The sequence below is a fragment of the Trichogramma pretiosum genome, unplaced genomic scaffold, assembly GCF_000599845.2.
Source record: "Trichogramma pretiosum strain Unisexual culture from Peru unplaced genomic scaffold, Tpre_2.0 scaffold2, whole genome shotgun sequence".
In the NCBI taxonomy this organism is placed as follows: Eukaryota; Metazoa; Arthropoda; class Insecta; order Hymenoptera; family Trichogrammatidae; genus Trichogramma; species Trichogramma pretiosum.
Genome location: NW_019641687.1, coordinates 3226573 through 3370751, shown reverse-complemented (window position 1 = coordinate 3370751; position 144179 = coordinate 3226573). Strand labels below are relative to the sequence as shown.

Below are 144179 nucleotides of genomic sequence, written 5' to 3'. Positions count from 1 at the left end.
AACGCAGACGGAGGTGTGCAGGGCACCTATACTCTCTCGACTCGGCTCCCGATGGCTTCTCGATAATCGCGGGAATATCCTCTAGCTCGAGCGTCGAGTGCACCGTTGCGCGGACGGCAGCTCTCGCGATGAATCTAAAAAGACAATGAAAAATTCGACGCAAGTATAAAGGCGCAACCGTGTGCGCGCGAGTGAAAAAATATCATTCGCATCTCGAGCACAATTTATTTCTTCGCAGTGTACTCGAGCAACAAGTGAGTACGCACGCGCGCGAGAGAGAGAAAGAAAGAGAGCATGTATCAAATGAGCGCGGATGTTTGCGTACACATATGCACGCAGGGCAAATAATAAATCCAGCTGGAAGTCTTTAAATCAATCAAAAAAGGACAAAGCTACTAAGAAAAAGACTTTCTTATAATATATAGATACGCGCTGCAGACTTCCCAAGAGTGCAAATGGTCACTTTGTGGTCTCTCGCTCGCTCTCGCTCGTGCTCGCCAGCTCTCCGCACGCACAGAGAACGAAGAAGATAAAGCACATAACGAAAGCTAATAGTGTCTGGAGGCTATGGTTGCCCTCCCCCGTCCCTCCCCCCACCCTCTCTCACCTCAGCGGCAACTCGCCTTGTTCTCTCTATATACAATATAATACAAATCATGCAATGTACAATATAGATACGTACACGTACATAACATATTGTGCTTTACGTGTGTGTATGTGTGTATCCTATATGAGTGCATATAGCCTATGCACGGTATATACGATCGAGTTATAAAGAGTAAGTATATCAAACATCGAACAATATTATTGCTCATTTGGAAAACGATCGCCGGTGCAGCGAACGAATGCTGCACTGCCGCCGCCGCCGCCGCCACCGCCACCGCCACCGCCACCGCCGCAGAGAAACGCATATTATACACTCACATACACACACACTTGGACGCGTGGCCGTTTCGAAACGCCGGTTCGCAATTCTTTTGTTCGAGAAATGCTCGAAAGGCAATTGACTTCTTTTTTACTCGTCGCTTATTACAAGCTGCGACATTTCTTCTCTCTTCCTTTCGTTTTTTTTCTACGTAAACCGTGTAATCCATGACGAAAGCGCGTCACGGAACTTACCGATTTCAAAGGTTTTTAACGTTTAGCCACAATGGAGCCGGGCTCGGACGAATAAACAATGCCTCATTGCCGAGAAACTAGTTATTAATTGGAGGGATTTTCAAATTTTGTAATCTTTCTCACGGCGCCCGACAGAGATTTTCCCCAAAAACCGACGCGAGATTCACACGATCATCCGACGTAGGCGAGATTTTTTTTCTCAAGTCACCGCCACATTAGCGTCTAATAGGTGTCTAAAAAGCATAAGCCTCGACGCGACACGAGACTATTAATCCGATCGACAAATTAAGCGATAAAACCGCACGAGTACGACTAATAGATGTTTGACCAAGTCTGTCGGTCGGCTTCTCTCTTCCTTTCCGAAGCGCATCTCGTGATATGATGCGCTCACAATGCTCGCACGGATGGTTCTGAAAAGAAGGGAGCTCAGACGCAGACGTCTCGGAGCGGCAGCGATATACGTTGCTCTGCGCGCACTTGTATGTATACACACGTATACAAGCGGTACGTGATTCGTACCGGGTGGTATGCATGTGTGTGTGTGTATATGTCGGTGCACATGCTACATAGGATATGATATAGGCGCGAGCGAGCGAGTGCATGAAAAGACTTTCCATGCGGGCACGCGGGCTGATACCTGACAGGTGCAGCAAGCAGAGCTGGACAAGATTGAGATACACGCGTGTACGTTTACGTACATTACACACGCGTTCGCAGTCCGCGTGTGCCTCGACGACGACAAGTGCACCGAGATCATTATTAGCTTTGAGCTTTTCATATGCTGCTTTAACTTTTCTTTTTAATAAACTTGTTCGTGTCATCGAAAAACATTTTTCAATCAGAGTATTTATATTTATAAATCTTTCCTTCGATCAGCAAAATGTGTTCGATAAAATTATTCTGTCTAGAAAAAAGGCATAGTTTTGTGGCATTGAAATAACTTCAAAAACGGAAAATTCGATAAAGAACATTAATTAACCGATAATGAGTAAAGATAGCCAGATGAATTGGTCCCTATCGGCGTCGTGTAGGCGGCGCGGCAGACGTCATATCTTGAACTATTGGCCCCAACGTGGCTCCGCCCACCGAACGCCTACTTGCGACGATTGGTTCCCCCCAGCGCGCGCTACAGCGGGCACGTGGTTTTCTGTCTTTTACGAACGTCTTGCAGCAGTCTTGAGATTCTTCAAACGTAACACAGCCAGTCTGTGGCTGTGTTTACAAGACTCCTCTGCTTGTATGAGTTTAGCTTTGACATAGCTGATGTAGAATGAAGGAGAGTCTAATGCAGTACGTCACTTGCTTATTACAATTTATAATAAGTTACGTGAATTATGCTTCAATTTTAACTTTGATTAAATTTTAATAGTAAAATTAAATATTAAAGATTTAGATATATTATGATTGATTATTTACCTATGGAAATCGATAAAGTCCAAAGATTTTTTGAATATTTACGAATAATAGTTTAAAATGTCAATGTGACTTTCGGTATTCATAAAAACGCTTTTATAAATTTTATTCAACGATTAAATTATTATTAAATAGTTATTGAAAAAAATCATTCCTTCCAAAATAGAGTAAAAAACGCCCTCGAATTAAATTCCATTTTCTTGACAATGATTATTATATAGAATTATACAACACAAATAAGCAAAATTACTATTTAAAATGTTTCAAAATACATTATCATAAATTAGCTTAATGTCAATTTTTCTCATACGCGCATTTGAAATGAACTACGAATAATAATTTAATTGTTTCTAAATTTTAGACGAGTTTTGCCGCCTTGAATACAAATGTAAAATACAAGTGTTACTATTTTAAGCCTCTACCGCTAGATGGCGGATACCTTTATCTGTAAATCTGCAAGTAGCAAAGTAAAAGTAATTATATATAAAAGTGAAGCTTTTAAAAATTTTATAAAGATCCTTACGAGATACGGCAAATGAAAATAATCTTGGAGCGATTTGCTTTTCGAGGGTCTAGACTCAGTAGTCGGGGAATGTAGTCGGAATGTAGTATGTAGTCGGGGAAAAGTTTTGCTGATTGCGGCTTAGATGCTGACTAATCGTATACTAACGTGTTATTGTTCACAGTAATGCCTAAAATTTTTTAGGCATTGCGGGTTTTGCCTAAAATTGCTTAGGCATTGCGGGCTTTGCCTAAGAAATTTAGGAATTTCCTATACTTTTTTAGGCATTGCGGTTTTTGCCTAAAATTTTAGGCATTTTTGTTTTTGCCTAGGCAAAAGTCACTTTTGCCTGAAAGCGGGTTTTGCCGGTAACATATACATATGCTACTTTTTCATGCGCATTTACATGGAAAGACAAGCTGGAAGAATCTGAAATGACAAGTCATTTGCTGAAAAGGACGTTTAAATGATCGTTTGCCTTACTCTTTTACAACTTTTGTGGGGTGAAAAAAATGCAGATCAGTAAGATGGGGCAGTGCCTGCGCAATAATTCCTACTTTCATGTTTAAGTGTTAACAAATACCCCAATACTTCAAGGAAACTTACTTAAATCCCGTGAAAAACTTAAAATGCCGAAATTTTCAAATTAAAAAAAGTTTCTATAGACTAAGAAAATTGGATTCCTTGATTTTTAATGGGTCAATAAATTAACCCACTGAAAAGAAATAATAATTTCATGGAAGTATAGATTCTCTAAATTGAAACTCATTCAAATTTTTTCAATATTTTATAGTATTTTTATTTACACTTTAATGTACGTCTTTTATACTTTAATGTTGTTAGTGCATCAACCGCAAGGTGGCTAGAAGCAATAAAATTTTCAACACGCGATCAAAATTGATAAATTTTAAAGATATTAAATTAAATTTAAGATATTAAATTCACGTCATATCCTTTGTTATGAGCGAATAAGACAAAATTGTAGATTGTATATTATGGAATAATGCTTCAATCGCCTTGAAAATGGTATTACTGCTAGATCCCTTATTGTTTAAAGAAGCTTTAGAAAAATCAGGACTGTAGCTCGAACAGTTCTCTTGAACGTCAGTCACGAATTCGATTTAGTCAACGAATATCTAGTCGATATTTACTAGAAATGAAAATTTAAAAAAAACTATTTCGGACAAGTACCATAGCTTTCTCGATGAGAAATTAACAGCTTTAGCATCGTTGAATCAGGAAATACTGTAGAGTTAAGCAACGTCAAGTAATTCGGAAAACTTTGGAAATACCCAATAGTTGATAGCCTCAACTCAAAGGCGTGACCGTGTAAGGATAATAAACGTTCGGCGGACGTCCGATGTATCGAGCAGATCGAGTGCGTGCGGACAATGCGCGCTCGACTGGTAACCGGTTCGTGTTATAGCGATAAAGACTCTGGCAAAAGGTGGCCGTATTTAAACGAGATAAATGTGATGCAAGAGAATAAAATGGAAAAGAGATTCGCTTCGCCGGTCTAGAAGATTTTCGCCCGATAAAGTCCGATAAGGTAATACGAATTATTTCCGTGCGGCTATTTGCAGCTTACGTACGTGCATAAATTCAACGCAGCAAGAAAAAAAAAGGGACGGATCGAAGTAAGATTTTCTTAGTCCTGCATCACGCGACGCTGACTTTTTAGACGATTCACAGAAACCGTTGTAATAATTCATGTCATTGAGCTGCAGCCCAGTCATAGGGTTAAATATTTCAACAAAAAAGAAGTAGGATATCAACTGACAAAAAAATGTAGTACACCTTGAAAGAAACTGACATAGCAGCATATAGAAGAAAAAAAGCTTCACCTGGCTGCAGCTATACGCGCATCCTTCCCCCTTTTTTGATGAAAAAAGGAAGAAATACAGCATGAGATTTCATGAACCCTCGGTATTTTTTTTGGATAAAAATCGTCGCTAAATACGTCCTTAATGTGACTCGATTCCACATACGCGGACGTGCCACATGATGCAGCAACTTCTTCTTTGTCTCGCTGCAGGAATCGTGTGTGCAGCTACATGTACGTCTGCGGTTACGCAATCCAACAATGCCGGTGGTGTATCCCTTCATCGCGTCCAATAAAAGAAAATCAAACAGTGCTGCGTAGTAGGCCGGATGACACTGATTTTTCGTCGCCTTCTAGAGACTTTTCAGGCAAAAGGGAGCAAAGCGACGTCCTTTCGATTGGCTTATCGCGATGAACTCGTCCGCGCGCGCGCGCCACAGCGGAAAGGATTCTTTTTGGCAAAAAAAAAGGAGAGAAAAGTACACATTGAAATATGAGCCTGCATGAGTTTTTATGTTCTTCGTGTATTCGAACACATAACATATGATTTTCCCATTGCTGCCTGTCACATTTATTGAATATATTTCACAGATAATATGAGACGTTTCGAATTTTTTGTGGATTTTTAGGGTGATCCAGGGTTCGAGTGTGAGGCTTTTTGCGAAATGACGGCGATTTGTGAAGCGACAGAGCAAACAAATGGAGAAATAAATGGGTGAGTCAATACGATATCCGTTAGAGGATATTTATGAGCGATCGATGCCGGTCATAAAATTAATAACAAATCATTTTTATCTATTCACCTTTAGCTAATGTAAACGTGAGAGCACTCGAAAAAGCGAATAGCGTCGTCGGAAAACAATGAATCATTGTCTCGAAAGCTGCACTCATTAAACGTCTCCGTCCTTTTTTTTCACCAATCCCTTCGAACCCTTCCTTACAATTTTCTCGTTCTTTCTTCGGCAACGTTGTAACCAAGCCGAGTTCTTGAAAAAGCAAAGCGATACACGTGTATATACAAGCTATGTACACCCATAAGGCAAAAAATAGCCGCGATCTCTCTATATAACGCTATTCTTTTACAATTTTTCGAGAATCCAGTTATATAGATGCGCAAACGTTTGCCAAGACAATAGTCGGTGCGGGCTTATTTGAATAAGCCGCTCGGGTATTTAAGTACTAGTACCTGGGCATATAATAATGGAGCCTGAAAAAAGACATGCGTGCCCTTCTTTGCCTGCCTTACGTGTACACGGGCAAACCTCATGAAGATTCGTCATTACGGAGCATAAGCAATGTATGAATAAGGGGGAAGGCGTGGTACACGTTCAACCGCGATTTAATAGACATGACCCAAAGAAATTCCGACATTCGTGTATAGACACCATGAGCAACGAATTAAAAAATATATTTGCAATCTTGTTGATTCTTATCGCTTTTTGTACCACGTTTCATTGATAAACATCGATTTTTATTTTTGTCAATTTGTGGAAATCGAAATTCACGACACCCCCCTAAAGTCATGCGTATACACACGGGGCAGTAATACCCTCGATACAGCAGTGAATGATCGAAACCACCTGTAACATAATTCTTACCTAATACCTTACGGTTTTCGTCAAAAAATCACTTTTTTTTGGGGACTTCTCATAGCGTACGGCCGAGGGTGAGAGCGTGTATACTAATGCACCATAACATCCGCTCAGCTGCCTTTTTTGTCGCACGTCGTATCACGCGAGTTTGTGTGTGTATACAACACACGCGAACGTCTTGCGTCTACGTCGAAATAAACCAACTAATGATCAATCATGAAATTTGCACGGTGGGATTCCGGCTCGTTTACGGATAAAACTTGCATTTGCGAGGCGAGTTTCTCTTTTTCGAATGTTCTTTAAATTCGAAAAAGGCCGAGATCGGGCGTAGCGTATCTTACACGCGTGTAAGCTCATGAACGATCGAGACGAGAATATAATCTGATTCAGCCGTGATTTTTTTTTCTTCTTTTTGTCGTGTACTACAGTATATTCACGCACAATAACGCGAAGGATGATGAGAAACGCTAATCGATCGGCGTGATTATGCTACGTTCGTCGTTGCGTATTATTTTATCTGAAGAAAATAAAACGGCCGTGTCTCGAATGACGGGTGGAATTTGCACGAATACCTCCGCGATCGTACACGTAAAGCGTGTACAAACGTATTCTCAATCGCGTGTACGGACTCGAATTCTCGAGTCCTGTTTCGCTATTATGGATTTTAATAACTTTCGGCTTTTTTTCTTTCTTTCATTTTTTTTTCCTCTTCTTTTTTTGACGCGCGACGCGCTTTGATCAAAGTAGGTGAAATATTTTAGCGGCGAAACCGACTTATACTCATATCGGCATTATGTACAACACGATGAAATCATGTCCCGATATTGATCGAGCGTCTCATTTACACGCGTGCGAGCGTGTGGATCGCCGCGCGAGGAAAACTATTTAACGGTAAAAACTCGGGATCCTTCGTCGGTCGAATTAATTTGCGTCAACCAGCGTTTACAAATTGACAACGAGCATCGAGCGTATTTTTCTCCACATTCCCCGCCGCTAACAAAACGCAAAAATATAACTCGCGACAGATGAACATAGATACATGCTATATCTCATTTGAGTAAAGTATTAAAAAAAAGCCGCGATATCCTCGCAACAATAATACTTATCATTCGTGCAATACGGCAAATCATCATCTTCATCCCGTTGCTCCAATTACGCGATATGTACGTTTACATATAAACGCATACGTATACAGAGTATATAGAAGGTAACATCCGGTTAAAGTTGTATCAAATGTACGTAGACGCGGGTGACTTTTTTTCCTGCATCTTATATTCTTCTCTCTTTCTCTTTCTCTCATTGTATTGTCGTACATATTATTATACTGAGAAAACGAATCTCAGCAGCAGCGGCAGCGGCATGAGCGGCTCGTACAGATATTGATATTATTCGCTGACGCACGCGTGCCTTATTATATGTGTGCATGAAAGGAACGTGTACACGACGACGATAAGCTTTTCTACTAAATTTTGAATAGCCGCCTTTATTTTCTTTCCAATCAAATTCGTCGACGGCATTTTCAAGCAAATTACGATCGGTGCAATTTTGCGAGAGTTACGTCGAGCCGATCGCGAGGTTCATCGTACTCGTCTCGAAATTTTTCGATTAGAGGAATGCATCGATGCACGCCGTGTATTATATTGGATATACTTGTAAGTACGCGCCTGTATTGTACGGCGTGTCCTCTCTTTTGAAAAAGTCATCATGTTTCGTCTTGATTTTGCGACAGAAATCCGAGATGCTATTTACACACACACACAAGGCTGGCTTATATGCTTGCTTGCACGCGAGCGAGCGGGCGATATCATTTCTCAAAACAGCGCTCGCACAAAAGGAATTCTAACTTTATTATGCGATATATGTGTGTGTGCGTGCTCGAGGCACGCGTGTTTGCGGATTTCGTATTTTGTAACAGATACGGCCAATATAATACCAACTGCCGTAATCAGGTGAATTTTTCCTTCCACATAAACATCCTGAATAGATAAAGTTGGCGGAATATTTTTTTTTCGCCTCCTACTCTCGCGAGATATCGTATAATATGAGCTCGTACCAAGACGTACGTGCTCCGCTCGGTACTATATAAGAAAAATCGAGCCCTACGCAATAAATTTGAAGAAAAAAAAACAGAAGCAACAACAACGACGGAGTACAACAAGGCTTTTATCTGGACTGAATTAATTCTCAAGTATATAAAATAAAAATCATTCAGGCCGTGTTAAAAGTTTGCCCTTTCGTGTCTACTCGATGTGCGAGTTTGTGTGTACGCCGCATAATCGCTCGGGTGCGATCTTATTTAACGCGCAACGACGCAAAAGTAGGCCCTGCGCGCGCACACACACACACACAGTAGCTCGTTCTTTTCGCGTATATCGCTTTATCTTCTCGACCATTATTACTATTATTATTATTTTTTATTTTATTTTTTTCATTCGAGCTCTCCGACACTATTTTAAGCAGCTTGTTCGCTTTTCTTTATCCTTATCAGGATATTTTTATATATCCTGCTAGGTGCTCGGGCGAGTTGGCAGACGGAGCTGCGAGAGGGGTAAAAAGTCGACTAGCGAGGCTCGAAAATTGAATTACTTATCTCTCTTGAATTACGTTCGCGGGTCTCGTGGATCGCGAATCGAAATAATCAAGTGCTATAATACAAAACAAACCTACACGCTAGAAAGACGAGCCGAGCAAATAGCATTGGGTTTATAAAACAGTGGCAACTATTCACACCTATTATGTGGCCGAATGACAAAGCCATCGAATCATCGCATTTAGTATTTATATATTGCAAACAACGGGCATCGCAGCTATGAGCGCATTGCGCGTGTCAGTCTCCAATAGTATACGTGTGTACGTCTCGAATTCGTATACTATATACTGGCATTGCTCCGATCCGCGAACTACTTTTGCGTTGCGTTGGAATACGCATCGAGGCCTTGGAAGCTGAGTCACCGCAGCTCGAGCTTGGCGTCGATCGGGTACAAATGTTCGTTAGTGCGACTATGCAAACGCTTTTGGTAATTAGAGATTCTATTGCAGAAATTGCAGTGTCTAATTGTTGCCACTTCGCTAGCGTTCGAGTCGGACTTTGTGCCTATATATTACGCGCTGCCTGTATTTCGCAAACGAGTGCAACGTCGCCAGCGATTACAATTAATTTGTATACGATCGCTTTGGAATAATTGTTATTTGCCTTATACGTGAATTGCGCGAAATTTAAGCGAGGTCGATTTTTCATTAAAATTAAGCTCGTCCGCTTCAGTGTATACGCGTGCACGTGAGTCGAGCGAAAAATTTTCATCAACGCGGGGGCAGCGAGTAAGAAAGAGAGAGAGAGAGAGGGCGTACTCGAGCTATAAAAACGTCAAGATCCGAACCGCACACGTACTCGGGTGGTAGAACCACGACATTTCACTGTATAATAAGCCACGAAAGAGAGGCAAGAGAGAGAGAAAGAGAGAGAGAGTTTATATGGGCTAAAAAGACACGAGAATCCGGAATATAACGTTGGACACACGCTTGGCTCGCTATATACGTAGCTTACACTGCGGCGCGGCTAGTCGCGCGGCTTACGTCGCGCTGAGCTCTATACGTCGGTGCTTTATATCGCTCGGCACGCAAACCTACACCTATGGAACATAAATTTCTGGTATCGCCAGGCAGCAGCAGCAGCAAAAGAAGTTTAACGCCTTTGTCCACCATGCCAAGTCACCGTGTGTATATTTTACCTGCAGCAACGCGTACTCATATACTCGCACATACAGCCGCAATGCACACGATCGATCTGACTTTATTCTCGCGAGCAGCTCACAACACTACAACTGATGGGATATCGGATCTTATGCGCCTTTACGTACCTGTCAACTTGTTGTTTGCTTCGAGAAAAAATAAACGACGGAATGAAATTCGTTGCTCGTTGCGACGAAAAACACATTGAAATTCATCGAAATCTAATGCAACTTACCTACAGGTAATTCAGCCTACTTATTGAATACACATGGAGAACCGCAGCAAACGGTTAAATGAGCATCTGCACCCGATGCTCATCTTTCACGCTCGTAGTAGATACACACAGCCATTGGTTTATAATAACAAAATCTTTGTTGCGCTGCAACGATATACCATTTACGTATAGGGCCCTATTGCCGCGTGTCCTACCTATTCCAGGGTATTAAAAATATTTTAATAGCAGCTCGGCTATATGAGCATGACACGACCCGACGCGTGTAAACCTCATTTTCATCTTGCGTTGCATAATTCATGAGGCCGAGAGAAGGAGAGAAGCCGACGCTGCTACCTTCTTTTTTTTAACACCTTCATTCACCGGTTGCGTAAATCCGTAACAAAATCGCTTTGCCCCCCTGAGCACTTACAAGAGAGAGAGAGATACACAATATGACCTCCGCATGCAACCCTTTTCTTGTACATATCGAGCTCGATCCTCTTTGGCGTGCGCTCGTACATATACGTACGCGCTTATAAAAGCTCGTATGCAAATTAATCGATAAATCAATCGACGCATAGGCGCATCATGCTATGTACAGGGCAGACAACGCGCGCGGCAGCGCCAGTCAAACGATTCATTATCGGCAGCTGCCGATATACCATATACGTGTGCCATTGAGTTTCAAATATAAATAACGTATAGATGCATATAGGCTCACAAAAGAAAGAAAGGACTGCGAGACACTGCAGGAGCTGCTGCTGCTGCTGCTGCTGCTGCTGCTGCTGTGTTACAAGAAAAGGGTCTAGTATTTACATGTCCCTCGGAGGGCATATGTCCTAGGATTTTCAATCGCGATCAACGATGCGCGAGAGATAGATTTAGATTCGCGCTAGGGCATATATGTATACGTGTGTGTGTGTGTACTTCTAAGGAACCCAATCATCATCCTCTGTATATGGCAAGGCAGGGGAGCTTCATTTGCATTGCAAATGTTCCGCTGCATCACGACGCGCTCGCTCAGTTGGTTGGTCGGTCGGTCGGGAGCGCGCGCGAAAACTCGATCGCTACTGTTAGTCTTTTTCCTGCCGAGGGATTTATCAGTATCGTAAACGTATAAGTATATGTGACTGCTACCGCTGCTCCGATGAGATTATATGCTACTCGCTGCTCGATGCCGTGTATTTGGGGGATGATGCTCCGTCGCGATATTTATTTCTCGCTGCGGCGCGCACATTATACGTATACGTATATAGAAGAAGAAGAGCCGATCATATATATAGATGGATGCAGATAAATGATGAGCCGCGCTCGAGTGTTGCTGTGACACAACGAGAAAAACAGATAGATACGCGAGCAGCGACGGAGAGAGAAAAGATGATTTATAAAGTTTCGTGTCGAGCTCGATCTGTATGGATGGATTCGCTGATTGTAGTAGCTCCGAAAAGTTCATACGTCGACACTTTTATTGGCGCTTCGAACAGTGTTTCTGTGAGACTTGGTCCTGACGATCGTAATTCAATAATTGTCGAACGAGGCACAAGAGCGAGCTGTGCACTCGATCCGATATATAGCCGCAGTAATGATCGTTCAGGTAAACCTCTAACTACGCGAGACATGGCCATATTCGCGTCCCCTCTTGTCTTTTTTCCTGCGCTCACCCCCGTACACCCATACACTTATACACGCACACACACACATTCGATTACGTAGATATGCAGATGATGCCCGCAAGTAACATGTGCTGCCTCGAGCTGTTTCTACCAATGCGCTCATCTTTTTCGTTTCATGCGTGTGCTGCTGCTTTACTTGCAGTGTGTGTTGTATATCGAATACGAGCGAGTGTGCAGTACGTATAGCAGGCAGGGTTGGGCTTATATTCGTGGAAAAAGGGCTATATATGCACGCGCTACACACACACATACACACATCGTCCATGCGGAGTATATCGTCGTGTGCCGTTGCCTCGAAATTTGCATGCGAGCAGTAGCAGCAGTTCGCGTAAAAAAGGGGACAACGATGCTTGATTGGCTCGTCGCGTACGTACACGTAGCCGGGCTTTATTCGACACTCACTTTTCTTCTTCCTTTTTTTTTTCTCGTTGTTGATTTTGTTTTTTCGCCCGAACGAGGAACAGTTGGCTTGTTCGCCTCTACTACGACCTGCCTGTATATAGATGCGTGAGTGCAACACCGATGCTCGTGTGCATGTATACGCATTTCGAAGCGTGCGCAGTGCTCGACTACCGCTGTACTACTCGTACACGTGCGCGGAGCTCGAGATAGACGAGCTTTTCCGACGAAGAAAAAAAAGGCGCGCGATCGTTCAGCAACGCCCGCTTGACACGAGAAAAGTCTGAAAAAAGTCCTAAAGCGACGGCCGTCATGCAAATGACCTTCGCTGCTTGTACCCCCCTCTGTCCTTACACAGGCCCAAGCAGACTGGACTATATCGTATAGTACGTACGTACGCGATCCGTAACGTTAATGCATCATCGTCAAAAAGTTTTGCTGCGTGTGGCGCGCACGCGACCAGTAGCAGCTCTCGGGCAATAACAGTAGCGCAGCAACAAAAGCTTTCACACTATCTAATTCTCTTTCTCTCTCGCTCGCTCGCTCGCTTCGGGGACTCGTGTCATTGGCAGACAGCAAAGCCTCATCGACTGCATATACATAAACCCTTTCTGCGTCGCAGGCGCGTGATTTATCGGCCTTAGCTGCCTCTTTCTCTCTCACTCACCCTGCGCGCGCGCGCGCGAGCACATAGTTGTGTACATCATTTGCATAGTCGTTGGTTACACAGTAATATTTACATGCGGTAGCAGCTATAGCTCTCTCACTGCGTGGCCCGAGGTATTATATATTACACGCTACATACGTATACGGCCTGAAAATTCGTTGCCCGGCGATATGATGGAACTGCCGCGCAATTGAAAAAGAATTAGATGCCACTGTACGTATACTTATAAACGTATACCGTGTAACTGCAAAGGTGCCTCGCGACTGTATCTCTTTGTATACGAGAGCGTATATTTGTATATTTAATCAAAGCTCCGATGTGCTGTGTTGCGCTGTGCGCGAGCATGAAAACAGACACCGCACACAGCAGAAGCAGCAGTCAGCTAAGACGATTCGCATCTCGCCGAGAAGCCCGCGTTGATGCTCGTCACGTTTTCGTGGACTGCGTTAAATCTTGTGCCGCGCGCGCGCGCTAAGAAACGTGTCGTGGGTGTTGGATTCTTCGCGCTCGACTGCGCCGGCTACCGGGCTTTTTTTTTCAATGCCCGAGAGAGCAAGAAGAGAGTAAGGAGAGAGAATCGTAATGTTGCGAGGTCCCGCGCTGTTTCGAGGAACTCATTTTTTCGCTTTATTTTTGCTCGCCCGAGTCGATTGCTACTTATTCAATTAAATCGAGTGTGTGGAACTGCGTCTGTACCGGATATCCATTTTATACACCTACAATTTATCCGAGTGTTGTATTATGCGCGCAGAACCGAAAATTAAGGACACTCGTGGATGCACGCGGATGCCCAATTAACTCCCACGGGCACTTGTTTTTTTCTGCGACGTCGATGAGCGAACGAACTGGCTTCAAAAGTTTCTCGGTTATTTTGCAATCTATACATATAATGGGTATGTTTCTTCGATGACGAAGACACAATAACGTTTAGAAATGAAATTTGCAAAAGCCAGCTCGATGGCTGAGATAATTTTTCGAGACTAAAAAATTTCGCCGAGTGAGCCTTATTTCACAATAGAAAGTATAAAAATGATCAAACGAGTACAATTGACTTTGAATACGAGAATGATTTGCGATTTTGGATCTTCGACGAGCGCGTGTTGTGTTTTTTTTTTGCTCGTATATATCCCACACGACGTTTTTTTTTAATTCATAGCCGATAAAGATCGATATTTCTCATAACATTGGCCTGGGCTTTCATGCGAGCGAGTGGAGCAATCACTTTCGACGCCGTGAAAATAATCGAGCTCGCGTACACAATAATAAACCCGCGAAACCGTCTCAGGCTCGTCTCAGGCTTCTTCTTCTTCTTCTTCTTCTTCACGTGTATTTATTGCTCAATTATATATTTATAGTCGAAAAACACCTTTCTCGAGCAAAAGAAGCGCGATAAATCTCACGCGAACCCATATAATAATCGTTATCATTCACTTTTGAATATGAGGCAAAAATCCTTCATACCTCGGCTATGTAACGCGCGCGTATAAGTGAAAAGTGATATACAACGCAGTCGTTTATTAAAAAGCTCGGGCATGCGTACGCACGCGCACAACGTCGAATAATAAAAATATATTCCTCTCTCTTTCTCTTCCTCCCCGGGCACGCGCGTATACATCTAAACGAGCCTCTAAAAAAAGCCAATGTGTGCATCGTGTGCGTAGCGCGTTGGTTTCTATATATATACGAGTTTGCGCAATCGTAGCAGCAAAAGTGCATAACTCTTCTAGTTATGTACGATGTGTCCATGCGTGTGATGGGCTGCTCTCAAAATGGGAAAAGTATATGATATATAATGGCCGCTTTCCATAAAACTTTGCGGCCGGCGCGAAAGGAACTTGCCCATTTAAACGTCATTAATAACAGGATGAGTCTAAACTACTCGTGTCCGAGCTCGCGCGACGCAGAAAGGGAGCATTATAGCGTTACGACGAAGAAATGCGCCGCGCACACAAGTGGGTTTGAAAAGGTCCGCGGCAGAGAGCCGCAGCAGCGGTGAGGTGAGCGCAGGGAAGAATCGGAAAGCTCGAGCCGCTTCGTTAGCGGACACACGGTACATACAAGACTGTATAGCGCGTACTGTAAGAATCACTGCCAACCAATCACTATATTTTAACTCCGTTTTTGTACGACAAGCCGTAAGTACGAATTTTACGATGACGATACGAGTATGCAGGCTCATGCATGCACATTTATATTGCGTCCTCGCTCTCCTACGTTACCAATTGTAGACGGCCCAAACTCCACGTATTTTAGAGATCCTCAAAAGTTTTGAAATAACTTCTGCGGCCTGCCACCAGAGGGCTACCGCCCTACCCTCAACGCTGCGCCGCTGCTTCCTCTTCACGTGCCTTAGAGACCCATTAAAATGCCGTCCAGACGAAAGAAACCATCAAGTCCTCTTACAATAAGTAAAATGTATCGAATTATCAAGAAGGAGTCAATGGGGCAAAATCCAAGGGTGAAACAGGTTGAACAGGAGGGGTTTTTTTGTCTGATCAAACAACATCGGAGGATCCTGATCTTTCGTGGCAAGAGACGGGCTCTCCAGAGAAGAATATTCTCGAGAGCCATTCGACCGAGATGAAGAAGAACATTTTCGAGAACGAGTCGACCGAGGTGGAGAAGAAGGTCGTGGTCGAAACTGAATTCATTCAAGACGAGGACTGGGCTGAGATAGTAAGTTTAAATATTTGTTTAGAAAAAAATAGGTTATTTACATTTAATGTTATGAATATACGAGTGACATAAATCCTTTCTTTTCCTTAGTTTTTCACAGAAATAAAGTCTATATGGTTTTATTGCCTGGATTGAAGACAACCCGAAGAAAAACAGGAGTGCAAATAACTAATATAAAACCCGATTTGCTAGATATATGGAAATTCTTTTGCACGGAGGGAATGAAGAAAGAACCCGAGGAAGCGTTCGTTAGGAAGTACGTCTGCAAAGAGGAATTTAATGCTCCTGTCTTGAATCCTCAGATCGTGGAAGAATCGGAAAAAACGAGAGACAAATATATGATTACTATACAGAAACTTGCAGGCCTAAGCCTTTCAGTCATGGGTTCTATCATGACGAATATTTACGATCATCGAGATAAGGGTGTAGATATAATTGAGATCTTGAGTCCATTGAAAGACGCAGGTGATCTTCTCTGTCTCATCATAAATAAACAGTCGAAAAATAGAAAGGCCTTTATCGAACCTGACCTCTCAAATGAGAGCAACGCCATTCTCAAGGAGACGTCTATTGACAAGTATCTTTATGGAAAATATCTATCTGTTAAGATAAAGTTGTTGAAATCCTTTCCTGAAGAAGGTGAAGAACTAGTCAAAGCCACATCAACTTCTGCAACTTCCTGTTCGTTAAACCAGGAAGCCCCGTACAGTGGAAGTCAACTTGCCGGGTATACAAATACAAGAGGACGTCAGATTCAACGGCTACTTTTCAGAGGTGACCAACAGAACAATCATCAATTTGTGAATTGCAGACCGCTTGCAAAGGCAGCTCGATGCGCTCGACAGCGAGAAATTAGCAGTAGGTGGCAGACTAGCATTTTTATATGCAAATTGTCAGGCATATAATCGGGATTCTTAAATGACTCGGACACTTGGTTACTATTATGATTTATTATTTAAACATAATAAAGAAAATAATACAAATAGCTTTGTTATATGAATCTGGGCGCCACTGGTTATCGGCACTTGGACCGTATAATTAAGTCGTGTTTCGACATTCTTTTGTTGGTACTTCGCGTACCCGTCGCAACTCCTTCAGGGTGCGAGTCCCTACAACGTGTCTTACTATATTCTTATGACTACCTTACTATCTTCTTTCTTCGTGAACAAGCTGTTCAAGGACGTCTTATCTTCTTAAGAGTGATTCGGACAGCTTCTTCTCGTCTGTTAGGTTATGCCCATAACAAAAACTTTATCCAAAATCAACCGCTACTTAACAAGCTTACGATTAGGAAACTCTTAATGATGAGACCAGACATTAATATGCTGATATCTCTTTGCAGGAATCTTCGACATTCGGGTGCCAAACATCTAATTTTGCTTGATGCAAAGTATCAGGGACGTGTTCTTGAGTGATGTGCCTAGCACAGCAGTTAAGATTATGCTGTCTTCTCTGAGTAAATCAACGCTAAAACAGTACAGCGAGGACACAATATAATTGTACGATTATAGTAATTATATGAAGTACTTACTCGAATACATTACCACCCTCTCATATAGAAACAGACAAATTCCCTTCAACGGCTCAGATTAATTTTGAATCAAATATATCTAAAAGTTAAAGAGAAAGCAAAGTTGAGGGTAGTGTGGCAGCCCTCTAGTGGCAGGACGCAGAAGTTATTTCAAAACCTTTCATGGTCTCTAAAATACGTAAAATTTGGATTGTCTGTGACGTATACTACGGTACTTGGTAAGTTCGTTGAATTGTAGAATAATGTCCGATTCTGCAGATTTGATGTAAGAAAAAAATTAGGATTACGAAAGACCTTTTTTGACGAAAATATCGATCTTGGCCCTTTGTTTCTCGGCAAACAAAGAGAAGCAAAAACATATTACTCAATCTACCGGTAGTTAAAACGTTATACCATATAAATAATGCCGACGTACAGACGGAAGAGCTGCACATGCGGTACACCCCATGGGTCAAAAGATGCCACACACACACACACACACACATACACATTTGCGTGCACACGACGCAGTATACATACTTGAAAGAGATATGACATGTCTCAAGAACGTATTTTACTTTCATATTATACCCAGTCTACCTGTCTATTGTCAAGAAATATATACATAAGGTAAAGTTCCCGAGGTATAAATTGCGAATAGATAGGCCTGGCTACAAGCGCGTTGAAAGACAGGTGTTTTGTATTAACACTCACGCAGGCACGAAAAGGAGCGCGAAAATATTTGATGGTTTAATTGCGTTGACAGCTACGCGATTCGCTCATTTTTCAATCGACTGGAACGTCGAAATTTCAGCATTTAAACGAATTGTACGGCTGGGCAGCGTGCGAGAGACGCGTCGAGTATGCGGAGCGAAAAAGATAGAGAAAGAGAGAGAAATGCCCGCGAGGGCTCAGCAGCTGAGGTATATACGTACGGAGATGAGGAGCGCGCATCGTTTAACGACCGGCGCGTATGTATATGGGATGAATATGCGTAGACGGAAAACAATAAGCGCCGAGAGATTTTCAAGTCGATTAATGACCGTGAAATTCAGCATGTATGGGTACACACGCGTATGTGCATGGGTGTACCGCCGACACAGATCGGGGCGGTTTTAGCTCTTGGTACACCGGCGTGCCGAGCGAGCTTCGAGACATTTTTATAACTGACGAGCAAATTTTCATATTATTACGGACGCGCATGTACACAGCCAACCGGTTTCGACATCTATTTCTCGATGTACAAGCGCATATACGCAGTCCAGTCCCCATATTGCTCCAAGTTCATATGGCTTATTATAGAAAGTTACGCCGTTCGTGTGTGTGTGTATGAGCGCGTTTTCATTATGCCGTGCAGGCGGAAAAGTAAATGATGAATTTAACGAGGCCGGCGCGTAAACTCAAATCGGAGCCGTATAGCATTTCTTGTATCCCCCTCTCGCAGGCAGCCGCGTCTGTGGCCAAGTCATTTCCCTATAATTGAAAATTGTTTATACTCGCACGCGCGCGGCTGAGATATCTCGTTTTTGATTTATCACCCACGCTGCAGCACGCGCATTTCTGGGCTTAAATCCTCGCGTATGAGATTAAATTATGTAAAAGCGCTGCTCAGGTTCAGCCTTTTCACGGACAAGCGTGCACGGCTTATATTATTATTCGGGAAAAAAACATTGAAATGCACAATATTCCGTGGGGCGATCTCGCGCGGTACTACAACACGGCAACGGAGCGTGTATACGTCAGCTGATGTGACCCGAGGCTGCGGCTGTAAACTCACGCACGTATGTACACGTGTATACGACGTAGCTTACCACTGACGGCGCGTCCATCCACTTGGCATGATTTTCATTTATTCGCCGAGTTTCAATTAAGTGCCGCCGAGTCCTCGCTCGTGCGAAAAACTCGCATTACCGAGCTCTTTAATGCGCAGCAATTACCATCTTCTCGCGGGGATGATTGATTAAGGCTTTGTTGCTTTTCGACTATTTTTTCGCGATCGCCAAAGGTAATTCGCATGAATAATTAATTTATCCGCGCGCTCGGCGAATCGTCATTCCGCGCGTGTGATCGAGTGCACGCGTAAAACACGAGAAAGACAGGCAGATTCGAATTGGTATATATACATGACAACAAACTCATGACGGCGCCTTTTTTTTTACTCTCTGCGGATCGACCCATAATTCACGCTGCTCTCCTGCGCCGTATCACATACATGGATATGCGCACGACAAGTACGGCAAAACGATCACATAATTTCTAAATTCAAAAATCCGCACCGGCGCGACAGGACCAATTAAAAACGTCGGCCGTGTAGCATTATTTCCAAGAAATACGCGCTTTTTTGCCGGTCATCGCGAGGCGCATATCATAGCTCTCCTGCGCGCAACCCCACCTTTTCCCTCTTGTTCACGCGCTTGCTTACTTGTTGCCTACCTGCCTGCCTGACTCGAGTCGTGCTGCAGCTAGTATTATATATAGCAGTAGGTATATAAACACACGGAGGCATTCCATCAACTGCATGTGTGTCATTCAAAACGTGATTTGCTTGCCTTATTATATATTAAAGACGATCGATATATACACAAACACGTATAGGCACATGTGTGCACGCGTCTTTTAGCGAGCTATATCAGAAGACACTTGACGTATGGATTGCCTTTTTATACTAAATCACATATGACGGTCGAGCGATGCGCATGAGTCTATATAAAACTCCCGCGAGGCAGGTAAAAAATTTGAAGAGTAAGACACTTTATTAAAATATAAATTCTCGGTCTTGTCGTTGGCTTTCAAGTTTTGCTGTGCTTCGACAAACGTGCCTCGCTCTGCTCCGGTAATTAAGTCGACGATACGCATAGACTATCGTACACTTTTCTAATCGGTGGGACGAAGAAAAATTTAATCAATGAAAAGTACACATTAATCAAATAAAATAAACAGGGAACATCCCTATCTCCTGTGTATCGTATAAATATAATATTGTAAATTAGAGAATAAATTTATTACAATAATATAAAAAGAAAGCTCCAATGTAAACAAATTGTTACGCTAAATTTATCATTCACTCGATGCAATAATTTAAAAATTTGATGGACGTGTTGCCTAAACTTTCGCCAACGTTTTTACCGCACGATATGTCAATCGGACACGAGTCGGACGGCGACGAGCAAAATAAGAGAATAATACGCGCGCGACGAAACATCCGAGGCAGTGCACGTTTACCATTATGGTCACAATGAAGGATATGAGCCGCCTAAGTATTTTCCATACATTCCAGTACTGTGCAGCAGCGACCGCACGCCGCTGCACATAGCCATTTAAGAATTTGTCGACGCTGCACAGCCAACAGTGCAGTAGAATGACGGTGTCGAGCATTTTAATTTTCTTTTGTCTCACTCTCTACACCCTCGAGTTTGTCGGAGAGCGTAGCACATGCAAAACTCGGCGCAAGATATATAATGTGTGTATGAGCGCATTAAGATACACACGTGTATACGCGCGCGCTCGCTCGAGTAAATTGTTTCGCTCGGTTTTTTCAAATATTTCGCTCGCTTGATAATCCAGACGTAGCTATATTTATAATCTGCCCCGATGTTCGCGTCAAGGCAGGAAGTCTTATGGACGAATTCCCGTTGATATTACATTCGACGAGGCAAATTTTCCCAGTCATTGTTGTTTACATTCGTCGACCGTAATAGCCCCCGAGATGCGCAGATGTTTACGCGCGCATCGGTATGTCTCGTACTTGCACCGAAGATGCGAGGACTGCATCTGACAAATATTCAAGATATTCTGAACTCTGTGTTCGTTTTGTCATGGTTAAGCGTAACGTTTGAACTTTTTTGCGTCTCGCGTTTTTCAAACTCGATACATTTGGTACTGCTGCACTTCTATCTAAGAGTGTATGACAAGTTCTGTAGCATATTCACGATGCCTATGGTTAATTTCGTGTATAATTGTGAATGCATCGATATTTCGATTTACTAAATAACATAATTACTTAACGAGGCGAATCTGGGCCCGGAGAGATTGCGTAGGTTATAATACAATTTAATAGTCCCATTGAAGCCCAGATATGATGGCCACATTTGTTTCTTCGTCAAGTAAAAGCATTTCAGGCACAGCGAACTATTTGACATTTACGAATAAAGTCTATAATAATCCGAAGAGATGCGTTTTATTCGATAAATAATTCACGAATGTGAGTAGCAGCGGCGTCAGCAATAGCAGCTCGGTATGCACTTTTGGTAATGCGTTTTTATTATGCGAAACGACAAATCGTTTGAATACGCGACAAAATGCTATACCGTTACCTTGACCTATTACGCAGCAAAAACTACGCAAGTAATATATTATGCGCGTGAGGCTAACGATCGCAGCAACCTCAAATGTGTATTAACAGTCCAATTACATTTTTGGACAGTGGTCTGATTGAGCATTTTTGAAAAATATTGAAATCAAACTTATGATGGAGAGATTGAAGATTTGATCGTGTTTATAGGATTGCAGGGAGAGCTAAGTCAATCCAATATAGGTCGAGTTTCCTTATTGAAGAAATTTCTTTATATATTTTTTTTTTACTTTATTTGCAGACATAAAAAAAGTAAATTCAACGTGAAATACAGATCACATTGCTCGCCGAAGGTTATACAGAATCCGGCACATCTATTGTGTCGCAAAGATGAAAGGTTTATACGCTGTATTTTTGAAAAGAAGCCTATCTTCGCGTCCTTTTTAAATCATTGGCATGGAAGATGATCTCCTTACTAGCTCTTTTTTTTCGAAAATTGCTCTGATCGTTTGTGGAGTATCAATTAAAAAACTACTCTTTCGCTCACTCAAGCGTGCGCCAAGTAATGTATATTGATTTACTTTATTGCAGCGCATAAATCAGCGAATAAATATACAGAGTAGGTATAAATCGTGATTTTTATTTCGCAGCACCACCCACAAAAAGGAATGACTCTAATGCTGTTTCTCTCTTTCTCTCTCTCTCTCGCTCTCTGGGTTAAAATTTTTCATTGTTCCATTTTTTAACGACCCCTTAATGCCACAGCATCGACCTTTCTCTCGTTTGCTCGCAATATGTATGGGATGAGCGTGCATGTGGTAGTTCTCTGCGCGTACATAACGCACTTATAGTAAAATAAGTATTACGCTCCAAAGGGCCCGTTGTTCATGAATTCAAATATGCAAATGAATTTTTATCGCGATCCCAAGCGAATCTGCTTTTCTCTGCTGCTTATCCTGCTTTCATTACTTATGCTATTTTCTTGTGTATCCAGCAGTTTTTCTGTATCTTCTGTGAGCGTATTGTTCATGCGCACTATTCTTTTTTTGTGTGAAAGTTCTTATGGGACTGTCTCTTTAGCGCTCAATATCCTCCACATGCTATCATGCATGTTTGTACGCGCTGTTCACTCACAAGACTCATGAACTGATCGTCACATTTTTCTGTAGTATAAAACGTGTGAATTTGTGACAATTCCAAAAGTTGCTTCCAGAAAATGAAAATGTCTCTTTGCTTCCTCCTAGAAGATGGAATGACAAGTTCAAAATGATATTTCCAGCCAGACGTCGAAGGACAATTTATTTTACATACATTAGTTCACTAGTTTGAATTCCAATTGTAACTGTAAAAATTTGTCACTTAAAATTTTTTTTCCACTCGAGCACTTTAAAAGCGATAATACTTAAAGCCCTCACCACTAGATGGCGAGTGACTTCATCTGTAAATCTGCAAGTAGCAAAGTAAAAAAATAGTATAAATTAGAGCAGGCTGTATGACAAAAACAACAAAGTGTATGTTGCATTTGTGACCGTGTCACGGCAGGTTTTGTCTGTCAGGGGCACAGATCATGCTCATCGGATATTGCGATGAGCTTTATAATTTTGAATGAGCGCACAGGCTTGTGCGTTCAATGTTCGGCCACGCAACTTCATGTACGTTGTCAGCGCGTTGCTATGGCAATGTGTCTTTTTTTTGTTTGTTTTGTTAGTTACGATTTTGAGTTAGTCAGTTTTGATATTGTACATGGACGAGTTACAAGGTAAATAAATTTTTGAATAAAATTACCTGTCTTATTATTTATTTTACATAATAGTAATAACTTTTTCCTATTTCCATCTCTTGCTTGGTTTCCGGAGTCAGCGGAAACAACGTATTTACTCGGCTGAGGAAAAAAGTGCGAAAATTGCGTGCGTTTTGTCAAAGCCCTCACATTTGCGTTGTACAATATTATATTATGTGCGTATTCATAACGATCTCGAAATTAACGTCTCACAGTACAATAAATCACGCGATAATACGGCCGGCCCAATCTATTTATCGAACGTTCTCACACGTAATATCTCTGGTCGGCGAACCGCAATGTTAAATTATAAGGCCTCAGCGTCTATCGAATCAACGGCAAAAATGATAAAACAATCGAAAGTATTATATGGGCTTGGAAAAAATGTTTCCATCCATTGCGTGTGCGCACACAAAAGGACAAGCGCCGATCGCGCGTTGACTCGCCGGGCATGTAGCGACACACACACACACATAAGCACGAGATCCGAGCTCGGCTTGAGCATGTGTCTGTGCGTATGTGTAATATTCAAAAGAGGTCGAAAAAATTGTCATATATTACCAGACCGGCTGGTGTACGTATATGTGGGTGCATAGCGGGTTTAGGTATCTTGTCTCTCTCTCTCTCTCTCTCTCTCTCTCTCTCTCTCTCTCTCTGCTCAGCTCGGCGCAATGTGTGTGTGCATATAAGTAAGTACGCGCGCTCCGTATACGAGCGTGCAAAACGAGAGCGAGCGCAGCGACAGTTGGAATGCAATGCAACGGATACTGGAGCGTAGCGCAGCGCACGTATATGCCTTAGATCGAGGCGAGGCAGTTTACGGTGTCGGTGTATCCTATCCTAGGCCTATACCACGACTGCACACACGTGTCCACGAGCTCATGTATACAATATATACACTGTACTTGGCGCTGTGTTTATGAGCGAGGATTATGAGCGTATGCGCGCATCCGATTGAAAACGCGGAAAAATCGCGCAACACTGCCACAACAAAGTGAATGCTGAGCTGGTAAAAAAATTCGCGCCCTGTGTTGTACATTACGCAGATTTATCCGAGCTTATCTAGCTCTCGGGACCATGAGTACCATGTGTATCCATGTGCGTCGACGTGCGTATGTATGTGTGTATACGGAGTCGGGCGTGCAAACGTTTCCTTGATCGATAGTCCAAAGATTCTCACCGCTGATTACGAATGCAGTACGAGCATCTCTGCGTGCATATGCAGCGACGCGTCGACAGCCCGTATTTTCCTGAGATTTTACGCCGATATACTGTATACGCAGCCTCGGCGTATCGCAGCTCGAGCGAACGTTGCATTAATCGATCAGTGACGCGCTGCTGCCGCCACGATTGTCCTGATTTTCTCCTAGTCGAAAATCCCGAGGAGAGCGCCAACTTTTTCTTCGAGCGATTCGCGCGGCGTTTTTATTTACACGTGTAATTCGAGGCTTTGCCGCGCATGGAAATAAGCTTATTTGACGGATAAGCCGAGCTGCGATCGGAGATAGCTGATAAAGCCCCCATTTTCACAATTCACTCGGATGTTCGCGTATACGAGTTAATTAACAGGCCTATCAAGTGTGCATAGTGCTATATATAGAGGCGCACATAACCGCAGCCGCAGACACCAATATAGTTTATCAATCCGCTATACGCGTAACCTACTGCATTATGGTCTATATGCGCGAACGCCTTGCATACTTATGATCGATGGCCATTAGAAACGAAAATAAAAAGTCTGAAAAATTGCCGTTTGTCGCGAATGCGGCGTTTGAAATATATATATGTACGATTACGTACGCGTGTATTCTTATCGGGGCTCAGCTGACATCTCCCGCTCGCTCGCTTTTGCTCCTTCGAGACGGAGTACGGATGGCGCAGGTTCGAGAAACGAGTTTTCGTGCGCGCCTTCGAGATTAGTCAATATTTCACGTTACCGGCTAATACGCCGCGCTGAATCGGCCTTTCTCGCGAGCAATCGGTAATCGATAAAACAATCGTCGAGAGAGCCAAGAGAGAGAGAGAGAGAGGGAGGGAGAGACAGAGAGAAAAGGATGTTTTAGAGCGCTGGCTTCGGAAGCGCCGTAAATACCTCCCGCGCACAGGGCTGTATACTGCAAAGCACATCGGATCGCAGCGATACATAAAGCCAAACGAACGATCCTCGCGGCTATCATTAAAAGTCAAGCAACGGCCTGTCTCTCTCTTATACTCTCTCGATACACCGAGAGCTGCTCCTCGCTCGCTTTTAATTATATCAGAAAAACGCAATTATTAAAGGCTCGCTGCGCACATCCGGGGCATCGCAGCTCGTCGCCGTAGTCGTCGTCGTCGTCGTCGTCAAACAAATGAATATCATTCTCACCGAGTTAAAGGAGAATCCGCGTTCATAAATTCTTGCCTTGTATAAGCCGCAAAAGCTGATTTTGACGTCGATAGATCAAAAGCCCGAGTAATCGCCGCGGCGAATCATCATAGCAACTGCAGCAGCAGCATTTCTCTCTCTCTCTCTCTCTCTCTGCTGTACACTATATAGCACAGTGCAGTGCAAGAGCAATGCAAGAGGTATTAATTATTAGACTCATTTCTTTCTCTACTTCTCTATCTTCCTCTAATGCATTGTCTCTATTTAGAAGGAGGCCAGATAATGGAAGCTCATAAAATGCATGTATATAGCGGAGAAAGAAAAATACCCTCTTCTGGAAGGTTGCTTGGTTGGTTGCCTTTGCTTGGCTGGCTCGCGAGCTACAGATGCAGCTACAATTTGCTTAGGGCGCCGCAGCGGCTTCTCTTTCTCCTTCGTTTTCAAGCTTGTTTCTATCTCCGCGAAGCAGTCGTCTTATTTCTTCGTTGCCTCTTTCTCTCTCGCCTCTTCTTCTTCTTCTTCATTGCTGCTATATGTGTGTGTATGCTATATAATATGCAAGCGGGCAGCAGCGGGCTGACTCTTTTCCAAAGATATCGTGACTGCGGGGATTCTGTGTATATATGCAGGCGCACTTGCAATATTCCATACACATAACACGGTACACAAAGATCCGGCGCATTAGCCGCAAAGCCGAATGCTCGAAAATCGCGGCTGATCGTTTTCAATTTGTTTTCTTTGGAGGAATTCATTGGCAAAATGATTGCGTAAAAAGAGCCGTACTTATGTATACGCTCGTACAACAAGGGAAAATCCGCTGCTCCATATACACACACTCACACACGACGGCGATTGATAAGAATCAACAAGTTTATAAGCTATCTATCGGAGACTATTATACAATTGGACATTATCGAACGTGTGCGTAGCGGTGCTGGACAAGGGGCTAACACAGAGCTATAAATAATTATCGCGATATTCCGAAGGCGGAAAAATGGGGATATTACGGAATCTACAAAGCGAACGAGTTACTTACAACAGGGGAGACACGCGTGCAGATCCCGGAGAAAATCAAACAAAACAGAGACATATCGGTCGTGATCGCGAGCGAAATATAACGCGTGCACTATATGCTGCATATAGTACTTTGCGATCGCGGCAAACGAGTATTTGGACATATGCGCGAGTAATGGAATATTGTCGTGTGTGTGTGTGTACTCGCTGCGGAGCTCGGCCAACATATCCAGCCCCGCGACTCGCGACGCGGACAACATTTCTTCATTCTTGTGTGTGTATAACTATACGCGCTGCCTTACAATCGTCGTGCTCCGCTGCTTTTTGTCGTGTGCCCGAACGCAAAAATCGCGTATGTGCATATTATAATACGTTGTGTGCATGGCCGAGCGCTTTCTTCGATTAGCTGCAAAAAATCCTGGCCAGCTTAACATTTTCGGCCCGAAACAATTGAAAGTTATTAAAGTCGAACTTGTGGCGAACAGTGCGTATGCCGCTCGCGCATACTCTCGTATATAATACGTACGCGCGGGCTTGCGCCAGGCGTTGATTTATCTTTATTACGCAAAGGGTATGTGGGTTATTTTGCGGTCTTATTAAACGACGTTTTATACGAGCGAGTTGCTTTATGCGCGAACGTCGGCCGGCCATTTTTAGCCATTTTTATCAAAAATATTCGCCAGATTTAATTGAAATTCTTACGCAACGTCGCGTGCCCCCCTCGCTCAAATAAATAATTAAGATTCGCAATAAAAACATCTCGCGTGAGTTGAGTTAACGCGTGCCTGCATACGTGTGCTATATACACACGTATGCGAGTAAATCTTCGCGAGTACTCCGCGAGCAAACGTCACAGTGGAAATCCTCTCTATAGAGTCTCGGCGCGCTCTCAGGCCGATCGTGTTTCGATATAAACCGCGAGAAGAGAAAAGACGAGCAGCTGAAGAAGAGCTTCGACTCTTCGCTCGCACCGTATCGTATGCATGCGTATGAAATACACTCGAATCGCGAAATACCAGTGCATATTATACGCGTTAAGTAGAAGCTCTCGGCGGCCAAAAGAAAATTCCGAGTGTGAAAAAAGCTAGCCTATTTTTTTCCTCGTCCTCTATAGTCCACCACGTATTGTACGCGTACTCGTAAATTACGTAAACCGAAAGTCCTAAGTGATTGAATCGAATTAACACCGAGTGCGCGCGCGCGGATAGGTGCGAAGAGACGCGTGCTCAAACTTTATAACGAGTCTTTAGCTTTCTAACGCAGCTGCTACTTGAGGCATACGTACAGACAGACACAAACACGCCCGAGCTGCATAAGCAGGCTTTGCAACTCTGTCTGATACGCGCCGAGCGGTATCGTATCGTTGAAATCGGCTATTATTTTCCGGTTAATTTATCATTTTTCCAATTTGCCAAATACCCATTGAGAGCCGGCCCGAGAATAGGTGGGATATACATTTTGCAACGGCTCATAAGAGATAATATATAATATCGATCGCTATTTTCCAATTAGTCGTAAATTTGCGCGAATTTTTCCATCGATAATATTACACGTCCCGGAGAGCTGCGCATGGTATAGTTACAGCCTATTTACTAATCGATTGGAAAACGCTCGGTTGCGCGCGCGCGAGTGCGGATTTCCAGTACGCGTTATTATTATCCTTTAAGCCGCGGACAAACCGTTAAAATCCCCGCATATATTAATACATAAGCGGTGACGCGTCACGCGCTATAATGCTTATGGTGCACACACAAGGCGGTATCCGGCCTCGAACGTGCCGACTCTCCTTCGGTCGCTTCTGTTCTGCGTATAAACGCGTATAATACCCATGCGCTGCAGTGGTACGCGCGCCAGATAAGGCATCGAGTCGCGCCTCGGCAATGGATATAAAAACGCGTTGGCAATACGAAATTCTCGCGAAAACATGCCGATTACATAAGCAACCGCGGGCACTCGTGATAGGCACGATCGTCGACTTATCAAGCTGCGCCGACAGCCTCATTGGTCCGCGATATCATCCCTGCGCTGCGCACTGCGCGACGTTGCACATGCGCCCGGTCTCGCTCTCTGAGCTGCGACTCGCAACCCCCGCGCGTGGGCGTGGACGCGCAGTGCGCTTAACATCCGCCACGTTCTCGTGGGGTGTGACTCTGCTCGTTTCCAGCTCTGCAACCCCCTTTTCAGCGAAGAGCGTGTAAACGACCTGTTCCTTTTTTTCTTTCGTTCCATTTCTCTCGCGGCAGATAAGCCGCGTGACGCGCCTGCTCTCTCTCTCTCTCTCTATGGGCCGCTGCTGCTCATGCTCGCACGTCGTCACGCTTCCGTAATTGCCTCGTTTCATGCGAGCCGCTGCTCGGCCTTTTCTTCTTTTTCATTTTTCACACTCTCGCATGTTTATGTTGATAAGGTGTTTTTTACGAGCTCGCGACGAGGCTGCAAGTTAAACGCCTCGAGACGGCCTTTCGAGATTCTTATAATGCGGCGTTAATTAAATCAGATTATAATTTATACGAGTATAAGCTCGTCGTCGAGCGGCTGCGAGTTACACATGCGAGAATCATCAATTTAATGTGCCTCGGCTGCTACACCGAGACTATTATTTCTCAACTTTACACTCGAAAAAGCCAAAAGCCAGCGGCAGAGACACTCGAGAGTGAAAACTTGGCTCGAGCCAATACACATACACAGAGAAATTATGCAAATTCGCGGGCGAGCGAGCAAGAAGCGCAGAGCGCGCAGTTTGGCCTACAAAAAAAGCTCATCATCCCAGAAATCCGGACTGCTGCTGCTGCACCTTGCTTTTTGCCTTCTCTCTCTCTCTCTCTTTCTCTCGTGCGCCTCTCTCTCTCTCTTGCTATTGCTACACGTGCCGAGGTGTCGACGCCAGAGTAGAGTAGCTCCGAAAAGCTCCGCCCCAACGAAGTTGCGATTATTCAGGGATATTCAAATCAGCGGGCGTGTTGAGAGAATCTCGAGGAAATTTGCTCGCCCGTAAAGCTATATCTCTGCTTAGCTCTGCCGGCAACAGTTACGTATTATCGAATTATTCTAATTTTCCCCAGCAAAACATCTCGGCTCGGTATATATAGGCACTCGACGGAGGTGCGATTTTTCTCGGCTACAAGTTAAGTAGCTGCGGCAAAGATGCGCAAGAAACTTTTCGGCTAGTTTCAGAGCTTGTAGATGCAGGGCTGCTGCTGCTCGTGGCAGCTTACCTTTTTCCTGGCAACGATCATCAATCTCGCAGCTCGATTCTCTCGAGATAGCGATACGGAGCGCCGAGTGAAAAAGTTATAAATTAAGCGCTTCCCTCCGCCAAACGGCAAAAACCAATAAAAAGCTACACAATTTTTCGCATCTCGGGTACAGTTGCTGCTCCGACTCTCTCTCTCTCTCTCGAGTCACCGCGCCTCCACAAAAGTCTCTCCCTTCCTCCCTCGCTCTACGGCTCAGGTATAGCTGAATTAGCTTTTAAAAGCGCATATGATTGATTTACAGCAAAAATAATTATTATTTCGCGAAACCTCGTGCTGGCTTTGGACTTTTAAAAAAGTATAAAATCAATTTTTCGGGTGTATATGTGTGTATATATATTTGCTGCCGCTCTGCCGTCTCTCGTTGTTGTTATTTCTTTCTCACGACAGATGAAAAAGGCGGTATATATGTGCTGCGCTGGCTGCAGTGCTGCGGATGAGAGAGTGAGACAGCCGCGATAAAATCCAAAGCTATTGTGTGTATATATGCTGCAACAGCAGTCCTTACACGTGTACATGTGTGTGTGTACTTGTGAGTGTGCTAGGTAGAAAGAATTCATCAACTAAAGACTCGTCCGTGTGTATGTGTGTAAGTGCGAGTGTACGTTGCCCGCGCTTGACGTTGCAGTAAACCATAAAACCAAGTGATTTACTCTGACGTTTAATGGCGTGGTGTGTCCCGCGAAAGAAGCCCAGAAGAGAGCCGAGGAGCGAGAGAGAGAGAGAGAGAGAAAAGAAGACGAGGAGAAGCGCGCGCGAAACGCGAATTTTTCAATGATTTTCAAAACTCTGCGCATACATAAAAATGGCCCTTTGATGCATTGTCCACGTAGCTTCGGCTGATGTTTATATGACCGCGACGCGACGATATTGCTCGTGCACGAAACTGCCACTATACGACGTGTACATATACGCTCGGCAGACTGCGCGCTCATGGGATTCTTATTTCCGCGGGATAACGAGCTATCCAAACTTACATTTATGATATTTCGCCCTCGGCCCTACATAGATATATAACGATGGCCGCGTGTACACAGCCGATCGAACGATATACAACACACACACGCGCGCGCGTATACGCTCGAAAAAGAAATTATCAATTTTATTTCCTTCGCGCGCGCGCGATCACGCGTGTTGTACGGCCTCGAGGCAGAGATCCGATTTTCTCGCTTTTTACGACTAATATTATATAAAGGCAACTCGGCCGAGTCCAGCATTCGGAATATTTCATTAGTCGATACTTTGGCCTAGGCTCTATATGGTATATAGCACGCATATGGGCCGAGGGCTTAACGCCATAAATCAGAGCGCTTCATCGCTCCGTGTAATATACAAGCCAAGCGGCCTCTCGTTTTTCCCTCTTTCCCCATATTTCTCGCCGCTGCATAAGAAATACAACCACCGCGATCCGGTCCGTATGCGCGAGCTCTCGGGCAATAAATCCTCGAGGACAGATCATTTCGAGGTTTTTGCTATAATACTCGAGAAATTAAACCCTCGGTTTACTCCTCGAACGAGCATAGAGAGACACGTATGTGTACGCACACGACCCCTCCGCGCGCCGCCAAAAAAAAAGTCAGACTGGTCCGAAGTGTGAAATAACGTATTTTCGCAGAGAAAGAGAGAGACACACCTGCACGATGTGGTCACGCGCCCTGACCATCAATTCCACGGTCAATTAGGCATATTGGCCCGTGATCCGGTGGGTCCATCAGCGACGCCTAGCTCGATGTACGAAGCACGCGGGGTATTATACAGGTAAACATCTCATTTTCATTCGAGTATGAGCTCGTCACTTTACGCGCATGTTGTACACGCGACGACATTGAAAAGGAGCGACGCTTGTCAGCGTCCCAGGCAGTGATTTATATTATACCTATAGACGTAAGCCGCGCGTCGGCTCTCCAGCTCGGCGGTGAGTGACCGCTCGCCGTCTCGTCTTTAACATCGACAGCTTAATCCCCCGTCAGCTCGAGAGAGTTGCTGCTGCGCATCGACTATAGATGGGTACTAGCCCCATTCAAAGCGCTACGCGCAACTGAAACATACTCCTAGTTCCAATATTCATTATTATTTTACTTATCGTGGATTAATAACACTTCGTGTAAAATTGACAAGTGAATTCTGATGCGCATTTATTCATTACAAACTTATTTTTGAACGATTGACAATACATACGGACGGAACGATCATTAGTGCATAAGAAAAAATTTTACTTTGATGAAGCAGAAACTTAAGCTTTTCACTTGTGGATTTGAAAGTGACATCCAGTGGTAGAACTTCAAAGTACACATAGCGTTGCGAAGAGAGCACGCACGCATAACCCAAACTCGAATACTTGAATATCTTATCAGATGATTAAAAACTTGCGCTAAACGCATCCACGCCACTGATGCAATTCCAACGACAAATTAGAAATCTTTTATTTTCACAATATAACCAAGACATCCCTTTTTAATAGTTAATACTACGAATGGTGTTTTACTACCACCTGCAGCTGAAATGACTTATTGAAGTTTATTTCTAATATCACATGTAATACCATAACCCACTGTATGGGTGTGGGTTCACAGATATATTTCTCCTTTGAGTGAACATTTCTTCAAATGCATCGCACATAATAAGGTACATAATTTCATTAAACAGCATAGAAGCGTAAGATTTATACGGAGAACAATGAAGACTTTTACACTCAAATTTTAAGGTTGTGTTATTTTGGAAAATCTTTTAAAAGGGTATTCTTCAATTTTTTGATAACATTAAAATATTTCAAACTGCCATTCATTTTGTTGCGACGGCCGTAGTATACTTAAACGTAAACGTCAATACGTTTTTCGTCTTCAATTCGTTCTTCAAAGTATTGCTGTTGAACCGATCATTCAATATTCTCATTAACAATCAACTTTCCTCGTGTACCTGTTTTCTATATTAATATCCAATAGAATCCTGACCTTGAATCAATAATTACCTGTCGCCTAACAACCTCTACAACTGATTTCCATATGCACAAAAAATTCAATGGTCGAAAAAAGTTGTAAAAGTAGTGACCATTTGGCCTATCTGATGCAAAGTATATTGTGTTTGTAGCAATTGAAAAATATTATTTTTTAATTATCGTTCGACTAGGATCAACTAAGTATAGGTAGGTAATAATCCAGCGGCGATTTATAGAGCACGCCAATCACACCATGCCATCACACAGTTCATCTGCCTTGGCTCCGACTCTGCCGTTAATTATACGAACTCTAGGACTTTTCTGTTTTTTGCAACATAGGGCAGTATTGTACTATTTAGTATACGTATATTGGCAAGTAATGCAAGGGGCGGAGGGGGCAAATATGATCGCCATAATCAAGGAAAATAGCACGTCAAATATACCTACATACAAGAAGCATTACTTCTCAACATGTGTAACTCGAAGCTGTCTGTCGAGAGTTTTTTTTTAACTATTTAGTTTTAGGAGGCCAAAAAATTATCGGAGGAATCGTCACTAATTTAGAATTTTAAATTGTTTCAAGCGTTGTTAGGATAATGTACACTGAAAGAAATTTTATACCCAAATCCAGCGAAAGTGGCTAGCTGGATCAGCAAAAGATATTTTGCTGCCACGGCAAAATAATTTTGCCGTGGCAGCAAAATAATTTTGCCGTGGCAGCAAAAAATTTTTGTCGCGGCAGCTGAATGATTTTGCTGGGACAGCAAAAGGTTTTGTCGTGGCAGCAAAATATCTTTTGCTGATCCAGCTGTCTACTTTCGCTGAATAGACTTGGGCACAAGGACACTCGTAACCAATCGACTTGCTTTGGAAGTCTAATGCATGGCACAGAATGTGTAAGTAGCGGAGAGCAACGAACATCGTCAAGAGCCAGCCGAAGCAAATTTTTAGAACAAGTTCTAAATGCATGACTCGGAGTCGGTGGCGGCACACTTCTATACACACGTGAGATGTTATTTGCTGGCATGTTTCGTCACTACACGCACAAACACAAACACACATTGCATGAGACGAGATCGCAACTCAAGAGCCTCATGCAAGCACACGTATACACACACGAATGATCACATACTCACACAAATGTGAACGATTCGAATGTCCGTTATAACGCGACTTGACATCGTCAAATCGCACACGGCACCAATTTGCACAAACAAGGATGCTCCGCTGACCGCCACTCGAAGGTACAATCACACACACACACACATACAATCACACACACGCATGCGTGTAAACGAAGCAACACGCGCACGAGCTGCCGAGTTGCCAGCACGTCTGTCGTCTGTCGTTACTCCCAAAATGCAGAAACACATAGTATTGACTGTTTTTCGACCGTATTGCACCATGTCAGCTTATACGAATCCTGGCCACTCGACAGCTCGCGAGCGTGTTGCTTCGTTTACACGCATGCGTGTGTGTGATTGTATGTGTGTGTGTGTGTGATTGTACCTTCGAGTGGCGGTCAGCGGAGCATCCTTGTTTGTGCAACTTGGTGCCGTCTGCGATTTGACGGTGTCAAGTCGCGTTATAACGGACATTCGAATCGTTCACATTTGTGTGAGTATGTGATCTTTCGTGTGTGTATACATGCATTTGCAATGTGTGTTTGTGTTTGTGCGTGTAGTGACGAAACATGCCAGCAAATAACATCTCACGTGTGTATAAAAGTGTGCCGTCACCGACTCCGAGTTATGCATTTAGAACTTGATCTAAAAATTTGCCTCGGCTGGCTCTCGGCGATGTTCGTTGCTCTCCGCTACTTACACATTCTGTGTCATGCATTGGACTTCCAAAGCAAGTCGATTGGTTACGAGTGTCCTTGTGCCCAAGTCTATTCAGCGAAAGTGGACAGCTGGATCAGCAAAAGATATTTAGCTGCCACGACAAAACCTTTTGCTGTCCCAGCAAAATCATTCAGCTGCCGCGACAAAAATTTTTTGCTGCCACGGCAAAATAATTTTGCCGTGGCAGCAAAATATCTTTTGCTGATCCAGCTAGCCACTTTCGCTGGATTTGGGTATAAAATTTCTTTCAGTGTACATTATCCTAACAACGCTTGAAACAATTTAAAATTCTAAATTAGTGACGATTCCTCCGATAATTTTTTGGCCTCCTAAAACTAAATAGTTAAAAAAAAACTCTCGACAGACAGCTTCGAGTTATATATAAATATCTTTTGCTGATCCAGCTAGCCAATTTCGCTGGATTTGGGTATAAAATTTTTTTTCAGTGTATACCCAGGTAAAGTGTTTACTTAATCGTAAACAATAAAATCATATACGGTTTTGACATAGTTCCGAAAACACTGGTCATGTTTACAATGAAAATAAATTAGTTTGAATGTTGTCGTCCTCGATGAAACAAGCCATAATACCGAAAGATAAATTTTCCTCATTCAATACACTGATCCATCATTTAATTTAGACACCAAAATGGATAAAAGTGAAAAAAAATTCGAGGAAGTTGTCTCAAAGGATAATTCAAGTGAACACGATATTGTTGTTTCAGACGACAAACAACACATTAGTGATATTCGTCAGGAGGCACTTGCACTAGAATCGAGCATGATAACACACCGAGATACGATTCACATTAAACAAATAAGTTATGCATGTGACCAGTGTAAGAAGAAATTTGTGAAAAGATCGATTTTGTTTGCGCACCAAAAATTGGTCCACAAAGCTCTTGAAGATTTCACATGTAACAAGTGCGAGAGGAAATTTGAAAATAAATCAACTTTACTCAAGCATAAAAAAATATTCCACGAAGTTTTTAAAGACTACTTATGTGAAAAGTGCGCTAAAAGATTTGGAAATAAACAGAGTTTGCTTGGGCACATAAACACAGTTCATGAAGGTCACAAAGATTACACATGTGACAAGGGCGAAAAGAAATGTGGGGAACGAAGAGTTTTGATCAGACATCAAAAAACAGTCCATGAAGTTCAAAAAGATTATGCGTGTGATAACTGCGAAAAGAAATTTGTACTTAAATATCTATTGCTCAGACATCGAAAGAGAGTCCATGAAGGTCAAAAAGATTATGCGTGTGATAACTGCGAAAAGAAATTTGTACTTAAATATCTATTGCTCAGACATCGAAAGACAGTCCATGAAGGTCGCAAAGATTACCCATGCGATAAGTGCGAGAAAAAATTCGGACAAAAGCAGCATTTGCTCGACCACCAAAAGACAGTCCATGAGGGTCGCAAAGATTTCGTATGCGAAAAATGCGAAAAGAAATTTGGACACAAATCACATTTGCTTTTCCACCAAAAAACAATCCATGAAGGTCGAAAAGATAATGCATGTGACAAGTGCGGTAAGAAATTTGCGCACAAACCGCATTTGCTCTTACACATGAAAATAGTCCACGAAGGTCGTAAGGATTTTGCATGCGACAAGTGTGAGAAGAAATTTGGACATAAACACCATTTACTTGTACACCAAAAGACAGTTCATGAAGGTCGGAAAGATTTCGCATGCGACAAATGCGGAAAGAAATTTGGACTAAAATTGGATTTGTTAAAGCACCAAAGAACAGTCCACGAGGGTCGCAAAGATCACGCATGCGAAAATTGCAAAAAGATATTTGGACAAAAATCAGATTTGTTAAAGCACCAAAGAGCAGTACATCGAGGTCGAACAGATTACGCATGTGACATATGCGAGAAAAAATTTGGGGTTCAAGGCAATTTGTTAAGACACCAAAAAACAGCACACGAAGGTCAGAAAGATTTTACATGCATCAATTGTGGGAAGAAATTTATACGAAAATACAGTTTGCTTTTCCATCAAAAAGCAGTCCACGAAGGACGAAAAGATTACAAGAACGACAAGTGTGAAAAGAAATTTGGACAAAAATTAACTTTGATCAGGCACCAAGAGACAGCTCATGAAGGTGACAAAGTTTAGGTAGGTGACAAATGTTAGAATAAATGATTATTGACAACTGTAAATATGTGTAGATAATTGTACATATGTTTTTCTAAAATATTAATAAAACTTGTGCCAAAATGATTAAATCTTACCTGATATCAACTATCATCACAACTTTTTTCACTGTTGTTAGATTACTATAATCTTTGTTCAATTTTTGGCTACTTGGTTCATGCAGCTACTCATGCAACCATTAGATCAGCCGACATTTTTTTCATTATTTAGAGCCGCAAAAGGGGCAAATTTTTAGTTGGCTGCTGGATTGTTGAATTTAATAATTTAATTCAAATAAACTAAAAAATTTTTTCTACGTACATTACAAAAGCTTTCGTAGTTATATTTATTATTTTCTCAATACTTTTATTCGAATTGCGTGAGGGGCAAATGAAAGTTGGCGTGGGGACAGCACTTTTTCTAATCCACCACTGCAATAACCCGAAGCCGCATACTTGTAAATTTATATAAATATGTATAAAAAAGCTTCCTCTATGAAGAAGCAAATATATTTACCGAATTTGCCACTGAGTCATATATATTTATGATTATCACTTATGACACAAGGGTGACTTCCCCACAATTTACATAATTTTTTTACCTAAAAACTTATATTTTAATCAAGTTTAAAACGAGAATAGATAATAAGTAGTTTCAAATTTTTTCACTTGCTCCACAATAAGCTTCGTGACTTATGTCCTATTACAATCTTGAAAAGCTGTCTACGCAAAATAACTCATGACTTTTTTAAGATTGGAGGAGAGCATGGAGAATAATCTTTAGCTCAAGCCGGAGAGATCATCGCACGTATAATAGTCCATTTCAATCTCAGCTAGCAAAATTTAATCGGACTATATATTTTTGATCGTTGTGTGCTCACGACAATGAGTCGATATTTTATTTTTGCACGTTATAAGTCAGCGCGCGGAGTAATTGTAAGATTTTGCAAACCAATTGATACCGAAACGCGGGCTTACTACATTTATATACCTCATGTGAACGTATAATGTACGAATATACGATTTAATACGATATATTCGCAATTGCAAAGAGAGAACAAGTCCGAGCAATGCACGAGAACACACACACGTTATGGGTATTCGCATTTGTTCGCAATCTTTCTTTGAATAAAGTATTGTTTTCTCATTCATGAAATGACAAGTGCACGCGCTCAGCGTATGTGTATGTGTGCGTGTATATATATATGTGTAATATGTATACATCAATACACGAGCGGAGACTTGCTATATATGCCCTGAAAACAGCATCAAACGCTGCAACATCAAAGTTAAACCGCTCCATAACTGAAAGAATGTGGATGTATGCGTGTACACGAAGCCGAGCGAGAGAGAGGAGAAAAACAAGCGAGTGGAGTAAGAGAGTCCAATATAACTCCTTCACAATTACCGCAAAGAAGAATCAACATCTCCTCTTCTGTATAGCAAAAGAGAAAGAGAGAGAGAGAGAGAGAGAGAGAGGGAGACGAGAGAGACAAATTTCTCGGTAAATTCAGCACGGACGCCCTATTCACGATCAATTGATCGATGAAAATAACGTCGGCGCATCGCGTATGTGTATAAAATACGAGTTTTTTTGTCGCAGCTCTCGCTGCGGAGAAAGACTTTGTATGTAAGTACTCCGTAACGGAGATTCGCACGAGGAAGTAGAGGATCGGGACTCGGTGATAAGGTGTCCGCGCCATGCCTCCGCGTACGTGTGTTTACGTTGACATTATTACACCCAGCCGTGTATCTTTATCTCTCGCTTCTTCTCTCGCTCGAGTTGGTATAATTACAGGCTCGCGACTTTGTGCCTGCATATATATATAGCTTATGAGGCTGGCGGGACGTCGCGTCGAGGCTTTCCAGTTTTCGACGTGATTATAGCGGCCACGCGCGCGCGCGCGTCTGTGTGTGTGTATCATCGAACAATGGAGCGATGAATGAAATTTCGCCAATTCATCACGTTGCGCTAATCTCTCTCTCTCTCTGCAACAAGGCAAACGCGACTGCATGCTCTGCCTATGATACGGACAATAGAGGAAAAATGACCGCGCGCAGCGCTCTTATCTGGCCTCTTTTCTCCCCGAGGGAATTCCAAACGAGCTATTTCGTAGATTCCAGGTATATCTAAGTCGTTTGCACGTACTCTCGCTGTTTCTTTCACTCCATTGAAATCCCTATCGTGCGTATTCTTTCTTCGAGCAAAAACCTCGAGAAAATGTGCATGTACACCTTTATCGCGCCTCGCGACACACACACGCATTGGTATGCGCGCGACGTAGATAGCGCCTTTAATAGAGCCGTCGATAGAAAACAATTGCCGGTATTTGTATGTGTTACGCTATACGCGTCGAAACATAGAACTCAAGCAGCAGCGATGCAAAGGTCGTCGCCTCCCAGAGAGAACGTGTGCGACTTTTCTCCGGCTGCATTTTTATCCGTAAAATCATCAAAGTTCGGCTTTATACCGTTTCCCGAAATTCGTATCGAATGCAGCGGCGAGGCTCGTTACGGGCCCCCGACTACGCGACGTGCATCAAATGTCAAACGCATATCGAGCATCATCATCGACGCGAGCATATATAGGAGTCGAGGCACTCGAGCTTTTAGAAGCGCCAACTTCCCTGGAACGTCGCTGTTGGTATATAATATTATGGGATACATAAACGCAACTTTACAGCGCGTCCAGACTGCTGATGACCATCGAAAGCCGCGCATACGTGTACGTCTTTACTTGTTTTTAACGCTACTAAACTCGAGACTCCTCGACTACTATACTGCTTCCTTACAACATTGCAAATGTAATTGGGCGTTACAAATTTGTAACAATTTCTCCGCGAGTCTGCGAGCAAGACGGACAAAAATACTAATATACTACATACGAGAAAAGCAGCGCGCGGCAATTTCACCACGGAGCTCTCGTCGATGTACGGTAATATCGGCGAACCGGTTGCCACGTGCGAGCTCTTAAAAACACAATTTTATTAAAAATATCTCTATTTACAATATTATTTCCATTTTCCTACTTGTTTCTCGGGCACGGCTCATGCGCACGCGATAACGGAAACTTGTATATAATTTTTCGCTTCTATATTACGGATATTGTTGCGGACGCTCCGCTGCGTGGAGTGCGTGCGTGGGCGCGTCTTGTGACTGCCGTCAGCTAAATTTAAAGATTATCCGCTCGCGCGCTTGTGCCTGCTAGGTCGAAAGACAAATATTTTCCTTGAAAACAAATACGCTGGCAGGCGCGAGCGAGCATATAAAAAGAGTCCGATAACCGCGTGGGAATCAAATGCGATTCTGCGCGCATAAAATACACTTTGCTAGTGGCCGCGTGCGCATATATGCACCGATATATACGTGTATTTAAAGACATCCACTTGTCTTTCTCCGCACACGTATACTATACGCACGAATCGCACAAACTTACATACGTACACTCGTGCATGAGTGCCTGCTGCACATGGATATGCACGCATGCATTATATAGGCGCGCATCTCTCTCGCTGATCGCTAAATATATATCGACTTACTCGCGCCAGAGCAAAAAATACCCATCATATAATATATCGATTGTTTTCCGAGCTCGGCCGATATCCCATTTCCGCGAGACACATTATCCGGTAGGCATACCAAAGTTTCAAATCAAAGATATTTGCCCTAGAAAGGAGCTTGAGCTCGCGTAATAAAATATTCATCCTTTAAAGGCCGGCTACGCGCGGGATGATTTTCCTAGTTTATGCGTCGATTGCTTTGTTTTTCTGTTCTCTCTTTCTCTCTCTCTCTGAGCATTACACTTGGCTCTCGAGAGCTGCTGCTCACGCTGCTACGCGCGTCACTCGATCTATGCATGAGAAATGTTAGCATCTTGTGTACATGGCAGCATGTGAGTAATTTTATACGATCGTTACGGAAAGTCAAGAAAAAAAGGCATATCGATATTCCATACTCTGCAGTTATTGCAGCTAGGCAGCGAGCGAGCATGAATATCCTCATATTGAAATTCCACGAGCGTGAGTATATTCGAGAAAACGAGTTTGCTCGCCTGCCTGCCTCTTCGCGCCAAGGAGCTGCAAGAAAAGCAACAAAGGAGCCACTTTTATTCGCATTGAATTTTCGCCTACTTACCAACAAGACTGTAACTTATTGCCGGGAAAATGAAATAAAGGAGATTTAGTATGTAGCAGCTCGTGTACACAGAAATTTGTCGGGAAAGTCGTTGTTGTGCGCGACAAAATACGTGTTAATTACTCAATCGGGTGGTACACAGTACGCAGCACAATGATACGCTGGAGAGCTGGACTCTTGCGCGCGCGCGAGCTTGACCCATAAATTTGCAATTGCTATACTTACGCGCGGTGCGGTCCGAGCAAGTCGCAGCCGGGCTGCTGCTGTTACTGCTTATCTGCTATGCGCCTTTAGAAGAAAATTTTGCAGCCGTGCGACATTCGAGTTCTGCGAGTCCTGCAGATCAGTACGAGCTCGACTGGGTAAATGCACATGGGCAAACGATAACAGCATCTCTGGAAAAAGAAAAATACTTGAAATTTTCTATTATCTCGGCGAGCTGAGACGCATTACGTGGCGTATGGGACTCAATTATGTAAGCCGCGCATATGCACCGTACAGTCGTGGCTCGCATGCGAGAGCTGTTCGTTCACGTGTGCGAGCTGGTATAAAGAACATTTCTAACATTTCGATAATTATCGGGGGGAGTCGATTTTTCTTGTTTCGACGCGAATACATTAGCACCTATATACACGTTGTGCTGCGCGAGCTGGAGCTACCATATAGCAGCAGCAGCAGCAGCAGCATGTTCTACTAACACGCATTTTCGCGCGCGAGCTCGGCGAGAGAGAGAGATATAGTTGCACTTTGTTACAGCTGCCGTGCTATGCTCGGAGCCCCGCGCGAGCCAGAACTCGTTTTGTGTACCTACGTACACGTATTATAAACCAAATGTACACACACACACACACATACCAGAGCGACGTTGTCGGACAAAGACATTGTGTAATTGGACGAATTTCGAAAAAAGGCAATTTTATTACCATCGCCGCGGCCGTTAATTTATATACATCACGTATACTGTATAACGCACTCGACTGCAGGGAGTGTTTGGATTTTCAGAAATCCCATTACCCGGTAGCGTTCGCTATGTAGGTATGTCATATCCATGGGGAACTGCTGCTGCCTGCGTACTCGATAACTGAAGATGCCAACGGGGGAGATACATATTTGAATATATAACATTCGTTCGCATATTGTAAGTGAAACCCCCTTTTTATCTGGCTTTGAGTTTGAAAAAAAAAAAAAAACTAGTACGAGCGTTCACTTTTTTTTTTATTGGGATTATTATGTATACACGGCCGAAAGAGGAATTGGCTGTCAAAGTAAAATCAAACAGACACAATCGCTGGTAAATGTATTAGCATCGCTGCCAGTGTGGCGTACATATACTTACACTTTACGTGCTTTGGCGCGTACACTACGTTACATTATAGCTTGTCAAGCGTCAATGAAGATTAGTCAAATATTAACATTTCTGCTGTATGGGTTACGCGAAAAATCCGCCGCTATATATGAAATATAATGGATATGGATCGCATGTGCTCTGTTAACCCTTGCTCGTGTGTCCCGCAGGCCGAATGTATATTAGGGGTCACGTTATAGCATCGTGCGCGAATTATATGTGATCGAGAAGCCATCAGCAGTGTAATACGTATATGACAGTCGCTTTATTATAATGCATACATGTGCATATCTAAACGCGAAGGAAGGTGTGTATATGGACGAGCATACTCCAGACCAAGTATAGAAAATCCCGAGGAGAAAATCAAGTTTCGCATTCTTGAGCAGAGCACACTTGTGTGTATTATGCGTTTGTACGTATGCGTCTGCTTGTGCAGTGTATATGATATTATTTGCGTGTTTGGCCGCCGCCGGTGCCGTGTACGAGCCGTATGCATGAGCGAGAAGGAGGAGGTCGGAGCTGAGCCGAGGAGGTGAAGGGCGGGGGTGTCTACACACACACACTGGCTATTGATATATGAGCTCGACCGAGGCCCTGACTCATATCTCGAACGGCAGCAGCGAACTCCGTATAACCAGTCTTCGCTCTTGTATTTATAAAGTTCCGTCGAACGCGTGGTCTGCCGCTGCTGCCGCTGCTTCCCCTTTTTCGCCTGCTCACTTTGTGCTATAGATCCTATATGTACGGATGCATCGGAAGCGATTCTTAAACACTTGCGTAATGTGTATGTGTGTGCGTTTCGCGCAGGCTCGTGTTTCGATAAGGTCCAACGTGCAGTACACCGCCTCGAACCGAACATTAGCATTATTCGTCATTTACAATTATGTATTTTTCATTTTGGGAGAGAGAGAAAGAGAGTTGCACCTGCTTATGCGCCAATATTATATGCAGTAGCAGTAGCAGCAGCAGGTCCCAAAAATATCTTATTTTTCTGCACCGAGAATCGTTACGTGTAAGTAAGAAAATAACTTACGACTATAAATAGGCGGGTGTAATAGATATGTACGATAGAGCCTCTATACGATCGCTATGCACTACCGAGTGCATGGAAAATGCATAAAGCCATGGAGCTCGCGCAGTGGAATACGAACGCGTGCTATAGACGCTATGTGCTGTTCTATGTAGTTACGGCGGAAGGAGTGATAAACCGTACGAGAGAAGACTCATGGCTTAGAAAAAGAATAATAAGCAAAAGTACTCGCTAAAAACGAGAGAGAGACTATACACTACTATATGTACATCGAGTAGGAGGAAAAAAGTGAAGAGAGAGAGAGAAACTGCGGTGGAACGGATTCGCGACATGGAATGAAATAATAATTCATGTAATTATAATACGCGCCCGCGCGCGCAGCTTGGAAGCATTGTAAATTGCAAAGAAAGAGGGATTTGTCAGGCTTGAAAATCTCTCTCCAACGCGGCATCGCGCTGTAAATTTTTCAAGCTAAATTCACGCTGAAATTCACTTACACGTATGTATGTAATACGCCAGCAGCGCAGATTAATAATAAATTAATTGTACGAAAAGTTGCAGGCGTGAAATCCTTTTAAAAATTGACCTCAAATTGTGTGCGAGTTGTATATGTATGCACTGTACACGAGTGCCTGCGTTTAATGAGATTGCCACGGGATTTTCCAACTTTTTGATTTATAAGAGATATTCAAGCCACATTCGGCCTTGCGACTTTTCTTTCGTCAGATCTTATGCAGTGAAAAGTGTTGACAGTTTCTTTGCATTGTTGTCATGCGAAAAAGCCTCGATTCAACAAATACTCGAAGCTCGAGGTAGTAACTTTTTATTCCGAGGTACATTACAATGTATGCTCGAATAATGTAGATTTGGAGTCTCTCGAAATAATAACGTGATATCGATAGGTTCGTTATGAAAATTTGGCGCAAGAGACGAATGCCACACATGTGTGTTAGATCGGCGAAAAAAAGCGCCGAGATCCCCTGTAGCCAAGCTCGGGCGCAGCTGCTTATGTATTTCTTTCTCAAGGAACCGACAAAGGGGGTTTCTTTTTTTTTTTAACATCATCACGCAAACTAGCGAGAAAGGGGTCGTCGTCATCGTGACGTGAAAACACACGCAACCCTTTCTTTTCGCTATAATAGTTCCCTTTCTTTTCGTTTCCCCGGTTTTTTTAAGTGAGGAGAGAAAGAAAAAAGTACGTATATAAGGTAGCGATTCGTACACCTCCTTACCAAGGATACGTACAATTTTAAAAATATATAGGTTGAAAGAGAGAAAGAGAGAGAGAAGTGAAACTACTTGACGATGGGAGAGCTTTCAGAATCTGGAGCAGTCGAGCTGTTTTATTTCTTTGGCGATTTTTGCCATTCAAATTTATCCTAATACCCGAACAGTATATATTTCATTTCCAGATGATACAAAGCATATTTTGTATTCACACGCGTAAAATCGTATTAATGTGACACATGCTCGCTCGGTTAAAAATCATCCAGTTCAAAAGCCAGCGAAACAGCAGAAAAAAGATTTACTGTTCTCGCGTAAGTATAAGTCGAGCTGATAGATACATTCACGCGCTGATCTATTTTAAGACGGACCGCGCGCGCCCAATCAAGAAACCACTTTGTGTCGACTTGGCTCGAAGGGTCTCGCGGACGCGCTTAAATAGTCGCGCCTATGCGAAATGATTATCTCGGATTTTCCTAAGATCTGTCCACTGTATAGACACTGCTGGTGAGATTCGAAAATCATCGTTGTTTTGTAATTTGCCGCGGCGCGTCGTGTGCGCGGGCGCGGCTTGTCTTCTTTCATCAATTGCGATCAGTTGATTCGAGTAATTAACATTTTTTCATAAAATGATTTTTTTTCCATAACGATAAAAATTAGGTTACAGACAAACACTTGATGATTATTTTTTTTTTCTACAAGCGGAATCTCACCATTGTCCCGCCGATTTCATCCTGCGGACACACACGTAACGGATTAAAATTATTACGGAGGTTATTCGAGTATTTTGATTTTTTTTGATTGATCACCTAGCGTGTCCGATTAATAATTCAATGAGTAAAAGTCGAGATAATGAGGTAAAGCGTCTGGGTCATTCGGGATAAAATCTGGCCGATGGCCGGAAAATACGTATTGACACTTTTTTGGAAAATCGCAGCTGTTATTGAAAAAATCTCAGGTGCAAGATCGCGTTAACCCTTCAGTGCATTAAAAATCCTCCTTTACGTTTACACAATTTTTTCACATGGCTCGTTTTACCCTTTTACTTTGCACAGTTCGATCATTAAGGGGTGCAAAACGTCTAATGGTTTCTCACACGCATCGCGAGCGGAAAACCCTTTTTTGGCGAAATTTGTACCCTTCGATACGCGCGCATAGAGCAATTTCTAGAGGTAAACTCGAGCGCCGCATACCCGGAAGTTTCGTGTGTTTGCACACTAATACGGTATTACGGAAGATATTGTAAAAAAGGCAAAAACTTTTTCTGTTTGTTTTTCGAATATTTTCACACGGGGCGGGAATCGAGTATACGAAAATACCACGTATTTCTGTCGATACGCGCGCATACATCTCTGAGTTTGGCTAAATTTGAATTGACAAAAGCGTAAAAGCAAATCGATATAATTTGATTCGAGCGCACGCACGACCCGTATACACAGTTGAAATTACTCGTCTAAGTATTTCTCTAGGATTTCACACTCCCCGCGAACCTGTGTGAACTTTTTTTCTCCAAAAAAGGCTTAAACTCGCGCGTCTCCGACAAAAAGACTCCTCGCCCATATAACGGTGCATAGACGAGTGCGTAGACTTTGGGCTGCAGGTATACACTTTATACCCCTTTTCCTCGTCATTAATGTGAACACATATCCCGAAATGTAGCGTAACCCGACTCAAGGACAAAAATTACCGTTTAAGGGTATTGAATGCGCGCACACTCACGAAATTTTGTATCAAAACGCATTGCTCGCCCCGAGGTACCGTAATTTTTTTCCTTTTCTTCGCCTTGGCTCAACTTCCCGCGAGCGAAAAAAGGCTTATAAAATGTAGAATGTGGGAAAAATGCTCAAATAACCCGTTAGTCGCGCCGCGCACCGTCTCCCTTACTATTTTTTTTACCTCGACCCAAAGGGTTGCTGCTGCTACTGCTGCGCTTCAATGTGTATATGTACGCGCTTCGCTTCGAAAATGAGTCAGATTATAGACGTGCCTTTTTTTCTCTCTCTCGCGCGCACGTCTCGACGCGCGTACTCGAAGGTATCGCGTTTCCAATTCGCGATACTTAGACGACGATTATTATATATTTTTTGAGCGGATGTCAAATTTTTTTTCTCGATCGAGCAGCAGCACATCTGTAAGTGTACTTTGCTCGCTCATGAAATCAATATTTATTGGAATCGTCGAGACTCATTTGGAACAATCAACGCGAGATTAAGCGTCCGAAAGATATTTCTCCTCTCGCTCGCTGCGGATCAATTAGAATGAATAATCGAAATTTCTCTCGTCAACGCAGCATCATAACTTGATTAAAAAATAATTCGGGTAAATTCGCAGATGCAGACCACTTGACTTTTTGCATCCCCCCAACGGGTGGTGCTTATACCAGTAGATAAACATGATCGAGAATCAATGGATTTTAACGTGGGTCCACGAAATACAGTACATGCGAGTATCACACCCTTTCGTCATGCGAAAGTCAATCAGAAGCGAAACGTCGAAGGCCCGAAATCGAATAAAAACAAACGACTGCCTGCTCTTTCTCTCTCTGTTGCCCGAATCGAGTCCAAAAATTACATTAGCAATCTGCATACACAGGCAAGCGCTCATCCCCCATTGATAATTTCATGGGCGCAGTAGTAGAGAAACTTGAAAAAAAGCCGCACGTATACACGCGAGCACAAACACAAACTCTGGTTCTCGCCCTCCGGTGAAAAATCACATCTCCGCATGGAACCGAACCATCTGTCGAGTTCCTAAATATTACGAACGACGACTACGACGTTTGGATGCGTTTGCGCGAAATGCAAAAAAGCTCGGGCAAGCAAAGCATGTATATGTACACGCTATATGCCAGCATTGTCCATCGGCGTAACGTGTGCTCTTAAGGGGGAGTGGTCTCTCTCTTTTGCTGCATGTGTGTATAAATAAGTGTGTGCGTGTGTGTGTGTGTTGTGCCGCGGGTACGGACTTACGGGTAGCCCTTAGCGACTGCTATACACGCGCGGGCAGCTCGCATAGGATCGTATCATGCGCTGTATACCGTAGTAGTAGTAGTAGTAGTAGTAGTAGTAGTAGTAGTAGTAGTAGTAGTAGTGGTGTACGGCTGGCGCGTGGCCACCCTCGTTATGCGCACGCGCGAGAGAGCTCGCCTCCATCAAACTCGACGAGCGACGATGCCGGGCGAAGGGGGAATTCGTTCGTATTTGACTGCCGACTGTGTGCCGTATACACATCGTGTAATGTGCGAGCGGCGCGTTCGAGCGACTGGCCCTCGGCTGCATTATAATACGTCCGAACTCTATGTATGCACGAGTAACGCAACGTATATATACGGACGCGCGAATGTAAACACGTAAACTGCACGCACGCTGACGAGCAGCAACGATCATTGTTAACTACAGCGGCCGAACTGCAGGTGTCGGACCTTCTCGCCTTTCGAATATCGCGCCCGCTTACCGTTTCGGAGCTTGGCTCGCTGCCTCGCGCCATTACCTCCGCATTGCATTCGAATGTAATATCGTTTCTGCAGTATTGACTCGATAGAACACTGAAAACAATACTAATGCGGAACAATACTAATACAATGATAATAAAGAACTTAAAATTTTTTTCGTGAAACAAATTTTTAAATTCATATTTCTATTTCGATAAACATTATTTTCAAGGTACATTTTCAAGAATCACATTCATTTGAATCGGTTACAAAGTTTTTTAATGACAACTAATTGATTGATTGCAACTGCTGAGAAGTGTTGCAGTTATTTTCGTCAGAGTCACGTTTGTTCGATAAAAAGCAAACCACTTAAAAAGTAATAAGGAAAAAATGCATTTTTCATTGACAAAAAAGACGTCATTTGACGTTTCAAGTTTTTGCGCGATCGCGTGCATAGACGCGCATCGTGGCGGAGACAGCTCGAGCCGATTTTACCTCGATGCGAAATGAATCGGTCTCGCCAGTGCAGAGCGACAGCGAGTTGTCTGTCTTGGCTCTCGGTCCGTGCAAAGTGGGCGGAGTCAACGAGTCACGGTTTCTCTCTCTCTTTCTTTCGCAGCGGCGGAGCAGCTCGAGTAGGGATTTTAATTCTGCTGCTACGAGCGCGAGAGAGAAAGAGAGATATAGAGTCGGTGCGCGGTACCACCCATTCCTTGGCAATGCTCTGCTCTGCTGTGTATGTGTGTAGTGTGTAACGTTGAGCAGGCGTCGTGCTCGCCCTCTCGCGGAAGCCGGCGACGAAGGCTTACGGCGGACTTTGAGCCTTAGTATACTCTACGCTTTGGTCGTGGCTGCAAGCGCTGTGCGAACTGTGTGTGCCGTGTGCCGTGCTGCTGCCGTCGTGTTTGCCGCCGCCGCACCGCCGCAGCCGCCGACGCTGCCTCTCTATTACTGTTTATAATATATGTTATTGTATGACGTGAATCGAGCTCGATCTGACAAGCAGAAAATCCGAGGTGATTTTCTGCGTACGCATTAGAATCAGTGAGTGCAATTCATTAGAGAAACAGCGACGCAGTGACAATTAAACCAAGCGCGACAAAACACAGCCGACCACCGAGACGTGTTTTCCATTTAAATGATGATTCGATGATAGATAAATAAATAAATATAAATACACAGTGCATCTCGTGTGCGCAGCCAGACCCGAACAACGTGTATACGTGTGTGTGCGTGGGTGGGTGTGAATTATCGTCCATACGATCGACGTTATTTTCATGCATCGTTGTTTATTATGCCGATGAAAAATATAATGCGACAAAAGTGATTTGACGCTCGGAGAAGAGAACGACAACAACGACGCGTTGTATAGTGCTACAAACGACCTGCCGCGCGCAACACAGTGTGTTTTGAGTTTTTCTTCGATCATATAATAATACTACCTGCGCCTACTACCTGCACCTTTCTCATTCATACCGATCGCCGCGGCTCGCTACTGCCTGTGCTACGACGCTCCGCTGTTTCGCTTCTTTTGCTGCTGGCCTTTGTCAACAACATGACGACAGCTGTCAATTGGATTTCTCGTTAGCGATCGATCGATAAAAGGTACATCTTTCTAACTTTTCGACGCACTGGTTTTTTTTTTGCTCGGATTACTGGAATTATCTAAATTACGCGTGCAAGGCTATCCGTGCAGACTGCGTGAGTGAGTGCGTTTGTGTGTGTGTGTGCTGCGTGCGAATTTTCATGTTTACGATGCCCGCTAAACAGCTCGTAAAAATAACTCAAAAATTTGCGATTATATACCGAGAATCCTAGACTCGTGTGTGCGTGTGTGAGCGTGTTTGTGTACGCGCACACCAGCGCGAGAATGTCATTTATGCGGGTGTCGTAAAAGAAATAAAATAGCCGAGAGCTGCCGAGTAGCTGATTTCCGTAATTTTGACAAATAATAGCATCGATATACGGGTTAGACGTACCGAGAAGCGTGTGAAAAAAAAAAACATTCGAGAAACGAATGTAAGCGACGACGATGACAGGGACGTTTCTGCCAAAGAAGGCCTCAAACGATTTCCGAGCAATAGAGTTTATTGTTTTGACGACGATTTGCGATGACGTTTTTCTTTTGTCCCGGACCCAAAAAACTGCGCTGAGCGTGTATCGTGAGCGCGTTCGCTCGCTCGCCGTGGCTCCGCGTTGACTCGACAATTACTGCAATATTTTGCTTCGGCAAAAAGAAAATTGCTTATTATAGTGCTGCAGTTGCAGTAGTTTTTTGCATTTTTCACGGTCTTATTTTCAAATAAAAAATTTACATCGGTTTCAAATCACGACGAAATTGGCCAAACGCAGTATTTCGTGAGTGAAAAATTCGGGTTGATGAAATGATGACAAGTTGATGAAAATAGAATACGTATTTATAGTCATCGATGTGTTTACAGATTCGTAATGATGCTCATTTTTTTTTCTGTAAAAGATAACGCGTCAATTGCATTAGGGCGAAAGACGCAACGACACGTACAAACACGTCTCTGTAATTTCCTCCGCTAAAATGTATCTATCAGCGCTTATAAAGAAAGAGAGGGAGCGAGAGAGAGAGATAGGCTACAGAAAAGATGCCTCGTGTTTTAGAGAGTTAGCTGGACTCTAATCGAGTGACAATTTGCGAATACGCGTGCGGCTCGACTCGCGCGAGAGTTGCCCGCAGTTGAGCACACTCGCTCGCGTTTCACATGCGCGCGTATAGATAGTTATACATGTGTACGTGTGTGTGTGTGTGTGTGTGTGTGTGTGTATATAAACGTTGGACTCAATTTGCCGAGGCGGTAATTTCCATTGACTTTGTGTTTATTGGGAGAACGAGAGGCATTCGTGAGTATGCGCGTTACGATGTGTGCGAGTGTGTGTACGCGCGCGCGTATATTAGTTAACTCGCCACTGCTCGGCGATCATCACGTGCATTTATTGTTTCTTCTAAAAAAGACTCGTTTTTTTTCTTAGACTTTACGCGACAAACGCCAAGATATGCGCGTGTTTGTTGTTGGAAATATCCATTAAGTCGCTGAAAGCTCCCTGCGCGACGTTTGTATATTTTCTGAAATTTCCCGTCGCCAAGTTGTTTCTTTTTTTTCTTTCTTTTTTCAAGAAAATTACGACTGTTGGTTTTGCCGCCGTGTTGTATATAATAGTAGACGTGTAAGCGGCGTATGTGTGCACGTAAACGGTCGGCGCGATGTTTTTCGCCGCTTGCAACTGTTCTGTGCTCGGCCGCATGTACGCGTTACACGAATCTGTCTTGTATTCGCGCTGGTTGCAGTAAAAGATGATTACGACGAACGCGTGTACACATTGGCATGATTATGAATTTTTGCCTTGTTGAGAAAGAATAAAAAAAAAGAGAGAGAGAAAGTTTAGTTTTGAACGATCTCGCGGCCGCGATAATCGCGTTTTTGATTTTATATTTACATAGAATTTTTTTTGTGTCGAGACAAAGGCACGCAAATACATGTCCTATTGCAAAATGGAGCAGCTTTAATATTCACATTCGTTTCCATATACAGTGTTCATAACGCAAAAAAAAAATAAATAAATGAAACAAAACTATACATCTATCGTCGAGAAAAAAGAATTGGTTCATTCGTTATTCATGGAAAAATCTTAAAATTCGATTTGGCGTACTTTATACGTATGTTATCCAAGACGCATTTAAAGATAAAGCGTGTAATTAAACAAAACGCTCTCTCGCATGCGGTTCGATCGGAGTCGTGCGCGCGCGCTTCAGTGGCAGCAGCAGCAGCCTCCTCGTGCACGCGCAATTCCTCAGTTTTATCACCGCGTCGAGTCGAAAGAGAGTAAGCGAGTACGTATACGAGAGAGAGAAGGAAGCGAAGAAAAAAAAACAACAGAAGAGAGAGAAGAGCAAGGAACGAGGAGAAGTAAAAAGGATTATATGGGGCTTTACGTATTAAAGAGAAATCGAAAAGGCGAGTGAAATAAAAAGGTTGACGAGCGCGCAAAGAGAAATAAGAAACGCAAAATGAGTGAAAAAACATCTAGACGTGTATTAACATGGGTTCGGGATGCTGTGTATGTGTGTTATATATCGGCCGCTCGCTCGGCGGCCAGGCACAGGGCCACGAGGTGGGGAGAAGAAAATCACAAGTGGTTTGTTCGTCATATACAGAGAAATTCCTTTTTGCCATGCGTGCGTGTGTGTGTGTGTGTGTGTATGAACGAACGAGCGGCACAAACTCCGCGCACGCAGTCTTTTGCTCCTTTGTGGTGTATGTGTGTGCCTTTTTTTTATGTCTCACGGTATGACTCCTTTACGCGAGTATAAGCGTGTATATCTTTGGCTTGTATTTGATCAAAAATTTGTCTAGAATTTCGCGAGAATGAAAGCCACTATATGCTTATTATACAGCCTCGAACGCCCGCTAGAAAAAATTCCACTTGGCATTTTAAATTTTTATCCCTCAAAACAAAACATTTTTCAATCATCTTCGCGTTTATACGTATCCACACACTCCAGCACAAATGTAACTCGCTCTTGAGCATTTTTTTGACCACGTCATTTTCGCCTCTTATGCTTCTCTCTCTCTTTTACTCTAAAAACATGTATACAAGCATACAGACACTCCATTTTATGAGAATTTTTTTTAAACAGTTCCTATACGAGTATCAGCTCTTCGCAATAGTATTTTGAGGAATGGAAAAAAAGAAATACTCATACGAGTCGGGAGCAATTGCAGAAACGTTTTTTAGACGAAAAAAAAAATCTGCGCAGCGACGATTCTCAGTCAAATATGCCACGGAGCATAGCCATAAAAACAACTAAAAGTATTAAAAACTTTTTAAGCTTTTTACTGCACTGCTGCTGCGCTTGCGGCTCGAAAGAAAGGCCGTGAGTGGGGCTGCGACACACACACTACACACGCATACATACAGCACAGACCGAAGCTATATGCACATCGCGAAAAAGGCTTATATCCGTAGCAAAATGGTTAATAACAATCGCTCCCTCGGGCTTAGCCGAGCACATGCATTGTCGAAGGAATGCGTGCAGTTTTTACGATTGAAGAAAAGTGCTGAAAAAAAAAGAAAGAAAGAACGACGCAGTAAATTTTTTCTCATATTTTTTTAAGACACACACTAGCAACAGCAGCAGCAGCAGCAATAAGTCAGTGTGCATGTATAATTTAATACGCGCCTGCTCTACGTGTGTATAACGTGTTGGCGACGCGCATAACGCGCGACGATGATTGTTTTGTGAAAGACACGCGATTTCATTCAATTTAAAATTCGCTTTCGCGTAAAACGGTCTCAAGGGTGTATCAAATTAGCCGTGATTCGTCGAGCAAACTAACGCGTCGACGACGACGACGACGATGGCTGCACGCTCGACATGCGAAAACGAGGGAGAACGAGGCAAAATTACGAATAAGTGACTGCAGTCATCTTTTATTTCATCATTTTGTGTGTTGTGCGCGCTTCGCGGCGAGGGAGCGAGTCAAGAGAGGCGCGCAGGTTTATCGCGTTTAAACTGCTCTCTCGTCGAGTGGCGCATTTTGCTGGCTTTCGCCAATATTAACCGAGCGAACAAGATTAATCATTGTCTTTAATTGATTCATTTTCGCAGGGGGTTCCTCTCTCTCATGCTGAACGCGATATCTGCTCGCGGGATCGTGTTTTCTCAAAAGAGGAAAAAAGCCCGCGATATCGTGCAGTTCTTTCCTCGCCGGCCGCGTCCATTTGCATGATAATGCCTCCTCTTACGGGCACGCCGACGTGGCCGAAGCCGACGGTCAATAATTCTTTCCCTCCGCTGAACTCGCAGGCGCTTTATCTCCGCGTGCGCTACAGTCCCTGCCTATACGTATAATATACCTTGAATTACAACTAGTCCGCGAGAGAAGCTCTCAATAATTAAAATCGATAATAATTATCATACACGGCAGAGCTGCTTGCGGTAGCAATAACCGGTCGTTATCCTTAGATTTTTCTCTTGTAAACACAAGGGCGCTTACGCTGGGCTGTACTCTCTCGACGCAGATCCGAGAGAGGCAGAGTAGCAAAAAATAATATATTAAAGCACCGCGGGCGTATATAATATGAAATCGGACGAGTCCATTCGGCATTATTCACCGCGCAGCAGTCGTATTTCAATTTCCATGACTATAGGCGTATGAATTTTTTTTGTTTAGGCCTTATTTAGTTAACAGTTCGCGAATCGCGAGCTACAACAATCGCCGCGGCGAAAATTTCAACTTTCACATTTTTTCGTCCCGCAGCTCAAGTCAAAGAAAAAAAAAAGTCGAAATCACTAGTCATTATTAAAATCAATGCGACATTATACATTACGTACTCGTACGCGAACTGCGAGCTCTCCGCGCTGTATAGGCTATCGTGTACACGCCTACGCGCTTTTTCATCGCTGCTGCATATTAATATCTTCATATTCACGAGTTACACGCAGCAACGGCAGCGGCCGTATAAATGAAATATATTTTGAAAACTTTGATTCGAGTCTTTCGCACCGCGGGGGTATGGTGCACTACCACTACTGCTATATACCCGCGGCTCATACTGCACGCGCGCGGCTACATAAACCCACGACGACGACGACGACGACGACGATAATGATGATGATGATGCTGCAAGTCACCAGTTTAAATTGAAGCAACAACGCGAGGCACGCATGTATAAATGCCAAGGCCTCGTTAATAAAAGGGACTATGTTTCATTTGTACCTTTTTCATGTAAGAATATCGATCAGTGAGAGAGATTCTTGTTCGGTTGGAAAAAAATCAATCGAACTGTGCTAGCGCGCGGGCGAGTCAATCATTATTTCCAAACTCTTGAGCGGAGCTGCGCGGGAAAAGAGAAAAGGGATACGCGTTATTATATTGAGCGCTGTGCACGCGCGCGTCAGGTGAATCTCGTCATTAATCATCATGGACTTTCAGCTCATCCAATCTAGACTGCAGATATCGACGCGGGCGCAAAAACATTCGTACAAACGAGGAATTGCATTAATAATTGCGAGAGCTGCGCTGCGCGCGTCAAATTAAGAGCGCGCATTATTCAAGGGACTGAAAAATAATTTCGTATATCCTCGCTGTAATTACCTACACCTTACATGCGCTGCGGATCGTGTACACGCAGCAGAGGCCTTCCTATCTCGCGCGTCGATATTTCAGCGTCCACCCCTTTTTCTCCATTAAGTCAGCCAATGATCGAGTTTACCTTAACAGCAGCAATGCAACGGCTCCATAATACGAGATATATGGCGCATTTTATTTTAATGATTTTTAAAAGAGCAGCAACAGCACACACAGGAGGAAAAAGGGTATAAAAGCCGCGGTAACACGAGTACCTTAATGCGATTAAGCGCAGCTCTTGCAGTGTCTTGCGCGCGCGCGCTTATATGATTTTTTCTTCTGCTCCCGCGCGAGGTGGAGGAGGGAAAAAAATGCCAACGTCCAACGAAAGTAATTTTATTATATTCAAATACAACTCGCGCAAAGTACAGTTGTTACAAGCGCATATACAGTCGGAAATGTACGAGGTATTATTTTACTCGTGTTTCGTAGAATATTAAAAGTATATACACGCGTATATAGTCTCTTCGGCTGCAAGTTATAACTCGCGAGTTTTGAAAGAAGCTCTGCAGCTCGAGGTGTCGTTTTACTTTTCATTTCAATTTCTTTCTTTTTCCTCTTTCGTTTCATTCCGCAATGGCTCTTTTCTTTTTTTCGTGCAAAAAGTGCAAACTTTATTATTACGATGAGTAATCAGCTCCTGCGCTTGCGCGCGTGCAAATTTCTGCAAACCTTAGAAGCTTCGGATTTCAATTACAGTCATCTGCAAATTGGGCCCTCGGGTGGAAAAAAAGAAAAGAAAATAAAGAATGGAAGAAAAAAGCCCAAATATCAGTCAATTCGGTCGACGAGCCCTCGCGGAAGTAATGCGCTCTCGCCGAATTCGGGAGGGAGGTCTCTATCGTCTGCCGAAACAGGAACTTCCGGAATGTCAGCATCACACACACACGCACGGAGACACACGCGTGTGCGCCGCTGCCGCTGCTAGTCGGGCGTCGAACCGGTTTTGCGGGCTGCTCACGTTTCTGCGATGCACGGCGCACACGCAGAGAGCCTATATAGCAGCTTTGTGTGTATATTTGTGCATGCACTCGCACACGGACTAGCTCGGTACACACACTCGTGTCTGTGTGTGTGCGCGTGTGTATATATAGCACATCGGGCGCTCGCGCGACATACAGCCGAGAAACCGTTATGCGCTGCCGACGAGTATTAATTCATAATTAGAGCTATGTGTCGCGTCGATGATGGATACGCAGGGGGGACGCACGGGCGATTCGCAAGCGGTCGAGCTCAATTTTCCGAAATGTTTCCGAGTTAAGGAGGTTCGGGAGTCTCAGAGGGGGACGAAGCGGGACGCGAGGGGCTCCTATACTTCCAATGTTAAATTTTCAGCGCTGCCAACTTCGAAATAACACGAAATTGTAGGTTTTTTCAATGAGCTGGCACACAATTATAGCTATTATTAATAATTCAATCATTTTGATGAGTTTTTTTCGATGTTTTAGGCTTAAAACAATACTCTATTTATCATTAGAGTCGAATGAGCACATATTTTTGTTGTTCTAGCTCATTTGTTGGTTAGGGTACGCGCAAATGACCCACGAATTTTTACACATAACAATTTATTTCTCGATAACTAAACGGTCGATGAACTTCTTTTTGCAGTCAAATTATTCCTTATTAAATTTCCTACATGTACGTATTTTTTTCTATTTAGTTTTTGTTTTTTTACATTATGTTTATGCTCATTGAAAGCGAAAATTCATGATTTCTCGTAAGAAACCATGTTAAATGGTCAAAAAATTTTTTCATCATTTTAACAAAATTTTGCGGTGAAAAGTTGTATTTTGATATAAACATTCATAATATAAAGTTTCAAAGCAATTGAACGTGTTTTGAAAATTTGGCTGCATTTCGCTGAGACTCCCGAACCTCCTTAAGAAAAACATGTGTCTCTGCGCCCGCGTATATCTGGGAGTGAAACATCGTAATTGTTTAGACACTTTTCCTGGTTGACATCAGCCGCGCGCAGACACCTACGACTTGTATACTAACAAGACTCATAATGTCGCCTGTGTTATACAGTCTCGAGGAAACAACGTAGTCTTAAAAATGCGCGTATAAAATACCTTGTACGCGCTCACGTGTCGAGACATTTACACGCGAGGGTGTGTGCGGCCTATAAAAATCAAGATTTTGCTGAAAAAAAATGTATATAAATTTTATCTCGTGTTTGCCCGTGCTACCGTAGATTGCGCTGTATTTGCCGTATTATACTGCAGCGGAGAATTAAAAGCGAAAACGAAAAAAAAAACATTAATTCTCTGTCGAATCATAAATTCACGCATGAAATTGTGTAAGCATTTTTTTATGATTAAATACAGTGCCGGCTTTTAGCCAGAGTGATAAAAAAGTTTTATCAAACTCCTGGCTTAACTTGTGCGAGTGTGTGCGTCAGTGTGCATAAAGGCCAACATTCACGGCAATTTTTTCATGCACTTTATTGAAAACGATTGTAAAATTTTCTTAATTAAAAAAAGCAGCGATAAATTGAGTTTTATACTTTTCATGGCTCACGATAAAATTAGAACTTTTAATCAAGTCCTTGTGCGAGTGTTGTGTTATTGTCACATAATAATACGACGATCCCCGCACGATCCACTCGAAAAAAAGCCATTGATCGGGTCTTCCCACGACTTTTGCCAGGCGGTTTTTCAGCAATCGTCAGAAAAATCGTCACTCCCACGCTCATTGCGCAATATCAGCATCTCCTCTCTCGGCCGGAGCCAACCCTTTATATAAATCTTCGCACTTGGCCTGGTAAGTGCTCGTCGTGCGTTATGTTTACACGTGTAGCGCGTGGAAAAAGAGCGAGAGAGAAAAAGTGATGCTGCAGCGAGATATTAAGGGGACGCGGACTTCCGGACTCTGGCGCGCACTCTTATACACACACACACACTTCTTGATACACGCGCGCGCGCGCCTGCCTCGCACGTTCGCAACGCCGGGAACAATTAAGTGTGAACGAGATGAACGTGCGATATTAATTTGTAGCTGTCAGCACTTGAAAATTTTCCAGATTTTTGAAAGCTAAATAGCCTCGTAATCGGTTGTTCTCACACCTCCTGTACACGGCATGTGGTTTATTTTGACGGTAGACACGACTTCGAAATAGTCGTCGAAGAAAATAGTATTTTTCGACCCGATAACGAAAAATAAAAAAGTAACTTTAAAGCCTAAAAATAGAGCGGCTATGATTCATCGATCGTAACAATTTACATTTCAAGCAGCACGCGTGTAATTCGTCAAAAACGACGGGAACCGAGAATGCAAATGCATTACGTCTCATTTCTCACGGAGGCTCGACCGGGGCTTTAATATATTTGTATACTTGCGTGCCAACAAATGAGCACAACATCAATTCGCCTGTTGAGATGTCACAACATTTTAACGTCTTACCGAAAACGCAATTTTTGTCGCATAATTACTCAAGCACTCGGTGGCGATGAATTTTGATATATTTTTTAGCTGCAGCTGTTGGAACGTTTTATGCCCGCATCCACGGCCGCTTGATCGTGTGCCGCGCGACCTCGGCCACATGCTAAAGCGCAGCAGCAGCAGCACTCGCTGAGTAAATAAGGCCGATTCACTTTGCTCTCTTGCCTCTCTCGCTTTCGCCCTCATAAATCGAGCGAATCGAGCTTTTTTTCTCTAAAAAACCAACATTAACCAATCCACTTATTCGTCAAGTGCTAGCCAATTTTCTAGGCATATTCAAATTATTCAGCCCCAGCGTATATAAGCTAAATTTAAGTTTACGATACTTGCAGCAGACCCGAGCGTCCGCAGTCGACGTCGTCGTCGTCATCGTCGTCGTCGCTGCTGCTACAGCGGCTCTCGTACTCTTCATTTTCATTGCACGTCCACGGGACATTAAGCGTTGAGACATTTCCACAAAGCCGCTGAAACTTTCGCGGACTCGGACGCGTGAATTTGGGATTTATTTCTGGTGTGTGCTGGGCAGACGCTATTCGACGTTGTTTTTTTTTCGCCGTTGCCTGCATAAGAGGGACACTAGTCTCACCAAGTCAAACAATATAATTCACTTTGGGTGTCGCTCGGACGCCTCTCGCGCGCGCGAGCCACGATACCGTAAGCAGCAGTGCTTGAGAAAATAAAAAAGGTTTTTAATAGAAAACGAAACGGTCGGTGCAAATACGTTTAATTAATTCCTATATGTGTCACCTCTCAAAGCGGCCGAGGTTTGATCTTTGACTTTTTGGGAGAAATTTGTCGAATAGGTGTCAAAAACATGAGAAAAGAAAGAGAAGCAACTTTTTTGATGAATGATTCATAAAAAATTATACGCGGAGAACTTCCGGTAGCCAGACCGCAACGCGATTTACATTTCGCTCAAAACATCTCAATATTTTTTGAAAAATCTCCATTAAAAATTCATCGAGATGACCACACACACTCGACACACGAAAATTTAGCTTGGAATATACGCCAACTTGCCTCGCGCGTATTATATTATACGTATCACACATCGAACAGGTGCTCGAGCCGCAACAAGACTTTTCTCGCGTGCGTAGTCGGCACATAAATAAAAAGACTTGACCTGTCGCTTCTGTACATAGGCGGAGTACATTTAACATAGGGTTGGCTTGGCCTAACACCACTGTTGATTTATCGCGTCCGAGCGAGGGAGTCCTTCGATCGAAACGAAGTAGGACCTCTCGTACGGGCTGCAGTGTGCAACGATCCGATAAAACAAATGAGTTGGCGAAATTTGCGAATTTCTTTTCTTTTCTTCTTTTACCAAGAAATTATTGAATTTTCGTAAGCTCGAAAAAAATGTCAACGTGTCCTTTTTGCACGAATAATAAGGTTACGCTGCACGAATCGAATATCGTTTTACACTCGAGAAGCACTTGTCGAACGTCAAGAAAAATCCTGGTCTTTTCACGAAAGAAAAAACGAACAAAAATCGTGCAACTCGACACATCGCGGCGCACTACAACTTATATTATTGTGCCCAAGGCCAATGACCCAATGGCGTGAAGTAAGAATTATATTTTCAGCGCTTCTTTCTCTCTTTCTATGCTCGGACGCTTCTTTTTTTCATCGTCTTCGAATCGTTTCTTCGTCTTTTGATTAACCGACAATTAAGAAGTCGCTCGGGAACGATGACCCCTGTTGAGCGCATCGGACAACGTCAGCGCGACGACACTTTTTTCCTACGATCGATGCGCACGCGTTACGTCGAGTGTTTGTAGTAAAGAAAATTTCCAATAGTCTTGATGTTTCTAGTTGCTTTGTGTTTCTCTTTCGGATATGTATATGCGCGTTCACACACGTGAGCTCCGAGCTTAGAGAAACAATCGCAATTTTTACACGGAAAACTAGTTGGCAATTAATTATTCGAGCGCGTGGCGCGATTCTGCCGATAAATCAGATGAAAAATCCGTCACAAATCCCCCGCGAAAAGCCCTAATAACAAACTTGATATCCAGTATGTACGATGGCAACTTTCCTCCTGTATTTATGTAATAATGATGATAAAAAAAAAAGAAAGAAGAGACGGAAAATACAGCACAGGCGATGCGTAGCCGCAAAGTATGTTGCCGGTTTGTGCCCAGCCCTGTCATGATTCTTGCCGATCGGTGGAATAATGAAAGAAGAAAGGAACTGCCATAGGTCTATGGGACGTGACTCGCCGGTGTATATATTTCTTTGGCTTTGTGAAACCGGTTGAAAATAAAATACTCAAGTCGCGCGCGCGCGCATATCGCGCAGACGGATATTATCAATTTATGGCCGATCAAGTGGTTAATTATTGTCAGTCCGATTTGCGCTGCTTTTTGAAAAATAAAAAAGACGATATTTTTTTTAATATTATTTTATCCGATGATCGATCCTTTTCATTACCATACGAGCAGCAAGTGTTTGCTCGCGAGGATGGCTTTTGTTATTAGAAATCGCACGAGTCCGCGGCGAGCGTCCCGATTTTTTTTTATTTTTCGTTCTATTTATTTTAGTCGAAAAAATCAGAAAAAAAGGCCCCACTCGCGTGAGATATTGTGATTTTCGTATACGAAAACATTTTAGATGATGACTCGATAGAAAATTTTGATTCCGTATATTATGACGATCGAGAGGAGCGACTGTTTATCTTTTTACGTAGGCAGCTGTCAAGTAAAAACCGGTTAAAATGAAATCTCGAGCTCTGATGGGGCCGGTGTTGCAGCCTCGCTTTTATCATTTTTTCCCTATATTATGTTATCCTTAGGCCGCGCGTGTGTCTGTGTGTGTGCTTGCACACGAGGTTCCCCGCAACATCTGTGCCTCGCGTTGTTCATTTTTTAACACATTTATAATCAATCATCTCGAAGCGATTCCTTATAAATATCATTTTCGAATTAACTTTTTTCCACCGATCGGATATGTAAAACAATTATAAAAGCATCGACTCCGCGTGCGGGTTTGTAACTCTCGCTCGAAAAGGAAAAAGTAAATGAAGCAATTTGGTATAAATCGTCTCGTACACACAAGGACTGCGACGAAAAAAGAAACTTCCGAGTCTTTTTTTCGCGCTGGTGTGCTCGCGAATCCATTTATACGTTGGCGGCCAACAATGGTGTAATGAGTATCCATTAGGACACTTGAAATCTCCGGGCCTTGTATTCGTTCTCTCGCGGCTGTATTCAAGGCATTAAAATCATTTTTCTTCTTCATCGTTCGCGCAGGGAAATCAGGTGAAGCATAATGCGCGGAATGCGAGAGAGCATAGAGAGTGACATTTTGGGGGCGCGCCGCGCTCGTTTGTCATAGCGCGTTCTCGAGTCTCCATGTATGCAGCGCTTGGGTTTGCTCACTTCATGTGTGTGTGTGTGCATGTGTGTGCTGTACTGCGCTGTGCATGTGTAATAATGTCTCGGCTGATTTCAGCGATGTCTATGAAGTCTCTTAGAGACTAATGCCGTATTAATTTGCCAAACGAGTCGAGAGAAGGCTTAATTAATGATGATGGAAAGTGAACCGAGAGAATGTCGTCGTCGTTGTCGTCGACGTCGCCGCGGTGGCTTGCGAAAATTTTCCTCAAATGTATCGATCGATTTGTTGGCCGCCGATCGATAAGCCGAACCGCATACATTTTATTAAGCCCCGGCGCGACACAATAAAAATCACTCACTGCTCCTACATATACTGCAATCCAGAGGCAACTTGTAAAATGCAGCCAACAACACCTATCTTTCTCTCTAACTCTCTTGTAAAGCAACGTCCTAAATATATCCAAACAGTCTAGCTCATAAACTTTCTTGTTCTCTCTTGCTCGTGCGCTGGCGGTGGCTCGCGTATATATAAGCAACGAGATTACAATCAATGGGCTTGAAGCAAGGCCTACATGCCTTACACTATGTGTGTGTACGTGTGGATGTGTGTGTGTCAAGAAACTCACTTTATTCATTCAACCTGCAATTTTTTTGGCATAAAAATTTTTCCCTGTGAATTAGAGATACAGCAGCACGTTATAAATGACTTGGAACGTATTATGAGCTGATAACAAAAGTTGCCCGACCAAATGGATGACAGTGTACCGTATACACACGAGTACATGCGAGACGTGTATGCGACCCGTAAAAAAAGCCGTATATAAAAATTTGTTCGCGTGCATATTATATTTTACAAATTTTGAAATCCGAGCGAATTTCTTAATCGTATACGTATATACCAACGTCTCGCGCGACGTTGTATTGTTGCACTAAGCTCACGCTGCGCATATCGCTTATTCATTAATTTAAAACCAAAATACATGGAAATTGTTGGGCAATGCCGTGCGCGCGCGCGGCACACCAGCAACACAACAATAATATAGATGCAAGGTGATTATTTTCATTGAAATTCTTTCATAGCTCGTCATAAAAATTGGCGCGGCATAAGGTCTCCCCCTGCGAGCTGTTTCTCGTAAATAATATATTTGCAGGAAGCGCACGTCGCAGCAGGAAAACGTGCTCCACCTTCGCAATTTCGTGCGCGTTACGTACGGCACAGGCGTCGACTTTTATCCGTCAGCATTTTTATATGTATCCACCTCGCCTATAAGCGATGCGGTATCAGGTTCGACTTATGCGAGCGCTTCGGGCGACTTTTTTCGAGCAATCGATACCCGAAATAATTTTTTTCTTTCAATCGATTCAAAAATAAGTGTCAAGCTCACAGAAACGAGTATCGAGCTTTATGGTGTGATTTTCTTGCACGTGTGCGTCTCTGCCCGCGCCTCTATCTCTCTCACACACGCACACAGACACGCACGTGCGTTTGATGCGTTTTATATGCGCGCAGAAGACTAACTCGTAAAATTCCGCAGTGAGACAAAGACGCTGTAATCCTCGCCGACAACTGCATGTAATCATCATTGCCCATGTCGTTCTTCGAAGCCCCATACCCCACCCTCCCACTACAATTCATCCTTTAATCTTGCGACGACTCTGCGCGCTGCGTCCAAGTAAAATGCCGCACGCGCACCGAGAAAATTAATACATTACAAACATTGACAGAGCAGTACCGAGCGCGGTGCCAGTGAAAAAGAGCTAAAGCGAGCGAGACCCGAGAGACAGAGAGTCAGAGAGAGAACAATGAATATTATATGCTGGAAATTCGTCGACGCTCGCGGATGATGAGAAATTTACACATAATGGTACATTCTGCATTATGGCAATTTATGGAATGTTTATGATCGAGCATCACACACATGTGCGCGCTCGCGCGACTTTCAAACGCGCCTCTACCCGCGTATACTGCATGTCGCAGCTCTCTTTCATATGTAAGCTGCATGCATATAACATGCGCGAGCCTGCGCAGCTCTCTGGCCTGTGTGTGACATTATCTAAACAATTGTAAAATCAACGCGTATACGTATGTGCGCTCGTTGCGCGCTGCTCGCGTCGTAAAGTGAATTATTGTTCGAGCGAAAGAGAAAAAAAAATTATTCCTTGGAATTTCCATATCTCCAATTACACGCTTGATCAGAGTGAACCCGAAAATACACGTACGGTACGTGTATATAAGTTGCGCTTACGTACACGTTCGTGTGTGTTGGTATACGTATAAAATATAACGAAGCAATGACCCGTAACTCAATGCGAAACCGCATATTAGCGACCGCATCAAGCCGCTCTCGGAGAAAATCAAGAATAAAAAAAAAAAGGAGAGAAAGAAAGAGAAAGAGAAAAAGAGAGAGACGTAGAAAGACAAAGGAAATGACAAGAGACGCGCACATACAAACACACATGTGTAGGGTTGGGTTCAAAATATGCACTCGGCTCTCGAGCAATATACGAATTATGTGTACGCACTTACGATCGAATGCGACACGATCCAATCGGGCATTTTTTAACGCACACCTAACGCGACAAAAAGTGGTTTTTCTATCATAAACCTTTCACAATTTTGCAAAACAAAGAAACCAAGAACTCGTTAAATTACACAATTTGCGTGTATCTATACAAACTCGGGCTAATAAGTGACAAATGAAACGAGAAAAGAGGCCCAACTATTCGCGCGCACACACACACGCACAAAGAGAACATAATACGATACAATACGTATGGTGGTATTCATATGAGAGTCAGAGACACGATAGTGATTAATGGAGTTGAGCCGCCGCCGCCGTCGTGGATAAGATCGCCGATGGAATTCTCCCGTTCACTTGCGCGCGCATACACGTGTTTTCTCTCTGTGTACCTCATATTGCATTTCTTTTTGAAATTCGGTTTGCTAATATTACTTTTCGCATATTATATCCGCGAGCGAGTAGTTCCTTGGGGCGGCCGACTTACATCGAGCCTTAATAGCTCGCAAATGCGATATTACAAGCACGCGCTGCGCCCGCAATGCGCCCAGCCTTCGAGAGTTCATTCATCATCGTCGGGAGGTCAACTGCTCTATACCAGATTACGATTACCTTTCTTTTTCACCCTTTCTTATTCTAACAATAAAAAATCCCGCATACTCACATTTTGTGAAAAATTCGATCTCGTATTGTAATGAGGTCCTATTAATCACCGTGTCGGAAGTGCATCCCTACCTTTGCGGTTCATTAGGATACTTCTTGGCCCTTTTTTCGTTTTTGGCAGCGATATCTTCTGGCTTTTATCGTTATTAATATCGAACAGCATGACTCGAAATTTTTCCTATCAAAGTATTATCTCTGGAGTTTCTTCAATTAAAATTTATATTTTTAATCTTTGATACCAGACGCACACGCAGTTGAGACAAAATGCTCTGACCCCCGCATCAAAAATCTCTCTCTCTCTCGCGCACATTACAAATACAGTCTTTTATAATCCAGATTGAAAATATGTAAATAAATCCGCCAGGCGCACGTTTGCCTATACCCCTGCATTGGACGTCGAAAAAGTATTTTAATAGAAACGATTCATCATTCCGCTCCTTCGTTTCTCTCTCTCTCTCTTGCTCTTACACCCGTCATTTCTTTTACTCCCCTTTTATAGTGTATGGATCTTCTCTTCGTTCCGCTCGTGCAAAAACTCCTTTGAAGAGGGAGAGACCAAAAGATGCACTTTGCACTCTTTCTCTCATTCTCTCTCTTCTTTTCTCCTTCTCTCTCATGCTCGTCACGCGTTTCCTTTTTGACGATTTTGTGGCTTTATTTTTCATCAGGCGTCGAGGTATTATTATGTATTAGCGCGAACGTCGAATGGATTTTGAATAATCTGAAATTGACACTTTTAGACTTAATCTTACAAATTGTTCATCGAGTGCTGCGCGTCAATCGCTGATGGGATTCAAGCGCGTAATATCGAACTAATAATCCCCAAAAAATATCTCGCGCGATAGGTCGAAAAAATAAACTTACACCACTTTCGTTGCAAACATCAATCTGCACTAAAAATACGCTCGTCTTGCATTATAATGCAGAATCTGCAGGAAAAAGAGAAAAAAGTGAGCCTCGTACTGCTGTTGGTCGTTCATCGGTGCGAATCTGACGTGTCTTTCATTAAATTTTGTCAGGTTTCTCATAATCCTCGCATATATAAATAAAATTCGCGTCGTACATCGTGAAGATTTTTGAAGGAATCTTTTGGTTAATATTACCGCGAAGTATGAGCGCTGCGTATACAACTCCGATTTATGACGTGTGCAACACTCCGTTTCTCATGCAGTTTTAAAAAATCGTGTAAATTTTATGAAAGCCATTTGCCAGTCGTCAAGCCAAGAGAGAGAAAGAGAGAGAGAGAACACGTAACAAAAAAAAAACGAACTCATTAATAAGCCGAAGGGGTTTTGCAGGATGGCGCTTGGCGCGCCGCGATGCAGTTTCTTTCAGCTTTGCGCTCGATTATACGTGCCTTGCGCCCACGTGTGTGCCTTGCGTGTATGTGTGTGTGTGCGTGTTAGTAAGCTTGTATCTCTCGCTCCTCTTTTTCACAAAAAAGGATGTTGAGAGATGTGAGAACTTTGCCTGGATTAGGACGAATAATTCACGTATTTTTCGAAAAGCTATTATTAATGCGAGAAATATGATTTATTATTTGCGTGCGCGGGGAGGAGAGGGGAGAGAGAACGAGCCGCAGCGAAAAAACGCGCAAAAAATCGTTTTCCGCCATTAATGCACTTTGCGCGAGTGAATTTTAACGCATTCACGGGAATATGCACACGCAAAAGTGAGGGCGAAAAAATAACAACAACAACAACAACAGCAGCGAGTCGTCAAGTCGACGAGAGGCAGCTCCCTCGCATCTTTTGCCGCTGGTTAATTTTAGAAAGTCAAAAGCAATTTAACGAAATTCAAGAAAGAAGTGCGCGCACCGGCACCGCTACTCTGTGGGTATTATCTACCCTCCCCGCCTGGGATTTTACCGCAGCCAGATTTTTCGTCACATTTCGGAGAATTATATGCAAGTGTATAATATTCCGCGACTTTTCGTCCAGCGCGCTCACTTCCTCGGCGTATAAATACTTATAAAATCGCCTATATAATAGCTCATTTTTCATTCGCCGCGAAGGCATATACATATATGCACTTTCGATCCTGCAGGATATAAATTTAATTTATTTCTCGTACGTGAGCGGCTCCGATGCCTACGAACACAGCCTCGTATTTTGTGATGATTTTTTTCGCGGATTTTATACTTGTTTATTGGATGCAGAATGAGCTATGGGAGCCCCCAGTAAAGCATCGAATTTCAATATATGCATTCGGCCGTTTTCGAAGTTTATATATTTTCGTGTTTGCAACTATTTTGCAGCCTCTATATTGCACGGACACAATGAAGCGGTCAAGTCTCGCGCAGTGTGTCTGCGTATGAAAACGCTAAAGTAGTGATCCGCGCGCGCTCGCGAGAGTAAACTCGCCACGTCTCGTCTCGTAATCGAGCATAGCTTACGCGCGCGAGCTCAGGGGTAAGGCCAATAATCAGGAATAATTGAAAACCGCGCGAAAGGTGGTACTTTACTCCGGACAAAAATTCGCATATGCGCATCGTTTTACGCTTCGAGCTCTAATTATCCGCGTGGCGGCAGCTTCGAAATTGCACGTACTGCAAGAGTACGTGTGTGCACCGGAGAAAGTGTATGTGTGTGTGTTTGTATGCATGTATGCATGTATGTATGGAGCTTACTCGCATGCAAGGGTATAATATCCTATCGATTAAGAATTTTCCTAGGATCGTGCCGATCGCGTCCGATGGAAATGAAAAATGAATTGAAAATTACTTTTTTCCATATCTAACCGTATGATTTGTTGTTTGTGTTGCAGGTAAGAATCACTTTCCAGCGAGATCGCATCATTTGCCGTACTATTTGCTTACTTTGGACGCTGCTAATGCGCACCAATGCGTGAGTTTTCGTGTATGTGTGCGAGTGCATACTTGTGTGTATTTGTGTGCGCACACAGGGACTGTTACGATTCGAACAAGTTTCAGAAGCGTCGTTTTATCGGGTAGGTCAACCATACGCACACACACACAGCATCAGCCTCGGCTTCGCGAGGGTTATAAATCTCGAGAGTTTTTAATACCACATGTGTAGCAGCAGCTGATTCGCTTGTTTTCTATAATACTCTCTGCTTCTCCTTTTTACTTCTTGCTAAAAATTCAATTACTGTTATTATGATGAAGTTTATTATATCGATTCGCTGCTCTCGTGATGCGTCTCGAGTGCTTCGGCGCAGTATGTTCCACGCAAAAACCCATTGTTTTTCGTTGAGGAAAAAATGTTGTTTATTCGTCAATTTTTTTTCAACGATCGCACGTGTCCACGTGAAAGTTAATTCAGCGTGTGCTCGCAGATACCTCCCCTCGATAGCAGCAGCAGCAGCAGCAGCAAAAACAGGCATTCGAGCAAAAAAAAATCTCCGAGCGCTATCGCTCCGACTACTTCGTCATCATCAACATCATCCCCTGCGCGTATATTTACGCGGCGTACGTTCTCTCGTTCGGGCTTTTTTATTTCTTCTCTTTATTTAAGTTTATAGGCTGTGCGCGCGCGCGAGCGACCCCCCAAGCCCTGCTCAACAGCATCCCGTCAACTTATTTGCATATGGACATAATAGCAGGCAGCGATCGCGGCAGTAGTTTGCCACCCTTTTACTATTAATTTCATAAAATTATTCAGTGGTAGTAGCAGCAGCAGCAGCAACGGTGCACATTTACACACGCACGCATGCAGAGACCCTTGGCAACAATATAATATTGAAATAACGGATTTTGCAAAATCTCGTTCTATGACGTGTGGGGACGAGAGGTATTCGCGCGCGCACGAGAAGCGGAAAAACGCCTGCATACCTAATATTTGGGGATGGGCGGAACTCATACGTAGAAAAATTATCTATGCAGGTTTTTGTCTTTTTTTTTTTATTTTATTTTTACTGCGCGAACCGGCTTTTGTTGTCCACTTTTTATATTTCTTACGTCACAGACGCGTAAAAATTAAAACTTTATGTTTGCACGAAAAATGGTCGGATCGGTAGTGCAGCGTTGAAATTTTTTTTCAAGGGTGGTTGTCGGCAATTCGTTTATATTCGTACGTTTTTTAAGCTGGCCTAGGCACTCGAGACAAGATTAAAGGAGAAAACGAAAGAGAGAGAGAGAGAGAAAGGTTAGGGGGGACGGTACATGCAGCGAGTGATTATTTCGAACGATTGCCCCGTAAGAGATCTTGATGCCCGAGCATTATGCGCCAAAGAAAAATGTAAATAATCGGGGAATCATTGTTCTCTTCTAAGCCTTTTTCGAAACGAGAACGAAAGCACAGCAGAGAAGGGTGGATTCGAAAATGAAAAAAAATTATCGGTGGATTACAAGCGCGCTTCTATTTTGTTCCCGCGCGTGTACTGCACTGCGCAGCAGCAAGATTAATTTTACAACGGCGCGCGGACATTTTTATTCTTTCGCTCGACATTGTAAATAAGAAGCGTCGGAATTATTGTTGTAATCCATTTTCCAAGCATAATATTGGCGTGTTGGGTGCGCACGATACACGAGTGAATTTAATGCCAGGCACGGTGGTGGTGGCGGCGGCGGTGGGCGCCTTGCGATCGATGTAATTAGGCGCGTCCGTAGGCGATGACGCTCTTTGCAACTCACGCATGCGTGCCTCGTGCGTGCGTACACACATATACCGCGGGGGTTTCTCTTAAGGTAATTAAAGTCGAGAGTCCGTCGCGATGCGTATACGTTCGAAGCCGAGAGGTAATTAATTAATCGACCTCTCCCTCTCGACTCTTTTGCGCTTGTGCACCCCGGTGATTCGATGATTTGCCGCGTCCTCATCGTCCCGGCGATATATATCGATTTTTCATCCTTTTGCCTTTTTCGTATGCGTACACGATTTAAAAGTTTGCCTGGTACACAACAACGTCGTTCAAAGATAGGCAATAGGCATGCATTGCTGGCATTGGTGCAGTCGGTTTTTCTCAACGATTACCGCGTGTTTAAAGATCATAATTGCCCGCTTTCTTAGAACGTCTCTGGTTTTTTTAAAGCCTAGCGTACGTGCCATTAAGACGTTTTAGCGCAATTTCTGAAAACCACAAAAGCAACGCGCACATACTCATTCGTTAAAGCGTATACACGCACATATGCGCCGAGCTTTACAACTTCTCTAACAGGCCCATCGCAAAAGTGCCTGTTACGTCTGCCGCGTGTGCTGCTCGCGCGCGCTAAGTGGACCTAATCAAATTAGTACTATCTGGTTCTCCGTCTCTCATCTTCTCTCTCTCTCGCTCCTGCGCTCTCTACTCTATTTTTAACGTACCGATTTTTTACGCTTAACGAGTTTTGCCGCACTCCTTTTGCCGAACGCAAAACAGCCTCGAAAACGGGGCCTGAATGCAGTATCGCATACGCGTATACACACACACATGCACGAGACAATAGGCGCGAAGTAGAATAATAGGAAAAAGGAAGGAAAAGCTCTCGGTGTGTCTCATTATTTCGACTGTATGACTATGTGTACGTGTACTTACACATATAAATACATCTCGGCTGCGAAGTCGCACTCGCAGTGTCTCTCACTACGTGGTAGGTAATATATAATAGACGCGCAAAGAGAGAAAATGGTATTCAAACGTGCGTATATGTGTAGAAGGAGGGAGGCGCTACAAAGGATGCGCGCGCTCGACTTTTGTTCCTTTTTTTTTCTTCCTTCTTCTTTTTTTTCTTTCTCTCTCTCTCTCTCTCTCGACTGCGCGTACACTGCGCCGCGGATTATTGTGTGCATAAGTGATGTAAAAGTGTTTGCCTGGCGTGTATGTAGCCTGTCACTTTGTGTGTGCCATTATTTCGATATACCCCCGCTGTTGCTCGCGCGCGCGCCGCGCAAACCTGGATTTTTCACGTATGTACTTCATACGCACTCACCGGATGTGAACGAGCTTCTCTCCTTCTTCTTCCCTTTTTTTTTATATTATTTCGCTCGCATCGACACCTTTTTTTGCATAATACAATATTCAACAGTAGATAACGAGGATCGCCTATCGGCTCGGGCATTTAAAACGTTTCTCGACGATTCTCTATTTTAAAAGCAATTTTCGCGTAATATAAACTCTCGCGCGCCTTATCGACCGAACGAACGGGGATAAAGAAATAAAATAAAGCGCAGAAACTTGCCAGATCGCCTTATATTTCCGCATAAACACAAGTAACCTTTATCCTCCCTCTCCTCTTTCGGAAATTACGAATGCTTATTATGACTCTCTCTGTCTTGCACGCACTCTTCGCAGCGAGCACTGCTTATAATATGCATATTACATTTATATACACTACTCTTGCTTCGGAGAATTCAATGTTTTTCATTCTTTAATCTCCACCTACTCGTGTTTCACACACCATATTTTACGCGCACACTCGCACACGCACACACACAGACTCACTGTTTTATAATATAAATACATATCGCTCGCGTATTTCCTTCACACCTTCTGCGCTCGCTCGAGCCGATGAGTATGGATGGTTCATTTGTGCGCTCGCGACTCCTTTTTTTTTCTCTTATTCCAAAGAATTAATGTGTACGATATGGACAGCACAGGCTATGAGAGCGAAGCATTGTATTTTAATTCTGTTGAATATGAGTAGTACGTGCTTGAATTTTTTAAGCAAGTAATACGGTAATATTGTAAATGTAAAAGAGTCCAGCGAGAAAGATGATATTGCGGTTAAGAGGGTATGTACTCACGTACGGAAAATTTCTCGACGCGAAACAAGTACAAGTGTTATTTTGCTCGCGTTTCCATTTCTCTCTCTCTCTCTATCTCTCTCCTGGGTTTTCAATCGTTTCGCAATTGCGTCACGATCGCCGAGAGCGCAGCACTGGCAGCACACATTTTTTCGAGTAAATTTCGGAAACAACTCACGAGGTTAAATGAATCATCGAATAAAAAATCACTGATTTACTCTCTAGTTGAAATCGGAACCAATCAACGTCAGCTTCGCACCTCGTCACTCATCAAATATCAAAAAATCCTGGAGGAGAGCATCTCGCTCGAATATAAGCCGAGAAAAAAAACACAAGCGCTATTCTGTGTGCTTCTTTTTGAGGAATATATGTATAAATTCCAAGGCATATATGAGAGGTGAAAGAAACACACGAAATTCATCATGTACCGCGTGTTGCTTTTTGAGTAAACTTTGCCTCACATCAAGATCGATCGACGTCCCTTTCTATGTATGCAAAGCCGGTTTCTAAAAATATGTATATACGTATATAAGCCACAAACACTTATCGGTTTTTTCACCTTTTTTTTGCCCAAAGTAGGGAAAGAATTCTTCATTTTTGCCTTTAAGCATCTTGAAAGCATTGATGGGATTTCAAGGTGCTAATTGGTCATTTTTCCTTTTCTGTTTCGAATATTTTCGGTAGAGATGCGCGACTGGCCTCGGCGTGGTTGCTCCTAACCAAATTCAAATTCGCCGAATCGCGGAAAAATGTCGTATTAAAACACGCGATCAAGCCGTATTAATTCTTTCGACCTTTAAATCCCAAAGGGTACAGGTGGAACAGACCTCGTCACACGTCAAGACTCGTCCGCAGTATTCTCGCGCGCATACACTTGACTCGATCGCAACACACCGCCACGAGCTCGCAGCGTTTTTCTCTCCTCGCGCTCTCGAAAGCTGCCTGGGATTGAATAAAATTTATACTACTCGCCTGCACCGACGTTTTGATATTGAAATTGAGGTATTAAGCGAAGATTTTACGGAATCCTCTCGCGCGCAATCATCGTCGATTCTCCTCGTTTTCATGGGTAATTTTATAGCGTCGCCGGCTAAATTATCCACTAACTGCGCCGTTATATGTATCCACCACGATGGCGAAAAATATACAACCTCACTGCACTGCACTGCACTGCACTGCACTGACGCCGCCGCCGCTGCTGTTGCAGCATCATTGCGAATATACTTAATATACCGCATCGCTCGCGCGCGCGCTGAGTATTATATGTTCGGGAATTCGACGAGTCATTCATTTTTCTTCCTCGCGTACTCGCACTCACACATACACCACACACACCACACAGCTGCGAGTCAGAGAGAGAAGCAAAAGGGCAAAAGAAACGAGTGCTGCGCACCGATAAAAAATTTTGATAACATCAAGATGGTTCTTCGAAAAAGTACTCAAAGAAATATTTCTGGTTCGAAAAAAGCCCAAGATTTAGACCCGATTTACGGGTCTCTTGAAGCGCTTACGCGCTTGCGAATTTATGCGTATTGGCGATCAAAAATACATATACATCACTTTTAATTTACTTTTTTTTTATATTCCTCTCGTTTGATACCAACACACCGAATATTTATAAATAGCGTATATATACGTTTATGTGTAAAGTTGAGACTTATCGTGTTTCGACTGCGCTCTGCACGTATGTGTCGGCGTAAACGTGTATATGAGCGCGAGGCAGTCCAGCGCGCACATCGCGTGAGCTTTTATTCAGATGTATCAGGGAAAATTGCGCAGGGTAATAATAATGCTTTTGTGGATTTATGCGAAATGCCTTGCGCTCGATAAAATCTCTCGACTCGGGATCTTTGAGTTATTTTTTTTCTCTCCCTTCCGTTACAAGAAAATTTTTCCAAATTACAAGCCAAAGCTTCGCATAATTTACGTGGCCGCTTGCTCGCGCGCTCGAGATGGATTTTCAATGTTGAATACGCGTCTATTTCGCTCGCTGTGCGTAGATGGAAATTATAGTTTCTACGGTCATTCAATAACTCAAGCATCTTTGCAATTTTGCCTGCGCTATAGGGGCATCTTAAATCAGTCAGCCGAGAGAGTCTTGTATTCCAGAAATAAAAAGTTCGAGCCCGGCGCAACGCGCAACACACAGCAACAACAACATGAAAAAAAAAGATGAACTAGGCTCATTATTATTACACATCCGACGTGACGCTTGGAAATTACTTTATCGCACGTACGCAACTTTCTCAATGGCGTATACATTATAATATACGCGAGCGCACATATATGCACACACGCATGTGCCAAAGGCAGGCAAGGATGTCCGAAAGCCACGCGGCGGCGGCGGCTATATATGCAGTGCTGCTCGGGTTATAGCACAGAAGGGATAATTAACATCTGTTACAATGCCTATTGCGTGTCGAGTCCAGCCCGTTTCTCCCTCCTTTTCCCTATATCGAATAGGGCGGACCTCGGAATACATTATCACCCTCGAGAACTCACACACACGTACATACATACAAACATACATACACGTAGAGACGTGAGCGCGTGTGTATATATCAGCAACGGCGGCGGCTGCCGCGGGTATTATATCGCTCGTACGGATCTTTGCCGCTGCGCTGCCGTGCGCGATGCATTGTTGCAATTTAACACGCGACGCTCGTCTCTCTTTTTCTCTCTCTCTCTCTCTCTCTCTTTCTCTCCAGGATTTAGTCCATTTTTTTCGCGTTCAATCCCGTGTGTATGTGAGCGTGTGCATGTGCTTGCGAGCTCGCGCGAAAGAGAGACAGAGAGAGAGCTACATCGACGATGACGGATTTTTATTCATGGCGCCTCGAGCGCACGACTCGGCATGCTCGTAAATTGAAAATCCGTTCTGTGTAATGCGCGCAGAGAGCGAGCCAAGCGTTGATCGAGAGAGAGAGAAAGAGAGAAGCTATGTGCGCTGGTGGTGGTGTGTGCGCAATGTGCAGAATTTTTTCCGCAACTTACGACAAGCGGGAAACCGGTTTCAAAATTTTATCCAAGAGCTGCTGCTGCTGCTGCTGCTGCTGTTGTGTGTATGATGAGGCACACAAACACAAAATCACCACCACCACCACACTACACACGAGCTCGCGTGTTTATTGGTGCAAGATCGGGAATGACAATGAAGTTAACTTTTCTAGCTCGGAATCGAGTAAAAGGGTTTCCCTGTATAAGCAAAAGTAAGAAATAAAAAGAACGGAAAAACAATCTTTCCAGGCGCGAGGAAACAGCTTAGAAGCACAAGTGCGGCGCTCCAGAATGCGCATACCACACACGTAGTGCCTATTTACCAGTTGCGGCCAGTTGTTTTCTTGGCGCATTAAAGTCTCGCGGCGCGAGGAGGCGAGAAGAGGCGCGCGCGCGAGAAACGTCCTACAGCGCGAGCCCCGGTATACATACGATATATATAAAGCTCGGCTGCACACCGTTCCCTGAAAAAATCACTCAACAGAGGGATGAGAGGCTGCAGGAGTGTATACATAAAGCGAGCGAGAAAGAAAGCAATTGTATACGTGTGTACGTGTTATGTATATTATATATACACACATAGTCTACAAGTGTGTATATAAACGCGAAATACGACAGAGAAAGAGCAACGGCGCAGTCTATATAAGCGGCGCGGCGGTGCGAGCTCGTATATCACCCTCGGGGTCCTTTGTTTTCGTGCGTCCCTTTGTTTTTGCTCGATATTCCCTCGTTTCGATTCTATTCTTCGCTCTTTTTTTTTCATAAGCAGCGCCGCGCGCGCATCGATTTAAATCGCCCGCGTGCTCACCCCGAGACAGTGTGTATGCGCATGTGTATGGGTGCGTGCGTAATGTATATAGAGATATTTGCATGCATATTTACTCGAGAGAGAGAGAGAGAGAGAGAAGCGTAGGCGCCACCGCCACAATTGATCGCGGAAAATCCACGTGCCAATTAGGACGGCTAGTGCCCGCGCTTTACCCGGCGCAGCTTGTTTCGCTCGATGAGGAATGACTGCGTATACAGTGCCTCGAGAAGAGGCTAGCGCGGATGTTAATGGACATTTCTTTTGGAAATGTAACGCCGTGCTCTAAGAGCTCGGGCGCCACTGCCCGATGAATATTCATAATTATGCTCTGGAGCAGCCAATGAAATTAGCCTTTTTTTGCGTGTTACAGAATGATACAGTGGTGATAAGCAAGGTGGTCGATGTTGCCAAGATTGACGGGCTCGCAATGTCTGCCGTAACAAGTCCATATGGACCCAGTGAGTATACGAGCTGCAGCACAGCACGCAAATCGTAACTATTAATCAAACTCCTAAGTCTCGATCATTCGGTTTGTAGCGGAGATGTTATCGGAATCGGTGTACAACTTCACGGCGACGTCCCGACGTCCGACCACCGATCAGGATAGCGACTCGCAGCAGTACGACTCGCAGCCGCAGTTGCAGCTCGCGGCCAACGTGCAACAGGCTCAGACGACGACCTCGAGCAGCAGCAGTATCAGCGGCGGAGGTGGAGGAGGCGGAAAACCGCGAAACAAACGGAAAAACTTCAAGCCCATCAGTAGTCGCATGGCCGAGGTGTCGGACGAGCTCGACGAGGCTGCCGCCGCCGCCGCGGCTCAACGCCTGGACGACGAGACCGGCTCCGTCACGGTGGCCGACGACACCGAAGCGATGCTGCTCGACGGCTACGAGCGCAAATCCTTGCTGCAGGCCGGCGAGGACAACAGCGGCGTCAAGCAGAGGCTCAACAACAACGAAGTCATACCGATCGATCTGTCGGTCGCCACGAGGCCCCCTTCCTCGGAGGGAGAGGGCGACGACGACAGCGGGGACTCGTTTAGGCATAAATTAATTTTAGAACATCTTAGGTCACAAAAATTGTATTCGCCCGGGGTAGATGTGAGTACGGATTTAAAATTGAACAGTCCAGACACGGAAATTGATGAAACGTCGCTTGCTCGCCAGCAGAACCAAAACGACGGCCAGCAGGCGCCAAGTCCTGGTGGCTCGGAGTCGTCGGACAAGAGCGTGGGCAGCGCCGGCATGATGATGGACCAGGACCAGCAGTCGCGCTACGACGATCTCGAGATCGACGACGACCAGTACGCCGAGTCGGCGATGCAGGAGCTCTTCGCCGAGTACGGGTTCGCCGGTGGCCAAGAACTGGCCAAGACCGTCAGCAGACAGTTGCCCGCGAGTTTTCTCAATCCGGCGCCCAGTCCGCAGCAGCAACAGCAACAGCAGCAGCAGCAACAAAGTGAGTACATATTCGCATTTACATAAAATGTAAAAATACGTACGGCCGATACATTAATTCGCTGCTTACGCGCTTTAAAGCGATACGCGAACTGCGCTCGTTCGAGAGTCATTATTTATACGTGGATCGAGAGCCGAGAGCTGAGCCATTACAAATTCGCAGATAGGCAAATTTTCATACAGCACATCGGCATTTGGTGGCTGGCCTGGACAAGCACTAACCACGCGTGCCCATATGGATACATATTATATCGGATGTAAAAGAGAAAGACTCGACGAAATCATTAAAGGCGCGCATACATACGCTCTCGATGTCGCGCTATTTTTCTCATCCGCGCGAGCAATTATGTTAATTATCCTTCCTCCTAGCGGGCGCGCGCGCGGAGAACATTACCTGCTACATGCTAGAGAGCTGTGCGCAAGCCGTAATGTAGCACTGCGCGGAGATGCGTAATTTATTCGAGCTTTTGATAGCGGCCGCGCGCGCGCGCCTGAGCCGAGCCAGGCGCCTTGTCGATATTATATTTCGATGAATGTTCAACACGCGCGCACATGATTCCTCTCGTTGCACAAAATAAAACGTGTATAATCGGGGAAAAATTAATATATGTTCTTGTTTGGCGCTGTGCGCTCTTCGCAAAACGAATTTAAATTTCGTATCTCGGCCTCGTTATAAATCAAGGCCTCTCTTGCTCTGCGTCTCTTTTTTCTCTCTTTTTTTCCCCCCGTCCTCGAGCGGGTGACTATATAAAACAGATTTTGTACGCGTTAATTTTATTTTCTGCAATTATCGAAAAAGCAAATCGATTTTGCATTTTCAAATATCGCCTAAAAACGTACTACCACCTATCCGAGTATAGTGGTAGGAATAAGAAGAAAAAAAAGAAGGTTAACGAACGTACACGCGAATACCTGAACGATTATAAATCATATTTCTCTCGGTGCATTAGCATCAGCAGCAGCAACAGCAACGGCGGCAAAAGGCATTAGCTACGCGGCGAATCGATACTCTCTCGACTATACACTCAACGCGATTTCCCTAACGTTCCGTATTCAAGGCGTTCGTATATATGTACGTATACGAACATATATGCATACACTGCCACACGTGTGCGCATGCCGCATATATATCAATGTGCAAGATGGCTGACTTGGAAGTCATAAAGCTCTCTCGGGCTAGCGCGCAGAGTCGTTACGCGATCGATCCCCCGACCGAATCCGTACTTTACGACGACCGATTAGACTTGCCTGCTGCCGCTGCTGTGCTTTTTTTCCTCTTCATTTTCGCTTGATTATTAATAGAAAACGATTATGTGGAAATTTTCATTAGTAATTGTAAATAAAAGCATCATTAGTACAAGGCTGCGCGCGCGTCAGGATCGTTTTCAAATGGACATCTAATGAACTTTGACTTTGGCGAGGGGGAAAAAAAGAAGCGTGGCTTTCGACACTTGAGACAATTAGTGATTAGGACTTGCACAATCATCTCTTGTACAAACAAAATCACTACAAAAAAGTTCCAAGAATCGCTTCAACTGTTGTTCTATTTTGACGAAAAAATTTCAAAAATTCTCGATGTTAGAAAAATCTCACCTCCTACGAAGACCACGATTTATTCATATGTTTTACTCCCACACGTTCCACTCACGCCCTCCCGTAATTAAAAATCACTCCTCCTTCACCTGCTTCACAAAATTATTGTATTTCTCTGCCAAAAGAAGAAGAAAAAAAGGAGAGATTCCTTTCCCTTTTTTCACGCAACCGGCAATATTGTTGAATGAAAACCAGAAAAGCCACACTTTGCCGTTCATTAATCATTCCCATATAGGATATAAAGAAAAAGAAGACGGACGGACGGGCGGATGGATGGACGCGCGCACACACACGCAGGCTTGTGCCTCAACTCTCTCGCTATATATATCGCACGCACACTTACACACGAAGATATCCACTCGCGAGGAATCATTTTTTATCCTCGCGATTTTTTATTTTTATTTATATTTCGAGCGGAGAATCTCGAGTTCTCCAGGCTCGGGCTATTGTGCGATTTCTACACTCGCGGGAAAGATTCTTCGGGTCTGCTCCCGCAGCAGCAAAAGTTCAGATTCATTAAATGATAAAGAATACAGATTCCCTTTTTATTTTTCGTCGCTTTCTATATGAGCATGCAAGCCAACGTTTATCTTACGACTCTTCTATTGTCGAGCGTCGACAAAAACCTTTACGACTCGGCCTATTATTGCACGATCGCTGTGCTTTTCACGATTATATTTCGAAATTGACGCGCCATAAGCGATCTGACGAGTCATGTATAATGCGAAAATATATTACCCATCCTGTATTTCACAGGATAAGCTACGATATCGCTTGGAGATTGCGTAATTACGCGCGAAAATACCTTACAAATTATATTTGAGTGTGTACGGGCATTCAAAGCGACCCAATTCCGTACGCTTAATAAAACGAGACGACGTCTCTCGAAGTTCGCGAGCGAGGGTAGCTACATCCCCCTCTGGTGCGTAGCACTCGTGAGCGGCAACCTGTTGAATAGCCCCCCACAAGTATGTACACACGTTCCCTCATCCCTCGCATCTCGTCGCATCTCGTGCTCGACGACGGCGTAAAACGCTTCCCTCTCTTTCTCTCGTTCTCTCTCTCTCTCTTCGCATCAGCGCGCGGGATTATGTTCACTTTTACGGTGCACGCGCGCGCGCGCGCGGCAAAGCTCGCTCGAGCTCGTGTCGAAGGTGTGAATTACTTTGAGTCGATGTTATTTTTATACCACACGCACGACGCGCAGGGTTCGTTTCCGAGCGGATTCAAATTTTACGATGCGACTCTGAGGTAGCTGCGTTAGCGGAGAAAAATCGATGTTTTACAATTTAATCGTAAACTGCGCGCTTGAATCATCGCACGTTTATTTTTGCACTTTTTATGGATATACAGATGCGATATTACCCACTCGACGCGGCGCGCGATTCGCTTCAATTAATGCTAAAAGAAGTCTCTTAATTTCATTTACGACGCTGACGATGACGAACGTTTACGGTGCATGAAAAATACATGCAAGGACTGCCCGCATATAGATTTTGATTTTTCACTGTCAGCTAGAAAATTATTATTTATGACACTTTGCTTGCCACAGCTCGCTTTTAATGAATATAACACAAACACTGCTGTACGTATTGAAAATTATTTACTAATCATCGAGATGAGATATTATGAAACGTTTGTGTAGAAAGTTTGATACAAGCGAAGAATGAGTCGACGACAATGGTCAAACTATTTATATAAATAAACGTGACACAAACCTTGAAAAAAATAATTATTAATAGTAATAATACAAAATGCATTGACCAAAATATCTAATAGGTCAATTCGACCATTATTGGGTATATGTTTTCCCACTTATAACATGAAGTATGCGCGGATCGAATCAATATGACCGGGTGCCCGCAGATCTTTTTTCTTTTCTCACACAATAAAACGCCCTATATCTGCAGTGCAGCCTGCTTCTCGATGAAAACGAGAAACGAGACGAATAAAAGGAAAAAAAGAAGCCAGCGTGAAATCGATGGGTTTTATTGTATGTGTATAGGTAATACGGCATTTAGCACATGCGGAGCATCAGAGACACACGAGCCACTTTATGAGTCAGAGGGATCCTCTCCTCTGTCTCGCTCTCGGGCTCTTCGTCTCCTAATTTTAGCTGAGCATGCGATTAGTGTGATGGACACGTGGCGTATAATTCTCATTTTTTCAAGCCTTTGTATGTTATCCACGTAATAACCGGTGCTTTATTATTTTTAAAAGTGTACACATAATGTATTCGCGCGCAGCACTTTTGGTAGGATTCACGTCATTTTTTCGCCAGCGTATTTTAATTCGAGCTCATTATGAAAAATTAGCGGCAAAAAGAGTAGCAACAACAACAACAACGACGAGGGAGCAGCTCCTAACTTTTTCCTAGTAGCCGTAAATATGAATCACTCAAACGAGTGACCGTAGATTCTCACGTCAATCGGCAATGTGCACATTTCAATCTTTAAGCGCCACTCACTCTCTCTTGGACGAAGCTTTTTCTCGTCTCCCGAAACCTCGGGATCCCTTGCAGTTGCTGCTGCTTTAGCTGTAGCTGCTATATGCACTTTTTTGTTGGCGCGAGCGCGAGAGAGAGAGAGAAAGAGCACATCACATTATCGTCGTTTATTTTCCCAGCCGTCAAGTTGCGCCGAGCTTTAAATTTAGAATTCAATGGGATCCTTTAATGCTCCTCGCGCGTGTATATATACTGTACAGATTGCAATACACGCTTTGGCCTTTAACGGCCTTTTTCTTCGCCCGATACGTACAGATATACATACTATACACGTGGGTATTTGTTTGATTTCAACTTCACTCCTTCTTTCTTGGCTACGCGCGAGAATATTTGCTCGATGCCGAGTTTACGTGTGCGGTAGGTAGAAATTTTATAATTTAAATTAATCCTATGTATACGCACGCGGCGCGTGCACCTGATTTTTAACTCGAGAGTCATTAATAATTTGCTATATAAACTTCCGTCTCGCTGTAACGTTGGAAGAAAATGTAAATTTTTATTCAAAATTGTCAAAATTGATTCCCGCGTGGGACAGCGAATGAGTAAGTCTAAAGCAGAGTCTGAGAAAAGCAAACATCTATACAAATTGCTGGAATTTCATCAGGACTCGAAGCTTTTTGATTTTTTCATTCAAATACAAGTGCGACACGTCAAGTGTGATTTTTACTCAATAAGCCATGTCACGTTCTGAATTTTCCAAAAGGATTTATGTAAAACCACAAATCAAGACATTACGTACATTTCGTAGTTATTTATTTATTTTTCATTTTTTTTTGTTCGACCCGACTCATTTCGTTCCGAAGAATCAGATCCTCTTAATGATGCTGCTCCATATAATAGAAGCGATTGGCGCGATAAAAAATTCATTGGATCATTAAAGCGATTGGGTTTTGTTTTACCTTGTAAGCGACTGCAAGCACGGTCGTGTTACGGCTCGGACAACAAAAAAGAAAAAGACAGACGCATTGCGTATCGAAAATATATAATGCAGCAGCAACACTTAGATGCTAATTTCTCGTTGCATCAGTGTTTCAACTAAAAACTCGTTAATAATAATTTAAATTAATTTCGGCTGTATGTGTGTGTGCTCGTGCTCGAGCTTGAACAAAAAGTTCGAAATGGTTTCAATCAAGACAAATTGAAAAATTCCTCTTCGCAGCAAATGAGAGAACTTATATGGATTCTTTTACGAGCTCAGCTGCAATAGAAATTCATTAAAGAAACGGTTACATACGCAACACATGTCGGCATATACACACATCTACACGCACGCGCTTATATTCGCTCTTGTCTTCTTTTTTGCCACTAAGGCCTTGAAATCGTGCTCGTTTAGTATTTTCAATCGTGTCTCGTTCCCGCTTTTACTGTATTCGAAGATATTCGAAAAAATGCCTATTGGCATCTCGAGTGTCTTTAGTAAAGTATTTTTTTTAATTTGGCCGGTTCATCTCAAGTACTTAGTCATTCGCACGCTCTCTTCGCGCTCAATACAGAAATTGTTCTCAATTATTGCGAGCCAAAATTTAGTATCTCGTCTGAAATCGCAGTTTTACAGATCGCGACCATTTCTCTTCGTCGTCGAGGCGACGAATTTAAAATATTCCCATATCGATCTTGAAGCCACCCTCGCGATTCTCGGAGTTTCTAATGCACGGCAGGCACGGACTGCGACGAGCAACGGCAGCCAGCATCATGTAACTGCATAAAAACAAGAAGAAAAGTATACGCGCGAGTATATAATGTAGAGAGAGAAAGAGCAAGAAAGATCCTTCAGGGCGCGCTAGGAATGCCTCCTGATGGATTGGTCATCCGTGATTAATTTGACAAGCTGACTTTCTGGTTTTCGGACTGCGCTCGCAGAATGAGAGAGAGAAAGAGAAAAAGAGAGACGCGCGGGTTAAGCTGTCTGTTGTCCCCACTCCAATCCACACTCTTGACTGTTACTGCTGCTATATACTCTAATGGGCAGACTCCCCCACTCTGCCCAATCGCTCTTTGCTTCTTTATGCTTATCGGCTTATGTTTTGTTCCTCATAGAGATATGCTCTCCAAGATTTTTACCTGTATCCACCTTTACCTTTTACCTGTATGTTGCTTTTGTCGGCCGCCTGCCCAATTCTCTCGTCTGTGTTAGGAATTCGAGCTATGAGGCGCCGTAGAGAAATTTTTAATAAAAATAATTAGGAAATCGAGGGAAAAAAACGTCGTCCAGACTAGTCCGACAAAAACATTAAGGAATCTGCAAAATTCGCATGTTCATCATTAATAATAACCCATGGGCTTATTATTATTTTCAATTGTATATTATCGATCTTTGCTGCTTGCGTGGACCCCATGTTGATTCTCAAGTAGACATATATCTGCGTACAACTGCGGATAAAAATTAACCGAACGCAAAGTCGAAGGCTCTCCTCTTGCCTCGGCTTAATGGGTACAGTTTCAGCAGGACACTGCAGTGCACAGCTCGCTCTGTACATTACATATAACGTACATAGAAAACTGCAAGAGGGAAAAGTGAATCTCTTTGAAGAGATTGATCGACGCGCTGGTCGTTACATGCTGGACACGGAAAGTGAAATGGCTTTTGTTGCACTCTGCTCCTTCTATATTTTATGCCCGCAAAACTAATGAAATACGTGCTTTTGTTAATTTAGCCGGATAGAGACGTTTTTACCCGATTTTGTACCCTTTTTTCGCCAGGCTCGCGTGGGAATATAGATGAATCGCTAGAATGAGAGTAAGATAAATGTAGCGTTGTTAATTTTCAGACCTTAATGATGGATCATTATGGCTGAATTTATTTTTGAATGAGATAACCCAGACTGCAAATGAACCCAGTATGACATCGTGTACTGGCAAAAAAATCGCACAGCTGTTAATCAGCCCGTGATCTTTTAAAAATTCGTGTATTAATAATGACCGAGAAAAATTTTTGCTTTCGTGGGAATATTCGGCCGTGATATTGTTGTTTTTTAGCATCTGAAATTATCGCTGTTATTCTTAATCAATCAAATCATCAAACGTCAAGCCTCCGCAGGTCAATTTCTTTTCTCATTTCAGCTTGATGAATAGAATTTTTGAATATTTTAGCGAAACGAAAAAAAAGCCTGGTATCGTTCATTTTTCATACTCATCGACCGATGATCCTGCCTCGAGATTACAAGCGGCGTATTATTCGCGTTTTGATAAATTTGATTAATTATCAACCTGGTACATAATCCTCGACTAGAAAAAAAAATCTGTGAGATCTGCTATACATGTATGCTGCATGCACTGGAAACAAAAGCAGCGCGAGCCTCAGTAAATATAAAAAGGAATGAGTCACAGTGTTTAAGGGCCTATATGGTGTAGAAAAATCCCTTCGATGAAGTGGCGTATCATGTACATGCGGGTTCGCTCGCGAATAACCAGTTCATCCTCTTAATGAACCCCAACGACGCCAGACGTTTCTTTGGAATCGTGCATTTGATTCGATCAACAAATTTTTCGAGTTATCGAATTGCCATCAGGTATATAAACTTCATAAGCTTTGATTTTCCGAAAACTGCGATAAGACTTTCAACAAATTAATCTTGCTCTGCCCAAGTGAAAGTGCACGATTATTTTTTATCGAGATTGTTAGTTTATTCGTCGTGATTAATCAACATTTTTTTTGTTTCCATTACAAGATAATTAGATTTCATTCTATGAAACACATTGAAATCAAAAGGTTCGACCGTCGAAGCCTTTTTCTCGATTTCTACAAATTTCAATAGTGATTATGAAAACCAAAATCAAAACAAAGTTGTGCGCGCCTGATATACCCTCATTAGGCCAGCGAAGGTTGACTTTTATAATTTTCTTCGAAGGCAAAGAAAAATTTCTCATTCTCACGGGCGCCCCGTATATATTGTTAAAGTGTAAATAGACATAGGTAATTAATGCCGGGAATATAGCCTATGCAATGCCAAGAGGCACGTTGACTTTGCGACGATAATTAAGACACACGTACGCATATACATACTGCTCGAATAAACGATCGGTGTGTATAAGGGTCTTCGGTAGTCGACGTCGCCGTTGTCGTTCGATCGCCCCACGATATTGCAGAGCGCGAGAGACCGAGTGAGAGCCGAAGGTAAGAAAAAGGGCAAAAAGTTCCTTGGCTCTGCTGCTGCTGCTACTGCTTCTCTTGTTAAAGCGCAAATTCCGGGGGGTCCATTTGAATATTCTCGCATAATGCCGAATTAATGCCGGAAATCCGAGAGACTTGCTTAATGGCTAAAAAGGCCATTCGTTTCGTACGTGTTGTTGGCAAGTATAGATAGAACCCTTTTTCTTCAGGGGGTAACTTTTTTATTGAAAAGTTTTACGTGTATCATTATATATTCATATCCACTGCAGCTGAATTGACACGAGATTTCGTATACGTGATCCAATTAAGCTGTTTTTTGACACTTTCGAGACATTTATTTTCGTTTCTCATTGTGCATTGTCATTACTTTTAAGTTACTTTGATTACTTTAGCCTAGGTGTGGACCGCCTGTCTGGGAAAAAAAGCAAATGAGCCCGTTTCATAATTACCGGTACATCGTTTTCTATAGATTTGAATAATTTTTCTAATGATTTGACGAGCAGTGATTTTCTTGTTTCTTGAGAAGTTTACGGCACTTCAAAAAGATCATACATGGCTTATTGTTCAAGATCTCTTTGAATTTCAGAATTCAAAAATTTATCCTTGCCAAGACTTGTTTGTAAATTCGAGTTGTTTTCAGTTTCTATTTTTGCTTTTCATTATTTTAAATCTGAATTTATCTTTCTCGCCTTCTCAGATCTTGGCGTATCGCATGGCCTCATGGGCCTGATATTTATGAAATTCTTGTCGGATAAAATCGGGCGATCTATTTTCAAAATTCGCCGATTTATAACAACGAGACTCTAAAGCGTGGGTGATACCCTTTGAATATTGAAATCTGAGATTAAGAAGCTCAAGTTCTCGGTAAATTGTTTTTTTGCCAAGATGCAGCAGCAGCAACAGCAGCATATTTTCTGTTCTGATAAATAAAAACATAAAAATATATTATCACGGAAAATCGACTCGTCAAATATTTTTTTACTGGTGTAAGCACATAGAAGCGCAGATATTTCCCAAAAGATAAGGCGACTTTTTAAACTGACCGATCAATCAACGTTATATTCGAGGCATTGTGCTATGTCGTTTTCTTCGAAAGTCAGCGTATGCACATCTCTTGCCAGACAAAAGAAAAAAAAGGAGCAGCGTGTAATATTTGTAACTGCTGTGCGCACTGAACTACCCAATTTCTCAGAGCGGATAAAATGCACTCGTAATCGCGTCGTGCAATCTTCATTGTGCCTTATTTTTTGATAAATATTTAAATCGTGGAAACCCAACACCAACTTGCTTACAACTCGTTTTTGACATTGTATTTTTTTCCATACTAATAATCCAATCATATCTTAAAATTGTTGCGAGTCGAAAAATTGCTAAGTCCGCAACATTTATAATTCATGTAAATTTACTCTCTTGACATCTTATCTCGCAAAGTGTTTAAAAGTCTGCGGATATATTTTACCAATCCAATGAATAATGGAATCAAACCTGGTCTATCGGCACCTGGTGCCTATGCTCCATTGTACGTATACGTGTGTGTATACTTCATGCGATGACAACGGCGTGAATTGATGGTATTACAACTCGAGGCAGTGTTCCACGTTTTTATGTAACGAAAACGAGGCACGACGCATAGAAGCAAAAGAGCGAAAGAGAGAAGATTGAGATCGCTTTGCGAGTGTGAAGAAAAATAATTACATCGGCGAGCTATCGTTTCCTTCTTTTTTTTTACTTTTGCTCTCCTTCTCTCTCGCTCACGAGTGCCCCAAGCTTTATTTTTACGGCAGATGTATAGATGTGCGTTAGAGAGAGATTAACCGCGATGTAGTTGCGTAAGAGAGAAAGAGAAAAAGAAGCAGCGTATATGCGTGCATGTAAGAAAAAGCGAGCGGGTTGTAAAACGAGGGTAATGGCTTTTTCTCTGTTTCATTTATCATCGCTCTCCGTATGTACGCAAAATATTGTATGCTTGATTAAAAATCACTATTGATGATCATCGCGCCATGTTAGCAAAAAAAAAAACACGTTCGGCTGTATAACATTATTATACTTTCTTCGCGCGACACCTGCAGCTGCTTTCTCGTGTAACTGGCCTAATGTTGTCTTATTTATCAAAAGTCTATGACGAAGGACAAAAAAATCGCGCGATACGCAAAAGCTGAGAGAGAGAGAGAGAGAAGATGAGACACTGGCGGAATTCTTGCGCTACTCGAGAACTGCGCGCGACAACAACACACACGAGAACGGCGCAAGCTCGATGAGAATTCGATCGTATCGGAGCCAGTTTTGTATTGCAGGCCGCTCGGCCGCACTTGCGAGCGCCGATATTATGCGCTGTTGATTTTTCTACACGTATTATGTATACTTGCGTGCGTGTGCGTGTGCGTGTGCGTGCGCCTACAAAACGCAAGAGAGCGAATATCATTTCATTTGAGATAAATGATGTTGTTTTAAGAGATTATGATGGGAATTCGTTTATACATATAATTGCTACGATGATGAATCATGATGAGGCCTTTCATGACGAGGAATGCGATTCTTTGCGCGCTGAAACTACGTGGGTTGTCTATATCGTATGGATGTATTTTTGAATGATGGCTGACGCGCTTCGATCGGTGAAATTCAATTACGTTCGCATAAATCTCGCGAATGTTTGGTTACGACATTCTGAATAAAAAAAATTATTAAAAAAACAAATATATAACCGTTGCGTCACTGTAAATCTTTTAGCTGCTGTGATTTCTCACCAAAAACTGCGTTTTTCTACCCCCTTATTAAGCGACCACAACAGGTTTAAAATGACAGATCATATTCGCCGATTGCACAATTGGGATCAAATAGCAGCAAACTTAAAGGGCTCAAAGCTACCTTAAATGTGTGCCCAATATTTTTACTGAATATTAGCTGTAACAAGCCTCGGAGCATTATTATTTAAAATATTATTGGTTCTTAGCTCTGCTGTAACATTTGATTTTAAAAATTCGTTTTATCGAGTTCCAAGAGGTTTTTTTTTTATTTCATGGAATATTAACAACCTCAAACTGAGAACAACATACACTTTAACGAATTCTTTGTACTATAAGGTACACTTTTACTGTAAAAAATAAAATGAAATTAATAATTAATGGTACTTCATTGTACATATAAGTGGTAAAAGTGGACCGTGTGCTTAACTTATGGTTGCGCCTGGGACCAATGTTACATCAAATAAAAAGAAATCTCTCGGAACTCGACAGAGTGGCTAGTACCTTCAAATCGGATAAATTATTAATAAAGACAATAAGTAAACTTTTAAAAAAGAATTGTTTTGAACTTTTTACGGTTGATATCCAGTTAAAAAAATGTATATAAGAATTGAAGATTCCTTTGAACCCTTAAAACAGACAGACGTGTACGCGTATAGAAGAAAGAAAATGAATCGTCATCCCTTGAGGCTGTGGATTTACTAAAATTTCGAAAGGAGTAAAATAAGATGCTGACGTTGAGAAAAAAGATTGTTTTATCGGTGAAGATGAAACCGTACCGTAGTTCATCTAAGAAATCGACGGCGCGTTGATGCGTTCATTTTCCTTCCATTTTCTAAAGCGGCTCCTCGGGTAAGAATAATAAAATTTTGAAAGAAAAAAAAAGGGCTACGTTTAAGTAATGGTACTCGAGAAATATGAAAGAGAAAGCACACACGGTGTAGTTTTACGTACAAATACGCTCTTGAAAAATGTCGAAAAAAAAATTGACACAATGGCCTTATCGCCGCATATATACACGTCCAAGTCTCTCCATCACGGCACCCTATATGCGTTCGAGCCGCGCGCAAATATTCCGGAGAAAAGAAAACCAAAAGCGAAAAAATAGAGAGGAGTCAAAAAGCAAGGGAATCTGACGCCCTCGGGGGTTACGGAGCTTGAATACCGTTTTACCGACTATTAACTCACTTTTTTCATTTTTCACCCTATATAACCCGGCACCAGAGCCTCGCCCGTCGTCGTCGTGTGTGTGTGTATTTATACTTTTTTTTTGCGCGAGCTCATACCACGGCTGTTTTGCAGCTCACGCGTGTACAGGTTTTCGTCTTTAAAGGAATCTAACCTGCGCCTGCGATTCCGTAAAAGAGGGAGAAAATTTATATATTTGCGCCCTGGTACGCTCGATTTAACCCCCTGAGAACTGCTGCTACTACTGCTGCTGCTGTTGCTGCTGCTGAAACCCGAAAGGGAGACCTGAGGGTCAGAGTTAACCGATTTCAGTCTGTGCAAAATTTTGAAATCCAACACTATACTTTGAGTCCACGAAGAAGGGACGGAAATACACGTACGAATGCTATTCGTTTAAAGGCTTAAGTACCTCGTAAAATCGAGGCTGATGAGATGCTTTGAAAAATTGGCATAAATGTCTGCGTTCGTGCACCTCTTTTTTTTACGAGTTTTCATAAATTTAAACGATACATTTCTAATAAAAATTTTTCCACTTGAGTTTTTTTTATGCACCCATGTGAACGATATCGTTCCATTTACTTTTTTAATTTCTGTAAAAAAATTATTACCGCTTGATAATTAGTCATTTATCATTTGAGAGTCTCTCTCTACTCCTTTTTTCCGCGATCTCATGAGAGAAGCCGAACTCTTGTCGTTTGCGACGTTTTTTTCGCTCAATATAATACCGACATCATCGCAGTGAGGCGAATGATTAATCGAGTCCAGTGTATTATACCAATGACTCACAGGGCTCTTTTTACGTCTGCTATGTATATCGTATACACGACTCTAGTCTGCACCAGCGAAATTTCAGAATTACGTACATCATCAATCCTGGTTGTTATTGATTTTTTTCATGGTGCTCAGGTTGACGAAATGTTTGACGTGCACTTCTCTCGTATTTTTTCGCTCAAAGTTTACGAAAAATCTTGCACTTTTCGAAAAACGAAGGTACCGAGTTATAGATTGATGATGTGTGCGCAAGGTAAAAATCGTTAAAATACCCGACGATCAGTTACATTTTTGCGAACTTTTTTGATGATCGATGACTCGATGATGATGTACTTTTTCTGCACGTCGCTTGTCGCAAGTGTGTTGCGTGGAATCGCTGAGAAAAAGTTGTAGCATGAATAATGATTTTTTCTTAAACGAACACGAAGTGTACGGTTTATAAATTCGGTGGGGTAAGGTAGAGCCGAAACAATACGCAAAATGAATAAAAAAATTGATAACGCAATGTAGCCGGAATTCCAAACTCATGCTAACGAATGTATACATGAAGTAAAAAATCGCCCGAAACGAGAGAAACAAGGCCTCGACCACCCGCTGGCCATTCATTGCATTTACTTACACAACAACTCGAACTTAGCGTATATAGCATCGACATTTATAATACACAGAATTGACGGAGAAAAATTCGCTGATGTTTTGCAAGGTATTTTTCAGTTGCGAGCATGTTGCCTCGTGAAATTAAATGCCATTATATTACGGGAGATTCCCATCTACATTATCATGCTAATATTTTGATTCCAATTGACAAAAAAAACGGAGTCAAATTCGTCAATATCAAAGACTTGCCTTCGAAATGTTATTCTCACCCTTTCACTGTTTGCATACCTCCAACAGAGGTTCTGATTACTATAAGATCCCGTCAACCCTTTCCCATTACGAATATGCATAAGCAAAGTTCAGAAAATCTCAATACGGAAATGTAACCCCTACCAAGGAGCTGTATGTACTTACGCTTCGAGCGACAGATAATTCTCAACTTCCAACGGAATTTCTCATCCTTTCAGCTCTGGAAGCAGAAATGAAAAATTACGTAATATACATCGTCTCTAGCAGACCAAAAAAAGGAGTGTACTGTGCATATAACAGGGGGGTTGGTTCACATGGATGCGGAAAACGTAGCGCAAACAGAATATCTTCAACCCCTTTTCCTCGTTTATTATTACGTATTAAGGGAGAAAAGTAGACAGTTGCTTTATCGGCGCGAGAAATCGACGGATAGAGACTGAGAGAGAGAAAGAGAGGGAAAAAGAAGAGAACGAGAATGATGGGCCACTGTCTGCTACTGAGCATCGATGCGGATGCACCAGCACGTACCCGCATTGTGCGCAGCGAGCAAAAGGTGAGAGGAGGACGTGCTCAATACGAGACGGAGACTGTTTTTGTAATGGGTGAAAAAAGAATCCGTTCGACTGACGCGTAAGCCTCGTATAGCAGATATTTTTTTTTTCTTTCTAATCGTGAATTTTGTCGGAGAAACGATGCGTGGGTAACTTCATGAGACTTTTATTATGGCATGGTGGTATATTCAAAACATCAAAAGCTCTTTATAAGGTATCCTTCATAGATGCCATGGTACTTTCGCATATTGAATAAGCGATTCGTCTTTATGGTTAATAATTCTCTTTATGGCTTTGATTATCGTGTGCGCAATATTTCTGTCCGCCACTAGAAAATACAATCGAGCTGCGGCACGTCGACGGAAGTGGCCATTAAATCAATGTAAATTAGAAAAATTATCATTTCATCCAGAGGCTACCGTAAAAATGTGTAACACCAGCGAGCTCGTTTCGAGGTAATAATTCATCCGGTGAAATTCCATATAGCGCCGAAAAAATGCTCGACAAAAAGTATAGCTAGCTGATATCGCGGATCGTTTTTATTGTTGCAACGAACTTCTGAATAGGTCCCGTTTATCAAAACAGTTAACTAATCCCCTCTATATATTTTTCATCGCAAAGCATCGAGAAAAATTAAATCGTTCACTGATACTATAGATCATCCGCTCGATTCATCAGAAACAAAAAAAAAATAGGAAGAAGAAACGGGGCTGAAGAAGCGTTGAAAGCGATATGTACCCTCGAAGCGGCTTCTAAAAAATACGAATCGCTATGTAATGAGTCTATGGGAAAGCCGAAGACAAAACACCCTGCTTTTGCCAAATATTTGGATTATTAGCTCTTGCTATCCTCAATCCTCAATAATAAAAAAATCATCTCGAAGCGGCGATAGATACCCCATAGTGTACGGCGCAGTCGCGCGCAAAAAAAACACACGCGTTCGACGGGCCGAGTAATAAATTCACGTAATATTACTGCGGCGCACAAGTAAGAAGGGTGAGACAGTATCTGTTTTTTGGCTAAAAAAAAGTCGAGTGAGAGGAAGCAATTGATCGATTAAAGCGCAGCAGATGTACCTGCTGTAGTGAGAGAGAAGGAGAGAGAGAGAAAGAGAGAGAAGCAAGAGCGATTACCGGGGACTTTATAATGTTCCTAGACGTCTCAATTTCACCAAGTTACTTTCGCTATACGAGCTCGACCCTCGGCTAACCCCTAGCCTTCGATAGAAAGAAGGAAAGAGAAAAAGAGAGAGAGAGAGAGAGAGAGATCGATTAACACACGAAACCTTCAGGATTTTTTCCTTATTCTTGTAATACCTCGGCTTCTGCTTGAAGTAAAAGGAAAGAGAGTGAGAGAGAGAGAGACTCGTATATAGGCGAACGCGAATAAGCCCGAGAGATGTGCCTTAGACCAATGAGAAGTTAGGAGGAGTCAGAGTTTATCCCCACTCGGATCTTCAAGTAGTACGATTTTTTCCGTGACTGGGGAAAACGAGAGATGCTGGCCGCGATTGATGAACTCCTTTTCTCAGTTTGGCCGCAAACGCGGCACAGAGCGAAAGGCACAAGGCGTGTGCGCGTCTCTCCTATATATACCAACACAGAGCAGATCTCATGCGACCGTAATCGTCGTCGTCTGCAGCGAGCGACATGGGTCTCTCGATCATGGGTAATAGGCGCGATATTTCAAGAGATAAAAACGTTGTGCCGATGCGTGTCTGTTTGTGTTTGTGTGCGTTCGTTTGTGTGTGTCCATGCTCTTGCTCGAGCTGCAGTTCCATTTTCAAGAAACACCGGAGTGCACCAGGCTCACTTGCAACGTGCGTTCGGTGACGGCACAGGCGGCAGAAGCCATTCTCTCTCGCTCAAAAGTCAATTAAAGTCCGGCGCGTGCAAAAATTCCCCGGCCAATCGCGAGGCGCAGTAGGCCGCGCCCCCGCCACGCAGTCGCGTTCGCACGCACATACGTATCCCGAGCTGTGTGCGATGCTCTGCGTACGCCGCTGTATATGCATGTAGGAAAAAACACGAGGGGTGCGCGTGTTGTGTGTGTGTGTGCGCTATTATTTAGGGCCGTTTGTCTCTGCGGTCGAGTGAATTTCATGCCGGATTATCCTCGAGAGTGCCGCAGTGATATCGAGACGTAATAAGTGACGATGAAAAATGTGCAGTTCTATAAGTGCGATCTCTGGTGATAAACTCGTGGGAATGTAGCCTTTTCAATTTACAGCTTCCAACGCGCCCGAATACGTTTTCTCAGCTTATAAGAGGAGAATTGCACGTAATTTACAACTTGGACTTTGAATTTTTCCGGCAAAATCCTCCACTTATCCCGGCCAAATGTTATATTATCGCGTCAAAAGTGATTCCGTGCGGACTTGACGTTTCATTGTGTTTGCAAGATTTACTTTCTCGAGTATACGGTTGCGAATACCCATGGAGCTCGCGCGCCTGCAACTGTTTTGTATTTTAAAATGTCGTCCGCTTGTATATTTACGAACTTTTCACGTGATATGTATACTCGTGTGCATGGGTGTAAACATAGTCGTAGCTTTTATACTCCTTTTACGTGTGCGCACACACATATACACACAAACAAGCACGCTTGTGCCTATACATACGATCAATCAATAATTTTATTGGTAATAAGAAATCGTGATTGATTTTCGCGCTCGCACGGAGACGTATTTTATTAATCGTGCCGTACACACAATTGTTGATGAATAAATTGCTGCTGTACCAGTTTGGGCGAAATTTTAACGTTAGTCACTTTTATCTCCCTCAGCGAGCAGCAGATCGAAAGCGAAAGAGGACTCGAAGGAGACGTCGTCGAACGCAGGCAGTCCACCGACGCCACCTCACACGCCGAAGAGCCCATCGAGGGCCATCATCGTGGCGGCTTCGTCGCAGCAGCAGCAGCAACAACCGATGACCCCGACGATGACGACGACCACGACGACGGCGACCTTGTCCAACAGCAGCAGCAGCGCCAGCAGCAACGCGTCCGCCTCGCAGGCAGCTGCCGCAAGCACAGCCGCCGCCGCTGCAGCCGCTGCTGCCATCGGCTTTCATCAGTCACCCTTAGCACAAATATTATCTCAGAACCCGGCCCTGGCGCAACTGCTGCAGCAGAATCCGGCGATACTCACGCAGAATCCGCAGTTGGCGCAGCTACTCCAACAAAACTTGCAAGTCCAAATGGGAGTGTACCAAGGCAGGAGGGAGGACGGCGAAGAGGCCAGGGTAAGTCACTCACTTTTTTTTTCTTGTTTTCGTCTTCGTTTTCGACCGTGTACTAATTAGATGCTTCTGCGCCGAGTCCGAATCCATAAAGCATGTGGTAGCGACTGGCGCGCCGCAGTAAACTATCCTATCACTCGATAAATTATTAATTTCACCCCAACGCTTAACTAGATCATTATTGAGCCGACGAGCTGCCGCTGCTGCTGCTGCTGCTGCTGCAGTAAGAAATAAATATAAAATATATATATTGCTCGGCCTGCCAAACTGTTTCGCGTAGCGAGGCAAAAAATCCGACCAGCATGTACGTTATAGCCATTAAATTGCTCGTAATATTTAACCGATGTAGATATGTATAAGCGCGTGGCGCAGTGGTACACTGTGGCTGCGCAGTCCGCAGAGAGCCATACAGCTCTCTGACGCGAAATAATTTATGATAAAATTGAAAAACGATAAAAATGCAGCAAAGCAAGTCCGAGCCTTGAAACCCGAGTCATTAATGGATTTTTCGTTTACTTTTTGCGCTAGCGCGTGAGCGCGCGGTATATTTTTCCAAACGACCCATTGTATTGCGAAATTTCCAAAGGCGGACAAAAAATCCGCTGATTGCTATTATGGTAATGATGGCAATTCGTTCATATCTTCTCCTCGAAGAATCGATTAAATGAGACGCTTGCATTCACCGAGTTGCTTCTCTTACATATGTACACACAAGGTTATAGTTCACTTTTCACTCGATGGCTAGATGCAATTGACCATTTCTCATTTCTCTCTCTCTCTCTCTTCTCTCTCGTTCTGTTTACGCTACGACTTTAATTAACGTGGGCGGAGTCTTTTAATTTCCTCCGGCATTTTGTGCACTTTTTAATGACATTCAGACTTGACGTATCTCTTAAGCTTGTCACAAAAACGACAATGCCGGCAATTATTAATTTCTTTTAGATACGGCATGCGTCAAGCATACGAAATAACCAAGTTATTATCATATTTTTAAATGGCTATTGCCGAGGTTAGAGAAAAAAGCTCGACAATAGTCATGGAAAAATTACGAATACAAAAGAGCAGCGCGCGCATCGGTCGCAATAAAAAAGAAATATATATTATTATCATGAGCCGGGCATTTTTCCTCGTGCAACAAACACACTGAAAACACCAGTACGTGTAGAACAAAGTATATATAGCGAGTTAGCGAAATAAAAAAAAAGGAGAGCAAAAAATATAAGTACATTACACTGGTAGTAACAAGAGAAGAAGAGAGCAAAAGATGGAGCGAGACAGAGCGAGAAACCGAATGACCGCGGCGAGGAAGGGTACGTGTGTACTTGTGCCTGCGCAACATGAATTCCTTCCCAATCGGCCCGTTTCACCTTTTGCTGCGGCTCGGCGCGCGCAAGAGCGGGTATCCCTTTTCTGCCGCTGCAGGAATTGAAATTATTCCTGCGTGGACGATTTTTGCCGTGTCGTTTACATTATTTTCGCCTTTGAATATTAATGGGCATATGCAGACATGAAGCGGCGCTTATAACCACGCTCTCTCTCTCTCTCTCTTTTCTTGCCGTTTTTAACGTTATTCTATTGTTTGCAAATCAGGCTGCTATTGTTTTCTCGTATTATGCTCCTCCTTGTGTGTACTCCCATCCGAGAGCGCCGGTGACTTCTTCTTCTTTTCGCTTCTGCCTCTTCTTCTGCTCCTTCGTTTGCTGATTCTATGCTTCTCGACCTGAAGGATATCTTGCCCCTTCCACCCCGCTGCTGCCGCTGCTGCTGCTGCTCTTCCTCCTCAATCCACCTACCCTACTCTATAAAACGCGCTGCATTCTATGATACACGCATATGCATGTATACCAGAGAAGAGAATGCAGCACTACGTACTAAATCATACATACATACCCCCACCTCTGCTCGCGTGCATAGAGAGAGCCAGCGGCTTATTTACATACGGCACTGTATATGCATGCATGCGTGCAGTATGTGTGTGTGTGTGCGTGTGAGATATTCGCTGATACTTCGTGACGTAAGGTCATTCATCGGATCGCGCACATCGCGCGTATTTTCTCGTCTTGAGACAAAACTCGGCTTTTCTCGCGTAAAATGAGCCGTTCCGTTTTTTCCTTTTTTTTTATCGACCCGTGTACGCGGATTGACAGATTCATTAACAGTTTCAAACGGCCACTCAAGCACTCGATAAATCTATCACGCGCGAGCCTGCACACCGTGCGCGTATTAACGGGCCACGGCTATCGATTTTTCAAGCTGTGAAATACGCGCGTCGCGTAAATCAGTCTCTCTCTCTCTCTCTCTTACGCGCGCACTCGATTCTAACGAGATAATTTAGCAAAACAATTTTTTTACCCGCTCGACTTTTCTCGTTAAAAGACCTGAAAACGCGAAAAAATGCACGTGTCGCCTTCAACTGTTGCTGCTGCTGCTGAGCTGCTTAGTGCAAAAAGTACGAGCTCGTTACGTATCGCGCCATGTTTGCAGTGGCTCGTCCCAGACAGAGACATCAAGTGCATCTTGCTCTCGAGTTTTTGTTCTCTGCGTGGCGTCGGCAATTTTCTCTATATATTCATATTCACGTTGCACCCTCGATTGCGCCAGCAAAAATGCACGTATTTCCCAGTCGATGCGGCCAGTAGCGCAGCCAGCAATACAAATAACATATAGCCGGAGAAGATAGAAGCTGCACCAACAGCAGCCGAGAGAGATACACATAAAGTAACGCGTATACTTCCAGGAAATCCTTGTTAACGTAGACCATTGTAGAAGGGAGAGAATGAACACGTACTCGTACGTTTATATGCGCGTATAGGAAAGTGAATCGAAGCTAATCGAAGCCTTTAGTGCAAAAGAGAGAGAGTACAATTCGCTATTCATCATACATTTTTCACTTCGTTATGTGCAATGGAGTACGTGTGCGGTATTGGCGACTCTCTTTCTCTCTCTCTTTCTCTCTCTCTCTCTCGGCTATATGGTTACACGTATCAGTTTGCGGGGGAGGGATGAATATTAAGAATGCATACACGTACTTACACACAAGCCTCAATTAAATTTATATTGTACCGCGTCTTAAACGCTCCAAGTTAGGAACAATGATCATACATCTCCTCCTCTTCCTCGCCGAGGAAAGTATGCTTAATTGATGCTATCGTTCGCTTATACCTACACTAATTACCCTTTCGTCAAACGCTTTTTCTCTGCATCTGACTGACTTTTATGAGCTTTTCTTTTCCAAATTAATTATGCATAAATGCGCAACGCGCATAGAGAGAGAGAGAGAGAGAGAGAGAGAATGAGAGGGAGAAAGACAGACAGAGATGCAGAGCGCATAATGAAGTTGTAAATGACCAGCGTGCGGAGAATGAGAGACACTGCGGGCGCGACTGCGGAATACGCACGCCGTCTACGTACATTATCATAGTGGACTTGGCCAAAGACGAGGGAGGTTGATGTGTCGAGAATATATAAAAAGAGCTGCGATGTTGTAACGACTTAATAAGTGTCTGGCCTGCCTTTTTTTCTTCTTTTTGCCACTTTAGGGCTTCGGAAATCGTACAGGATTCGGAATAATTTCTATGCCGCTTGGTGGGCTTCTTTTTCTTGCAGCTCTCGCGCAGTCTTTTATTCGAATTGACTTTAGCTTCGCGTAATTGCACTCGCTTCAAATCGACGAATCTTGAAAATACGCATACGTATGCGCGCTATATAGCATCGCCGTATATTAAGAACATCAGATGAATTAAGAGTTTCCATCGGCCAATTGAAAGATAGCTGCTCGTCTTCTGCGTAACAGTAGCGCAAAAATAACCGCATTCTAAGAAACACACATAGCACGTTATATTATGAACTCGGTCTCTTTCTTCTGAGTCCGAACGAGTCGATTAAAAAAAAAGGAAGCTACGCTCGGCGCAATTTCGATCAATAAAAGCCTCGACTTTTCGCGCGCCTCTGAATATTCAAAATGCCATTGTCGATCGCGAGCAACAAGGTCGCTGCACTTTTGCCGTATCGTCTCGCAATTTTTTTACGTGCGAGTTGTTTGAATTTTTAGCGGAAAACCGGAAATCGGCCGTTCATGGCTTTTTCTCTCTTAGGACTTCGAACCGAGTTTCTGTCTTCATTCTGCATACAATGCATTTTTTTCGAAATTCAACGCGTATTTATAAAAAAATCCCGTATTCGCACCACACGAGTCTTTCAGCATGTAAAATAGTGTACTAATTTTTTGCTCGTGTCGATTGCTTCATTGGCCGATCAGAAACTTGATTATTTACGATCAACTCGAATATATGCACATGACGATGATTTTCTTTGTAATAGGTACCGCCGTCGATAGCAAGTCTTGCAGCAATAAAGGTGGAGGCATCTGACCCCAAAGTTTCCGGTGAGTAATCATTTCCTTAAGGTTTATTTAATTAAAAAATGCTACACTTTTTTTCATCATTCTTTTGACGCAAAAAAACACAATCACACAATCTCCTCAAGATCAAAGAGATCACTTTTGTGAATGCCTGTGTACAAATTTGAAATTCAAATTTCATAATACACTAGTCGACACAAGCTGTTATTATGTTACGGCGTGAAAAATGATGAAAAAAATGAGTAGCTATTTATGTTTCGTCAAAAATTTGCATAAAGATGTAAAACACGCAAAATTTGAAAGGATTGTTAATCATTTCGGAATAAGAAAAAAGCGACTTATTCATCTTGAAATGAATAGACGAATGATTAATTCAAATCCGTTTTAAGTGCTCCATCTGTTCAATAGCGCCTCCGTACAAATATGCTTGAAAATTAATTCATTAAGATTTGATAAAACACGGGCCGTGGGCATTCTATCGTTGTGGCGCGGGAGCCGAGCAAAGTAAACGTTTTCGCCAGTGGGAACGTATTTAAGCTCTTCAATTTGATCACGGTATTCCCCCAAAAGCCGTACACAGGCCGAGCGCTGGGGGTTCACACTTATATTGGAAATATCCGCCCACACTGAGCGGGTCTATTTTTTTTCGTGCAAAAATGCCTGTCAATTGAAAATTATCGAAACGCTAGATGATTGAAATTAATAGACTTTTAGGGGCGAGATTGTTGTTTTATAATCGCGTGTCGTAACAATTGAATAACTTTCGCCGACAACGAATGATGCGGGACTAAACAATTCTGAACTCGCTCGCGAGCGCGCGCGTGTACACGTATCTAATATGACATCATGCGTGACGATACAATCTCGGCTACATACACAGCATCGTTAAAGGCGAAATTTTTTTTCCTTCTACATGAGCGTGTATACGCGGCCACCCGAATGTTGGAAAAAAATATTTACATCTCAATGCGATTGCTCAACGATGTAAACAAAAATCATTTTACTTTTTTGCTATTCGTGCGCGCGCACGATCTTGGATATACAAATTTACGCACCAAGATCATCGGTGCAGATTAAAGTTTTTGTTGAAACTCCTCCTTTTATTTTTTTTTTTTTTTGCGTACGAACAGTATCAACGCGCCTGATGAGGCAATTTCAATTTTGGAGCAATACAGTTACGATGACGCGCTTTTTAATTACCAGGAGACAATTGTGCTTTTGCCGAGTGAAAAATGAGTTAACGGTTTATGAAGAACATCTTTATTGATTAAAAATTATTTCATATTTTGTAAACTCATTCTTCATTTGTGTACTAAAAAATTGTTCGTAAAAACAGAATCTCACAAAAATTTTTGAATGTTTTATTAAAATTAAAAATGTCCGTAAAATTGTTACACGAAGAAAATAATACAACAAATATTGTTAGGATTCACAGTAAAAATTACTATTCTAAATAGTAATGAGGTGACATCGATCTATTATCAGGAATTTTGATAATATTAAAACAAATATTCTTAAAGGTATTAAATATTCTAATAAAACTCGGTACAATAATTGCTATAGTGTATAGTAAAAATTTCACTGTAGTAAATTTTATTTTAAAGTTACATATTATATGTTAAGAAACATAATACTAAATAATATGATCTTAGCAAATGTTGCTGTACAAGCACGAAAAAGTACACCTTGTATAGCAAAATTTGCTATGCGTACAGTAACTTTTCTTGTGTGAATGAACTTCCAATATCATGGCTAGATGTCGCTTTGCATACCCGCAAGTGGCTAAAATTTGAACCAGCTTACTATATATAGAAGATGAAAACACAATGATCAAGCTTACTAACATGTTATACTATATGAGCGTGCGTTTAGTAGTAGTATTAGGTTATTAAGATTAGGTAGGATTAAAATACAGCGAGCGTGCGGTTAGAGTTTGATACGACTAGTCCCGAAAATAATAAAATTTCCAAAATTGTCATTCGAAAAATACACCTTCAAACCTCCAATGAGATCAAATCAATCGATTAATGAAAAAAAAATTTTTATTCTAAATTTCATTTACCCACGGAAAATTTAATACAGTTTATATCAATGATTATTAATCTGTATAAGAAAAGTTACTATTCAAACAAGAAACATTACTACTCATAATATAAAAATTACTGTAATAAATGGGAAATTTTGATAGAATTCAAAAGAATAAATTTTTCCTACATTGAATAGTAAAAATTACTAAAATGTGTCGATGTCACCTCTTTACTAGATATTATAGTAATTTTTACTGTAAATTCTAACAATATTTATTATATTTTTTTCTCCGTGTAGTCAAACAAATCTGTTATATGATTATTGATTCCATAGACAAACAAGAATATTTAAAAAAAAGCTGGGTATCGCGTTATTTTCCGGAATATATTGAGGCTAAAAATCATCAGGTCGAAACTTTGTGTGTCAGACAATGCGACACATATCATTGTATAATGTATACGTAGACATTGCGAATAGAGGCGCGCGCATTATAGAGAGGAAGAAGGCAAAGAAAGGCACGGAAGAAGATCTTGGAATGAAAAAAAAGTCGATAAAACACTTTGACGTGGCTTATAAAACGGACGACGACGTCAACTGCGAATCGAGTCTCTGTGTATAGAGTCGCGCAGCGCAGCGCAGCAGCAGCAGCAATCAAAGCTGATTAAGCCCATAACTGGGGAATCTGTGGGGCCGGTGTCTCACGCCAATCCCACCCAATCAGTCATCGCGCGCTGCCTCTGGTAGATTTAAAAAAAAATAGAATGCCTTATATACTGTCAATTGTCCCATAATTTAAATAAATCGAATAAATGGACAAAGTGGCCAATTAGAGTATGTAGTAAATGGACGCTCGCGCTCCGCGTGCAAGCACACACGCACGGCCACATACACACATACACGCATACATGCATATGTACGCTGCTTTTCTCTCTCTCTCGCTGCAATGTGTATTATTCTTTCTCCGGACATTATGTATACACTCAATTTCTCTGCTTTATATCTGTGCGCTGCGTACTTGTTTTTCTGGAAGGGGGCAACAGTGGGCATACAGTGCGCGCGGCACAGGCCTGCAGTAGTGCAGTAAACGCCTCTCTTTTGATTTAAGGAGCTGCTGCTGCCGCCGCCACTGCTCTGGCTGCGGCCTGGGAAGGGTTAATCACTATGTTTGTTAAACTGCCGAAGAAGGGATCGAAAACTACGCGCAGCCGCCGTTGCCGCCGTTGCCGCCACCGCGTGCATAATAGATACTTGCCTGCGTGCAGCGCGCGCCTTTTCTGTCCTTTTGATTATATAAACTTATTGCAATTTTTTCGCGACTTTCTGCTCGAGTCCCGGGTAAAAGAGAGAAAAAGAAAACGGAGAAAAAAAGTAAAATATCGAACGAGCGTCCGCAAGCGCAAGAATCCTCTCTTATTGTATTTTATACACGCAGGCGAATGAGAAAGGAAAAAATGAAAAATATATACCGCTCATAAACGAAGCAGCAGCAGCAGCAGCAGCAGCAGCAAAAGTAGAGAGAGAAGAGTACACATACACGTATACATAGGCTCGCGTACGTACATGTAGCAAATAAAGCACAAACGGAAGCTACGATAAATAACTGTGAGTATATATTAGTGTATGCACGAGGCGCCCTCGAGCTTACCTTGTGTTCTCTTCTTCCTCTTCTTCTTGCGCATTCTATCTTGGCTGCCGCCTCCGCCTACCATTTGTTCATGCGCACCCACCCCCGACTCGCTGCGATATAAGAAAAAATACCTCTGTGTATACGTGCATACAGTACACGTGTATTCTGCATGTCGGTTTCTGCGTATCTTCGGCCTGCTCTCGTGTATCCCATACGTGTGCGTAGAGCGCGGCATAACTCGAGATCGTCGCTGAATCGGACGTAGATTTCGCTTTTTTTCCTTCGTTCGCCATATTTTCCGCGGAAAATTAATCAAACGCGCGGCCGACAAGTATGTAGCTCTCACGGCCACACCTATTGGATTTCTCGTTCTCGCGTCTGCATTCCTGCGTGCATTTCATTCTTTGACTTTACTCGCGCTTGTACATTAACAAAGATAGAGAGAGAGTGTCTGCGAGAGAGATAGAGAGAGAAAGAAGATCGAGTGCACAGGTGCAGTTCGTTAAACATAGGTGTGCGTAGGTGCTCGTCGAGCTACCAAATTCGTCGATTTCGTTTATTACGCTCGCAGATCGAAGAAAGAAAGAGAGAGAGACGAAAGAGAGAAAGAAAAGAGTAAGCTCCAAAACTGCGCGATAAATCAATTGTGTTGTCGGGGCTCGAGCGAAAGGCGTAAGAGAAACGGCGGCGGTGGCGGCAAACACGATCGCCGAGGTGTTTTACACATACAGGTGTGCGAGAAGCGTAGGCGCCTTGTATACATTATCATATATATATAAACGTGTATATAGAGACACAATAGTGCAGACACGGAGCACGTCTACAGCAGCTACACAGCAGACAGAAACTCGTCACACATGTTGTATACGATACATATAATGCGTCGCTGCCACCACCGCCGCCACTCTGTACACTTGCGTCGAATTGTATACCTGCTGCTGCTGCTCGATGCTGCTGCCTCGAAATGTGGGGAAATGCCAATGTGATTTATAACTATGGAAAAAGCGAATAATACCCTCGAATCGCATGGGATATTACGCATGTAATACGTAAAAGAGCGTATTTATAATTCCGCTCCCCGAGGGTTCCGAGGGGTGATACGCGCGGAGTGATGAATTTTAATTTTATTGACTGTCAATATTACGAATGGTCCTATGGAAATCAATCCGCAACTTTGTACGTGCCTTATTTTGTCGAATCCTGACTTATCGCTGCTCATTGTGTACGCGTGAATGGCCGGGGCTTATTTGTCGATTCGCGGTGAAAAATAAGATATTCAGATTTGACAGGGAGCACTTTGGGTAAATATATACGGTATCCATGCTCGCATGAGACCACTTCTCGATCGCTCGTACATTCGTCTATGTGCTCGTGTGTATGCGCGCGCAAAATGACCCCCGTAAATTTTATAACTAGGGCAGCCAGAAAAGTAACAAAGCTTGAAACTCTTCACGGTTCATTAGAAGTTTTGAAAAAAAAATCGCGTGTAGCGTGCGCCACGCGTGCAGCCGATCATCTAGACAATGCGAACTGTCGAAAATTTCGATTTAACGGATTATTAGGTCGATGAAAAGTCTCGTTTCGTTTTTGCTGGCAAACAGAAGTTTCATACGGTTTTAAGTAATAGAGTTAGTGATGCGTATAAGTGGCCTATTGCTTTTTCATCATAATTCTATTGAAAAGACGATAAAGCCTGCTACTTTTCAAGCACGCATCGTTTATAAAGTTATAAAGCATCGATCGCAGCGGTAGAGAAAAAAACCGAGAGAAGTGGAGCACAATCACGATAATCAAAGACGAATTAAATATCGATTTCACAGTAATAATTATTAACGAAAAATATCGACTGGCTGTTTATTAGCCCCGTGTGTCATCTCTCGAATGACAAAAAAATATCGTACAGGTGCGGCTCGTCGTCGAGTGACTGCTGCCGTGGCTCGAGTAAAAATTCTTTGACATGATACGTACATGTGACATGAAAAAAGGCGATAAATTAAAAGTCAAGGCGCCGTTGGCTGCTAGCAATTTTCAAATATAAAATTTCGGTATAAGATTTTTTGCCATTGCGAGGTAAGATGCGAGGGCATGCGAAATGTCCCCTTGTTCGAGATGACGTTGCTGCTGCTTCTCTACCGAGTCAACGAAAGAGATAGAGAGGGAAAAGGAGAAATTTTTTCTACGAGTGCAGCAGCAGCGCGCGGCACGAGAGATTTTTACAAATCAGTTGTTTGTGCGCTACTATGCGCGTAGGCTTGTCTAGTTTTGCCAAAAAATTTGCCAGGCAAAAAATTACTCCCGAAACGCAAGCATAATCTCGTTCTCACTGGCTGTCGTCGAGAAAGAATTCGATCCTTCGTCGACGCGATCTCGCTGCGTCGAGTGTAGCATACATCGTATGTTGCAGCGCTATGCGTGTATAATATATAATAATCCCAACTCGAGCCAATTCGTTCGTGTCCCGCTTTTGCCGTTCTAGATCATTGCTTATAAGCTGACAGTGGCGCGCACACAATATCTCTTTGATGCAAAATGCCAATGCGAAACTCTTTTTAGATTTTTTACTTCTCTACTATTACTGCGAGCTATGCGCTTATATGTTGCTGCTGCTGCGTGTGTCACATGTGTACCGTTGCGCGCCGCTCTGAGCTCTCTGCCCTTGTCCTGTTATAAAAGTTTTTCAGGCGCGCAAGCGAGCATTGTTGTGTTAATATGTTTTGGGTGAAGGGTATATTTTTGAGCGTTGCCAGAGATTGCACACGTGGATTTTATAATTGAATTATTTGCATTGTGCGCGCTACACTGCACCGACGCTACAGTCAAGCCACTGCTCGATTTTTGATTTTAATTTATGCCTCGCAGTCGAACTTTATCAACAATAACCGAAAGTCTAATTACGCGTCTTGAGAAAAAAAATTTGCATGCGTGTATTGCAGTCGTCGATGTAAAGCTTGAAAAACAAACAACATCGAGAGGCTACTTTATAGCGAGATTAATTCCACAGATTGCGAAGCCAAATCTCTCGCTCTCCTTCTCTCTGTGAGACCAATGAGAGATTTACACAAGATCGAGCATTGAGAGTTCGACCTAATAATTCAATTACCCGGCAACGTACATTCACGTGTGCATGCGTATACGTGAGCCCCCCAGCGGAGCTTTTCTGCTATTTTTTATTTTCAAACGCCCGCCTGGAGTACTCGGCAGCTGTTGCGCTGGCTCGTGTGTTTTGATAAACCGCTCGAACAATATCGAGCAGTGAAGCACTACTACATTTTTTCGAGAGAATATTTGTCACGGAAAAAAGGGTCAACCGAGGGCTTACCTCGCGAAATTCTCCTTACTGCAGCCATCCTAAGAATTTGTAAACAAATAGCCGGCTGAAATATATTTATAGAAGATCGAAATCAGCAATTCCCAATCAGTACTTTCCCAGTTCGTGCGAAACCCTTGCGCCGCGCATACGCGTCTATAAGGTTTCGTCGCTTAATTAATTGTAAAACAAGCAAAAGGTTCAACAGCACCAGCCAGCATGAGCACACGCGGGCATCATCGCGTCACAACATAAAACCTTTTTTCTCTCTCTCTTTTTTTCTCTCGGCAAAGGTTAAAATATCTCATGCTCTTGAGTAAATTAACCGCGAAAAGAAAGAAGAGGACGACGACGACGACGACGCACAGCCCGTAGCTAATTAATAGCGCATACGGGGGTGGGGCCACGGGGCGCCACTACGGCACTGCTCCTCTCGGGGCCCGTTTTTTTTCCCTTTTCTCCGGCCCGGCGACGACTCCCCTTACATACGCGACGACGCGAGATTCCCAAGCTGCTATGGGAAGATCCGCGTGCTTCTGCTGCGCGCGTGATATGCTTTCTTTTCGCTCTCGCGCTCATGATTATGATGCGATGCGATGTGTACAGCGCGCGGCGCCACGCGTAATTCGCTAATTGATGATTAACGAGCTTTCGAACGACTTTTTGCCCTCCTCGGCAATTATGATGATGAGCTTGTCTCGCTACCTACTACCACCCGGCCGAATCGAGAGGAAATTTCATATTATCGACTTTTGGATAAAGAGTCACTCGATGCGTACGATACGCCGCTAACTCGAGGCGATCTTTTCGTCCGGGGCAATTCTAAAACTAGACGAAAGTAGGAGAAAAAAGGCGTATCAAAGCGTATTTCGTTCGCCGCGCGAGCGAACGGTAGAAAGGGAAAATAAGCTGGCAGAAAGAATCTAAACGTCGCGACACAGCGCACCGATGCAGCGGCGATTCTTATTTTCGAAGCTCGACAATCGATTTCCAACGCGTCGTGTTTTCGAGGACGCGCTAACTTTATTATACACGTAAGTCGATTGCCAAATCGTCGATTATTTTATTTTTTCCTACAGATCACGGCCCAATCGGGGCCAATCGCAATCGGGCCAAAAAGTCGAGCTTCGCTCGGTTCGTTCGTTGTCTAATTCTTCGTGTTGTTCTAGCTTCTAGCATCATCGCACTTCACTCTTCTTGAGTTTCGCAATTTTTATTTTGCGTTTTGAGCACAGGCATCTTTTTTATTTGCCAAATAACACCAAGAGACACACAGTCAGCAAGCCCAGCTGCTGTTGCTGCCGCTGCAGAACGAGTATGTAGTGGAGAGCCGATTTTAGCTTCGATCCGTGCGCGCGCTAACCTTTCGTCATTATTCGATGAAAATCTTTGGGATGATGTAATGCGAGCAGTAAAAGGCAAAAATTACAATATTTTTTCTCCAAAGCGAATTGAAGGTAGGAAAAAAATGTAGTCGAACGATTCCGAAAATTGTTCGTTGCGTCACGCGAGACAATGGAAATGAGCTGCGCGCGCTGGTCGTGCAGCGCACAGACCAATAATCATCGAAATTAATTAGAATAAAATTCATATATGAGCAGAGCCTTGGTGTACCGTATACACGCGTGTATAATCGGCTATTGTTTAAAACGCAGTCATGAGTTTGCATAATCAAGCAAAAGCCAATAGCTACAAGGAAGAAGAGGAAAAGTCACATTTACTTGTGAAAGAGGGAGAGAGAGAGACAGAGACCGTTAATTTTAGCGATCGCAAAAAAGCACGCGACAATCGACGCGTGTAAATGTCATCGGGAGAGAGAGAGATGTGCAATAATAGATGAGCTTTGTAACGTGCCTTAAACGATTCATTTTGAAAGTCAAAAAATTTTTTATTGAATTTTAGAGAATACGTAATCATAAAAAACGCATTATTATAATTTCAATTTTGGATAATGAAATTAAATGAAACAGAAAGGAAATTAAACAATAATATTTCATACGATTAATTAAAATTTCGTGCGAATCTAAGCGTAAAAATAAGCTTGCAACAGTGTGCCAAGTCGATCCAATTTGAAACGTAAATGATTGGCAATCTCTCATGCACGAGTTTCCTTGAAACTGGCAGCTCGAAACTTCTCGAGCTCATTCGCTTCCTCTCGAGCGTATCCTAAACCGATTTTGTCAGATAATTGAACGATCAAACTTTCGTTGGATCGGTTGAACACGAGTGCATTTTCTAATTGTAGCGATAACTCTTTACGCCCGATGCATGATTCCGGCGACAAAATCGCGTTCAAAGAATAAAGAACCGCAGCTACTGCTGTGGCGTAGATGCAGCGCACGCACATCTGCGTAATAAAATCGGCGGGAAAAAACAAAGTATAATACGGCTCGTTAATGTAATGCACATGTAGCTTTCATTTGCCGCGTTTGCGCGTAAAGCGAGAGAGGTAAAACTGCGAGTGCTGGTGTGTGTGTGTGTGTGTGTGTGTGTGTGTGTGTGTGTGTGTACGTCTCAAGCTCGTCTCTCAAACGTCAAAAATAATACTCGTGCAAGTTTATTTTAGTTTTTAACCGCGCACGCACAGAGAGGCCTGCGTTTCCGTCATTTGGCGAATATTTTACACAGAGGTGGATTCTATATATAATACGCACACGCACGTACATACGAGCAAGCGACTCGCGCAAGTACAGCAAAATGCACAATTGGAATCGTCGAAATTTAGAGGAACAAAAAAATTATTCTAAATTTAATTGAGAGAAGAGGTGATGGACTAGCAGCACCGAGATGCCGAATAGCTGCCAAACATGCCAATGGTGAGTTGCCGGGAATGCTCGTTTCTTCATTTTTCAATTCTCTTTATCGCGTGCTGTATTTATTTCACCGAGGGCATTGTGCGCCGCACACACGACGAAAAGTTTCATTCTCCAAGTGCGTCGGCCTCTCATTCTCATTCTCACTCTCTCTCTCTGTCTTACCCTCGATGTATACGTTTATTATCGACGACGAAGACGAAATTCGATTTATTATTCAGCACAAATGTTATAATCGGAATCATCCCCCTTGCAAATAGCTGCGAGCGCACAAAGAGGTACACGCGATCAGATATACACAAGTTGTTGTGCACTTATCGCTGTGTGTGTATGTGCAAGTCCATTTTCCCGCCGAGTCATGATCACGACTAGCGATGATGATCCTTAACGGAAGAATCGAAACTCGCGGAGCTTTGTGCATCTCGGCAGAGCTCGCAGGAGAGCCGAGGATCAAAAGAGGATCGATATAGCGCAGCAGCCTCATCGCGTGAATGAATCGATCTCTCGCTCGCTCTCTCTCTCCCTCACTCACTCACTCAGGGACAAATTAAAGTTATTCGCTGGATATGTGCGCGCTTTGTGCTTATTACACAAGTTTTGATCAGCGCATAAAGATGCATTATAAACATGTCAAATTGCATCGCTCGCCTGTCGCTTGCGCGCCTTTCCTTTTGTAAAATTCCCCGATGTCCGAGCGAGATCCGCCGTATCTATATAATCCCTTGATCGGGCCTCTGTATGCATAACTAATTTCAAATGCGTCGAACGTAAAAAGATTTTCACGCTAGAATGGCATTGTTATCTTTAAAATAGATCAAAGTATCTGTATTGGTGTGGAGCTATGGTCGCTGACCTCTTCGAGAATACAGCACGAGCAGGCCGCGCTAGCCACAGGCCAGGGCCTCGGGAGCGGAGGCACAAAAAACAACTTAGAGAATCCCGTCAGCTTCTTCGATTTCCGCGTTTTTCCATTCGCCAGAAGAAGAGAACGAAGCAATGACCGTTCGGAAATGTGTCCATCCGACGTTTCGCGATTTTCTTCTTTAAGCATTGCTCTTTCTACCAGCGCTGCAAGTGTACCTACTTTTAGACGCAGCTCGAGTCGTTCTTTTATATACATACAACACAAGAGGCGAGCAGCGGTGGTGGCAGCGTAGCGATCGCGTGTCTCGAGAAGCGTTCGATTTGTAAAATATGTCATGCAGATGCGAAATGACTCAATGCATCACAATTAGCCATTTGCGTCACCTCAACAATCGATGTATTGACAGCCGATCGACATTATAATTCATACACTGTGTCGGCCTCTGTACGCGTGTATTGAGATCAATCGTTAATAATGAAAATCCTTAAACTAAACCCAATGAAGCATCATCCCTGTCCGCGTGCGAGCCTGCGCGTGTGTGTGTTATACGCGTAAAAATGAGAAGAAAGAGAGTGAATTGTCTGGCATTATGCGCGGCACGCAAGCACGTCTCACCCCCGTGAAAAATCTCAATAGAAAGTCATTCGTTTTTCAATAACATAATATAACGCCGCGTACTTGGCAATCTTTTTTCCCCAAATACATGCGTGCATATTGTATAATGTATATACTAGAGCGGGCCCAATCTAAAATCCAGCAGCCATTCAACTTTTATCCTTTGGCTTGGTATAGGCGCACACACATACTTGCTCTTGCACACGAGCAGCCGAGCTCATAAAAAGGAAAGGGGTTCAGTTTTAATAATTGAGAGATCCTTTCTCTCGCATCTGTCGCTCACTCCCTACTTTGTGCGGCAACGAGCAGCACTGAGATTTTAAACTTATGAGTGAGCGTGAGCGTGTTTGGAAAAATTGAGGGTGATCGAACGGCTCGAATTTCTCTTGCTCTCGCGTGCCGCTCTCTTTCTCTCTCTCTTTATGCGTGTGTTTTGACAAAGTTGCGCGCATTACACGCTCGATTTTGTCATACATTTCTCTGCTTCTTTAACCCTCTGAATCAAGATTTTGTCTCAAAAAAGAAAGTAAAAAAAAACAAATATGAATCAGAGATGCGGGTGGCCCTTTTCGTTATATTCTCGCGCGCGCGCGCCGGGGCAAGGGTCGATATAGGATAAAAAAAGGGTGCAAAAAGGGGTTTGACCAGGGCGTGTTGTGTCACTCGTACGTGAAAGCACAAAGTATATTTCGTTCGATTCGTTGGATTTTCACGTTAACCATTGTATCGCCTAATCGGCTCTGGACTTTTGAAAAACTCGATTTTAAAAGTTTGGGTGTGTGTGCCGTTGCTTGGCCAGCAGCAGCAACAGCAGCGTAACGGCTGCTTTGTCATTCGTCGAGTAATTTCTCAGCGCGCGTTGACATTTTGCTCATTGTCATTTCCATTGGCAATGTGTAAATTCAATCATAAATCCCAAATCCAATCCAAGAAAATTAGCCTAAAGCATTAATCTAATGTTTCTTGGCTACATTGCGCACGCGTCGTCATTTTATCTTGCAGCAGCGGCAGCAATGCAGCAGCAGCTCGACTTCCCTTCGCGCGGCTGCGTATAAATGAGATTTATTCAAATTGCAACGCGTCGAGTCGTTAAATCAAACTATACACCTCCGGCAGCAGAGGTAGCAGCAGCAGCAGCAGCAGCAGCAGCCGTAGCAGTGCAAGTCAGAAGAAAATCTTGCCAGTCCTCGCGAGTGCGGGCAATGAAAATGCGCCTATGGGCTGAAACTAATAAATTTTAAAACGCTGATATTCCATGGATTGCTTGGCTCGATAATTATTGCACCGCGCCGCCGAGAGAGATCATCAATTATATCGACTCGCCCCAATGTACGGCGTATAAAGCACGGCCTAAGAATTTCCCATTAATGATGTACTTAACTTTTTTTCGCAACAATTTCCATGATCAATAAAGTCATACAATGAGTACAGGAACGAATATTACAAGGAAGGAGAGAAAGAGAGAGAGAGAGTGAGATGGAGAGAGCGACAACATCCATTACTACACTTTTGACAGAAATAACACGAGCATCGTTGAGTCGAGCTAGCGGGACAATAAGTCGTCGACGACGACGTACAAACTCGCTGAAAATAGTTTTCAACACTTCTGCGGCTGAGAAATTCATTTAAATAGTTTCGAGATGACGATTAACCAACGTCCGACTCGGCTCATTTGTATCGTGTATACACTAATTTACCTTTCGAACTCTCTCTCGTACTAGTAAAAACGAAAAATATAATCACGCGCTGAAAATACAATAATCAAGAACCGTTGCTGCTTATGCGGCGTACGCGTATATGCCGATGTTCTCTCGCAAAAAAGTATAAAGCGAAAAGAAACGAAACGAGTCGGTGATACGTGAAGTACTTTAAAATTGCTCGTTGCGTGCAAAGCCCATAGATTCGCACACCTGCCCCCTACTACCCCTTCCCGCGCACATATATACGCACGGGGCTTACGTAGCTCGAGCGAAAAGAGTAAAGAACGAAATGCAGCAGCGATCCGTGTACACTCACGAAGTTACTTTTCCGGAAACAATGTTGTGACAAGGATCATCGAGATCGCCGCCTCCCCTCCTTCGGGGGTCAGACTCGAGCTCATTGTAAGCTGCAACGGCCCCACGTGTGCACGCGCAATTTCGCACGGGGGACAGCACTCGCTCGATATACGCGTTGCGAATCATAATAAAAAATCAAAGCTCGCTCGCGTATATACACAAGTTAAAGCTCAAAAGTTGGCCTGATCGCGGGATTTTCTCGACGATCGAAATTTCTTATTCAACGTGTTCCGGCGTTCAATGATCCGGGGGTAAACGCCGCCGCCACCGCCGCGACAGTACGTGTGCGCGTGGGTGGCATTCCTCGGCGTTTCTCCTTTTTTCTTTCCTCTACAACGAGACGCTTTATCTTTCGCTGGGCTCGCTGGACTCGCTCGCTCTCGCATGCAGCATGAAACAGTGCAATGTAGCCTCGGGCTATAGGTAAATGAGAGAAGAAGAGCACAGCGCGTTTTATGTAAAGCAGACCTAAGCGAGACCGATGAGAAGCTGAGCTTTGTTCCTTTTTTTTTGCTTCCTCCAACTCCTTCTCTCGCTCTCTCTCGGCTTTGGAATAAATTTGTTTTATGCAAAAATCGAGGATTCGCAAAGTCCGAAGAAGATGCAAGCGTAATATGCTAATAATATGCGCTCGAGAAATTGATTATTTCTCTGATGCGAATAATAAACCTTAAAAATGACGCAAATTTGTAATTTGAATCGCCGCGAGAGAAATTGAGTCTCTTGCATCTGATCATAAATAATTACAAGCTCTCACGCACGAGTGGCCCGTGAATTTCCTTGAATTTGTCGAAAAGAGCGCAAAAAGACATCGATAAAAACGCGCTAAATCAAAGCTCGCGTGTGTGCTGCGCTTCGAAGCGCATTATTCTCTTTTTCGTGCGCAGATCCCAATAAAAGTGAATCGAAAAAACAAGGACAAGCAGAGGTAAAAATGCACGAGCATTAATTTCGCAGTTTTTCGGGTACACAAAAAAAACTGGCGGCGGCGCCGTGAGTTTCGCTGCTTCCAGGGAAAAATCGCGTAGTCACAATGCGCTTTGCACGGGTATAAATACGCCCTTTCAAAGCCCTCCTACCATTTCAGCATGTCCTCTTTCTGCGCTTCGAGTTATTCGCTTTTTATATTATACGCGCGTGCATATATCGGGTATTCTCTTTTTTTCCCATTCTCAAACATATTTCTGTGATCTATGGCAGTCTTGCGGCTCTTTTCAAATTACCCGCGTATATAAACTCATCTTTTGCATTTTTCGCTTGTGATTCGTCGATTTATTTTTCATCTTCTTATTATTGTTGTTTTTTTTTTTTTAATGCACAAAAATTGATTTTTTTATCAATAATTCGCCGCACGTACTCGAAAATACATAAAAACTCGTTTCCGAACGCATTATGCGTGCAAATATCCATATCCTTTCTTTCGGCAAATTTCTCGGAAAGGCAACTTTTAGATCGAGAAGAGAGCCCGCAGTGAGTTTATTATATTATATACATGTACGTGAATTATAATGCGAGTATATTTTGCAAAATAATCCTCGTATATGGAAGCTGATGAGGCTTGCAAGGAGGGCAAAGAAAGAGGGAGAAGAAAAAAAAGGTAGCGAGGAGAGAGACCAAAACAAAAGGCAGGACATGCAGCAGAGCTCGGCGTTCGGCATGAATAAATCGCGAGGTTCTTAATAAAGATTTGCGAGAAAGGTGTGTGCGGTGCGCAATAAATTTCTGATTTTCCTCAGATTTATCGTAAAAACTGCTTACTCACAAGCAACATTGGGTTTAGTTCGAGGCTCATAATTTAGCCGAAAGTGTCAGTACAGCGGAGGCAAATCATATTACTAGTATCGATAATAATCACTGCGCTCTCAATATTCAAAAAACTATATGAGCGGAGATAAAATCACTTGGAATAATTATTGCAGTCTTGCTGGAACTGCAGCCTAGAATGTGCGTCACTTGAGTGAAAAATATGAGATCTCGAAAAAATAAAAAGTAAAATCGCTCGCATTTCTCAAGCTGCAACGCGTGCGCAGGCCGTTGTAAAATACATTATAACAGTCCAATAGTGTAATGTTCCAAGTGAAAGAAATCGCCAGGCAAGGGAATGTAGGTCGTTGCCGCTGACTGCTCTCTTATTATTATTATCATTATTATTATTATTATTATGAATCGAGCGAATCAAGCGCATTGTTGAAATAATTTATAATCCGTATTGGCATTATCGCGCTTGCCTACATATACATATTTTACTCTTTTTTTCACCTATTGTATTCAGATTCGAGCACAACTACACGATTAATTGAAGTCGAATTCCAGTAATTAGCATTTAATTCTTGCAGGCAGACACTCGCGTGCGCCGAGCGCCGAAGAAATTCGATAAAGTCGAGAAAAAAATCGCGTGCGCGCGCGCGCGCCCCTAGCTAGCAAAGAACTCGTTTTTCTGCCTCTCTCGTCATACGCTCGGGCGAACATTGGAAAACCGTCAACATGGCATAATACACGAGTCATCGAGATGCAAAATTACTTAACGCTCGATCGATTCTCCGCGAGGGACACGAGACGCACAGAGAGAGAAACGCGCACTTAATACGCGTACATATCGTCATTAAATCAACGAGTCCATCGCTTCGAATCAGCATCCGCGAGTAGGCGACTCGCGATTTTCTGAAAATTTTCAAAGAAGAATCGACTGGCGCGTAGCTACACGCGTACCTACGTGCATCGGTATCTCACACAACCGATCTCCGTACGCTCTCCAAGCGATAGTTTATTAGTACACCGTACGGACGTTTAACAAACTCGCAAAAGCCGCTTGTGTACGCAGTAAGAGCGCAGGAGGTATTTACGATGATCCGCTGCACATGCTGCAGCCGCATATACATACTATACACGCGCTCGCAGGCCCGATTACGAACTTTTGTTTTCGTTTGTTTGTTGCCGCGACGACGCAGCATCGCGGCAATGCGGAGCAGCGCAACTTTTCCGCTCTCCTTTTATGAATATGTAATGGAATATCTTAAATCGGCTTTATGCTTTCTGCCAATGATTCATTCCTCTCGTATATATTCGGATTTTTGCGGAAACGCTGCTCTCCGCTTGTGCATGGGAGAATCGCGTCTGCCCGTGGATGCTAGTTGTGTTAAAAAATAAAAAAAAAAAAAACATCGCCAAAACCTCTCTGAAAGCGTAATAATGAATTCCTAAAGGTCTGCCTCCGAGCTGCCCCGACGCGCATTGTAAAACCGCGAACTCTTTTCTGCGCGCTGTGCTCTTCTCTACTCGCAAATTTATAGCTCGAAATATTTCTGAGGCGGATTGAATCGCTAAACTTTTTTTCGAGACTGCGCGCGAGCGTATACATGCGCCTCCTCTGTAATTAGCAGTTTCGGGGTGCACCAGCCGTTTGAGTGACATTTCGCTTCTTGCTGCATTATAGGACGCTAAATTTTCTGAGCTATTCGTCAAAGAAATATTATAAAGCCTATTAGCTGCCGCTGCTCCTTTTTTTTTATTTCCTCGGCTTCATTCTCATTCTTATACATCCTCGGCTCGTTCGCTGTCTGCTGCTGCTCTATTTCTTTGATGCATGCATCGCAGAAGTGTTTCTTAGAAATATTAGAATTTATTGTATATTTAAAATCTTTTGAATTCCTGGCATGTAGAAGTAACTGCAGAAGAAGCCGAGGTAGTAGCAGTGACTCGTACAATTATAATAAATAATTCAGAAGGGCAATAGCTCTTTCGGGACGGAGATTTTCGGACAAATTAAAAACCTCGTGCGGCTCGAGTTGCTCGCGGAAAGAAATAAAGCACGCGACTGTCAAGCCTCGGTGAGTACGAGGAGGCGCGCGCGCGTATGCAAAATTACGATGACAATCCAATATTCTTGCAAGGCTTGCGCGCATTCGTCGAAAATGAAATTCGTCGCCGCGCGCACAGCACCGATACACGAGGAATTCTTCGTTTCCGCTGGCTGCAACTTATGCAAGACGCGCACATCGGGCCCCCAAGCGCATCGTTAATACACGAGCGAAAGAGGAAAAAAATGTCCAAATTGACCAAGCTCGAGCCGCGAGGTCAACGCACCACTAGTATCATAAGCTATCGTACTTGCAGTCCAAAACTCGTGTTTTCATCGTCCCGTCGTTTCTGTCGACTGTTTCAGCTCTGCTGCGTCAAAGTATGTCACCGGTGGCGGGCGACACCCTCCTGACGAACCCACCGCCCGGCGCCAAGAGCGGAGCCAACTCGCCGATGATCGACTACTCGCGCTACGTGCGGCGCTACACCAGCGGCCAGGAGTGCGGCAGCGCCTACTGCAAGGAGCTGGCCTGTCGCGAGCACTTCCACTGCCTCGACTGCGCCGGCCGCGTCTTCATCAAGAAGGAAGAGATGATCCGGCACTTCAAGTGGCACAAGAAGCGCGACGAGTCCCTCCAGCACGGCTTCATGCGCTACTCGCCGACGGACGACTGCGCCGAGCGACACCCGACCCGCCAGTGCCCCCACAATCGCAAGCAGACCCACTACCACTGCATCCACGAGAACTGCGACAAGGTCTACATATCGACGTCCGACGTGCAGATGCACGCCAATTACCATCGCAAGGACTCGGCCATCATCCAGGAGGGCTTCCAGCGATTCAGAGCCACCGAGAGCTGCGCCACGGATTACTGCCCGTTCGTGGGTCAACGAACGACGCATTTCCACTGCCGCAGGCCCAACTGCCGCTACACTTTCAAAAACAAAGCCGATATGGGTAAGTATTGTCATTACTACTGCTATAACTTTTAAGCCTCGCATTTCTCAAGTCACTAATCAATGATAAAACTAAACCATTCTTTTCTTTTTACAGATAAACACAAATCTTACCACATCAAAGACGAGCAGCTGACTCGCGACGGCTTCAAGAAGTTCATGAAGACCGAGGCCTGCCCGTTCGACCAGTGCCGCTTCTCGCGCGTCTGCAATCACATCCACTGCATCAGGCCCCAATGCACCTACGTGCTGCATTCCTCCGGTCAGCTGTTCTCGCACAAGCGCAAACACGAGCGCAGCGACTTTGATCTCATGCAGCGCAAGAAGCAGCAGCAGCAGCTCGGCGCCGCGGGTGCGGGAGCTTTCGCCGGAGCGGCGAGGACCTCCTGGCCGGACGACCTGGTTGCCGGCCAGCAGGCGCTCTCGCTCAGCTTGAACGGCGAGAGCTCGAACGAGGAGAGGGTCGGCTCGCCTTACTTCTCCATGGACGATTCGTTCCAGAGCGCCGACTTGGCTATGGATCTCACGGCTTCGGGAGTGTCCGTTTCGAGGACGAGCCCGGCTTTGGATTGTCCGCAATTAACTCCTACTGAACTAGGTAAGAGTAGGCACGACGAAAATTGCGCTGTGAACTCGCGTTCGAGAGAATCTAATCCTTACTTTTGTCCTGTAGCTTATTTGATGACGGCCACGACAGATTGCAGCTGCGGCCTCGTTGGAAATCACTACCATTGCGCTTTGGACAATTGCGACGCGTCGTTGCGCGATCCCCGCGAGGTGCGCGAACATCTGTGCGAGCACGAGGCCCAGGAACGCGTGACCGACGCCTTCTTCGAGGAAGGTGGCTGCGACGAGTCCACCTGCGCCTACGCCGACAAAGAGAAACACTACCACTGCAACTGGGACAACTGTCGCGAGGTCATACTCGCCACCGACAATCCCTTCCGCAGATTGGATCACTACAAGATTCACGAGTACACGCAGCAGGCCAAGTTGCCGCTGTCGCACCCGCTATCCACGGATTTAACCCTGACGCATTTAACGAATCTGGACGCCATGTTCAGGCGGAAACGCGGCAGACCACCGAAGAATCGAGTCATCGAGATCTGGAATTCTGGCGAATCGTCGTCCCAGGACTCGCCGCAGGCTATATTCACGAGCTTCAAATTGCCGAAAGCGACCCCGTCGACCACACCCGCACCGACCACCTCGACAACTGTGACGGTCTCCAACAACGAGCGGGAAGGTAGTGCCTCGCCCAGCAACGAAGATCACGTTGGCTTTGTCACTTACAATCAAGACTCGTGTCCTCACGCGTCCTGCGGTCTTCGGCACACGCGGCATCATCACTGCTCGCAGCCTCGCTGTCATTATTGCACCGACCGACCCGAGCAGCTGCTGATGCACAGCAAGGACTTTCACGACAACGTCGAGATCCCTCCGGGTTTCGCCTTTTTTGATCGTATGATCGACTGTCGTCTCCAGGGCTGCCAGAGTAATCGCGTCAATCGCCACTATCATTGCACCCGGCCGAATTGCGGCTACTCGTTCGTCCGTTACTCGTGCATAGCGAAACACGAAAAGGAGCACGAGAGCGAGTCTGCGATGGTACCCAGCGCCACCGAGGAACAATCCCAGCAATCTGAGCAGAAGCCCAGAATACAAGTAAAAAATCCTGCCGAGCTGCTCGAGGGAATGGAGGAGAGGAGCGAAATTAAAGACGTCGAAATGAACGCAGCCGATTCTAATAATAAGACTACAGGTGAGCGGCAGAAATACATTCGTCATTTTTTTAGATTTTATTTTCGAGCTTGATGCATGGTGTGCTGTGTTTTCGTAGTATTTTTAGATCTTTTCTTGATTGCGTGTATATAAACGTATTGAAATGAATCAAAATATGGAGGTGTATTTTTAAATCGAATATTGTTTTTTGACCGGACCCTAAAACATAAATACAGGCACTTCTCAACGCACCTTTGACACTTGTGTATGGGATAAGTTAAGAAAGGGACTTTTGGTTTAGTACAAAAAGACAATTTTATTAAACTGATTTCAATTTGAAAATTTTTAAAAGATGTTTTGAATTAATTGCCAATGAATTTTGTCAATCAGTTCGATCCGTCGTAAAAATAGTTTTGCACTTGTAGTTGGATCGAATGCGAATGAAAGTTGAACGATTGCGAGCTTGTGACAATTTAAAAGTTATTTGTTTGGGTAAAATTTCGAGTGTTGAACGTATTGGTTGTTTTTGGTTGTTAGTGGTGAGGGCGGCAGGCACCTATTATCCGGTCAGCGGACCGCCAAGCGAACCCGCACTACCGGGCGCCACACTATCAATGCGAGCTTCCGTGCACCAAGGTTCGTGTCTCAAATCTCTTCTCTGCCTCTCTTTTTCTACAATATTCCTTTTTTTCTGTTTCTATACCTCTCTTTTTCACAAACTTTTTCTTTTGATCTCACTTTTTCCCCTAACTGTGGCTATACTCTATTTATTTACTTCAACCTTCTACACTTTTGAGAAATCATTCGCTTTTTTTTTAATTTTTTATTGATTGAGTAGATACGTGTTTGAATAGTTTTTGATAAATCTTCAAAGTGTGTTATAAATGTTTCATCAGAACTATTTGAACTCGAGAGAATACCTAATAATTTTAATTTATTCTAACATTTATAATCATTACAACCAGAACCACCCTCGCAACTAGTCAAAGCTTTAAAATTCCATTAACAATCAACAATAAAATTTTCCAATTTTCCCTTTTGCCACTCAATTCATAATAGTTTCTTACCAGTTCCATGCAAAAATGTTCTCAATAAATCAAGCAGACATACTAACGTTCGATATCTTGCTCGTATTACAGAACCAAATCAGTCGTCAGGCATGATAATGCCACAATCGAACTCGCCACACATCCTGTACGGACCCGAGCAGAGTTGCAGTCGGCCGTTCTGCAAATTAAAGCGCAAAAATCACTACCACTGCAACGCCTGCAACCAGGCATTCTCCGAGCTCGACCGACTCGTCGCGCACGCGGCCAAACATTCGACAGGTGCAATTCTCAGTCAGCAGCAGCAACAGCAGCAATCCTTCATGCTCGGCGGCTCGATGCACGAGCAGCAGTCGCCGACCAATCATCAGATTAGCCAACAGCAGCACGATTTTCTGCAGCAGCAACACGACTTTATGGCTCAGCGTTTTCAGCTGCCCTCAAAGGAGATAAAACTCGAGCAATCTGGTAACCGATCTAGTCAACAGCAACAACAGAGCGCCTCGGTGAAGAAAGAAGTCAAGAAAGAAATAAAGAAAGAGTATCCAGAGAACAGTGCCGCTACGACCAACAACAGTCACGAAAATGGTCAATCGCAGCAAGCGCAGTCACAGCAGCTACAGCAACAGCAGCAACTGCATCAAGTGGTTCAGCAGCAGCAACAACAGCAGCAAGCCTCGAGCTTCGATCTCAGTCATGGTTTTCATTTCCCGAATCCAGAAATATTCGCTGCGATGAACCAGCAGCTTGCTCTGATGAACCAGGCGCTCCCACCCTTCCTGCAACACGGTGGCATGTACGCGGGAGCACCTGGACTGATGTTCGCACCAGGTCTGCCTCCTGGCAATTTCCTGCAACCCCCAGGTAGAGACGAGAATCCTCTGGCTTCTCTGGCAGCCAACTTGAACCTGAATAAACGCTCGCTCTCGCCGACCGATCCAAATTCGGCCGAGTCAAAGAAGCAGCGACTACATCACTCGATGCGCATGCTCAAGGACGAGCCCGTACCCGAGGGCTACATCAGGTTCAGGTTCAACGAGGACTGCCGCTACCCTCATTGCGGCTATCGCGAGCACCAGACGCACTTCCACTGCATGCGCCAGGATTGCGGATACTCTTTCTGCGACAAGACCCGCTTCGTTCAACACACGGCGCGTCACGAGCGTCTGGACACACTTATGGGCGGCGACTTCCAGCAGTACCGAGCAAATGTGCCCTGCGGTCGACCCCAGTGTGCCTACACGTCCAGCCTCGGCTCGATGCAGAATAAAGCCTCGCACTTCCACTGTCTCAAGTGCAATTTCGTCTGTACGGACACGAACAAGGTGGTGGCTCATCGGCGTCAGCACGCCAAGCTCGACAGCATAGCTGCCGCTGGCTTTCAAAAGTTCACCCCGAGTCAGCCGTGTGGGGCACTGCAGTGCCAGCATTCGGGCAAACAGACCCATTATCACTGCCTACAGTGCCAGTACGCCGTGCTGGGCTTGGCGCAGATGTCCGCGCACAAGTACCGCCACATGGATGCTGCAGCCTAGCACGAGCTAGACCACGCGGTCTACGGACCCAAGCACTGAGACACACATACACACAAGGGGTCGTTCAGTCGATCTTAGTTTCTTAAGACAATGAAAAAATATCGATATATTATTGCGTTACTATACATACGAAAATTAATTACATACATTTACGTATACATCCATAAATATACTTCTAAGTCGTTTCTCGAGAGAGATGTTCAATCGTCAAATATTAATTATAATACCTGTACAGAAATTTTTATCTTTTAAGTTCTAATTTTTAGGAGAGATTTTTAGAGTGGGAATTTACAATTTTCAATTTATATATGTATCATTTTAAGTTATTCACTGTATATTTTACAAAAAAAAACACACAGCAGTGATTATGCATGTAAAACGTCTTTATAAATTATTAAATAAGCGCATGTGGTGTTTCAAAGATTCTTTTCATTTCTTGACTCGTAGCTGTTAGCATGTAAGTGTAATTTGCCACTGTAATTATGGCAATCTGTTTTTGTCTTTACATTATAATAGAGTCAGTTTTGTGGGTGTTTCAGACGGTGAATATGTAATATGAAACAAAATGATTTTAGCTATTCGCGGCGACTGATTATCATAAATATCTAACTGTAAGAACTCTAAAAACAAAATTAATTGTACAACAATAAATAGACGCGAGTGCGGATATATTAATAATTTTGTGCGAGTAATTATTTGTACATAATTTATTTGCGATCATCATTGCAGCAAATTTAGACAAGAATACGGGTTTTCATCTATTGTATAATTGTACGGATACGAGAAAACGAAACGAAAAATTCTTACAAAAAATGTGTTAAAACTTGATCGGGCAAATTGTAAATGCATGTCTGATTAGTTATGTATTACAAGCAGTATTGTGAAAATTAAATTTATTTAAAAGAGAAAAAAAAAGGTGAATTATAAAAAGACTGCCGTAGCAAGAGGCGATAATAATGCTAATGAAACGTACGAAAACGAAACGCATATGTATATACATTATATAGAAAGGGGAAAGAAAGTAATCGTATTTGCGTGAAGTAAAAAAAGAAAAAAATTATAAATGCTTATAAGCGTGATAAATATACGGTGATAGTCGAAAGAAGCGAGAAACTCGTGCAAGTTTTAAGCGCGTGGCGGATAAGAAAATAAAAATCTATAAATAAATGAACATTGTAAATGTAACACATAGAAATGTGACGAAATTAAAGTACGTCGTATTGTGATGCGAAAACGTAAAGAGGTTGTTCTAAAAAGTTTTTTATCGCTTATATATAATGTTTTATGTACATGAATGTGTATAATCTGATGGCGTAGACTACGTAGATTATTAGAAAGCATAAATATTATCCTAATGAAAATTAAAAAATGATATATCAACGACACACGGTTCCAAATATTTAACTATTAGATACAAAAAAAATTATTTTAAGAACTTACAGCTGTGGGAATGTATACGATATACTTTTACTCATATCTTTAAAAAATAGTACGAAAACATTGCTAAACAACGTATTCCGACACTTTTCGAGTAGACGACTGATAGAAAACATAGTACGAAACGATGGGGTGCCTTTTTGAAAAAATTTTCTATAGTAAAAATCAATTTTCGTCTTAGAATCGTGTGCCTTAGTAGAGCAATAGACAAAACTTTGGATTTTACACACATATAACTAGTAAGATTCCCTCGTAACTTGATCGTTCATACCCTACGCTGTTAAAGAAGGCTGCGCAAATATTTGCAAGTTACTACTCGAGTAGTGGATAGATGGCAGTGTCTTTTACTTTTGTCGGAGAGATATACTTTATTCATATTTGCTATTCTACCGGATGATCAGTCCTTTTTGCATGTATTATTTTAAAAGTGTTGATGAAAATTTACAGGTTTATCGTATTGTTCTGGAAGTCTTCATCGAATGATACAATTTATAATATTAATTGACAAAATTAATAGGTAAAATAAAATTTTTGTGTATGAAAAATGCACTAGCATAAACGTATACGTCTTATACGAACACTGTAAATATTGAGACTCTGATATTGTATTCCTGAATGACCTTTTCACTACTATCAATAAAAAATATTTGAAAAATAAAAACCACTATTCTTACGATTTCTTATTTTTTCCATGATGACCTTTGCATGGTTTTTTAACTGTCATTTGGCTAGGTTGGAAAAATGCAAATGTATAATTACAAGTGACGTCACGTATTAAGCGTCACCTTTATTAACGTACTTTCCACGTATCATATTTTTTAAGCCCACTGAATAAGTATTAGTATTTCATTGATCGTCAATGATTTTTTGTCTGTTTTAAATTAAGCTCACCAAGATGTTGATGACATATTCTTACGTGACTTGGCACAAAGATGTATAATTTTTTTCTCATTTCAAACCTGATTTCTTCGTTATTCATTGCACTTTTTTATAAAAATCACTTTTTCCATGAAAATTGCAGGTATAATGTGGTTTTAGAAATACGATGCAGGCGTCGAATACTTTAGGCAGCTCCTATTTCTTCTTACGTTTTATATTTACTTTGAAGATCCGTCTTGTAGACCACGGAAAGTAAAAAATTGTCATATCCTATAGCCACATGAACTTCTTTAATGACCACAAGGTGTATTTATCTATACGATGAGAATCTGCTTATTCATATACTTTCTTTCGTTACGCAATATGAACTTCGCCAAATCTGAAGTAAAAGATATTTAAAAATTATCTTAATAACAGTGATACGTCACGATAACACGAAGTAAACACGAGCACTGTGCATATTATTTTGAGTGATAATTTTTTAACAAAGTTTTCGGAAGAATCGAAGCAAATAGAAAAATAAAAGAAATCGACGACGCGAACGAAGTATCAAAACAAAAGCATGGATTTGATAAAAACGTGTTGCGTTATTCGTTTCCGCATTTTTTTTCTACAATTCTTACTCATGATTATGAAAAATAATGTGGAAAATCAACCGAAAAATTAAATTTTTCCGTGAGCCATCGACTTGACTCGTGGCCATATTGCTAACGAAACTTTTGGAGCAAGATAGAGCGAAGAACGGAATAATATGCGCTTGAGAAAAAAGGATATGAGCCGTAGAAGAGGCAAAAAACAGTCTGGAACATTTCAGGGACACGCTCACGTACAAATGTATTTTCTGATTATTGTGCGTATGTATAACTACCGTTTGACGACCTGCAATAGTATACTATAATGCGCGTACTAGATTGTGGACTCCTGTACTCAGGTTGAGTTTAATAGCTCCACTATATCAGACTCGATTGAGGTTCTGTGCACTTGTAACCCAAAATCCTTTTCCTTGTTTTGTACAAGATGCCTCGGCAAGTATGTCACTCATAAAAATTAATTTTCATGACTACTTTTTGTGAGCTCGTGCATCATTACGTTTAATTGAAAAAAGCCTGATTGTAAATGATAGTTTAAGAGTCAATAGGTCGTAGCCTCTTGTACAGATCCTCCTATATCTATGGATCAAATTACCCAAAGATAATAAACATAAATCACTTCTTACTTTTTTGGGCACATATTACAAACAAAAATGATTCTGACACGGTTTTAAGACTTTCAATAAAAATAATTTCAAAACAAACTATTTGTCATTTCTAATCTTAGGAGAATTTTCAAATAAGTTTTAGATGGTCGATGAACATGCGACGAAAAGTGCAATGAATAATTTTCGTTCAGGCAACGCTCAATTGTCTGTCTTTTCCTGTTTTTTTTTTTTTTTATTTATTTGTAAGGCATATTAAAAGCTATAAACATATAAGAATATGATTCCTTAGAATACTCACTATATCAGGAATTTTTAAATACATTCATATATTTTATTAAAAGTTATACACCTCTGCATTGTTTTGCAAATTAAACTTTAAAGGTGGCTTTATTCTTTCGTTATGATAGGTACTATATTATACGACTACTTACATATTGTTCAAGCTATGAAAGTGTTCAATGGTGCATTTATTGTAGTGAGAGTATTTTTTCTAGTAAATTTGTTTCGAAAATTGGTTTATTTCTAGAAATCATGATTTATCGCGATGAAACTATTGAAAAAAACGACGTCTTGAAATTCTTGAAAATTACTTCTGTGCCTCAATTTTCCATGTTTATAAAAACAATGCAGATCGCCTTTCTATGGCCTTTACAAAATACATACGTGAAATTAATTGGAAGATCATTCATTATTATTAGCCTAATGATTTCATGTATTTCATCAGTAAGTAATACTTCAAATTGCTTTTGATTCTTTAACAAAAAAAATTTATTTGAAGGGCATTAAATTATGGATGATACTCAAAGAGACTGATTTAATTAGTTTTGCTGTAGTTGATAACATGTTTCAATTCATTGTTTGCTCTTCAAGTTTAGCTTGTTACATTTTTGTAATTTTCAACGACGATAAGGTAAACAATTTTAACTAGTGAAATACTTTCAAATGTATAAGTACCAAGTAAATTATTTTATACAAAATTATATCATTTTGGACCTACAATATGAAACGCTACATATTTTTAGATTATTACGTGTATATCAATAATAACAAGAATATTTCAAGGCAATGATACTGTCGGCCAAAAAATATTAATGAAAATAGTCAGAAAAGCAGTAGCTATACATTGGTTTGAAATGGGTAATAATTTTTTCCGAAAAAAATGAAAATGAATCAAACTTGAATATTTTTTCAGCGATGGGTATACCATTTTTTTCGAATTGGTCTATAGCTCCAATAGTTATTCAAATTGTGCTATCAACAGACGATAAACAATTATCAAATGCTCTGCCCTTAAAACTTGCATACTTCTTCGATGAAGATAAATATTTTTTTTATGTTTTTGCATTTCAGATTATTATTGTATTTATTTGTTTCTTAGTATATGCACTTGGCAATTATCTTCAATGGTTACTAGTAGGATTCATAATTGGAGAGATTCAATGTTTGACGTATGTATAAAATCTTAGTGTATATAAGTATACAACTATCTGAAAATTTTGTTGAAAATTTATAAATATCTCAATGTGTACTCTAGATACTACTTGAAAAAGATGGACTTTGAATACGAGCATCGGAATTTCGTTCTTAATTGCACTAAAAGCACTTTCTTTTATAGGAAACTCAGAGAAATAACTCGTCAACATCAAAACTGTATCAAGTTCGTTATTTTTTTATTTAAATGTTTCTTAAAATAGTATTTTTCCATGTCTATTCTCTTCCAATTTTCGGAAAATATTCTAGGCTTTTTGACAAATTTTGTTATATGTCAAGTTCTTTAATTTTTATTGTAATGCTCAGCGTTTCTTTTAGCATCGTTTTAACTGGTACTTGGGTAAATATTGCAACATTACTATGTATAAGATAAAGATGATAGAAAAAACCATTTAACGAAACATCCATTCCACTCATAACTAATTTATGTGGCACTATTTAAAACTGTAAAGATTTAAATAACGACGTTAAAATATTTTCTAAATAATTTAGTTTGCGATGTTATGGGATGAAAATAAAACAGAAGCAGGGAAAGTTTTAATGGCATTTATGGCGAGTCTGCTCGTCAATATTGCCATATGCGTTCCAAGTCAATTATTAAGTAACTCCACTAGTGATTTTTTTCTTGAAAGGTAAAAGAGCTTTTAAATTTTTAACTATTAAATTAATTATGGAAGGTTGCATTCATGAATTCTCAAAATTTGACTTAGTTATTTTCTCAAATGGTACAATTATCCTCCCAAAACTAGGATCTTCTTACTACTATTAATGACAAGATCAATGAAAGACTTCGTTATAACGTGTGGGCCTCTGGTCCCTTTGAATATTGAAACCTGCAGTTTGGTAAACTGAATATTGTCGTATCACCAATTCCGTGGCTAAATTTTAATCAACAAATTTCACTTGACAGATTATCAAACGATCAATGTCGTTCATAGGAGCTTTCAGATCAGTGTTTCTTGCGTTGAAATAAAGGATACGTTTTTAATGTCCACATCTACAATATTGATTAAAATTTCACATTGCTACTTTATAATTATTTACCCATGTTTTCCTTATCACATATTACATACATTTATATAACATGTTTTTTTTTCAAAAACTGTATTTTGCGCCGAATTTTTCAAGTATAAATTTCTATGCCTGTACATATTGAGCTCACCATTGTACTAAATATAGAATTTGCGCATTTATTATTTTCACGCTTTTCTTTTATAGTAGCTTTTAATATAAATAAAGCCTTGTTTATGTTACATGTAAAGCAAGAATTCAACATTTTATCCTCGAGATCCTCGATTCCCAGTCAATTTTGATAGACATATAATTCGAGTACTCAAAAATATTGTTCATTTTTTTTATTTATTATTCATATTGATTTATTCATTTTGATTTATTATTAAAGAATTTCAAGTTAAAAAAATACTCAAGTTTTAGATTTAAATCATGATCGACATTTGTATGAGAAATTATTGACCCCAGTTTGAGACGTACTGCGCAATTAAATGTTCTTATTAGGAGATGTGAGTAAAAACAATTGAAATTAGGAACGTGATCTTACATGAAGGTCATTTATAATTATAACATTATCAAAATTTGCAAAAAACATATCGATACTTGACTTTTTGCTTTTAAAGAACATCTAAACAAGTGATCTAAACAAGCGAATACGTACTTGTGCGAGCAAAGGTATGCAAATGTCTCGCCTTGCAGTGCACGTGCACTGCTGGCTCATACCGGTTCTTTGAGACAGAAATTATCTCTTACAGTACAAGTCTTTCCACCTGACTTTATTTCGTGTATTTTTTTGTTCGAGTGTATCATTCTCAGTAATGGCATCGGAGTACTCACGTGGAAAAACGTGAATCGAGGGTTTTATGTAAGTTGATGGGCCGAGAGATGCGAATATTTTTAGCTGACATCATCGTAGTGACATTATTTTTGGACAAATTGAGGAACTGATTCGGCAGAAAATTTAAAATAGAATGCATACAAATTACCCGTGTATCGTCGTTCAAAATGTAAGACAATACATTCATTCCGGATACAAGAGAAAGCATGTGTTTGAAGAGCTGATAATTGCAATCAATGTTTAATTGTCAAAATCGTAAGGTTTCGATTGTTAATAAAGATGACTCGGCGACAGCAAATTTGGCAGAGATTACGTGTTATAGGTCACGAATGTTGTGGGATTTGCGTGTGAAAGTCCATCCTCCTAATTATTATCTGCATTCGAGTTGATATCTTTCATCGATTTTCAAAAATCATCAAGATGTGCAGCTACTTTTAAGTACTTTGAAAAAATAATTTGTTTACAAGATGCGCGATGAAGTAACTTTTCATGTCACTCGTGTCTATTCTTACGAGTAATCATGATTTTTGTATTGACTGATCCTCGTGCAATAACATACAATTCTATACATTTGAAGCTTCACTTTTTGCGCGGCACAATACTGATAAATCATAGTATTATTCAATCGTCTGCTGTTGCAGATCATTTTATAAAAGTATATCTGGACTTGAGCGATAAAATTTGGCATTGAAATCCAAAAGCTTATGTGAGATCGAAGCAATAGTCTACTCGCGATTAAATTCCAATAATTTCATTGATTCTATTATCAAAGTATTCAACTTGAGAACGAAAGTAGTCTTTTTTTGAAAAATCATCATTTGTCTACAAGTGTCAAAGCAAAATGTCAAATCATGTCTTTTCGCGATGAGCAACAAGTTACAAGTGCCAAGAACAATGGCCTATAAATAGGCTTGAACTATTCATAGCTCACATATCAATTGATTCATCATGCACTTGTAATTATATCTGTAAAACAATTCCTCACTACAAATTCGCGCTATATAAACACATATCTCCAATATCTGCAGTAACCTCGTGGCGATCGTGACTTAAGACATGTTGCTACTATACTCATCGATAGCAAGTCATTTCACGCGCGAATAATTAAAATAAAAGACGAATTTTGTTTTTTTTTGCGCAACAAATCTCTCAGATGTATTTGGATACGCAAATCGGGCGTGCATGCGGTCGCTCATGCGTACGGAGCAATCGTGAGCCTCGAGCAGAGGCACAATAGACGATCGCAGATAAGGTAGCTCTTTTCAAACGTAAATTGGTTAATGTATTGAATCATTCACACGCGACTATATTGTTGCACGAGGCTAATTAATTAAATGTCTCGACTTAAGTGACATTTGAACTACAGATAACGATTTTTTTATTCGTTTGGGAAATCTCGATACTTTTTTTGTGTTTCATAATGTAATGAAAATTTCCAATAACTATGGCTCCAATAATGCATTGTAATCAATATTGCAGCGATATCATTTTTTGTTAAATACATTATAATTAATTTTAATGAAAGTCATTGATTTTATGGAGTTCGGCGCCAAGTTTACAATTGACTTTTTAAGTTGCTCCAGATTTAAGTTGTTATCTCTATCGAATCACAAAGATATTTTAAAATCATTGTGATTCAGCAGAATATTCAGCGAAATATGTAAATGGGATTCTGTATCTGCTGGTACATCTGTACTCGATTCGAAACTTCAACAAAAACTAAAATTATATAATAATCTCGAAAGACATTCGCTGGATATACGAATTTCATTCAGATTAAGAATTTTGGCATAAAATCGTGTAAAAGCACGTGCGTATTTTATGAAAAAATGCTTCGTCATGATTCTCCGTCGTTCTCATCTGGGTTACATGATACGAATGCAAAAAAGGTGTACGCAAGCCCATGCGCGACTGATGATTCATTAGCATTGTAATAAAAAAGGAAATTAACTCGATACATCTTATCTTGGAAATTTTGCATGTTAGCAAAATCAGACTTTCAATATCTTAAATCTGATGTCTGGGTTTTGTGGTAGAAAGTGATTATTTCCAGTGCATAAGAATATGTACGATTAAAGCCAACAATTATTCAACGTAATAATGAAAAGAATTTCAAGATCAATTTTCTAATAGCTTAAGGTAATAAATTAATGATTTATTAGTAATCGTTACACGATTAAAAAAATGAAAAAGAAAAATTACTTGAGGTTGCTACAGTTGATGTAACTTGTTGCGCTATACTTAAATTGTTTAAAAGATTTTTACAATTATTATGTTGGCATGTCAACTCGTATTGGGAAATTAGATTTATTTGACGCCCTCTAGAGGTACACCCTTACATATCTAATGAAATGACTTGATTGTTAAGAAATCAAGGTACAAAATAACGTAATCGAGTTCCTCTATCAGAATGAAAAACAATAGAGGCCCTGCTTGGTTCGACTTAAAAAGGACTCTTTCGCCGCAAATTACTTTGTACACTTAACGGGTGTTTAGGCTCAATCTTAGTAGAACAAGTCACAGAAGAGCCTAGAAAAAAATCGAAAAATGATATACGTCGTTGATGAGAAAGTAAGTCCGTGTATTGGTCGACTCTTATGTGTTTCAAGGATGGTGATCAGCGTCGTCTTTTGCCATTTACGCGCGCTGCATGTATAAGCAATGGCGCGCGCCAAGCGACTCGCTCATCACAACGAAGGAAAAATAAGATATTATGCAAATAGCATCATACGTGTCAATTTTCCCGTAATTCCATTTGACCTTACAAGCTGCTGCTGCACAGTTCATTCATGTTAAAGCGAGGCACGTTGCATTGCGCGCGTTGCACAATCGTTGAATCATTCAGCGAGACGAGCAATATATTGTCGTCTATACTTAAAAGGGAATTAACAGTTCTCGTCGAGATGCTATACATACGATTCTCTATAAACTGATTGATTTCGATAGCGCGAATAGATTTTACACGCCTCAACGGCGTTAAATAGATATTCGATCGAAGCAGTCACAACAATCGAAAACTAGAACAGATCTACTTCCGCATAATGCGTTCGTTGCTCTTGAACCGATAACGTCGCGCGCGGCGAGACTTGGCCGCCTGCACCGCCGCGCGCTGCGTCTCATGCCTCGACTCGTGCGAGTGCGCCGTCGCCAAGGAAAAATTAATCGAGGCACGTAACGAGAGTTCAATTTTTCCCTATTGTTATCGACTGGACTCGCGGTCTATCTGCAGCCAGATATACAGCAGCTGATAATCATTTAGGCAGTTATTGCTATTTTTTTTTACCAAAAGCGCCAGCCGTCGAGCTCGCACGAATGAGATGACGAAAAATCTCGGCTTTGGTTTGGCATTCAATGCGCGTGTTTACGGCGTGGTAATATTCGCGCGCTTATTGTATCACGTGATGGACGCGTGTAGACGAGCTGATCTCGCTCGGCTCTCGGGCTCGCGTCTTTATCTTCATCTTTCCACTTGAATCTGTGTTTAGAAAGACCTGAGCAGAAATGATAGTCGTGCCCTCTGCTCCTTAAGGGTCAAACATAATATCGTAGCAATACTTTTACTTGGAATTGCATTGCTGCGTACGATTTTATTCCAAAATCGCAAGGCCAGTTACGTGGAATGCGACGCCTTTAATTTATCGATAATCGAAGTTTAAAAAGTGAGACTTTTTACGCATTAATTCCATTTCAAGCACGAGAAATCGATAACGTCACGAGTCTCTGATCTTGGGTTAGTACAATCAGTAAAGACGTCGAAGACGTAAAAATCGTCAACAATCGCGCGCGAAAAAAACTTGAAATCGAAGCTATCGCTTTCGGCGTCGTATGCTAAATTTGCTTAATCGACATACACCTACTCTGTCATCGGGTACGTGCACTGGCATATTTTTTCTGGCTATATTTAAAGTTGCTCGGCTCTTGTACGATCGAGATCTGCCTCGGAGGCTCGAGCGCATCGATCGAATTTTAAGAAGCTCAATTGTACACTTGCTCGGCGTTGATCGCTCAATTTTCTTTCTCTCCCTCTCTTCTGCTTCACCGTTGTTACGTCTAACGTCCGAAATGAATCGATCGACGCTTTGACAGTTGCAATGAGTCCAGAGTCCAGAATCGATAAGATGCAAAAGTTGGATAAAAATTACGCGTCGACTAGTACAGATAACCAGGCTTATCGCGCACCCATATCTAGGGAAACACAAAGGAAAAAAAGTCGCGCACATGTGGCGTCGTTTCCATCGTCTGCTTTCTGATAAATGTGCACCGCGCGAGCCGTCGCTTCGGGGTATTTTCCAGTCGGACGGAGGCGGCGAGCTCGGATCGACGGCGGCACTCGCGAATCACGTGCGATGAAGCGAAGGCTCGGCTGCTCGGATGCTCTCGGCGCGCGACGGGGAAATTTTGCGCGCGATATGCACTTTGTCAGCGAAATCGAGTCCACACACACATGTCACAACACAACCTTTCGAGGCGCCGAGAAATTTTTCTTCCAAACACAGCCGTCTCGTGAGAATCCGTTGCGCAATTGCAAAAGTTTACATGTTCTCCAGACGTGATCAACAAATGTATGCATCAAGAGAAGCAGCAGAAATGACAATTGGTATATAATGTTCCATGCGTGGAAACATTTGTCGAACGGGCAAATGAGTACATAACGATTCAACGATACTGCATGACTCTGATATATAAAGCTCGAATCTGTGCTATTACTCCCAGCTCGACATTTCGACTGCTCTTCCAAGTAAACTATTAAAATTTGCACACTCATTGTCCGTCTGGCACAGGCGTGTGCCAATCATATCACGCTTGCGGAGCATGAGTATTAGAATTGAATCAGCTTCGTCTGTGTGTCACAACTGCAGTCCAGACGATAAGGAAAGCCAGAATAATTATGTTACCCTCGACCAATGCGCCGTTATACATAGCTGCCTGCAATAGAGCTCGAGTCGCGTCTGCTTTCCTCAATGGTCTTTTTTTTTATATCGCAATAATGCGTCGAGCTATAATCGGAAAGGCCGATCCAAAAGTCTGCAAAAAAAATGAACATGAACTAGATTCGCGATCGACGATGGGCTCATTGAGTCTCGAGTGTTTTTCCCCAGAAAATAAAAACGGATATACTCGGGACTGTAATTATTTAGCTATCACGTGTGCTCGGTCACGTATGCAAAATGTTGATGTGCATCCCACGCGCGTGCCGATTTCAGGACTGTGTCCGTTGTACAACAGCAAACGCTCGCGATAATCGTGCCAAAACACTTGGATCCTTGAATCATATTATTGCTGCACGTTCAAAAATTCGTTCCAGCGAGGTCGTGTGCACCAATCTTATGATCATAATATTGACAAAGTTGAAATTTAAAGCGCGGAACACGCTACATTTTTTCTAATCGGTCTATTTGTGCTGTAAAGTCGCGCCAAAAACATAGATCGAACAAATATTATCTATTTTTATCGACGGTGCTTTGCGGAAAGAAAAACAATCGCTTAAATAGAAATGATTTGTGTAACCGCGTTCGTTCGATCGTCTTGCTTAAAATTGCATAATTCTCCAGGAAGACGTGTCTCAATGACCGTATGTGCGTTACAAGTTCTGCCGCGAGATAACAGAAACGCCGCCGTGCACGCGCGCGAAAAAATACCGCCGAGCATGAGCGGGGCTCGCCTACGTGACCGATGCGGCGGCGCTCGTCCTGCGTCCGATATAACTCAGAATTGGCCGCGTGCGCGCGGACGCTTTGCCCCATTTATTTCGCGCTTGCATCCGTGCTGGCACATATATATACGCTCGGTCGTTTGAAACTAATGACACATCGAGCTTCGAGCTCTTTCGGTTTCTTTCTTTGCCGAGGCCCTTTTCAAATGCACGTGAATACAAAGTCAAGTGTATAGTGTGTGCTCGCTTATTATATATATACCAGAGGAAAGTTACTCCGACAATTTCGAAGAACAGCATACATACAAAACGTGGAGGTAATTTTTTCCTCTCTTTATATCACGTTGCAGTCTATATCTAGTTTGTACGCCGAGTAAAAGTTCAACGAATGTTTTGACATGAATTTTCCAACAACCAGATGTAGATTTTTAGTCGTTTTATCGTTATCACTTTTCCCAACGCGACATGTAAATATACACTCGCATTATCGCTCACGTTTGCATTACTCGGTAAAAATTTCACACGTTCGCCGCGTTGCATCAAGCATCCACATTGCCGCTACTTTTCTTTTTCGATTCAATTTTTTTTTTTTTTCGTTCGAAGCAATTTGAAACTTTTGAAAAAAATTAGCTGACCGCTAAAAGCGCTCAATTTTCATGCACACTCTAACGAAAGAAAATAGCAAGTCGAACGAATGTTATAACCATCGCTGCAGCCGAGCGATGGCATAATTTCCGCGAGGTGTAATAAAAGAAAGACTCGAAATGCTTCAGTCGATCGGAAATGCATATATAGCCTCTTGCGGGGGTGCAACGACCCTTTCGAGCTCTAGACCAATGACTCCAAAGTACACCTGTAACTAGCGAGTATTACGAACAAAAATATCATAAGTCACTCTAGCTCGCCGCTGAAGCCCTTGAAATTTGAGTCAACGCGTGTATAATATTGGCACTAGTTATATCGAAATCCGATTAGTATTTTCATGTGCGCGCACGTGTACCCCCACCTTCGTCTCACTTCTTCCTATATTTCGCGGTGTGCGTCGGTCACACCAACACACATTAGCGTGGCCCAAAAAAAACGGAGCCCCGCTAGTACTACCTCTCACCGTCGTCACTTTTAGACTTTAGTATGATTTTGACTGTTCTCAGGTGAGCATCATCGCTGTTCAATTAAAAAACCCACTGTTTTCTCGCTCTAGTGACGCGTCGTTGAGCACGTGCACAGTGAATGGTTTGTGTGTATATGCCTCGCCGGTGAGAACTGTGGTTTTTCTCGATTTCGCAGCGTCAAAAGGAAGAACAATAATTAGACCGAGACTTTGACAGACTTTTCCCCGGTTTATTGTGCAAATTATAATTGTCTAGTCACTGCGACGATTAGATCATCGACTGAACACTGTGATTCTCGTTCATTGCACTGCCAAATCGTTGACATCAACTGCGTGCAGTTACACGAGCACTAAAAATTAGGTGAGCAGATCATTTGTTTTGACTTGTCTTGTGTCACAACATAACCTTAAATGTAGGTCAAAGGGCTGTTTGTTTTTGTTTATTCGGTTGCGCTGTCGCCTGCTCAAAGCGATGTTTATTGCAACGAAAACACAATATTTCGCATCTCAAATTGTTCGTTCGAGGCGCGATTAAATGATAAATACAATTGAACTGGTGTGAATCATAACGCGTCGAGGCGATTTTGATGCGGTTGAGGAAACGCGATATTAAATAACATCATACAGGCTGCACTTGTCGACTGTCGTGGCCTTCTTACGGTATGTAAAAACAATAACATCGATCGTGTCTACGTCTCGGGGCTTACTTATACCTCTCTCGTGTATACCTGTGTATATAATAGGCCAGGTCGTATCAGCGAGGCGTATATAGATATAGCACGGTACGTTGGTACGCGCCGAGAACCTTCCACCCCAGCCATAATAAGCATCATACCCGCGCAGCATTGCAGTGCAGTTGTCAGTGCAGCGCGAGTCAGTCCAAGGGCCTGGAGGCTTCGAGCGCGGAGCAGCGAAAAAAAAAATTACTCGGTCATCTGCCACTCGACAGTTAGAGCCGCGAGTGCAAAGAATTGATATAACAGCCGCACAAACGTTTGCAGACGTGCAGTGTAGTCCTCCGATGCGGCGACGAGGGAGGTGGAGATAAATTGAAGAGGTAGTAGGAGAAGAAACGGTCAAGCCTCAAGCCGGTTAAAATCGGGGGACTAAACGGGCATCGCCGTATTTGTTCTGCGAACGACGTGCAGGGCGTATCATAAAGAGCTTAAAAATTTGTGCGCTACGTAATTTTCTCGAAACTGTGTCGCTCAAAAGTTCGATTCTTCATTTTAAACTGACGGAATTTCCACTTTTGCCTAGCGTTGAGAGACTCTATTTTTGTTTGAAAATCATATCCTTGGTGCTTGCGAAGTTAGGTAAAGTCAAAGTGATTTTAATTTATGTGAAAATGATGAAATTTAGTGTGTGCATTGCTGAAGTAGTTTTGTAAATGTTCAAACGATTTTGCGAGCGTGAAGTTTTTAGGAAATTTCCGTTTTACAATAAAAATTTTTATTGAGTTTTCTTATCCGTTTATTAGTATATTTCATAGACTGTTGTAAAAACTTTAACTTGCAATTCAAACTTAAACTATAGCTGAGAATGTTAAAATTATAATTTAAAAAATTTATAAATTTATTGCTTCACATGATTTAATGGAATTTTTTAACATTTTTCTATTTGTTATTAATAATTAATCTGCAGCATTGGTAGAACTACCAATCACTTAAATAAAGTTATCTTTAAGCAATGGGTTATCTTGTATTTTACATTAAAATTCTTTATTGCAATTGAAAGAGTATTTCCTCTTTTTATAAGCTCATCCATTAACTTTATTTATTTGTTTGACAAATTTTACACCATATATTACTTAATTATATTCTTTCAAGTAAAAACAATTATTTAACTTATTTTTACTTCTCTATTTTCAGATTTAACTGTTGAGTTCAATCTTCAGTTGCACACTTCAGCATCATTCAGAACCCTGTGATTTTGAAAACTGCATTCATGATGACTTCATCAAGTTTTATACAGGAGGAAGAGATTATGAAAAAACCACCAACTCTGGTCAGGCGTTTTTCAGATATGTTTAAAGGTATTTATTTTATTTAAAAATCTAATAAATATTACAAGTCATTTTTTCATAAATATGAAATGAAATGATCTTCATAAATATATGAATCCAGTAGTAAAAGGACTTATTGACTCACACAAGAATGTCTATTTTTACAGATGGAGCATACAGTGGACCACCAACTCTTTTCTCACAAAAAATTCGCCACTGCTATCAGAATTTAAATTTGTTCCCATATCTGCTCTATTCATTTGAAAATTCCAAGTCTCATCCAATGGCCAAGAAAGTTAATTCAAGTATATATCTCATGAAATCAAGAGTGTTTGAACATTTCCTGTTTGTATGTTCAAATCTGATGAAGACAACTGCCAGTGAATCAAAAAGAAATTTAAAGTTGACACCTGATGCACAAATAATTGAAGAACAGAAAAAAAATATTTCTGTACTACAAAGCAACAAAGCCAAATTTTACATGAATGATAAGCCAAAAGCAAAAGCATGTCCTCTTGCACTTATTTTTGCTGTTTACCTGGCTCCTCTGATATTGGCTCTCCAAGTGATTGGTGTTTTTGCTCAAATGAGTTTAAATGGCACATACACACCTGGATACTTGTTCCTTGTATTAGCATTGGCACTTTTGGGAGCTATATCAGCAAGAGTTATGTTGCCCTGCAAAAACCGAAAAACCATCCACAGGACCAAGTCAGTGATGAGGCAAAAAGTAAAATCGAATTAGTGAGATAGTTTGCTTTTTTCATATTTTAATTCGAAACTGCATTGATCTCGGATATAATGTACATTTTTTTGCAGTCTACGTTTGTGCGCCTTCGTGATTGATTTAGATGTTAAACGTGACTACTTTCATGAAATTAAAAAACAAACGTAGATAAAAAAGGCTTTGTAAATTGCAAGATTGTTCTGAATCATTCTAATTTTCTGATGAGAGATAACTGTTTATACGAATGATTTCATAGAGAAATGCAAACATAAAAAAATAAGCTTGAGATTATTCATTTAATCGGATTTAAGCTTTGCATCGTTAGTATCGAATCGATCAAAATTTTGAAAATCTCGCGCGGTGTTAAAGACTCATGCAACAGATTAATACAGCTTTTTACAATATTTTTTCATTTACTTCGTGCTTAGCAATATTGAGAATAAAAATAAGCCAAAGTTCAAAGGTTATATTGCAACAGATAAGAAAAATTCATCTAACTTATAATAAGCGGTATAGCAATGTCTTATAAGTAATCTCTCGGATGTTTAAATTGCATGTATTTCAGTATCGACTGATAGGATAAAAAGCAACGATTAGCTTTAAGATACACGTTTATTTTCTACAGTACATAAGACTGAAAATTAATGATTATTTTAAAATACTTGTCTTGTATATAAAATGAGAGGCGAATGAAAACAAATGTTATGTTTGTCAGTTTAATAGGGTAAATTTAAGTCACTAGTTTCGTTTAATTAGCTGCATATTATCAAATAAATTTCGTTAGGGGTATTGAACATTATTTACGCAGAATGTTTATTCGTTTATTATTGTTCATTACAGAAATACAAGAATTTATATATTTATTAAAAAATAATAGCTCTTTTCACATGTTGTGCGCTGATATAGGTTTAATACTAGCAATATTAAATCTATTGATATATATTTACACGATACTCCGGTGGAAAATGTCTTTTTTTTATACAATATCACATGTTTTATGATAGCAATCAAATTTTGACTCTGAAAAAGACAATATTAAATCACATAAATTGTATAAAATACACATGCGACACTAAAAATTTATACAAGTATTAAATCGTAATACTATAATCGATATCATTAACTGTTAAATCGTAAAGAAAATTGCCGATCGAAATATTGACTATGAATAATCGTTATAATCCACAGAATTTTCTATGGAAATCAAACATTGTAACTCATATTACATTTTTTGTCGGGCAATTTTCACTACGATTTTCTAATCGAATCTGTAGCATGTATTACGTTAAAAAGGCAATGTAATGTTTAAAATATGCATTGGGGTATTTTCACCGATTAGAGTAGAAAATATTCACTACGGACTTCGATCTGAAGTATCTTCTTCGTCGTCACAAATGATAATAACTATAAGATGTTAACAACAAAGCCAACAAATTGCCAATCAGCACCAAACCCCACTGGTTGCTGCTGTAAATGCTCGAAGAATGATTATAAGGGCCAATTTTGGCTGCATAGGCAACGACGTAGGCCACGAAATTCTGCTCGTGCGTCGTGTGAAATAGATGCGCGTACGGCCCTAGAGGAAAAGAGATAAAAAATAAAATTAATTAAAAAAAAAAGGCAAAAAAAAAACATAATGAACAAAAACGATAGCCTGGCACATAGTGTCGGTTACTTCATTTAGCATACTCGCGAAAATACTTTAGGATAGTTTAGTTGTTGATTTAAAATATTAAATAAGTCATTAATCGTAAGAACGCCGATATTTACTGTAATAAATTCTTTTTGTGATATATTGCAATGAATTGTATAAAAGAAAAAACAGATCAAAAAATATATATCGAACCGAAAGATTATTCTTCGCAAAAATACACGCTGGCGTTGTTTTTTCATTCATACAAGCACCCTCGACACATTTATCTCATTGATTTTCCTTGTCATTGTGTACAGAGCTACGGACATTGAGCAAATTTCGTATAGCAAATGGAACTGATACACTCCCAATAAAAGTGATTCAAGATAAAAGAAATCATAAAGTATAAAGTATACTGACCGATTGCATAAACGGCAACGTCACCGCCACCGTGGTGCGCCTCATCCGTCACGAAAGCCGCTTGCTGGCTGTACTCGAAATCCGTCGTGTCGCTGGTCGTCGGGTCGATTCGTCGCATCTTCGTCTCCTTGCCATCCTGATACGTCTCGTAGGCTCGATTGTTGGGGCCCCCAGTGCCGTAGGACAAGGTGGTGTATGGAATACCTTCGATCTTGGAAACATCCGCTATGCCTAGGGGAAAAAATTCATTCGTGGTATTGTGGAGGATTGATAAAAAATAAACCAGACAAACCAGACTCTGTGGAATTCTGTTTGACGAGTTCTTGTGTCGTATCGCTTACCAAGAATATTTGCACCGCGATCGCTGTTGCCATTGAACGACAGGGAGTGCGTATGATCGCTGGTGACGATGACCAGAGTATCTTCGGTGTCTACCATATCGAGGGTCGCGTTTATTGCCTCGGACAGTCGAACCGTCTCGAGGAGAGCTTGAGCCGCATGGCCCCGATGGTGAGCGAAATCGATCAAACCACCTTCTACTACCAGTAAAAATCCACGCTCATTTTTTTTCAAAACTTTTAGAGCGGCCACGGTCATGTCCGCCAAGCTGGGCATCCCCTTCGGACCTTTATCCCTCTTGTAGTCCATCGATACGTGCCCGTTGGCAAATATGCCCAACAAATAATCAACTTTGTCGAAATCGACTTGAGACAGTTGATGGTTGTTTTCCACAACTTTGTACGCGGCTTGTTTCGCTTTTTTGTCCTCTTCCCAGGCGCTAATTAAGTCTCGTCCGTCGGCTCGTCTGCCAGCCCACATGTCGAGAGGATCGTTTTCCGTAGAAGATACATCGGTTCTCAGCATCTGCCTTCCTCCACCCATTATTACCTGTTTGAAAAGAATCTCATGTACTTCGTCATGCCCTTGTCTTTACCAAGAAAATCATCCCGATGCAAAAGTACCTTGATATTCTTGCCAGGCTCGTTCTCAACCAGTTGTCTGCCTATGTCTTTGCACTTGGAATTTTTAGGCATTTTTCCACAGGCCTCACACTCCCATTTTCTATTGGCACTGGAAGCGTACAAAGGGCCCGGGGTCGCATGAGTCACCCTCGTGGTCGTTACGAAACCTGACGCGCGATATGAATACATAAAAGAGCGAGCGAAAATTAGGGTAAAAACTTATCGACCGAGTGAAGCCGTTGTTTACCAACATACCGGTACTTTTGCCGGCGGCTTGCGCCCAGCTGATGATCGAATCGACCCGATTGTCGGCAACCAAGCTCGCGTTGCAGTCGTCGAGCTTGACGTTTCCATCGACACCGATGAGGTTGTAATTGGTTTTCACGCCGCCAAACAGTGCGGTGGCCGTCGATGCAGAGTCCGGTGCTTGCTTGTCGTTGTTGTAAGTCTGAGGAAAGCAAAGTTTCGCGGTTTCTGCTTGATTACATCGCTTCGATGAAAATGTCATGAGCACACGGGTTTGGGTGGAATTATTTTGTAAGTACCTTGAGCAAACCGATGTGTGGAAAGCGTTCCCAGGACAGGTAACTGTTCTCGCCGGCTCGATAGATTCTGCTGGCTGTGATCGTGTCCGGGCTCATTCCATCGCCAACGAAGACGATGACGTTTTTCGCCGTGTTTGTATTCCACGTGTATTTGAGAGCATCTTTGAGCTCACGATCTCCCACCTCGCGCCAATACTTCTTGTCTGATTTTGACCATTATGCAATATTTCGTCACTTACGTAATTTTTTGTTGTCGATTTGAATATATGCATATTAAATAGCACTTACCTTCGTTGGTATCGCCGCGAATGTACGCGACGATAAAACAGAGCAGCAGCAACAACTTCAAAGTTGCCATAATATCGTCTAGATCGCGAGCGAGACGAGCTACAAAGTTTCGATATTGCCGAGGCACTGCGATAAATGCCAGCGGTGCGTTAGTTTTTTTTTCAAACGCGCAGTAGCTTATCTCGTGTCATTAACGATGAGGCTACAATTTTTTCTCTTCGTTTTTTCTGTAATGTCATTCGGCGATGTTCAGCACTACCTCATTTGTTGTGATTATCGCACTTCTACACGCACAATATAGATATTCTACTGCTGTGTACAATGTGCTCTACTGTGCACGCGCCGTGTGCTCCGATGAGTGCCGCCATCTGAGAGCACGCGATGTTGGGCAATAGCAAACGAAGGACGTCAATTACGATTGACAAATTGTTGCCTTTTACGACAAAGTATCTAATTTTGTCAGATTATCTTTGATCAATTGAAAATTTACCAAATGAAACTAATAAACATTGTATATTTTCAGGTCGATAAGGAAGGTACTACTCGTACCTATGTAAAAACTATACTCAATTGTCAAATTTAATTTACACCTTTTATACGATGGTCAAATGCACTTTTAAATCATCGTTTTTTAATTAATTCGATTTATTTACTGAACATATAGAAATTTATTTAATTAAAAATAACAACTATTTTTTATTTTCAATCAATTCTCTATAAAGGTTCAATTGTAGATACTATAAAGAACCGAATTTACTAATAAAAAAGATTTGAACTTTGATTTTTACTAATAAAAAAACGTGAGTTAAAGTTTATAAAAATATTTTCCTCGAGAATTCACGCGAAATGCAGTAAAGCATTAGCGGGCGACTATTAAGTTTTTACCGCGTTTGTCTCTTATTTTCTGTATGGCCTTTAAAGGTATTTGGTCAAGTGAATTTGTGGCACTCCTTCGATAGGAAGGGGTAAGAGAATGATTCATTACGAGGGTTGATAACTGTAAAACCACAAATAACGTGGAAATACATTTCAAGATATTGATTTATTAACAAAAACTTGCTATGATATAGTTCCGTAGCAAGGGTAGTAAAAAATTGAACGTCGAAGATTAGTGAGATCGAATCTTGGTCGAGTTTCAGTTTATGTATACACAATCAATCGGGGAATGCATAGACGAAATCTAACTTCTGGACGCTGACCCCGCAACAACGACGTCGACGACCTATGTCGGCGACACTGACCTATATCCAGAAGTACACCACCCATACCTATATATAACACTGTGTATATACATGTAGAAACGTACAGATACATATATACAGGCGTATAAGCCAATGGTACTGAAAGCTAAATGTTAAGTGAGAACATTTCTGGAACAGGCCAGTGTGTGTGCAGTGCTATACCTTGCGAATGGACATGGTTGCACACTGCTTCTAGCGGCTATGTGTACACACACGGACACACACTTGCACACACCTCTAGAAGAGGGATGAGAAGCATGTGAACCAGTATGCAAATTAAACGCTCGAGCGTGCGGCCAGACACGACGTAGCTGCAGAGTACACGCGTACGTAACATAGCCCAACAGCTGTTGTGATTTTTCGATTGCGTGCCAAAATGCGAGGGCAACAACGCGGCCACTACGTGTGTCGTATTTTTTTCCCTTCGTTGCACGACCCTCCTCCACGAGCGAGCAAGCAGCGGGAATTAATGGCTTGTTTGAGCAGAAATTTAAACCTCGGCGCACGCAAAAACACATTAAAAATAGTTCGGCCAACGAGAGGAATGTTTTACGACGAAAGAAAGTTTAAAAGTGGGTTTTATAATGACCATAAATGAGTTGATAAATCGCCATCCGAGTTTTTGAACGCGCCACGCCGTAACTTTGTAAAAGTAACAAAAGAAGCTCGAGCGAAGGGCTTAGAGAGAGAAAGAGATGAGGAGAGATCTCTCACTGTAAGGCGCGGGGCAAATAATAAAGAAGACTTTTTAATTGTGCCGTAAATTCAAGAGGGCACGAGTCTTTGTTTTCGCGAACGACTGAAAAGCAAACGCTCAAAAGCTAACTTTTTCATTCTGGAAATCGCGCAAGTTTTCAAAGTTATATTCACGTCGAACCCGTTGATGCGTTATTTTACACCAAAATATTTTATTACAGCCTATTGATTTACAGTCTGGATTGTTCATTAGGCTGACTAAACTTCAACTATGTCGTGGTAGTAGTCCTTAACCCTCTTAGGTTGCCTCCGCGGGTAATGAACTCTAAGCTTTCGCTTATCACTGAATGTGCATTACATCCTTATCTGCCTTGAAAAGCTTAAGGTTACTATCTATCGTCCATCGTCACACGAATTGAAAAAACACCGAATTTACGTTCAACTACAAAAAATTAGAAGCTACCTCAAAGAAAATAACTTTCTTGTCGTAAATGGAGAAAACGATATTTGCCTTGAAATAACAAATTTGAACTAAAACGTTATACGATAGAAACAATATTGTTGTAGATGTAAGAAGCTCAAATTTTAATTCA

At 42.4% G+C, this 144179-nt stretch overlaps 3 protein-coding genes across 5 annotated transcripts; 2 read left to right on the top strand and 1 right to left on the bottom strand.

Annotated features, from left to right (window-relative positions):
- Positions 1–94413: 94413 nt before the first annotated feature.
- Positions 94414–123502, top strand: LOC106658569 (zinc finger protein castor homolog 1-like). Of its 2 annotated transcripts, XM_023461391.1 has the most exons (7): positions 94414–94724; positions 99042–99105; positions 116556–117149; positions 117246–117746; positions 117822–118910; positions 119408–119506; positions 120010–123502. In XM_023461391.1, the coding sequence occupies exons 1-7, from the start codon at positions 94422–94424 to the stop codon at positions 121449–121451; spliced, it is 4092 nt and encodes a 1363-aa protein (XP_023317159.1). In that variant the 5' UTR covers positions 94414–94421; the 3' UTR covers positions 121452–123502. The 2 variants fall into 2 exon arrangements, with proteins under 2 accessions (XP_023317159.1, XP_023317160.1); XM_023461392.1 differs by lacking the exon at positions 119408–119506.
- An 11578-nt stretch (positions 123503–135080) lies between these two features.
- Positions 135081–138600, top strand: LOC106659117. Of its 2 annotated transcripts, none has more exons than XM_014381464.2 (3): positions 135081–135430; positions 136941–137104; positions 137242–138600. In XM_014381464.2, the coding sequence occupies exons 2-3, from the start codon at positions 137017–137019 to the stop codon at positions 137817–137819; spliced, it is 666 nt and encodes a 221-aa protein (XP_014236950.1). In that variant the 5' UTR covers positions 135081–135430; positions 136941–137016; the 3' UTR covers positions 137820–138600. The 2 variants fall into 2 exon arrangements, with proteins under 2 accessions (XP_014236950.1, XP_014236949.1); XM_014381463.2 differs by lacking the exon at positions 135081–135430 and adding an exon at positions 135825–136385.
- Positions 138601–139035: 435 nt separating this feature from the next.
- LOC106659116 (alkaline phosphatase, tissue-nonspecific isozyme) lies at positions 139036–142082 on the bottom strand. The gene is made up of 7 exons (XM_014381462.2): positions 141650–142082; positions 141362–141564; positions 141072–141264; positions 140817–140983; positions 140196–140742; positions 139855–140085; positions 139036–139377 (listed from the first exon to the last, which is right to left on the bottom strand). The coding sequence occupies exons 1-7, from the start codon at positions 141717–141719 to the stop codon at positions 139190–139192; spliced, it is 1599 nt and encodes a 532-aa protein (XP_014236948.1). The 5' UTR covers positions 141720–142082; the 3' UTR covers positions 139036–139189.
- Between the last annotated feature and the right edge of the window lie 2097 nt (positions 142083–144179).

Bases quoted from the DNA above. Each gene is read 5' to 3' on its own strand.
- LOC106658569 (XM_023461391.1), top strand. From the start codon at position 94,422: ATGACGACGACCACGACGACGGCGACCTTGTCCAACAGCAGCAGCAGC. The intron at 117,747-117,821 runs GTAAGAGTAGGC...TTTGTCCTGTAG, and splicing joins ATTAACTCCTACTGAACTAG to CTTATTTGATGACGGCCACG. The intron at 118,911-119,407 runs GTGAGCGGCAGA...TTTGGTTGTTAG, and splicing joins TTCTAATAATAAGACTACAG to TGGTGAGGGCGGCAGGCACC.
- LOC106659117 (XM_014381464.2), top strand. From the start codon at position 137,017: ATGATGACTTCATCAAGTTTTATACAGGAGGAAGAGATTATGAAAAAA. The intron at 137,105-137,241 runs GTATTTATTTTA...CTATTTTTACAG, and splicing joins TTTTTCAGATATGTTTAAAG to ATGGAGCATACAGTGGACCA.
- LOC106659116 (XM_014381462.2), bottom strand. From the start codon at position 141,719: ATGGCAACTTTGAAGTTGTTGCTGCTGCTCTGTTTTATCGTCGCGTAC. The intron at 140,743-140,816 runs GTACTTTTGCAT...CTTTTCAAACAG, and splicing joins AGCCTGGCAAGAATATCAAG to GTAATAATGGGTGGAGGAAG. The intron at 140,086-140,195 runs GTAAGCGATACG...TTTTTCCCCTAG, and splicing joins TCGCGGTGCAAATATTCTTG to GCATAGCGGATGTTTCCAAG.